At 59.0% G+C, this 101,690-nt stretch overlaps 6 protein-coding genes across 31 annotated transcripts; 3 read left to right on the top strand and 3 right to left on the bottom strand.

The window, feature by feature from the left end:
* Positions 1–1,610: 1,610 nt before the first annotated feature.
* On the bottom strand, positions 1,611–12,449 carry ADAMTSL5 (ADAMTS like 5). 8 transcript variants are annotated; one of them, XM_033854896.2, is made up of 14 exons: positions 11,766–12,449; positions 10,767–10,885; positions 10,558–10,659; positions 10,097–10,295; positions 9,896–9,987; positions 9,593–9,653; positions 9,332–9,440; positions 8,033–8,160; positions 7,610–7,721; positions 7,157–7,243; positions 6,868–7,031; positions 6,495–6,693; positions 6,349–6,420; positions 1,611–5,999 (listed from the first exon to the last, which is right to left on the bottom strand). In XM_033854896.2, the coding sequence occupies exons 2-14, from the start codon at positions 10,841–10,843 to the stop codon at positions 5,698–5,700; spliced, it is 1,704 nt and encodes a 567-aa protein (XP_033710787.1). In that variant the 5' UTR covers positions 10,844–10,885; positions 11,766–12,449; the 3' UTR covers positions 1,611–5,697. The 8 variants fall into 8 exon arrangements, with proteins under 8 accessions (XP_033710787.1, XP_033710783.1, XP_033710785.1 ...); XM_033854892.2 differs by lacking the exon at positions 11,766–12,449 and having other exon boundaries at positions 10,767–11,753; XM_033854894.2 differs by lacking the exon at positions 11,766–12,449 and having other exon boundaries at positions 10,097–10,169; positions 10,767–11,752.
* A 12,032-nt stretch (positions 12,450–24,481) lies between these two features.
* On the top strand, positions 24,482–29,679 carry PLK5 (polo like kinase 5 (inactive)). The gene is given in 11 exon segments (XM_033854901.2): positions 24,482–24,585; positions 24,677–24,772; positions 25,393–25,591; positions 25,722–25,848; positions 26,028–26,104; positions 26,238–26,322; positions 26,571–26,648; positions 27,190–27,302; positions 27,305–27,346; positions 28,512–28,622; positions 29,276–29,679. Coding segments are annotated over 11 exon segments (1,179 nt in total). The 5' UTR covers positions 24,482–24,520; the 3' UTR covers positions 29,462–29,679.
* Positions 29,680–32,942: 3,263 nt separating this feature from the next.
* On the bottom strand, positions 32,943–41,768 carry MEX3D (mex-3 RNA binding family member D). Its single transcript, XM_033854891.2, has 2 exons — positions 41,008–41,768; positions 32,943–35,150 (listed from the first exon to the last, which is right to left on the bottom strand). The coding sequence occupies exons 1-2, from the start codon at positions 41,621–41,623 to the stop codon at positions 33,772–33,774; spliced, it is 1,995 nt and encodes a 664-aa protein (XP_033710782.1). The 5' UTR covers positions 41,624–41,768; the 3' UTR covers positions 32,943–33,771.
* A 282-nt stretch (positions 41,769–42,050) lies between these two features.
* Positions 42,051–65,429, bottom strand: THOP1 (thimet oligopeptidase 1). Of its 14 annotated transcripts, none has more exons than XM_073803522.1 (13): positions 65,272–65,429; positions 62,894–63,106; positions 60,453–60,601; positions 59,331–59,438; positions 56,543–56,645; positions 53,251–53,411; positions 52,091–52,226; positions 51,524–51,890; positions 51,242–51,443; positions 49,259–49,445; positions 49,025–49,153; positions 48,262–48,425; positions 42,051–42,506 (listed from the first exon to the last, which is right to left on the bottom strand). In XM_073803522.1, the coding sequence occupies exons 1-13, from the start codon at positions 65,285–65,287 to the stop codon at positions 42,165–42,167; spliced, it is 2,277 nt and encodes a 758-aa protein (XP_073659623.1). In that variant the 5' UTR covers positions 65,288–65,429; the 3' UTR covers positions 42,051–42,164. The 14 variants fall into 14 exon arrangements, with proteins under 14 accessions (XP_073659623.1, XP_073659633.1, XP_073659626.1 ...); XM_073803532.1 differs by having other exon boundaries at positions 42,404–42,506; positions 48,262–48,421; XM_073803525.1 differs by lacking the exon at positions 42,051–42,506 and adding an exon at positions 43,395–48,011.
* Positions 65,430–66,909: 1,480 nt separating this feature from the next.
* Positions 66,910–81,723, top strand: SGTA (small glutamine rich tetratricopeptide repeat co-chaperone alpha). 3 transcript variants are annotated; one of them, XM_033854880.2, is made up of 12 exons: positions 66,910–67,046; positions 73,945–74,083; positions 74,756–74,862; positions 75,049–75,133; positions 76,170–76,269; positions 76,628–76,732; positions 77,421–77,559; positions 78,238–78,300; positions 79,467–79,504; positions 80,044–80,133; positions 80,314–80,435; positions 80,570–81,723. In XM_033854880.2, the coding sequence occupies exons 2-11, from the start codon at positions 73,984–73,986 to the stop codon at positions 80,426–80,428; spliced, it is 942 nt and encodes a 313-aa protein (XP_033710771.1). In that variant the 5' UTR covers positions 66,910–67,046; positions 73,945–73,983; the 3' UTR covers positions 80,429–80,435; positions 80,570–81,723. The 3 variants fall into 3 exon arrangements, with proteins under 3 accessions (XP_033710771.1, XP_033710769.1, XP_033710770.1); XM_033854878.2 differs by having other exon boundaries at positions 75,025–75,133; XM_033854879.2 differs by lacking the exon at positions 66,910–67,046 and adding an exon at positions 73,613–73,832 and having other exon boundaries at positions 75,025–75,133.
* Positions 81,724–94,883: 13,160 nt separating this feature from the next.
* Positions 94,884–100,590, top strand: SLC39A3 (solute carrier family 39 member 3). Of its 4 annotated transcripts, none has more exons than XM_033854876.2 (4): positions 94,886–95,001; positions 95,614–95,729; positions 96,556–96,798; positions 99,659–100,590. In XM_033854876.2, exons 3-4 carry the CDS (start codon positions 96,589–96,591, stop codon positions 100,391–100,393), a joined length of 945 nt encoding a protein of 314 aa, XP_033710767.1. In that variant the 5' UTR covers positions 94,886–95,001; positions 95,614–95,729; positions 96,556–96,588; the 3' UTR covers positions 100,394–100,590. The 4 variants fall into 4 exon arrangements, with proteins under 4 accessions (XP_033710768.1, XP_033710767.1, XP_033710766.1 ...); XM_033854875.2 differs by having other exon boundaries at positions 96,460–96,798; XM_033854877.2 differs by lacking the exon at positions 95,614–95,729 and having other exon boundaries at positions 94,884–95,001.
* Positions 100,591–101,690: the final 1,100 nt, after the last annotated feature.

The raw sequence follows: 101,690 nt of genomic DNA, 5'->3' as shown, positions 1-101,690 counted from the left end.
GGGGCTGGATCCACCACCCTGCCGGTCACTGGGGGGAGCGGTGTCCATTCACTCCACCCAGCGCCCCCGCAGGCAGCATAGGGGCCAGGGCCAGGCAGCCTTCAGCAAAGAGGCCCCGGGAGGCTGGCCGTGGACGTTAGCCTGGCCTTCATGGAAACTGGGAGGCGGGAGCTGGGTGGGCACGGACAGGACCTCCTAGGACCTGCCGTTGCTTTCCTTTGTGAGGCCAGCACAACCCTGATTGTAAAAACAGGCAGAGACAGAACAAGTAAGGAATGTGATGCACCTGTCATGTGGATATAGACGCAAAAACGTCTAAGCAAAAAATAGCAAATCCAACCCAACAGGATATGAAGAACCAGAACACTCTGCCCCCACTGCCCCGTTCAACTTCATGTCCCCGGAAGCACAGCCTGAGTTGGAAGCTGGGGGGTGGGGGGAGCTGAGTGAAGCAGTGGGGGGGGGGGTCTGGAGCTGGTACTGCACCTGGAATCGGCCCCCCTGGAGCCCAGGGGCCCGTGTTGTGTGCCTCCACATCTGTCAGTCACTGGTTTCAGCCCACCCCCGGGAGGGGGCCTTAACCCCACGGGCATCTCCGAGTGGCAGCTACCGTCGCCCAGAGACAAATCTCCCGTGAGGCATCTGCAGCCACAGCTGGGAGGACACTGTAGCGCCCATCACATCCCGCCCCCTGCCCACACACACCCGAGCTCTGCTTCTCCCAGATTCTGGTTGGTTACAACTTCTGGGCCCAACACAAGGGGAGGGTTAGGAGGAGAAACCACAACCCCCGACAGGGCAGTGGCTTTCAAGGCCATAAGTCAGTGGTTCTCAACCGGGGGTGATTCTGTCCCAGGGCCATTGGGCCATATCTGGAGACACTTTTGATTCCTGCCCGAACACGTCAGCCAAGTACTGCAATCCTTTGACGTGTCATCCCTCTCCCCACTGAGCGGCCCAGCTTGTCCCCAGCTGGTGGTGACCCTGTCCATCACAGACAGTTTTCCTGAAAAGGAGGCAGCTCTGGGTAGCTGCCAACCTGGCAGCCCTGTGTCCTCATCCTTGAGAACACCAGCGAGAGAGGAAGAAGCACGGAGCGAGTGCTACTGGTGAGCAGTGGGTCCAGTTCATTCAATCAGTCACTGCAAAGGCCCTGAGGCAGGACCGTGCCTGTTGGGTTAGAAGAAAAGCAGGCAGGCTGGTGTGGCTGGAACCACATGGGCCAGGGCGAGAGACGAGGTGGGTCTTGGGGGTGGACCACGCAGGTGCCTGCCTGGAAGGTGTGGTGAGGACTTTGGCTTTTACTTGAGAATGTTGGATTTGTTGGGAGGAAAGGATCGAGGGTAATTATTAATGAGCCCCCACCCTGCTGAGAAGTCCACTTGGGCTCTGGGGACAGTGATCCCTTAATCTGCTTATTGCTGGCCCAGGTGTTTGAAGCAGGTGGTGTGGCCTGGGTCCAGGGCAGGAGACGGGGCCTTGCCCCACCCCCTGTGCCCCTTGAAGGTTGTCCTTGGGCCCCGCCCCCCCAGGTCAGGTCACCTGGGAGCACAGGTGAGCGGACACACACCTGTCTCCCCAGGTGGAAGCAGTGACGTTGACTTAGCCCCTCAGATTTGTTTTGGTTTTAATTTAAATGTACAGAAAAGTGTAACCCGCGACTTGGGGGCAAGTCTCACAACAGGGCCGGCCCCTCCCAGTCACTTCCCCCTCAAGGTAACCCCCATCCTGCCTCCATTGCCTCTGGCCTTGAAGGTCACTTGTGTTATGTCCACGGGGTCTTCTGTCCCCTCCTGTCTGACTCAGACTCACCACGCTGCTGCGGGAATGACTGGCGCATCATTCTTTCTCGTTGGCAGAGAGCATGTCATTCTGTGAGGGCCAGAGAATGATTCAGTCCACTGCTGATGGGTGTTAGAGTTGTTTCCAGTGGGGGGCTATTGGGACTAAAGCTGCTAGGAACATTCTAGAAGCAGCCTTTGGTGAGCGGAGCTCTCATTTGTCTTGGGCGTATACCTGTCAGAGACTGCAGGGTGTAGGGTGAGCCTCTGAGTCTCCTGGGGCTGCTGTAACCAGTCACCACCAACTGGGTAGCTTGGGACAACAGAAATTTTTCCTTTCATCATCCAGCGGCCGGAAGTTCAAGATCAAGGTGTCACAGGGCTGTGCTCCCTCTGGAGGCTCCAGGAGATGGTCCTTCCTGCCTCTTCCAGCTTCTGGGAGCCCCAGGCATCCCTGGGCTTGTGGCTGCATCCCTCCGATCTCTGCCTCTGTCTTCACAGGGGTGTCGTCTCTCTGTCTCTCCTCTGTGTGTCTCTTACAAGTCACTTGTCACTGGATTTAGCGTCCATCTGGATACTCCAGAATGATCTTCTTGAGACTCTTAATTACATCCTCAGGGGCTTCCCTGGTGGCGCAGTGGTTGAGAGTCCACCTGCCGATGCAGGGGACCCGGGTTCGTGCCCCGGTCCGGGAAGATCCCACATGCCGCAGAGCGGCTGGGCCCGTGAGCCATGGCCGCTGAGCCTGTGCGTCCGGAGCCTGTGCTCCGCAACGGGAGAGGCCACAGCAGTGAGAGGCCCGCGTACCGCAAAAACAAAAAACAAAAAACAAACAAACAAACAGAAATTACATCCTCAAAAGTCCGTTTTCCAAATAAAGTTCTGTTCACAGGTTCCAGGGGTTAGGGCGTGGACATGATTATTCAAACTTGTACACGAGTGTGCGTTCAGCTGTAGCAGAAATAGCCAAACTGTTTTCCCAGGTGGTCAAGCCATTGTAACCCTCAACTAACCCTCAGGGTGTGAGACAGTCCAGGGGTTTTCAGCAGCCCTTCAACCGGACTCATGTCCTCCTGTGGGTGAGCCAACTGGTACAGGGCCGGTGAGAGAGAAGCGCAGACAACAGAGGGGTGCTGTCTGCAGAGAATTCAAAACAGTAAGAAAAGCATTGCACCCTCCAGAGCTGGTACTCTACAAGTTTGTTGAATACAATATTTTGTGGGGTTGATGAAAGAACTGTCGTGATTACTATTGTTTTATTAACATAGACACAAGTTTCAAGCTTGCCTGTTTTCATTCTTTATCCTTTAATAAACATCGCTTCCTGCGGGAAGTCCATTTGGAGAATTCCCAGTTCTGGACCCTTGAGGACTCAGCTGTGAGCGCTTCCCCTGAGAAGCGGTTCCGTCTGTAACCACCTGCGGTGTCTTCGGGCAGCAATCCAATCTCTAAACCAAATGGGCCCTGCGTGTTCCTACAGGGACACAGTAATCCCAGAGCCAGGGATTGTAAAGACACAGAGATACAGATCTCGAGTCTCTCCGTTTCCGTTGTTGCACCTGGAGTTTTTATTCGTCTTTAAAAGTAAAGCATCAAAGCAGCGTGGAATTTTTGCTGGGCAAGTAAGTGCAAATGCTAGTCCCACCTTCAACTGGGTTGCTGATTTTGAGTATCTTTAAAATTGCAATGTTTTCTTCTCTCTTTAAATGCTTCCATTGATTGTTTGTTACATGACCATTACCGGAAACAATGTTGCCGCTCGGAGAACGGCATGTGGGAAATCGTGGCTCCTGTGGCCACAGGCCATCCTGTCTGCTAGAGTGGGCCCTGCATTGGCCTCTGCCCCGGCAGGAACCTCACCCCTGCAAAGCGGTCCTGCTAGTTGGGGAGTAGATGGCAGGGTTGCCCCACAGAGCTCCGGGGAAGAAGAGGCCGGAGGCTCCCATTTCCAGACACTGAACACACTCCCACACTGCAGTGAGGCAGAGGGGACCATCTGGGGCCATCGGGGACCTGAAGCCCTTGGGGGCTGCAGGTAACACCTGAAACGCTGAATTCCTTCTCCCCCCCGTCCTGCCACCAGGGGGCGCCCAGACCCCACGCCTCCTTCCAGAACTGTGCCCCACTCTGCCCCATGGGAGGGGGCGTTCGGGAGATCCTCCGGCTTCAGCACTTGTTACAGAAGACAGGGCCAGGCCAGACCGCCCCAGGCGCTGCTGGGTCCCAGGCATACAGTAGGTGCTCAATAAATACTCTTTGGAGAATGCACGAATGAACAGAAGGGCTAGGGAAGGAGTCTGGAAGAGTGAGGTTCCCAAGATCAGGGCCGGGAGGGGCTGAAAGGGTATACACAGATGGGGAAACTGAGGCCCAGAGAGGGGCAGGGCTTGGCCTGAGGTCACCCCCAAAGTCAAGGGCCGAGTCCATTGAGATCCACATGTCCAGCACCCCTTGCACACTCCCACCATCCCGCGCCCCAGAGGAAGACACAACCACAGATGGTACAGACGAGCAGGTTGTCCCAGATCACGGTGTGAGTCACCCCACGCAGGATGGGGAGGCAGAAGGGGAGGTTTGCTGGGTGACTATGTGACACCCCACTGACACTTCCAATCCACACATGATCTAGGCCTGCCCTCCTGGCTCTAGAATCTATGAGGAGACTACATCCAAGACACATGAGGGCAGGGCACACGCTGAGGGTGGGGGCTCTGACCTGCCTGCTGTGCTCGGCCTGAGAGGAATATGTGGCCCCAAGGGGCATCGGGAGGGGGCTTGGAACCTCAGAAAGTCCCGCCTTCCCCCATCCTCTTATATTCCCCGTCCTCACGGTTGCCCCAGGGTCAGACACACTGCGGGGAGGTGGGGGCTGGACCAGGAGGAGGGGATGAGGTGCACGTGATTGCGTGTGTACAGGTGGTGACAACGTGGCTGTGGATCTGAGTAACAGGGCATCCTGAAGTGTCTGCAGCCAAGTATGTGAAACTGGGGTGCCCTTGTTAAAAAAAAACTGCTTGTAAAAATTAAATAGGAATAGGGCTTCCCTTGTGGTGCAGTGGTTGAGAGTCCGCCTGCCGATGCAGGGGACACGGGTTCGTGCCCCGGTCCGGGAAGATCTCACATGGCACAGAGCGGCTGGGCCCGTGAGCCATGGCCGCTGAGCCTCTGCGTCCAGAGCCTGTGCTCCGCAACGGGAGAGGCCACAACAGTGAGAGGCCCGCGTACCGCAAAAAAAAAAAAAATTAAATAGGAATAAAAAAGGGGTGAACAGCAGTGTTGCCTGGAGGGAACCCTCCCGCCTCCCCCCGAATTGCGGAAGCTGTCAAGATTATCTCTGAACTTTCTGGTAGCCAGGGCAAAAGGGGAAATTTGTACGTTACAGTGCCTGGGTAGGCATGTTTACTAGGGGGTCATGCCTGTTTTTAACAGTGTCTCTGAATACGTGAGGGTGCGTGTGTTAAGTGGCAATGAGAAGGGAGAGACAGAGTGTCGGGGGTTAAACAGTGGTGAGCTTCCTGGTAGCCAGGGTAAGAGGGGAAAGGGATACATTACAAGGTCTCCTTAGGCATGTCTTCATCGGGGTCATGCTTGTGTGTGACAGTGTCTCCCAGCAAATGAGTGTGAGGCAAGGGGAATAAAAGCAGACACAGAGTCTCTGAGAGTAAAATAACTATGAGTTTCCAGGGTGAGAGAGGAAATCAGAGCTAAAGAGTCCATTTAGTGTATCCTCACCAGTGCGTGCCTGCTTCCGACAGTGGATCTGACTGAGTGCAGGGGTGTCTGAGTGTGTGTGGTGGGGAGTCACAGAGCTGCAGGTGGGAGATAGTTCTGAGCTCCCTGGAAGCTATGGCAATAGGGGAAATATGCTGACTTTGAGCCTGGTCAGCCGTGTGTGGCCGAGGTCTGGTCCAGGGGCTCAGAGGGGGCAGCGTCTGGCGGCCAGGCGCACGCGGCTGTCCTCGGCGGGGCTCCAGGGCCGGGCGTAGCCAGCATGGGGGAGCAGCAGCCAGTCCTGAGTGCCATCGGGGCTGATGAGGCGCCGGGCCGCCAGCAGGTAGTCCCGATGGAGGGCCAGCGGTGGGCAGGGGCAGCGGCTCGGCGCCCACACATACTCGAGGGCCCGCAGTGGCGAGCGGTTCTTGTAGATGAGCTGCACGCGCACCTCATATCGGGTCTCCTGGGCCTGCCGGACGCGGCCCAGCACGCGGGCCCGGAACACTGCGGGCAGGGTGGTGCTGAGCCCGGCTGGACGCTCCGCCCCGGGGCCCATCCACACACCCCTTTCCAGACGAGGGAACTGGCGGTCAGGTGGGGCATTGGGGGCCCTTGGGGACTGTGGTCAGCTGAGGCCTGGGGTAAGGGTCAGCTCAAGGATCAGTGAGGGGTTAGGAGTCAGATTAGGGCAAAGGATTAGATCAGGGAGTCAAATGAGCGTCAGGAGGGGTCAAGCTGGAGTCAGGTCAAGGAGTGAAAGGCAAAGTCTGACCAGGGTCAGAGGTCAGCTGGATAGGGGTCAAGTTCAGGTCAGTTAGGGGCCAGGTGAGGGATGGGGTCAAGGGCCTCTCACCAAAGTCGCTGCCGCAATAGTGGAGCAGCCGGTGGGCACGACCGCGGGTGTCAGGGCAGGGTGGGCAGGGGTCTGCGGGGGCAGTGCAGTCAGGGGCACAGGCCTTGCTTCCCTGCTCGCCCCCGCCCAGGCTGTCCCCAGCTCACCTGGGGTGGGGCCTGGGGTCCGTGGGGGGATAACAGTGGGGGCAGCGGGAGACTCAGGGGACTGAGGATCTACCTCCCGAGGCTGCGGCTGCCGCAGGGACCAGCCCTGGGCCTGAGCCTGCGCCTGGAAGGGGCCATAGCGCTCCCGGGGGAGCCAGAACTCGAACTCAACGCCGGGGTTGGGCTCCTGCAGGAGGACCTGGGCGGCGGGAGTGGGGGGGTGTCACATACTAGGGAGCTGCCCTCGGACCTGATGGCCCAGCGTCCCCCAACACACACTCTACCCAGCCCCCCGCCCCCGCCCCGCCCCCTGCTTCCCAACGGATTCTTTAACCCCACACTCCCAGACGCCCTCTCAGAGGCCCGCCCCCACCTGCAGGAGCAGGTCTTCGGAGGTGGGCCCGGCGGCGCGCAGCGTCTCCTCTGACCCTGTGACGCGGGTGTAGACCACGTGGGTGCCCGCTGCCTCGTAGGTCCCGGGAGGGCTGACCGCCCAGTTCCCGTTGAACACGTAGCGCCCGTCGCCCCCCATCAGCGCTGCAAGGGAAGGGTCAGCCCGGGCTCCCCGGAAGCGGCCCCGCCCGCCTCCCGACCCTGTCGCCCCCCTCCCCGCTGGATTCGGGCAGCCAGCAGGGCGCCTCCTCCCTCGGACCCTGCGATACCCAGGTGGTTCCGGCTGCGGTGGGCGGCGCGGATGTGCCTGGCGCCCTCAGGGATCAGGGTCACGTTCCAGTACCCAGCGAAGGCACCTGGGCGGGAGGGAAGGACGGCGTTGGGGAGCAGGTGGGGTGTATTTGAAGGATGATTTGAGGATTAAGTGGGATACTGCGGTAAGAAGGTTAGCCAAGGCCCTGGTACTTCGAAAACGCTTCCTAAAGGATTGGAGTTACGATGATTATCACTTAAGTGCGGCAGCAAAGGAGTTAAACCCCGTCTGCTCTGGGAAGGGCGGGACAATCTGGCAATGACCAATCAGAACGATGAGCGAGGGGGAGACTGAGCAATGACCAATCAGAACGTTGAGCGAGGGGGGCTGGGCCGCAGACTGCCCAATCAGTGCGGGACGTCTTAAAGGGCCCGCTCTGGGAGAGCGCGAGGACGGGGAGGGCGGTCACCGGCATCCCGGAACACGCGCTGCACGAAGAGGCACGAGTCGTTGGCGCCGCCGCAGCGGCCGCAGCGGTCTTCGCGGGCATCCGAACCCAGCAAACCGTCACAGCCGGCTCTCTAAAGGGATGGGGAGGGCACGCGCGCCGTCAGACGGGCCCTGCCGTCGAGGGGGCGGGGCCCACGGAAGAAGACAGGACCAAGAACTAAAAGGATGGAACCAGGGGGGCAGGCCCTAGTGGGAGGAGGCTGGGGATGAGGCCTAGTGATAGGTGGGGCAGGGGAGGTCGGGGACTCGGTAGGGGGCGGGGCCTAGGGAAGAGGGCGGGACCAGGAACTTAGTGAACGGGGTCTGGGTGCGGGGCCTGGAGGGAATAGGCCGGGTGGAACCTACAAGGGGCAGGGATCGGGGCGGGGCCTGGAGTTCTTACGAGGCAGCGGCCAGCCACGCAGAGTCCCTGGGTGCCCGGGCTGCAGGGGGTACCGTCCAGCACGCGGCCGAAGCTGTGATAGAAGTCGTGCCCCTCCGCCAGGCAGTTGAGGTCGCACTGGTTGGGTGCTGGGGATGGGAGGAGTCGGTGGCAGTGGGGGACATATCTGAGTTCCAGCCCCCTTCCTGCCAGTCTCCCCTCAGGCAGCCATCCTCTTGGGCAGATGAGGCCCAGAGACTCAGCCAAAGCCACACATGGAGGCTGAGGCAGAGCCAGGACTGGAACTTAGGCATTCTGCTTCCCGTTCGCTGGGACTGTCCCAGGCAAGTATCCTGGGCCTGCACTCATTCGTTCATTCATTCATTCATGTTCAGTCCTAATATTAGGGGCCCACTATTAACATCATCACCCATTCTTCACTCATTCTTCCATACGTTCATGCCACAAACACTCATCGAGCACCTATTTTCCAGACAATGTTCTAGGCTCTGGGGCACAGAGGTGGGCAGAACACACTCGGCACTTGGGCTCTGCACCCAGAAGGTGCCCCCAAAAAGGTTTTGGCCAGTTCTGACTGAGTCCTGCATAGCCTGGGTATGTTGCTGGCCCTCCCCGGAACTCAGTTTTCCCCTCTGCCTGGCAGTGGGGCATAATGGACAGTCTGACCACACCCGAGGCCCACAGACCTGATCCCTGCTCCCCCTGCTCAGTCTCCCTCTGGCTCCCGACGCCCTGAGGCTGGCTGGCAGACCCAGCCTGGAATAGAACCTGAGCTGGCCCTGGCGGGCCTCTGTGGGGGTGAAATCATGGCAAGTTTCCGCCAATTCTTAGGGTGAAGGAAATAAAACTCTGTGAGGTTGACGGGTGGAACTTTCTCCATTCTAGGATTTTCTTATCTGTGTCTACCCCCACCGTGGCGTCTGAAGCTGCCTATTTCCCTTAAATCTGGAGGCGCACTGCCCCAGGCACACAATTATATAACTCGCTATTTTCAGCTCAGTGCGACAATATTTCCTGCTACTGGTGTAAGTTTGAGAAATGTTGGCCTCTGGATACAGCTCCCAGTAAATCCTCAGCTTCGTGTTCGACCCTGTGCAGAATAGACCCTGCCTCCTTCTGCCCCTCTTCACAACTCACACTTGCTTTCCACCCTTCACTTCACTAACTCCTACATATCCCTGAAAGCCCCAGTGCCAATGCCCCCTTCTTGCACCCCTCCAAGTCCCCCTTCCTTCTTAGCAGCCACTTTTCCCTGCCAGCTCTGAGGGAGCTGGACTAACAGGAGCATAGGCTACTCACCACCATAGAAGGGCACCCATTGGTAGGTCTTCTGGGTGCCCAGGACAGGGTGGCCATTGTAGAGGGCGCATTGGAGGTCTCGGAAGGGCACGGCCCCTGGGGGACATTCCTGGGGACACAGATCGGTGGAGCAGAGGCTGGGACAGCCCCGGGGATGCCCAGAGAATCTGGCATGGTGGCAAGGATATTTGGGGGCATGAGTAGGGAAGCAGGAGGGCTCCAGGGAGAACTCAGTCTGGGGGGTGGTTGGCTAGAACTTACGGGCAGCTGGCAGAGGCGGTACTCGTGGGTGTCCCCCCAGCACAGCTCTTCCCTGGGAAACCTTCGAGGAGCAGGGTGGCCAGACTGCGGTCAGCACCTCCAGAAACCGTTCCACAGAGCCAGCCTGCCCACCCATCCACCCCCGCTAACCCCACCCACATTCCAGCTGGATTAGTGGGATTAAAAGGCACAGCTTGTGTGGGCAGGTCGAGGGTGCGGCCAGGGGCTGGGCCAGCCTGACAGGAGAGGAGGGGCAGGGACCCCCTCCCATCCCACCCAGCCGGGTCCCAGGAGCCTCCTCACCGGATGCATTGCCGGCTGCGCACGGAGAGCCCTCGCCCGCAAGAGCTAGAACAGCGGCTCCAGGAACCCCATGGAGTCCACTCACCCGGACCCTACTTGGGGAGACAGAGGCAGAGTCAGCCTGGAAGGGAGGCTGGTGACCCCCACACTGCCAGCTGGGTTCCCATGCCCACTGCCCCCTGGGCTCATGTCCCCCTTTACCTGAGCGTTGCCCCCCAAACCACAGTTCAGGAGGGTCCACAGCAGGAGCAGGAGATTCTGGAGTGGGCGGGGTCTGGGGGACAGGAGGGGGCGCAGCAGTGGGGGGGCCAGCAGGCCAAGGGTTGCACCCCAGCTCTTCCCTGACTGGCTGTGTGATTTTGGACAGTATCTCAACCTCTCTGAGCCTCCCTTCTCATCTCTGAAAAATGAAGTCATAATAGAGCCCACCTAATAGGAGAGTTTTGAGGGGTTCGTCAAATTAGGTGAGGAAAACGGGGGCCACAGAGCCCGGTCTGGAGAGAGAAAACTCAAGTAATTATTACTGGTTGTTTACTGTCTATGATGCACGTAGTAGGTGCTTATTCAGCGTCTGATGATGGAAGGAATCATTCCAGGAGCGTGCCCAGGTGTCTCCAGGGTCCTAGGGCCCTCCCCAATCTCCCCACCATCTTTGCTCCTACCTTCCGGTGTGGCCAGGGGCCAGGTGCTCCTCTTCCCCCTGCCTCAGTTTCCCCATCTGTGCAGTGGGGACCAGCTGGGCACAGTCCAGGATTCTATGGGACCTTGCAGAGGGTGTAGCTGGTGGTGGCTGGGTCTGGTGCCTGGCAGAGCTCCCCCCACCCCACGCCCGGGCGGGCCCCAGCCTCCAGGGCCCCCTCAGCTCCCAGACCTGCAGCAGCCAGGAGCTCCCGGATGGGGGGCGGGACGGGGCAGGGTGACCTGGCCCCGGTCCAGTGGGTGCCTCATGGCCTCATGTGAAGAGGGTGTGGGATGGAGCCCCAGAGCCGCCTGCAGAGGGAAAGGGGCTGCCAATGAGGATGACCCAGGGAAGAGGGAGGCGGCTGTGTGGGGGCGGGGGAGAGGGTGGCTGGGAGGCTTTGCCTCCCTGGGCCTCAGTTTCCCCATCTGTCAGGGGAAGAATGAAGTCACTTGCCATCCCCACCCTCCCCATGACCATGGCATTGGTGGAGAAAGTGGCGGGCTAGGGCCAGGGAGCCCAGCGGTCAGCAGTGCCCAAAGGACACGCAGGCCATGCTGGAGGGCTCCAGTCCTGGATGTCCTGGGCAGCGGATGGGGGAAGGCAGGGCCCCACTGGATGTTCTCGAGCAGCAGTGTCCCTGGTTATCAGGCTCTCCTGGCTCTGACATTCAAACCTGGGGCACCGAGGGTCTAGGGCCAAGGTGGCTCCAGATGCTGAGAACCTGGGGGACCACGGGGTGGGTCCCCCGTGGGTCCCCCCCTCTCTGACCAGAGCTGTGAGGCTGGCTGCATCTCTGAACCCCAGCACTGGCTGGCCCAGGAAGCCGGAAGAAGTCCGGGTTGGAGAGCAGTAGGGGGAGGGGGCTTGACCCTCGGACACCCGCTCCCCTCTTAGCACTGGCTTGTGGGGTGGGGGTCTAGGTGATGCAAAATGAGGGGCTTGAGGGATCACCATTCCCACTCTCCAGAGCCCCCTGCCCGAGGAGCAGGACACACCCCCCGTTTTGGCTGCAGTCCTGACTCTTGGTGTGATCTCAGGGCAAGCCACGCCTCTGGACCTCAGTTTCCCAAGGAGGAAGTGGGGATGAGTTTTCTCCCACCCTGGGGATTGCTGCCTCGCCACCCCCCAGCTTAGGGACGGGGAGAAGACTCCGGCCGGGATAGTGGGGGGATAGGAAGAGGGACTTACCGGCTACGTAGAGCCCAGGCGGCGCGTCCAGGTTCCCAGGGCTGCCCGTGGGCGAGCGGAAGCCGCGGGGCCCGCGAGAAGGGGCGGGGGGAGCCCGGGACGGCCCCTCCCACCCGGCCTCCCAGGGCGCGCCCCGGCCGGGGTCCAGAGGGGCGGCGGCGCCGTGCGCCCCCGCGCGGCCGTTGCGCGCCTGGGCGCCGATCTGCGGCAGGGGACTGCTCCGCACGCGCCGCGGCCCCCCAGAACTGCGGCCTGGTGTCCGACCGTCCGCGCCCCGGTGACCTTGGGAAGCCCAGGGCGGGGGAGCCACGCGGGGACTGACCGCCCTTACCCCCACCTCGGGGCTGCTATTCCGGGCGCCGCGCTCAGGGCCCGGGAATGTGAGCGAACCGAGGTCGCCCTGTTGAGACTCCAGGAGGGCGCTGCCCTCTCCCCACCGACGCCCAGATCGCGTCCCCACGAAGGTTCCCTTTCCTGGCCATTACCCCTCCCCAAATCCCTCTCCCTACGCCTCCCTCAAAGTCACCCTACTCAGGAACCGGCGCGCCTGGGTTCCCGCCCCAGGTCCCGACCACCCCCAGCGCAGGGCCCCAGAGCACTGGGGGGAAGCTCAGTCCCAGGGGCCTGGCGTGGGGGGCGGAGAGCCCCTTCCCAGCCCGGCGCATTCCCGGGCGCTGCTGTCACCAGAGGACGCGCCCCACCCCGCCTCCCGCCCTCCCTGCCCGGCCCCAGGCTGCAAGCCGTGGCTTCGCAGCTAGACCCGGGTCCAAAAGGTTCGCCTCCCACGCGACTGTGGCCCCACCCTCCCCGACCTCAAGTTCCCCATCCGGGCAATGGGGCCGGCGGGGGTCTCCACAGCGACAATTCCAGGTGGATCTCAGCTCTTTGCGCGGACGGGCAAGGACAGGGTTACCCCAGGGTTCCCCACCACCAGACCTTTCCCCGGTTTAGCATCTGCGCGCCCCCCCCACCCCTCATCCCCCGCCCAAGCAGGGACGCAGCAGGCACCCTCCGCTCGCCCCCTCCCCTGGCTCCTCGCTGTGGCCCCAGGATGCTGCCTGGCGAGCGGGTTGAGGAGATGGGGGCACCAAGGGGGGCGTTGGGTGGACAGCTCGTCTGCTCCCTGGGCTCGGCCCAGGCTCAGCTTGAGTGTCCCCTTCTCCCGCGAGCCTGCAGTGAGGTGTTCCAGCCCCGACCACAGGGAGGGGGTACCGCCGGTCCAGCTCTGTCTGTCCTCCAGCCTGGAGCAGCTCAAGGCAGGGCCATCCAACGCCGTTCATTCATCCAGCACTTACTGAGCATTTACTTTGTGCCGCTACAGCTGTGAATCCGGCTAGTGAGGGGAGACAGTGCCCTACGAGGGCACCATGCTACCTTCCCATCAGGACGTTCTGCAGAGATAGCCCAAGCCCACGGCAGATGGGGTGGGGGGACAGGAAGGCCCTCACGCAGGAGGTCACTGCCGCAGGGAGGTGGGGGAAGGGCAGCCCAGTCTGCCTGGAACAGCACATGCAAAGGCCCTGAGGCTGGAAAAGGGAATAAGGGACAGTGGGAAGGTTGGGGTGGGTGGAGCCAGTAGCCAGCCTGGGGGTGGGATGTGGTCAGAGAGGGGCCAGGGGGATGGCAACCCTGGGAGGTGGGAGGGGGTGCTCTGGTTTGGGAACAGCTGCCTCTGGCTGTCATGGGGGCAGGACAGGGGACCTGGAAAGCAGTGGGGAGGCAGTGGCAAGCATGCTGGGGTCAGGGGCTGGGCTGGGGGCGTGGGGGGTGGGGAGGGCACTGGGCAGCTCCCAGCTGTTTGGAGTGGAGTCTGCAGGCCTTGGGACAGATCCCACGGGGGAGGCACTGGGAGGAGGCAGGTGGGAGCTTGGGCTGAGCAGCCAGTGACGGGAGGCGCCCCATTCCCTGCGGGGGAGGGAGAGGCACAAGTCCGGAGGTCACCTACTAGGATGGGTCTAGGGTGAGGCAAGGACAGCTGGGAGTCCAGGGGCCGCGTCTGGCTGGGGATGGACATGTGGGCATCCTTTGCACACAGGGGTGCTTAGAGTCATCGATGAGGTCATGGGGTGAGAGTGTGGACAGAACGGAGACTGGGGCCTGAGTGTCAGAGGCTGAGGTGGGCATGGGGTCCCCCAAGGTCGCAAGAGGATGGGCTTCTGAGAGGAGGAGGGGCAGCCTGAGTGGGTAAGATGAGGATAGAGCATGGACCAGTGGCCAGCGGATCAGCATCAATGAAGGCAGTGACCTTGACAAGGTTCAGCCTGGGGGAACAAGGCTCGAGAGAGGATAGCAGGAGAGAGAGGGGGATGGTGAGGGCAGGCACCCTCTGCAGAGCAGCTACTGTGTGCTGAGCTGGGGCCTCGGGCCTGGGCGGCATCAGAGAGAAATCAGGCTTGGCCAGGAGTGCCACCAAGTGGACAATCTCATCCCCCGCACCCCCACCCCCATGTGCCTTATGCCCCAAGCCCCAGTCCACCGTGCTGTGCAGGGTGTGCATACAGCAGGCAGTGTGCCCTGCAGGACGATATACAGAAGGCACTGTACCCTGCAAGGAGTGTACATACCAGGCATTGTGATCTGCAAAGAATGCATACAGCAGGCGCTGTGTCCTGCATGGAGCATATACAGCAGGCATTATGCTTTGCAGGCAATGTATGCAGCAGTCACTGCATCCTAGACATGCATACAGTAGACACTTGGCCCTGCAGGGAGTGTATACAGTAGGTACTGCACCCTGCAAGGAATGCATTTAGTAGACACTGACCCCCCCAAGGAGTGTATACAACAGTCAGTGTAGCCTATAGAAAGTGTATACAGAAGTCACTGCACCCTGCAGGGAGGGTATACAGAAGGCACTATGTCCCACAAGGAGTGCATACAGCAGGCACCATGCTCTACAGAGAATGTCTACAGCAGGCATTGTACTCTGCAGTGAGTGTATACAGCAGGCACTGAGTCCTATAGAAAGTGCATACAACAGTCCCTGTGCCCTGCAGGGACAAGACACAGGAGGCCCTGGGTCCTGCAGGGAGTGCATACAGTAGGCACTGTGCCCCGCATGGGGGCCCTAATGCTCATGGGATGGCCAGTTGGGGCTGCGGTGAAGGTGTGGAGTCCTGTACCCACCCATGCCCCCTCTCCCCAGTCTTTGTCACCCTGCAGATCTCCAGCCTCCCATCCCCATGCAGGAGCTAACTCAACTGGATTCAGCAGATCCCCAGAGGAGGCGGAGAGCTCAGCTCGAAATACCTGCTGCAGGTGGAGGGGTGGTTGTGAGGTTTGGAGGCTCCAGGTGCGGCGGCATCTCACCCCCCCCCAACTCATGCCCTGGTCTGAACTCAGGCCCAGGGGTCGGCAGGGTCCCCCTACGCTGAGCTCCGGCCTGGACCGCATCCCTGACGCTGGGCCTGGACAGGATCAGGCCAAGTGGGCACGAGTCCTGATGGATGTGGGTCAGCCTAGGCTCCCTCTGTGGTCTCACAGCCTTGAGCCTCCCCCTGCCCCCCTCCCCAACTCCCTATGGCCTCCCACGATCCCTCAGGCCTGGGCACGTGGTCCACAGGATACTCCAGTCTCCTGTGTAGATGGGGTGGGAGGGGTCCTGCAACCCCAGAACCCCGGTCTCTGGAGCTGCCCAGCTGTCCCTGGGCCTGAGCATGAATAGAGCAGAATCGGGGACCCACCATGGCCAGGGTCGCCCATGTGAGCTGGGATGGTAGTTTTCTCCACCCCAGGGAGAAGCCAACAGAAGCAGGAAGCAGAGAGGGCGAGATTTCTGAGACGGTTGTTTCAGTCCCTGGATCAAGCTGCACCTGAAGCCATCCATCCATTATTTTTCACTTTAGCAATTTGGAGTTTCTGTGACTTGTTATCAGGAGGTCCTCTCAAATAGGGAACAGCATCTTTTTCATCACCCTCACCCCCCTGGACAGGTCCGGTTTCTTAGGCCACTGATCCTGTGATGCAGTATTTCACCTCTACATATCACCACCACCTTGGAGGCCTCCATATCTGATGTGACCCCCCCAGCTGCCCCCGTGAGAGGAATCCTCACCCCCACCTCATGGGTCGGGATGCTGGGGGGGCAGAGGGGCAGAGTCACACACAGTGAGACTTGGAGGGCCTGGGATTGCTTCACAGTCACATCCGAATGGGTGTCCTGAGCTCCTTTTGAGGCAGGGGGCTGGGGGGACTTGCCTGAGTGGGGAGATGCTTGAGGCAGGACCTGGAGAATGAAGGGGAACTGGACGGAAGAGGGTGTGAGGGAGAGGGTGTTCCTGGCAGATGGAACAGTACGTGCAAAGGACAGAGGGCCAAAGGAGCAGGGTGAGGACCAGCCCAGTGAGGAGGCCTGTGTAGCTGGAGAGCAGTGAACATGAGGCCAGAGGCGGCAGGGGCCTCGCATATTGTGGGGACCGGGAGCATGGGAAGCTTATTCAGAAAAGGCAAGAAGTGTTAGGTGAGAAGGAAAAGTTATGCATGATCTGATGCCGTTTATATAAAAGGAAAATTACCTATGTTAGCATAAACTCAGACAGGAAGTGGACAGGAATAAACCCTCACGGTTGAGCATGATGATCTAGGCGGGGGTGGGGGGGGAGGGGGTTGGGGTGAGTTTGAGTTACTGCCTTTTAGGTTTTAATTTATTGTAGTCTTTTAATTCTCTTTTTTAAAGAGAATTTTTATTTTGGAATAATTTTAGATTTACAGAAAGTTGCAAAGATGTTACAGCAAGTTTCTCTCTATCCTTTGTCATCAGTAGTATAATGTCACCCCCCGCACACACACACACACAGGATGTCCATGTCCCGGTCCTGGGACCTGTGACGTGTCACTTCACGGGGCAGAGGGGACTTTGCAGGTGGAATTAAGGCCCCTGGGATGGGGAGGTCCCTGGATTCCCCGGGGGCCCCAGCATCGTCACAGGGTACTTATAAGAGGGAGGCGGGAGGGTCAGAGGCAGAGAGAGACGGGAGATGCTGCACTGCTGGCTGTGAGGATGCAGGAGGGGCTGAGAGCCAGGGATGCGGAGGCTCTAGAAGCTGGAAAAGGCGGGAACCGCTGCTCCATTGGAGCCTCCGGAAGGACCGGCCCTGCCCACGCCTGCATTTTAGGACTTCTGACCTCCAGAATGTGAGGTGATAAATATATGTTTTCTTAAGCCACCAAGTTTGTGTTAATTTGTTACAACAGCCATAGGAGACGACTATTTGTCACATCTAAGGAACTCACGTTGGTATATTATGATTATTAATTGATAATATTAGTAATTGCCATCACTATTGACCAAACTCCAAACGTTATTTGGATTCCACGAGTTGCTGTTTTTTTTTCCTTTTTCCCCAACTAATTTCCTTTTTCTGCTCCAGGATCTCATCCAGGAGCCCACATGACATTGAGCTGCTTCTCTCATAATTGGTCAAAAGACCCAAGCAGATGAAATACAGATTATTCCTGTGGAAATCTGGCTGGTTCTGATGGCACCCAGTACTTTGCATGCAGCCGAGTCAACCGATGTCCCCAAACAGAGGTTGAGAAGGCATCCAGCTGAGGACTGGGGGACGAGCGTCCACCCGGAGGGGCAGCACCCACTCAGGACCCTGAGGATGCCCACCCAGCGGGCGGAGTCTGAGGCAGCTGGGGGAGGGTTTGGACTTTCCCAAGGCTCCCCCAGTGAGTGGGTCAGCACCTACACGGGACATAGCATGGAAATGCACAGCCTGTCTCTGCCATGGAGCCCCCAGTCCTGTAGGAGAGAAGTCAGCGAACTAGCAGGGAAATGGCACGATTGCAGGCTGTGAGGGTACTGCAGAGGGACTCATAGGGTGTGGGGGGCCCTTGCCTGGGTCCCAGAAGATGAGAAGGAGCTCCTGGACGAAGACTGGGGGGTGGGGAGTCCTTTGGGCAGAGAGAATGGCATGTGCAAAGGCCCTGAGGTTGGGATGAGCTTGGTACGGGATCTCAGACCAACAGAGAGGCCAGGGCGGCTGGGCCAGGGTGAGCGAGTGGGTGTGTGGGAAGGCCCATGGGGGCCCACTAGCAGGCTTTGGATGTGATCTGATTTGGTTCTGGAAGGCTTCTTGCTGTCAGGAAGAGGCTGGACTGTCCCTGAGCCCCACAGCATCCCCTGAGTCCAGTTCTCAGGCAGCCCCTGGTTCTGTGAGCCTCTGAGGGCCCAAATACATCGTGGCCTCCCGACCTGGCCATAGCTGTCCTTAAAGCTCCTGACCCAGGGCCCTGGCTGGTCCTGAGCATGGTGCCAGGGAGGCCCCACGTGGTGTCTTCAGTCCCATCTCCTCCTCTGGATCATCCTTGGGCTCCCCTGCCAGGCATCTTGAAGGCAACGTCCCCAAAACTGCACTCTGGACCTCCCCTCCCGGACCCTGTCTGCCGCCCCACACCCTGACTGTGGACATGTGTCCTAGTGTCACGGGCCAAAGGGGAGAAGTTGGAGTGGTTGAGCCCAGGCTCTGCTCCGCTCTGGGGGGGGCATCAAGCCCCTCAGAGCTCCCACCCACATACCTTCCTGTCCCACATTTCACTCCATCGCTCTCCGAGCTGCAGTTGGACCATGTATGGGAGCCATTCCAAGCTGGGTGTACAAGACAATTAATGTCGAAGGTGGAGGCCCCGGCCAACGGGGGGTGGATGCCAGGGGTCCATGCGCCCCTCGTCCTCCCATCCCATCCTCCCCGGCCCCTCAGTCCTGCTCTTCAGATCAACTCACGGCACTAAACCCTTGCTTCAGGGTCTGCTTTTGGCAAAGGCCGGACTAAGACAGGGGAGGAGAGACAAGCCCCCTGCGTCAGTCTCCTGCTGGCCTGGACCACATCAGCGAGAGGGAGTGGACAAAGGGGATGCGGGGGGCTCCGAACTGAGTCGTGGGCACCGGGAGGAGGAGCCTCAAAGGAGAACCGAAAAGATGTAACAAGAAAGGTGGGAGGGGCTTCCCTGGTGGCGCAGTGGTTGAGAGTCCGCCTGCCAATGCAGGGAACGCGGGTTCGTGCCCGGGTCCGGGAGGATCCCACATGCCGTGGAGCGGCTGGGCCCGTGAGCCATGGCCGCTGAGTCTGCACGTCTGGAGCCTGTGCTCCGCAGCGGGAGGGGCCACCACAGTGAGAGGCCCGCGTACCGCAAAAAAAAAAAAAAAGAAAGGTGGGAGAATAGCCTACAAAGAGGTGTCCCAGAGGACATGAGGGGACAGAGCTTCTAGAAGGAGCCAGTGACAGTGTGTGCTGAGAGGCAGGAGAGGCAAGGGCAAGGTTTGTTCCCGGAGGATGGAAGCTCAGGGAATGTGGCACCCAGATCCCCACAGCCCCAGCTGGGCCAGTCTTGAGGCAGTGGGCACTGCAGTCATGAGGTGGCCTCCCGCCCGCTCTGCTCACGGGGCCCGTCCCTGGGGACCTGAGAGGTCTGGCCGAGGGCTCCCGAGTACAGACAGGCAGCAGGGAGTCCACTGCGTTTCAAAGTCCAGGAGGCAGGAGGCAAGAGAGGGACCCAGGAGCCGGGCTGAGTCACGCCTGCCTGCCTGCTCCCTCCCCGGTCCTGGAAGGAGGGGCTGCACCACCGAGGACCCCGCGCCCAGCCCACCTGCCAGCCGCCTGAGGGAGGCCTCCCAGGGTCCCGCCTGGGCGCTGTCTCAGCAGCCACCCCCTCCACCTGCGGCAGGTATTTTGAGCGAGGCACCCCAGCACTTCTCCTGGGAAATCTGCTGAGTCTGGGGAGTTATCTCAGGTCAGGGAAAGAACAGACTGGAGACAAATCAAGCCTCTGGCCTGGAGCACGGGGGCTCAGGGGACCGCGCGGCCAGGCTGGGGCTCCAGCCCACGACCACCCCGGCCTCCTGAGCCCTGGGCAGGGGTCAGCAGGGAGGGTCAGCAGGGAGGGTCAGGCAGCCCTCCTGAGTTCCCCCCTCAACGCCTGCCCCTTTGCAAAACTGCGATCCTGTGCTTGCTACACACACTAGGCTTCAGTTTGCTCATCTGTAAAATGGGGGTATTAGCTCCCTAGGCCTGTGGTTTTTAGGGGGGTGGGGAAGCTAAAACGGTTTTCACTTTCTGATTGTGGCAAAATATACAATCACACAAAATTCACCATCTTCACCATTTTTAAGCGCACAGCTCGGTGGCATTGAGCACATTCACACTGTCGGGCAACCATCCCCACCATCATCTCCAGAACTTTCTCATCTTCCCAAACTGAAGCTCTGTCCCCATGAAACACTGACTCCCCACCCCTCCCCCAGCCCCTGGCCCCCACCATCTACTTCCTGTCTCTCTGGATGTCACTCCTCTAGGACCTTCTGTGAGTGGAATGACACACAGTGTGTCCTTCTGTGTCTGGCTTATTTCACTGGGCATGATGTCCTCAAGGTCCATCCACATTGTATCAAGTGTCGGAACCTCCTTCCTTTTTAAGGCTGAATAATATTCCACTGTATGGGTGGAGCACGTTTTGTTTATCCCTCATCAGTCGATGGACACCCGGACTGTTTCCACCTTTTGGCTGTTGTGAAGAAAGCTGCTACGAACATCTAAGGTTTTCCTTTTATTATAAAGTTTTCCATTCTAGAGTGCTGGGGGAGGGCATCCCTGCTCGAGGGGGCGCAGGCTGGCAATGGGATGGCTCCCCAGCCCCGTGGAGGAGGTTCAGCCAGGAAAACAGTGGGCTGCCGGGAGATGGGGGCAGAGCTGGTGTCTGCAGAGGGTGTCAGCTGACAGCCCTGCTGTGAGGCACTGGGCCAGGAGCTTTGGATTTCTTTCCCCCAGGAGGCTTCTGGGGGTCCAGTGGGCTCAGCTGCCTACTGCAGCGTGAGGACTCTTCCTATGCTCCTGTAGCCCCTGGAGGAGAGGCCTGGGGGGCAGTATCGGGGGGACAGGGGCTCCAGACGCACCAACCTGCACTGCAGGCCAGGTTCGGCCACAGTCTGGTGACTCTGGCTTGCATGTCCCTTCCTGAGCCTCAGTTTCCTCATCTATAACGTGGGGCTAAGAAGAGCACCGACCTCTGGGATAAGCCACTTCCTGGAAGGGGTCTGGCTTTCTGACGTTGGCCTCCAGAAGCCGCCCAGACCCCCGGCTTTGGTTAATTCTGGGTGATCTCCTCTCCACCGTTTCCTGAGGGCCGGGTGGGTCTGTCTTGGGCACAAGACTGTGCTGAACAAATACCTGAATTCGCAGGCAGCAGAGGCGTGCCACTGAGAAGAACCTGGATTCCTGCCTGCCAGTGTGGATTCCAGGGTGACAATGATGTGACAGCTCAGACCCCCGGGCCCCCCAGCTGCCTGCCTTCTGTCACACCGCACCTGGTTCTCATTAGCAGAGGACTCGGGCTCCCCCGGCCGCAGCCAGCTGGCCCCCTGCACTGGCCTGGATGGAATCCTTGGCCCTGGAGCTGAGGCCGGCCCCCCGCAAAGGTACCAGAGGATGGCTCCATCCAAAGCACTGGGGCCCCCGCAGAGTCCCCCATGCCCTGGGTGCCCCCATTTGACATGCCAGGCAGACATGTGACAACGCAGAAGGTGTTTCCTATCCCTGGTGGCTTGGCTGGGCCGAACTCCGAAATCTGGTCTCTGGAAAATTCCGAGGCCTGATTCCAGCCCCACGGAGCCCTGCTAACCCCTCCCCATTCATTGTGTTATGTAACTTTTGGGGATTAATACCGAGGCATCCAGAGGCAGCTGCCTGGATTCACGTCCAGCACTGTCCCTTCCTGGCTGGGTAAGCGACTTAACCTCCCTGGGCCTCAGTGTGTTCATCTGTAAAATGGGGACAAGGCCAGTTCCTGCATCTCAGAATCGGTGAAAGGGTGACTTGAGACAATACAAGGAAAGACCTGGGAACCGAGTCTGGGGAACAGCTCAGAGATGCTCCCATGGTTCCCGGGGGGCCCAAGCCTGCCCACTTGTTCTCCATTCCCCTGCCTCTCTTTGGCTGCCCAAGCCAGGAGTCACAACCCCCAGTGTCTGTCCATCAGTACCCAAATCCTGCTCCTTCTCTCCACTGAGTGTCCATCATATATGCCAGCCTCCCAACCCCAGCACTGCCCCTTTGGGCTTCACGCCCCTCCCCACCTCCCTGAATCCTGCTGTGGCTCCCTAGTGCCAAGATAATCAAGTCTCGTGCATTGTCATATGGGGTCCGGGGACCCACCTGCCAGGACCCACAGTCACACGTATTCAGGACGACTAGACTCAGACCTCAAGCGCAGTCTGGGGAGAGCCCTGCCAAGCCCTCCCTCCCACCCACCCTTCCCCTCGAAGCCTCGAGAGAATGAGACAATCACTCTGACCTCAGTCTCCTGCTCAGAGAAATGGGCGTGTTGACAGTTCACAGCTTGGCGGGAGGCGCAGGATTGGAGGAGCAAGCGAGCTGAGCGCGCGCGGGACTGGCGCTGGGCTGGCGTGCAGGGTGCCAGCGCCGCTCTGGTCCCTGAACTCCCGCCAGCCCCGCGTCCCCGCACGCCCAAGCGCCCCCACGCGCCCGCCCCCTCCCGCGCTGGCCGCCCCGAGCGTCTGGACTCCACCCCTCCCCCCTCGGCCAATAAGACGCGTCCAGGCAGCGCGCGGCCCCCAGAGCAGCGCCGCGCGCGGTGGTCCCGGCCGAGGCTGCGCCAGTGCGCCCGCCCCGCCAGGCTCCCGGGAGGGATGGAGCCCGAGCCGCGGCGGCGGCGGCGGCGGCGCAGTTGCCGCCCGCTGGTCTCCGTCTTCCTGCGCGACCCGAGCTCGGGGCGCGTGTACAGGCGCGGGAAGCTGATCGGCAAGGTGGGGACCCCGGCACCCCAAGTCCGATGACGAGGGGGCCGGGCCGGGCAGGGGTCCCGGCGGGGCGGGGCGCGTTCGCGCGATCGCGACCGCAAACGAGCCAGCGTGCGCCCCGGCTTTTGTCTCTGCGTGTGTCGCGTGTCCACGCGAGTTTGGGGCTGGCGTGGGTGGACGCCCGGGTCTGCGATGTACCCGCTGTTCTGCGTGCATCGTGTGGCGGGAACCGGTGTTGGGCACGTTGTGCTGTGTTGTGGGTTGTGTGTCTAGGGTGTGGGTGTGCGCCCAAGTGTTCTGCGACTTGGAGCCTTGGTGCGGACCCAGACTCTGTTGTGTTGTCCCTGTGCGTATGTGTCTGAATGTGTCATAGGTCTGTGCTTTCTGTGTTCGGGCGTTGTACCGTGTGTCCGGGGACTGTATTAGGGTCCGTGGGCTCTATATATCCAGGTGTGGATGTGTCTGTGTGTCTGAGTGTATGTGTCCCTGTGCCTTCGTGTATTTCTGTGTGTTGTGTTGCCTTGGGTATCCAGGTATGAGGAGGTGAGCTATGCATCCATGCGTCTCAGGGGTGTGTGTGTGTGTGCGTGTCTGTGTGTGAAGAGGTCTGGCCATCTGTCCCCACACCTGTGTGCCCTGAGCTCGTGAATTGCCTGCCCCGCAGGGCGCCTTCAGCCGCTGCTACAAGCTGACCGACATGTCCACCAGCTCCGTGTTTGCGCTCAAAGTGGTGCCTCATGGCGGTGGTGGGGCTGGACGGCTGTGCCCCGGCGACAAGGTACGCTCTGCGCATCAGTGCCCAGGGGCGCTGTGACCAAATCGGGTCCGCAGAGACGTCCTGCCCTGGGGGTGGTGAGCATGCCCGTGGGGGCATGGGTACCTCGGGTGTGGGCACCTGCCGGGTGTGTACACGTGGGACCCCGCCTGCAGGTGGAGCGCGAGATCGCCCTGCACAGCCGCCTGCGACATCGCAACATCGTGGCCTTCCACGGACACTTTGCTGACCGTGACCACGTGTACATGGTGTTGGAATACTGCAGCCACCAGGTGCCCAGGGGGCGGGGCCTAGAGGGAGCCATGCCCCCCCCCCAGTCCACTGTGCTCATCTGTGGCCCCCTCCCATGTCTGTCTCTCCTTACCTGTTTCTACCTGTGACCACACTAGGCCCACCTCTGCTCACCCTTAATGCTCTAGTGCCCACCTGCCCACCCAGAGGCTCTCTTGACTCACCTCGGCACACCTATGCCCACCTGTGCCCCTCCTGCACTCAGCCAGGCCCCACCTGCCCACACCTGGCCTCACCTGGGCAGTCCTGCCCCTGTTCCCCAGGCCCGGGGCCCTTGGGGCCACTCACACGGTGCAGCCCAGAGCCCAGATGTCCGACAGGCAGGAATGCCTGTTCCTGAACCCACTTGGACTTAGTTGCACCTTCATAGACCCCTTGAACTGCCTGAGCCCACTTAAATACACCTGAGCTCTCCTTTGCCCAGAACGTACCCACCTTGGGTTCGTCTCTTGCCGAAAAGCTCACTGTGGCCCCCTCGGCCCATCTGAACTCGTACGTTCCTCCTGGGGCTCAGAGCTCACCTCTGCCTGTCCCACAATCAGCCACATCCACCTGAGAGCTGAATTTACCTTTGCCTTCTTGGGTCCCTGGAACTCACTGTACCGCCTAACCTGGGCTCACCTGTGTCTCCTCGGCGCCGGTGCTGCACCTGCCGGTCCCCTGCAGTCACTGGCCCACGTGCTGGAGGCGCGGCAGACGCTGACAGAGCCTGAGGTGCGTTACTACCTGCGGGGCCTGGTCAGCGGCCTGCGCTACCTGCACCAGAGGCGCATCGTCCACCGGGACCTGAAGCTCAGTGAGGACGCGGAAGGGGCCGCGGGGGCGGGGCGGGGGCGGGGCGAGGGCGGGGATTCCACCCACACGCCGTGCTCCTCCCCCTCCCATCCCCTCCGCCCCCGGGCCCCGGCAGGTAACTTCTTCCTGAACAAGAACATGGAGGTGAAGATCGGAGACCTGGGGCTGGCCACCAGGGTGGGCCCAGGAGGCCGCTGCCACAGGTGACCGGGAGGCTCTGAGCGGGCTCTCTGGGTGGGTGAGGGTGGGCCGGCTCTGGCCCCAGCCTTCCTGAGCCCCCGTTATGCCCCCCAGAGTGCTCTGTGGGACCCCAAACTTCCTGGCCCCGGAGGTCGTGTCCAGAAACGGGCACTCCTGCCAGTCGGACATCTGGGCTCTGGGCTGCGTCATGTGAGTGGCCCCCGAAGCCCCGGGCCTGGGGAAGGGGGCAGGACTGCCCAGCTGGGGCCAGGTGTGGGCAGGTGGGAGCGGGCGCCGGCAGGTAAGGACAGGTGTAGGCATGTACAGGGGAGATTGAGTGGGGGCACAGGCAGGTATGAGCAAACACAGGACCAGTGTGTGCAGCTCGGGGGGCAGGTGGGAGCACACACCTGCCATCATCTGAGCGTGCAGGTATGAATAGGGCATATGGCGGGATGATAGTTTTGAGTGTGCACAGAGGTGTGGACAGGTGTGTGCAGGTGGCAGATACACAGGCAGATGAGGGCATATGTACAGGTATGAGGTGTGAGCATGCATAAACTAAACCCGGAAAGGTATATGCAGGTGTGTCCAGGTATAACCCAGGAGCAGGCAGGTGTACAGACAGATGCTGGTGTCTCCCGAGCAGACAGGAATGGCCAGGTGGGAGCAGATGTAGGGCAGCTATGAGAAAGTGGATGTGACGTGGGTACGGAGTCAGGAAGTGTGGGAAGGTGTGGCCAGGTGTGCACAGGTAGGTGTGAGGCAACCCTGGATGCCCAGGACAGATGCAAGCAGGCACCCAGGTTCCTGCCCCCGACCCGGCCCAGGTACATGGTGCTGACTGGCGCCCCTCCCTTCGTGGCGGCACCCTTGTCGGAGATGTACCAGAATATCCGAGACGGCCGCTACCCCGAGCCTGCACATCTGTCCCCCAATGCACGCCGCCTCATCGCCCGCCTGCTGGCACCCAACCCGGCCGAGCGGCCCAGCCTGGACCACCTGCTGCAGGATGACTTTTTCACGCAGGTGTGGGGTGTCAGCGGGTCGGGGCTGCCCTTCTCTGGGGCGTCTCAGCAGACCCAGGTGTGGGTCAGGACCCCCAGCTAGCCCAGGTACTCAGGAGTGGTGTGCTAACGCCCAGCTCTCCACTCCGAAGGGCTTCACCCCGGACTGGCTGCCGCCCCACTCCTGCCACAGCCTGCCCATCTTCTCCATCCCCCAGCCTCTGGGCAGGCTCTTCTGGAGGGTGGGCCGGCTACTGCTGCCCCAGTGCCGGAGGCCTTGTGAGTACCGCCCCGCCCCCTCACCTGCTCCTACCTGCGCCCCGCATCTCACACGCCTGTCCTCCTCCCTACCTGCTCTGAAATGTCACCGCCACGGCAGAGGCGGATGTCGGTGGCAGAGGTCTCGCCCTGCATGGGGTCAGGCTCTGCCCGCCCCCCAATCCTCGTGCCTCCTGCAGGCCCCTTCACTCCTAAGGAGGCTTCAGGTCCAGGAGAAGACGGCCCTGACCCTGACTCCATGGAGTGCGGTAGTGAGGTGAGGGCGCGGGGAGGGGGGCATGGTGGGGAATGTGGAGGGCATCCTCACAGGGAGGCTGGGCAGAGGGAGAAGCCAGGGGGTCTTCAGGGGGGGAGGCCAGAGCCCCCAACCCCTGCTGCTCCCTCCCCAGGCCTCCCTGTCAGAGGGAGGGGCTCCGTGCCCTGAGCGCCCTGTCCACCTGCTCAGCCAGGGGACCCTCGGGAGTGACCCGGCGGGTGAGCAGACTCTCCATCGTAGGTGGGAGCTGTGGGCAGGACTGAGGGTCGAGAAGTGGGGGCAAAGATCCTGCCTTGCCAGGACCACGTCCCCTCTCCCGGCCTCAATTTTCCCACCTGTAAAATGACAATGATGTCTGGAATCCTTCTGGGGTGAAAATAGGACTTTCCCGGATGTGGGAGTTTGGGGCGGGGCTGGTTGGAGGGGCCCTGGCCTGTCTGTCCCCCACAGATATCTGTCTCCCCAGGGCCCCAGGGGAGCCCGAGGCAGGAAGTAGAGGCAGCCATCAGGAGCCTGCAGCTTTGCCTGGACTCTGGCGCCCCAGGTAGGAGCAGCACAGATAGCTGGCGACTGTATTACAGACTTCCAGCTTCTCCTGTGGCCCAGCTTCCTGGGCCACTGGGGTTTCCCAGGGTTTCCATGATTGCCCTTTTTCTCTTCTGCAATCCAATCTAGGATCCCACATGGCCTTGAGCAATTTTTATTTTTTAATACAAAAAATGTTTAATGAAATAAAGCAAAGCCCTACGGTATTTTGGACCTTACAAGCATTTCAGATTTACTCATTTCCAGAGGCAGAGGCAGCTGTGATCCCAGGGTCCCCCAGTCCTCCCCCATCAAGGCAAGAGTTGGTTGTTTTTTTTTTTTTTTTTTTTTGGCCGCATGTGAGATCTTAGTTCCCCATCCACGGATCGAGCCTGTGCCCCCTGCAGCGGAAGCACGGAGTCTCACCCACTGGACCGCCAGGGAAGTCCCAAGAGTTGGTGTTCTATTCCCTGGACTTTACTCTCCATCTCCTGTGCCTCTGCCGTCCTTCCGCCCACCCCTTCCAGGACCCCTGCTCACTTCATTTCATCCTGTGCCAGCCACGCAGGACCCCCCAGGAGAGCAGCGGCCCATCCTCTGGGCCCCCAAGTGGGTGGATTATTCCAGCAAGTACGGCTTTGGCTACCAATTGTCAGACGGGGGCAGTGGTGTCCTGCTTCGGGATGGCACCCACATGGCCCTGCATCCCGCAGAGGGGTAAGTTGTGGAGTTCCTTTCCCCCTGGGAGGCCAGGCCCTCCTCCCTGCCTTTCTTCATTCACTCCTCACAGATTTATTACACATCTACTGTGCACACCTACAGGCGCTTACTGCCTGGTCGGGGAGAACAATGCTAAACAAATGAATTACTAAGTTGATTTCAGGTGGCAGTTTTCGAAGGAAACGAAACAGGTGAGGTGACAGATTGGGGAAGTGGAGACGACTCTCAACAGAGTGGTTGTGGAAGCAGGGGCTTTCTGAAGAAGTGACGCTCAGGCGAGACAGAAATGATGAGAAAGAGTCCGTCAGGAACAGCATCTGAGGCCTAGGGAACAGCATGTGCAAAGCCCCCGAGATGGGACTGAGCATGGTGGGTTTGAGGAATGGCAGGGAGAGGGGAAGGACATGAAGTCACAGAGCCTCACAGGCCACTGTTGGGGTTGGGGCGGGAAGGAGGGGTCAGACTCACACTTTTTTTAAAAAAAATTAATTAAATTAATTAATTTATTTTTGGCTGTGTTGGGTCTTCGTTGCTGCGCGCGGGCTTTCTCTAGTTGCGGCGAGCGGGGGCTACTCTTTGTTGCGATGCACGGGCTTTTCGTGGTGGTGGCTTCTCTTGTTGCGGAGCACAGGCTCTAGGCAGGTGGGCTTCAGTAGCTGTAGCGCACAGGCTCAGTAGTTGTGGCTCGCGGGATCTAGAGTGCAGGCTCAGTAGTTGTGGCGGCCCGTCAGGATCTCAGCGTGGACAGGCTGAGTCTGTGGCTCCAAGGGTCTGGAGTTCAGGGGAGGGGCCGGGGCTGGATGAACAGAGAGGGCTGGTCCGTGCAGAGCTGGTTTCACATCATGGTCCAAGAGACACGGCTGCGTGAGAAGGTGTCCTCGGGTGTGAGGTGTCCAGGATAGAGGTCCTGACAGCTGGCACCGCCCTGTGCAACCCCCCACCCCCATCAGCCAAGTCATCTACATGCCTGACCGGGGAAGGCTGGAGACGTTCGCCCTGAGGGATGTGCCCACCCTGCTGGGTGCCAAGCTGGCTGTCCTTCGGCTCTTTGCCCGATACATGCAGCGGCGGCTGCGAGAGGTGAGGGCTGGGTGGGGCTGGGGGGTGTGCCAGGCGGTGGGAGCCCTCGGCCCTGAGGCCCTGTGGCTGGGTCTGTCCACAGGAGGGGGGCCTGTCCACAGCCGCCTGGCCGGCAGCCCCCAGCCTCTGCCTGCTGCGCTTCCTGGTGTCCGAGCGGGCCGCACTCCTGCTGTTCAGTGATGGGACGGTGCAGGTGAGTGAGGGTCCCCCCCGCAAACAGGGCTGTTACATTGCACACTTCTGGGGGGAGCCCAAGAAAATCGGAAATAAAATGTGTCTGAATGACAGCAAAATGTCACTCAGGGTCATCGTCCTGTGTGGTTACCTGTAGCAGCTGTCGAAATGTCATTTTGTTGCAGAATCATTTTTAGGTTTTCCTGCGCAGTCCTGGCAATCCCTGGGTCATCATAGCCACTCCTAAAACAGATTTCAAACGCACTAGTATACAATACTTATTATTTTTAAAAATTAGTATGATTTTATTTTATAGTAAAAATCCCCTCTCCGTTCAGACCAGAGTACCCTGGCCTGGGCCGGGTCTTAGAGGATTGTCTTCAAATGGCCCTGCCCAGCAGCTGTGGAAGCTGGTACCCATGAGGAGCTGCTGTTCCCCAGGGCACAGGCTTAAGAGTAGGAGGTCTCACTGGGCGGCTCTGGGTGGAGGAGTCCCATCTGAGCCTCAGTTTCCCTGTCTGTGTGGTAGAGCCCTGGGCTCCTGACCCTGAGTTCCTATGGGTGGGGCAGCCACTGAGACTCAGATCAGGGGGACCTCAGTCTCCTATCCACTTGTCCTCCGAGGGCCAGGGCCCCTTCTCCCCTCGGACCCAGCTCCTCCCGCCTTGGTAGGTCAGCTGCAGCGGAGACCAGGCTCAACTCGTGCTGAGTGGTGGGTGTGAAGAGCTGCGGCTCACGGTCTGGGAGCAGGGCCAGCCTGGCACCTCCTACCCGCTGGGCGTCCTGCGGAGCCACGGCTGTGCTCCGGCTGCCCGCCAGCACCTTCAGCATGCGATCCACATGCTTCAGAGCATCTAGCTTCCCTGAGGGTCAAGGTGGACCTCTGCATGTTGATGCCCAGGACCCAAGCTCCCTTTCTGTCCCTTTTGCTCCCCCAGAGGGGACGTCCTTGGGGACAGCTGGGGGAGCATGCAGGGGGTATAGGAGGTGGGGGTCCTGGCCTCGTGGCATGACTGTTCAACCCAGACTTGTGTTTGGAATTGTTCTTTTATCATTAAAGTAAACTTGACTCTGCAGCCTGCCGTTGGCCTCTCTTTGGGGGAGTTTGAGGAGCTTTGCCAAGGGGGCACCATGATCTGAGCCCACTGCTCCTGTGGCAGAGACAGGCCAGATTTTCACCAACACAGAAATTCTTACTAGAGTGGGGTTCTTCCATGACCAAAAGTCTAAAATATGGAACATTCGCTCAACTGCTGGGCAGTGAGGACACAGGTGTTGGAGGCTGGGAAGATGGCGACCCATGTCATGCCGGGACAAGACACTGGACCAGGGTCACCCTGATGTGCTGCACCTGTGAACCAAGAGAGCCAATTGCCAAGGGGGACGAGAGCTTGCCCTCAGGACTTCCCCTCCCCACGCCCCCGGAAATGCTTTCCAGCTCCCTGACTGAGAATGCGGTCCCTCTGGGTTTTTGTGAGTTTCAGTTATTCCAACTCACAGTGGCTGAAACAAAGAAGAAGAGCTTATTGGTGCCTATAACTGAGAGGTTGGGACCCATGACCTTCTGGCAGGGCTGCATCCAGGGCCTCTCACGGCAAGGTAGGGAATTCACCCTGGCCTGGCCCTCTCTCTCCCCGAGGGCTGCAGTGTCTCTGGCCTCACACTTACAATATTCACAACCCTGTACCCAGCAGTAAGCAGTCTCCTCAGGTGTTTCTGGAAAGTCCTGGGACAGCACTTCCTCAGACCAGCATAGGTGACAGCCCTGCCCATGGTTGGGGGACCACCCGGTTAACCATTGCGTCTTCAGAAACCCCTCCAGGGGGCTGGCTTTGGCTGGTCTGGATTTGGGCTTCGGCCCTGGGCCTCACCCTCCCCTGGTGGGTCCTTCAGCCACCCAATCTCCACGATCCCCTGCCGAGCTCCCGGGCACCTGGGCCCTTTGGGGCCCTTCTCTCCTCTTATTTCAGCAGCAAACTGACAAGCCCACTCCCTGCAGCTCCCCAGAGACCCCTCAATTCCTTACAGACACCAGGCCAACACCCCTTCTGCCCACCCCTGTCGGGACCCTCGCTCAGGCTCCCGGTCCCACCTCCCTCCCGAGGACGCACGCCCACCACCATAGACCCCTTGGCCGGGGTGGGGGTCGGCCACAGCTCTTCCTCTTGCTCTTGGGGCCAAACTGCAGGGGGGTGGTCTCCATGCCTCAAGTCCCTGCTGCCTCCGTAACCCTCTATGGCCTGACTTCGCTCCAGGTCAGCTGGGGCCACTGGCGCCACCACTACTCTGCCACTGAAGTGTGGGCCGGCCCCGGGTTAAGCATCGCCCTCCCACCCACCCACACTGGTTCCTTGAAGCTCTGTAACAAATTACCACAAAGTAATAGGTATTTGTTCTCCACGTTCTGGAGACCAGAAGTCGGAGACCAAGGTGTGGCAGGGTCGCGATTCCTCTGAAGGCTGCGGGGCAGGCGGGGAGGGCGGGGGCCGGGCGGGGGGTGGGGGTGGATTCTTCTGACCTCTTCCAGCTTGTGGTGGCCCCAGGCATCCCTGGGCTTGAGGCTGCATCACCCTAGCCTCTGCCTCCGTCTTCACACAGCTTCACCCTCTGTGTCTGAGTCTCCTCCTCCGTCTCTTATAAGGACATTAGATTTAGGGCCAACCTAATTCAGGATGATCTCATCTCAAGATTCTTAATTACATCTGCAAAGACACTTTTTAAAAATTTTTATTTATTTATTTTGGCTGTGTTGGGTCTTCGTTGCTGTGCGCGGGCTTTCTCTAGTTGCGGCGAGTGGGAGCTGCTCTTCGTTGCGGTGCGCGGGCTTCTCATTGCGGTGGCTTCTCTTGTTGCAGAGCACGGGCTCTAGGCACATGGGCTTCAGTAGTTGTGGCTCACAGGCTCTAGAGCACAGGCTCAGTAGCTGTGGCACGCGGGCTTAGTTGCTCCGTGGCACGTGGGATCTTCCCAGACCTGGGGTCGAACCCGTGTCCCCTACATTGGCAGGAGGATTCTTAACCACTGCGCCTCCAGGGAAGTCCCTGCAAATACCCTTTTGTAAGCTCCCATCCACAGGTTCCAGGGGTGTATCTTTTGGGGGCCACGAATCAATGCACTCCACCCCCTGAGCCTCATCAGAGCTGGTTGCTTGTACCTAGGTGTATCCCCATTTTTTTGTTGCTTTTGAGCCACACTGTGCGGCATGTGGGATCTTAGTTCCCCGACCAGGGATCAAACCCGTCCCCCTGCAGTGGAAGCGTGGAGTCCTAACCACTGGCCCGCCAGGGAAGTCCCAGGTGTATGCCCATTTTACAGATGGGGAAATTCCAGCAGGGCTAGGTTGGAACCATGCATGTATGTGGCCCTTCCTGAGACCCACCTGCGGCCCTGCAGCCTGGGGCTACTACTCTCAGTTGGAGGATCTGATGTGGCCGTCACTCGCTCGTGGGGTGCCCTGTCCATCTCTGGCTACTTCCTCTCCATCCCTGTTGCCCCATCAGACGCTCCTGTCATCCCAAGCCCCTGGCCTCCTCCTGGAAGCCCTCCAGGCTGCTCTGCTATGCCTTCCTAGCTTTCCTAGCGGGCTGTGTTCCCCAGACCCCTCATTGCCCATTCCTCAAGCCAGCAGCCTGTGGTCACCTGGCCCCTGGGTTTGTCCCTGGAGCAGTCCTGGGCCCCTCCCTGTCACCACACCCCATCCTCCACACACTCCAGCGCTTCCTTCCCCGCCTTTGGAACTTTTGTGGCAACTGCCAGCTGACCACGGTCCAACCCATGGTCCCCCAGTCCTCGACTCCAGGCCAATCCCAGTCCTGAAGAAATGTGTCCAGCAGCCCCACGGGCCATGGTCCTCTGCTCCCAACTAGGTGACAGCGGGACACCACCTGTGGCTCATCGCTCAGATGTTCTTTGGGGACTGGTAGGTGTTAGGAGTCATCCTGGGAGGAAGGTTTGCAGACCTCAGTTTCCCTGTCTGTACAATGTCAGGTGGACCCCGTCCTACTGGAGATGGGGGTCCCACACACACCACGGAGGGAGGCCGATGCCCTAGGAAGTAACCACCTGGCACCATCCCCTCCACATGGGTCATAGCCGTCCCCATGGCTGGTTGTCCCCTGGGATGTCAGGTCCTGAGCCTCAGGAAAAGGGGACCTGGCTGGACCACCTTTCGGTGTAGCCCCGATGCCGACAGCACCTGGCTTGTGGAAAAGCCTGGAATTGGGGTATCCTGAACTCTAACTCTTGTATCTGGAAGACTAGGGGGGGAGGGGCTGGATCTGAGCCCTCCCCCCACCCCTCCCCCATGCCCACCAACCCCACACCAGGCCAAGGGCTCACGTGTAGTAAAAAGACTTTATTAAGAAGGCTTTGAAGTCAAAAAATAAAACTCTTGATACAATTTTCTGAACCCTTAGGTCAGCTCAGCAAATATATAATCAGTAATTTAGCTGTGTAAGATTAAAGGTCCGTTACTTTATTTAAAATAAAATATATTTTAGTTTTCTTAAAATTTATTCCATAAAGTACATATTTCCCTATAAATTCCCTACATATACACAAGAGGTAAAAAGTAAAAGTTTAAAAAAACAAAAAAATTAAAAAACGGTCAACAGAAACCACAGCAGAAAAAGGATTAATAATTAAAAAAAAAAAAGTAAGTTCTGGACGCCCCCCCCCCCCGCCCCCCTCCAGCCTGCGCGCGGCTTACATACTAAAGGGTAACCAGTTGGCCCCAAAAAGGGAGCCGTCCTTCTGGAAGTCTCTGCAGAGGTTGAGGCCGTGGGAAAACAAACACTGTCAAATCGATATCAGCTACGTACAAAAGGACAACCGGGAGAGTTGTAAAAATCGTGTTTTTTTTTTTTTCCTTAAAAAGATCACCCTGGGGAGGGGGGGGTGTCTTAAATAAAAAGTGCAAGCAGGCCTTTTCTCTCTGGTTTATTTTAACCTGTCGACTCAATACTGTCATTTGTTAAGAACTGAGGTGTCGCTGGGCCACCGGGTAGCCGTCTCCACGCTTGGGACTGGAGTTAAAGCTCGTCTGTAAACACTGGCCAGCCCGCCGCTCACCCCGCCCACCCCCTCCCCTTCCTCCCCACACGGCCCTGAGCACCCACCCCGCGTCCGTGGACGGGCCCTGAGGGCCGCGGGCGCGGCGAGGTGACCGGCTAGGAAAAGATATGAATGGCCTGGGTGGCAGGTGTGCGGCAGGCTGGGCACTCGGGCTCGCTCTTGCCGCAGATGCGGACGGCGCAGTCCATGCAGAAGAGGTTGTGGCCGCAGGGCACCAGCGCGGCCATCACCTCACCCTCTGCACACACAACGCACTCCCGCGCCAGAGCCGCGGAGGCGGGGGCGTTGGGGGCCGGGGCCGCCTGGGGCTTGCGGCCACTCTCCGAGGCGCTCGAGTCCAGCGCAGAGCACGAGGAGGCCGAGGAGCTGCCGGGCAGCGAGGTGGCCGTGGAGAAGCTGGCGCTGCTCGAGAAGGATGCCAGGGAGCCCTGCGGGGGCCGCCAGGGCAGGGCGCCCACCGGGTCGGGCGCAGCACGGCGGGCCAGCGGGAGCTCCAGGCTAAGGCCGCCGGGCTCGGGCAGCGTGGGCGAGTGTCGTGGTGTGCCAGCCCCGCTGCTGCGCCGGGCGCCCGCGGCGGGTGGCGCGGGGGCCCCGTTGACGGCGGCGCAGCCACTGAAGGCGGGCAGGGGCGGGGCCCGCTCAAAGGGCGCCCAGATGGTGGCCGCGGTGGGTACGGTCAGGTCCAGCGCCAGGAAGTCGAAGCCGAAGTCGCAGTCCTCGGGGGCGGGTGGCCCCGCGGGGGCCCCCGGACCGTCCCCACCGAAGGTAAAGCCTCCGTTGCCCGAGGCGCTGTAGGGGCTGGTGGGGTCCGCGTCCGGCACCGGCATGGTCGGCCCCCCTCGGCCGCCCGCATAGAAGGCCTCGGGGCCCCCCGGGGTGCCCAGAGCAGCGTCCCCCCGGAGGCTGGCCGTGGGTGCGGGGGGCCGGCGGCCCGGGTTGGGGGCCTTGGCCCAGAGGCCCGCGGCTGCCCCGAGCAGGTCCAGGCAGACGTCGGTGCCGTTGGAGTGGAAGTCGCTGTCGGGGCCGGTGTCAGCGAAGGCTCCCGTGCGCAGCGTGATGTGGGCCTCGATCTCCTCGCGCGCCCGGTCCACGTTCTCGGGCATGCCCGTCACAGCGAACACCGGCTCCTTGTCGCGCCCGGGCGTCACGATGTACGTGTGCGTCCGCTGCTGGATGCGCTTGATGGTGGCGCCCTTGGGGCCCACCACCAGCCCCACCACGCGGTAGGGCACGCGCACCTGGATGGTGGTCTGTCCCGGCAGGTTGGGCGGGCCCTGCGCGGTACCGGGCAGCCCGCCTGCCTTGCTGCGCGTGGCGCGGATCACGGAGAAGTGCTCGGCGGCCGACAGGATCTCACGCTTGGCCATCTCCACGTCCTCTTTGCGGCCGGTCACGATAAAGACCGGCTCCTCCCCACGCACCGGTGTCTTGATGTACGTGTTTGTCTTGGCGCGCAGAGCCTTGATCTTGCACCCTGTGGTGGGGGACGGGGAGACACAGTGAGGGCAGGGACCCCTCCCCAGGACAGCCCCTCCTGGGCAGCAGCTGCAGGGGCCAGCCGGTGCGCTGGGTTAGGAGGCCCCACCTTCGGGCTGTAATCTCAGGCACTCGGCGTCCCTCCCTCCAACCTTGGGCGTCAGTGTCCACTCTGGTTCTGCAACCCCTGGCTCTGTAACAGGGGGATTGTCCCAAAGGCAAGGAGGGACCCTGTTTTAGGTTGAAAGGCGTCCCCCCAAATCCATGTCCACCTGGAATGTCAGAATGTGACCTTATTTGGAAATAACGTCTTTGCAGATGTAATTAGTTAGGGTGAGGGCATGCTGGATTAGGGCGGCCCTGAATCCAATGACCAGTGTCACTATAGAGGAGGGACATGTAAAGACACAAGAGAAGATGGCCCTGTGAAGACGGAGCCCAGGGTTGGAGTGAGACAGACACAAGCCCAGGAACGCCAAGGCCTGTCAGTCAGTACCACCAGAAGCCCGGGGAGAGGCCGGAACAGATTCTCCCCTGGAGGGAGCATGGTCCTGCCCACACCCCGATTTCCACCTTGCAGAACTGTGAGGGTTCATTTCTATAGTTTCAAGCCATCCAGTTCATTTTACCAGATCTAGGACACGAATGCAGACCCTCTGACACCAACTCCCTGACAGGAGGGGAAACTGAGGCTCGGATTGTGGAAATGGCCTACGACTTCTTCCTGACCATGTGACCCTCCCCCAAGAGCAGATCCTGGGCCCCATATCAGGACGCCTCCAAAGGCCCTCAGTGGTCCCAGCCTCTGAGGGGAAGCTCGGGGACACGGCCTTGTGGCTTCATCTTTGCTGCCTGGGCTGGGCTGGGCTAGGGGGCTGACCCTGCGGAAGGGGGCCAGGGTGGCCGTTGGGGAGAGGGTCAGTCGAGCAGGTTCTTTGACTAGGTGCCTCTCCCACCACCTAGGCGGCCCTCCCGAGGTCGACTGGAAGCTGCCCCTGAGACATCTAAACACAAGGCGTGGCCGGCCGGGGGCCCTGACCCCCCCCCCCCCCCCCCGCCCAGGGGCCTTCTGACACATCTTGAGTCCGGACCCAGGAGTCTGGGAGGACCCCCCACCCCCAAGTTCTGGGGATGCCAGAGGGACACAGGGATATTGTTGCAGTGCAAACAGAGGGCGGCACTGAGTGGAATAACAGCATGGCTAACTTCTCAGCGAGGGAAAATACAAAGTTAGCGGGACGAGCTGTCTGCCTGCAGCCAAGGAAGTCAGAGACACGGGGCCTGGGCAGGGGGCAGCCTCACCCCCAGCGCAAAGAGGGCAGGAGCCCCCCATCCATGGCTGAATAAAAGGGGGCCAGCTGAGTGGGGGTCTGAAATCTCCCAGGGAGACACTGCTTTCCTCCCATCTCCCGGCCTCGCCTCCTGGCCCCCAGCCATCCCCACTGCACCCGGCGTCCTCCCCGTCGGTGGCTGCTGACCTGGGCTGCCTCCACTCCTGCCTGGATGGTCTCCTCCCCACTTGGCTGGGGAGGCCCCTCCTGCAGTTCCCCTGCGCCTGACCTTTCCCATTTGTCACGTCATCCTCACTGCTGCACCCCACCGTCCTCTCCCTTCTCTGCATCACATCACAGCCCGGCACCCTCTCTTCCAGGAAACCCGCCCTGACTATGCTGGGCCAGGCCCCAGCACACACTTCTCAGAGTTTCTCCTCACACCCTAAGTCTGACTTTCTGGACTCCCCGAGGCTGGGGGACTGTGCTGTAAGGGCCGGTGGACTGGGATTGCCCTGGGCACTCAAGGAACCATCCCATGCCTCAGTTTCCTCACCTGCCAAAGGAGGGCAGAAACACACCCAGCCTCACAGGTTTGGGGCAGGACCTGACCGGCCACAGACTGGAGAGTGGCCCCAGACCGGTGCCTGTCCTCATGGGGAAGCCTTGGTGGGGAAGGGACCCCTGGGCAGGGCAGGGCTGGGGAAGGACCCTGCAGCTTTCCGCTTGCTGGCCCCCATCCTGCCCTGACCCAGAGAGCAGCCTTGGATGGAGGCCTCAGTGGCCAAGTAGAGCCCAATTAACCATCCAGACTTCAGCTGTGACATCCACTATCCCCCAAACCCCACCCACGCTAAGACCCTGAGAGGTGGCAGAGCTTGGGGGGGTGGGGAGTGGAACTGCACAAGCCAGGAAATTGGGTTTCCAGGAGTGACCCTGGGGGCTACCGCCAATTGGTGGGTGCAGCAAAAATGCAGCTTCCCGGGCCCTGCCCCAGAATTCCAACTCAGATAACCGGGAAAGGTGGCTGACTGCCCCAGGCCCCAGCAGGCCCCACCCTGCGGCAGCCGGACCCTCCTCAAGAGGGGCAGGGCCAAGGGTCCCCATGGGGGGCCTAGATGCAGGCAACCCTGCTTCCCATTGCTCGTGACCCTGTACTGGGGTCCAGGCACCACTGCACTGGGCGTTCAGGGAACCAGGCCACACGGGCTCTGCCCCAAAGGAGCCCACGTGGTGACCACAGGCCACACTTATCAAGGGAACCTCAAGGCCGTGTGCGGGGAGCTGAGGGGCCGCCCTGGGAAGGAGGCTGCGTGCCGCTGGCTAAGGGGACAGCAGGGACAGAGTTCCAGCAGGCCAGGGCTGGGACGAGTCAGCCCGATATACTGTCACTCCCAACACAGCAGGGTGCTGTCCCCAGGGCCAGGCTGAGTCACAGTACCGTGTCTGGGGGCAAAGCTGGCTCACCTGTGAAACAGGGCCAGGGAAAGCCCCGTGCAGCAGGCACGGAAGGGTGTGACCTGCCACCCGGGGGCCCCGTTCTTCCTACGCCCCCCAGTGGGTAGGTAAGAACGTCAAGGCAGGGGCCCCCGACAGGCCTGCAGCGTCCCACAAGGGTGGGGCCCCGCACAAGGGAGAGAACAGCGAGCGCGAGGGATGATGGAAGGGACCCTGGCTGGCTGGCAGGTCACTCGCTCCCGACCGTGAGCCGAGTGTGCTGCAGACCCAGGCCTGGCTCTGAAGACCCAACCCCGGCCACCCCACCCACGGCCATTCTGCCAACTGGGGCAAAGGCAGCAAGGCGGGGGGCGCAGGGGAGGGTCTCAGAAGGAACTGGGCGCCAGCCCCCTGACATTTGATGACCAGCTGGGGTGACAGGCTCTCCACCGGCCCTTCTGAGTTTCCACTTTTCCTGTTTGTGGAAGGGGGCCACCTCCCCACCACCTCCAACCCTGGAGCTTTGGAAGGTGGAGGTTCTCTCCTGACTCACCCCTGCTCCCTGCAGGGCAGGAAGAGCCAGGAGACTAGGGTTCATATCTGGGCCCTGCCGACCAGCTCTGGCGGCACCTCCGCTCCTGCAGCCTCTCCCTCCCCGTCTGTGACCCGAGGCTGCAGGATCCTCTCTGGGGGACACCTCAGGGCAGGTTGAGGTTGCCTCTCAGTGGGTCCAGGGCACCTTCTGGGCCCCTCGGCCTCCGGGAGGAGAGAGCAACGCAGGGGCTATAATCTCCTGCCTGTGCCCAGAAGGTGCATGGACCCATTTCAGGGCTGAGAAAACCGAGGCTCACAGAGCAGCAAGGGGGTGTCCAGGAAAGGGCGAGCCCGGGTCTGTGGCTCTCGTCAGCACAGGAGGTCGGGCAGGTGAACCCCCTGACCCTGCACTCCAGAGAAGGGGGTGGCCGTGGGCCTGGGGTCAGACAGAAAAGAATAAGTTCAGGGTAGGCCGTGCCCCCTGCCCTAGGGACAGCAGGGCAGTAAGAAGGGACAGGTTCCAAGTCCAGGGACCCACAGGGTGGACAGCAGGGTGGGTAACCGGAGGAAGGGCACAGAGTCCTCCAGGCTGTGCTTGAGAACTGGTGGCAGAAGCTGGGAGCCACAGATGCTTCTAGAGTGGGGAGACACAAGGGCTGCTGCAATTGCCAACCTGTCCTGGCATTCGTACTCCCCTCTCTGGTGCCCTGCACCCCACTCACCCCTGCACCCCGGGGTGGCTACAGTGTGCTGGCCAGGTGCTGGGATAAGAACCAGCATCTGGCTTGAGAATCCTCACGACAAGGGAGCTGCTCTCCCCCCTGTCACAGAGAGGGGCTCTTGTGCTCAGAGTCACAGGACCACCCTAGTCTGCAGGGAGAGCTGTCAGGGCCCAGGGACCCCCAGAGCCTGCCTTGCTGTCTGCCATCCGCAGGAATCCAGGCTGATACCCTGGGTACCAGCGGGTACCAGAGGGACACGCGGTACCAGTGGTCAGTGTGGAGCCTGGCAACCCAGCCACCAGACTGCTCAGCATGTAGGCCAGGGATCGGTGCCCCCTGCTTGCGGCCCGCACCCCCGGGGGGCTGACACGCACATTCACATGGGACTTGTCCTCAGGCTCCACCACCAGGTGGATCAGTCTCATGACCTTGGGTGACAGCCCCCAGCCTCAGTCTCCACAGGCTCCTGGACACTCGGCTGGGAAGCAGCTGTCTTGTTACAGGTCCCAGTGAGGTTACTGGGGACAGGGGCGGCAGGTGTGTCCTGAATAGGAAGGAGGCAACTGGGTGGCAGAGGGGAAAGGTCCGATTGTGGTCTCGTGGTGCCTGCGGGTAGCCGCAGGGCCCGGAGAATGGTTTACGGGTCCCCCTCCCCCCGGCTCCCATTCCTAACAGCGGGTCCCCGGGCCCAGCATCACGCTTGGTCCTCCTTGTGTCCACACATGGGGAGGACAAATGAATGACTGAACGTACCTGCACCCAAAGCCAGAGGGCTTGCTACCCCCTGGCCCCACCCACCCAGAACTAGTAGAGCGGTGTCCAGGGCATCCCTGCGGTCCTCTGCTTGTGGCAGTTAGGGCGACAGGTCACCTTGAGACTCAAGCCCCCCAACACCCTTCTCTAGCTCCTGTTACCGAGGGTCCAGAGGCAGGGACCCCTAGCCCCACGTCAAGCCCCGCCCAGGCCCCACCCCAAGTTCTAGAACCTGGCTGAGCAGCAGGGAGCCCGGAGGTGCGGGCAGGAAGGCAGGAAAGTTGAGGCTGGTGGGCAGGCAGCTAACAGGGTGGGTGGGTGTGTGCTGGGCCGGGCACTGCCCACCACCCTCCAGCCCGCCCGCCCCGCAGCTCCAGGGCCAATGAGCGGCCGCCGGCCTGATGTCACCCTGCAAATCTCAGCCTGGCTCTCTAACAAAGAGAACAATGGGGCAGCCACAGGGACACTCCGACAATGCCGCTCCGGGACCCGCACACCCTGGGTCTGCTGCTGGCCACCTGGCCAGGGGAGGGCTGTGGGGCAGGACCCCAAAAGTGGCTTTTACGGGGGGGGGTCCTTGTGCATCCCCCAAATCCCTGACTGGGGGCGGAGAGCCCGGTAGGGATCCTCTCTCATCCTGTCCTGCTCCCCATCCCCAGCAGGGTGCCCAGGCTGGCAAGTCTCGATGCACCCTCTCTGTGCCGCCAAACTTCTCTCGACACTGCCGGAGCGCCCGCGCCCCCAGCCCCAGCGACCCCCCAAACCCGAGCGAACCCGCCCCGTGCCAGTTTTGGGTGTGGAGCGGGCGCTGCCCAGCCCGGCCCCCTTATCCCTGGGATGCCACCGCTGGCGGCCCAGGGCCCGGGCAGTGAGCTGCACGCAGGGGCCTTTCCCGGCTGCAGGCACCCAGACAAAGGCGGCAGCGGGGCCGGAGCGCCGAGGGGAGGAGCGCGGGCTGCGCCCAACTTTCTCCCGCGGCCAGCGGCAGGACAAAGGCACACAGGCGGCCACCGAGGCCCGAGCCCACGCGGGGCGTGGCCGGGGTCTGGTGTCCAGCCGCGGGCTGGGCTGGGTGGCCCCTCCCGGGACAAGCCGCGAGGGGACCCCCGGGGAGGCGCCCCCGACGGCGGCCACTCACCCTGGCGACCCACGATCTCGGCGACGTGCTCGGAGCTGGGCACGGGTACGCACTCGGTCATGTTCACGCTCTTCTTGCGGCTGCCGATCACGCTCATCTGCTCGGCCAGCAGCGTCGGGGGACCCAGGGCCGCGGGGTGGGGCGCGAAGCCCGCGAACACGTCGGGCGGCGATGGCCGAGGCGGCGGCGGGGGGCTCACGTCGGGCTCCAGCAGCGGCAGCGGGCCGGGGGCCACGGCCACCCCGGGCGCGCCCGCCTCGGGCCCGTCGGGGGGCGCGGGCTCCGCCGCGGCCCCGCAGTCTGCGCCTCGCGCCGCCGCCACCGCTCCGTCCCCGCCGCCCGCGGCCGCCCCCTCCTCGTCCTGGTCGCCCGCGCCCCCCAGACCGAGCCCTGAGAGCTGGTCCAGGGCCAAGCGCAGCGCGGCGGCCGCGTCGTCGGGCTCGGGCGGCGGCCGGGGCGCAGGCGCGGCCTCCTCGGCGCCCTCGGGCGGGGGCGGCGGCGGCGGCGGCGGCGGCGGCGGCGGGGGGCCCGGGCTGGGGTCCCCCCCGACCGCCGCCCCGGGTCCGCCGCTGCGCTTGCCCCCGCCGCCGTCGGGCTGTCCGGTGGAGCTGGGCATGGCGGCGCTAGCGCTCGGGCCCGCGCTCCCGCCTCTCGGCCGCCGGCCGCCCCCGCCGCCGCCGCCCGCGCCGCCGCCCTCCGCCTCTGAGAGCTCGGCCGCCGGCCGCCGGCATCCAGCGGCGGGGCGGGGCGGCGGCGGGGCTGCTCGGGCGCGGGCGGCGGCGGCGCGGCGCGGCTCGGCTTGCTTCTAGGCGGCGGCGGTGGCGGCTCCTCGGCGGCGGCGGCGGCGGCGGCGGCGCGGACGCTCCTTCCCTCCGCCCTCCCGCCGCCTCCCTCCGGCCGCCGGCCGCCCCGCCCCGGCCCCGCCCCCGTGACGCGGCTGCCGCCAACAATGGGGCGCCGGGCAGGGCGCACGCGCGGGACGGGCGGGGCGGTCACGTGGCGCTGCCACCCCCGCCACGGGCTTTGGGGCGGGCCGGGCGCTGTGGCACGTGCGGGAGCGGCCGCAGGTAGGTGCCCGAGGCGGCCCCGGCCCTGGGGGCGCGAAGGCGCCCCGCCCCAGTCCTCGCCTCTGGGCCGGTGTCCCTCTCCCGAGGCCCCTAGCGCCGGGGCTGGCCTCCAGACTCCGCCCCCCTACCCCCGCGCGATCCCCGCACGCACCTGGCTCCTAGGGCCCCCCCCCCCCCCGGGAGGTCTCGGGCACCCACATCCCCCATCCCGGGAGAGTGCCCGGAGCCGAGATCGCGCCACGTGGTGGTGCTTCCCGGCTTGGGCTGGTTTCTACCCGCCAGAGCCCTCGGACGTGAGCACCGCCCTCTAATGCTCAGAGAACAGCCCAGCGTGCCCACGCCTAAAGCCAACCTGTCCCGGTGGCCTTTCCTCCAGCGGCCTTTCGGGGCCTTCTTTTTTCCTTTGGGGCGAAGGAGCCGTCCGGTTTCCCCCTGTGGGATTTCTTTTGGTGAATGGATGGGCTGGGATCGACCCCACCCAGGTTGTCCTACCCGGTCTCCGAGGGGACCCGGGACCTAGTCCCTGCTTGGCTGCGGGACCTCAGGCCAATTGCATGGGCTCTTTGGGTGGGAGAGGGGGCAGCCCGCCCCTTTTGTCCAGCACTGACCTCTCACCTGGTCCACTGCCATCCTCACCCGACCTGGGTACCTGCCCCCCACCCCATGGAGTCCTTCGGCCACAGCTGTCCACGACTGGATGGCCCAGAGTTCGTCACCTCTCTTCACGAACTCTGTCTTCCCTGGCAGGTGCCCCTCCCCCTCTCTTAAGGGACCCCAGTTCCTCTCTTAAGGTCTTGGACTTCTCTTTTGTGTGCTTGAATGCTCGCTCGGAAGTATTATTTCATTATAACTTATGTTCAGGGACTTCCCTGGTGGCGAAGTGGTTAAGAATCCGCCTGCCAATGCAGGGGACACCGATTCCCAGCCCTGGTGGGGAAAGATCCCACATGCCGCAGAGCAACTAAGCCGGTTCGCCACAACTACTGAGCCTGCAAGCCACAACTAATGAGCCCCTGCGCCTAGAGCCTGTGCTCTGAAACAGGAGAAGCCACTGCAATGAGAAGACCACGCACTGCAACGAAGAGTAGCTCCCGCTCGCTGCAACTAGAGAAAGCCTGCGCGCAGCAATGAAGACCCAAGGCAGCCAAAAATAAATAAATTTCTTAAAAAAAAAAAAAAAACAGGAGGAAGGGGAGAAGCGTCATAAATAACTTTAGAGACACGGAGGAAAATGCCAGAAGCCACCAAAATTGCTGAAAGGGGGTCTGGTCCGGGGAGCATGGGGCTGGGCATGGCTATTTTCCATGATGGGAATTTCAGTTATTTTTTTTTTATTTTTATTTTTTAGCTACACATATATTAGTTTTTAAACGTGTTGAGGCAACACTGATGAAAACACCACGGCCAGTGAGGCTCGGTGGGGGCCTGGGTCTGAGCTCTGCTGCTGAGCGCCCCTCCAGCACTGCCCAAAGCGGAGTGGCAGTGGTGCCTCATCCAAGGTCATGTTTTGAGAGAATAATAGTCAAGGAAAAGAACTTTGTTGCCAAAGAATATAAAACCACAAAACTGCCTTCCTTGCACCACTTCCACGTTCAGTCTTCCTCCTCCAGTTATTAAAATGTGCTTGTGGCAGTTGATTTTGGAGTGGGCTCATGGTTACTTTTGTGAATTGAGTTGGGTTTGAAATAAAATTTACACGCAATGAAAGGCACCTGCTTTCACTGCCCTGTGCATAAGCTCTTCCTGGCCAGATGAGCGGCTGCAGGACCCAGTTGGCTCTCCCCTCTCTGTCGGTCACCTGGACCAGTTTTGCCTCCTCTGGGGCTTCACGTAAACAGAATCTTTTTTTTTTCCCCCTTTTTGTCTGTACCGCGGCACATGGAATGTCCCTGACCTGGGATCGAACCTGTGCCCCCTGCAGTAGAAGCTCGGAGTCCTAACCACTGGACCGCCAGGAAGTCCAGGGAATCGCTTTGTACTCCCTTGTGGGGTGAGTTTTTTGCACTCGGCCTAAGTTAATTTTTGTCATTTTTTAAAGACTCCCGGCCAGGCAGCTGTGCATCCAGGCTCCTTCATGGGCCCGTGTGGGCTGCCTGGTCTCCCCAAGGCTGCCAGGGACCCTCTGTCTCCCGCCAAGCTGGCTCCCCACACCTCTAGGGCCGGCCAGGATCTGTGCACAGATGTCAGGTTCCCTGAATCCCTGATATATATATATGTATATAATTTTTTGATAAATTTATTTAGTTTTGGCTGAGTTGGGTCTTCGTTGCTGGGCGCGGGGTTTCTCTAGTTGCGGTGAGTGGGGGCTACTCTTTGTTGTGGTGCGCGGTCTTCTCATTGCAGGGGCTTCTCTTGTTGTGAACCACGGGCTCTAGGTGCGCGGGCTTCAGTAGTTGTGGCTCGCAGGCTCTAGAGCGCAGGCTCTGTAGTTGTGGCACACAGACTTAGCTGCTCCGCGGCATGTGGGATCTTCCCGGACCAGGGCTTGAACCCGTGTCCCCTGCACTGGCAGGCAGATTCTTAACCACTGCGCCACCAGGGAAGCCCCCTGATATTGTTTTATTTTTAAAATTTGGGATATAATGTACACATATTAAGGTGCACCCTTTAAAAGTACACAATTCAATGTTTTTTTTTAGTAAATTAAAGAGTTGTGCAGTCATTACCACCATCAATTCTAGAACATTATCAGGAATTCCCTGGTGGTCCAGTGATTAGGACTTGGCACTTTCGCTGCTGAGGGCCTGGGTTCAATCCCTGGCTGGGGAAATAAGATACATCCCGCAAGCTGGGCGGCGTGGCCAAAACAAAAAAATGATCATCGTCCAGAAAATGAAACCCCTTACACTTGCGCCATTACCCCCCAGCCCCCCCCAGCCCCAGCCCTGGCAACCACTCATCTACGGATTTACCTTCTGACATTTCACATGCACGGCATCAGACACTGTGGCCACAGCAGTCAGGGTTCTCCAGAGAAACAGACCATAATAGCAGAGGTTTACCATAGGAATTGGCCACACAATTATGGAGGGCTCTGTGTGATTCAGTCCGAGGCCAAGGGCGCGAGAACCAGCAGCTCCAGGGCAGGAAGAGAGGGACGTCCCAGCTCAAGAAGAGAGAAGGAACTTGCCCTTTTGCTGTCCTTTTGTTCCACTTGGGCCCTTGATGGGTCGGATGACACCCAAATGGGTGAGGGCGGATCTCTCAGTCTACTGAATCAAATGCTAATCTCTTCCAGAAACATCTGCACAGACACACCCAGAAATGTTTTACCAGCTCTCCAGACGTTCCTCAGCCCGGTCAAGTTGGCACCTACAATTAACGTCACAGCTTGCTTCTGTGTCTGGCTTCTCTCACTGAGCATCGTGTTCTCAAGGTCCATCCACGTTGTAAACGAGTGTCAGTGTTTCTCTCCTTTTCACGGCGAAGTGATGCTCCCGCGTGTGGAGGGACTAGATTTTTTGTATCGAACCATCCCTGGATAGACGCTTGTTTCATCAATTTTTTAAAATAAGTAAATAAATAAATTTTTGGCTGTGTTGGGTGTTCGTTGCTGCGCGCGGGCTTTCTCTAGTTGCGGTGAGCAGGGGCTACTCTTCATTGCGGTGCGCAGGCTTCTCAGTGCAGTGGCTTCTCTTGTTGCGGAGCAAGGGCTCCAGGTGCGCGGGCTTCAGTAGTTGTGGCACGCAGGCTCAGTAGTTGTGGCTTGCGGGCTCTAGAGCTCAGGCTCAGTAGTTGCGGCGCACAGGCTTCGTTGCTCCGCGGCATGTGGGAACTTCCCGGACCAGGGCTCGAACCCGTGTCCCGTGCATTGGCAAGCGGATTCTTAACCACTGTGCCACCAGAAACCCAAACTCCATCCTTTTTAAAAATGTGTTCCTTCCACCCTCATGGAGGAGGGGTAGGGGATGGGGAGGAGTGACAACCCGATTTGCAGGGGTCCTGTCGCAACCCCTGAAGGGGATGGGGGAGGATCTAAGAGGTGGCACGACCCCCTAGTGACAGGTAACAGCTGCACTGCTGGCCCTTCCTGCGCCAGGACCTGAGCTCAGCTCCCAGGGTGGCTGGAGAAACGCACTGCTTTTGGTGAGATGCCCTTACTTACTGTGTGGAGGCTGCTCCGGCTGCCCTGGCGACCACACCCCAGCAAGGCTCTGTGCCTGTCCTCCCTGCCCCCTGCCCAGGGCTCTGAGAACAACAGTCTCTGTGGAGCAACCTGCTTCCAAGTCCTTCAGTGACCACGAAGGACTGGGAATGGGCTGGGCTGCCAGGGAGCCTGGGCATCAAACACCTGAGCTCAGCCCTGGGGGCTGATGTGAGGGCAGGGGCTGGGGGGTGGGCAGTGAGCAAATGGGCCTCCAGCTGGCATTCAGTCTGGGCCCCGCACCTGGGGAAAGGCCTCACCCTCTCGGTCCTGACCTGCCCGCTTGGGAACCCTGTGGCCCACCAGCCCGAGGCCTGTGGCCCCTGCAACGGACTGCCCAGAACACAGCTGGGGTGCCAACGCCACACCTGGATTTTGCACGGGGACCATCTGGGGGCTCGGTGCGGGGGAAGACGAGCAGCCCCCAGGCCCCGACACGCCACTTCCATATCCATCGAGAGGTGCCTGGACGGAAGGCCGGCTGTGCTCCTTTTCGAGCCCCAGGTAATTCATACGAACAGCCCTCCTGGCCACGGGGCACCCACCCACCGGCTCTGGGCCAGCGACCAGCCCAGAACACAGAAGGCACAGAAGTGGGTGCAGGGAGCTGAGCCAGTGCTGCAGAAGGGCAGACACCACAGCCTGGTCCACAGCCGACTGGCCCAGGGCGGGTGAGAACGGGCGGGCAGGCTGAGGGGAGGACAGAGCGTGGCACGGCCTGCCCGCCTGGGCCCCAGGGAGAAGGTCAGGGCGCTGCCCGCGCCCTCGCTCCGCTGCCTGGCATCCTTTGTGGGGACAAAGGGCTGGAGGCAGGGCTCCCGAGGAGCTCAAAGGCCAGGGAAGGACACACAGGACAGTCCAGCCCACCCTACCGCTCCAGTGGTGCAGCACCCTCTCTGAATTCCTACTGCCACCAAAAAACCCTCCTAAGGCCTTTGGGAAGAACTGCTAGGACCCAGGAAGACAGCCCCTTGCTGTGGCCCAGACTTCACGAACTGCCGGCGACCAGAGGGAGCCAGCCGGCCGGCCGTGAGCAGGACAGGGCACGGGGACAGGGCCAGCCACGGCCGGGCTCCCCGCAGCTGTGCCCACCGCCAGAACCAGCTCCCGCCAATCACAGCCCCCGACATGCCAAACAGTGATGGGCGAGAGGCCGGCAGGAGACTGACACCCCATCACTGGAGAGCCGGCCCGGCGAGGGTGGGGGGCCATCCCCGTCTGAACTCACCCCACAGCTCAGCCGTCTCCCAGTGACCCAGACACGTCACCAGCGGAGAGCAGCCTTCAACGGCCCCAGGGCCGAACCCGACCAAGGTCAGAACTCCCGCCAGAGTGATGGCCCCCATGCCACTCCTGTGGTGGAAGGGATGGCAGTCAGAGACCAGGACTGGAGCCTTTTTTTTAATGCCTCCGTTTCAAAGAACCGTGTTTTAACCAGGAAAGTTCCCCAGGAAGGGGCTGTATTAGTGCAACAAGTGGGAGCCTTGACGCCAGGCTCTCTAGACACATCCAGGTGGAGACTTTTGGCCCAGGCTGGCCGCCGGGGACTCAGGGGCTGGGGGGACACGCGGCCCCTCCCCTACCCCGGCGGGGCGCTAAGGCACCCGGCCCACTGGGGTGGGCAGAACCCTGTGCCATCAGCAGGCTGGCGGCTCGCAGTCCTCAACCTGCAGCCCTTTGCTCAGGAGGAAGGCGTCCTGCTTGGGGTCCCGACCCAGGAAGAGCCTTAACATGACGCTGGCGTCCTGGGAGCCGCCTGGCCTCAGGATGCAGCTTCTGTAGTCCATGCCCACCTGCCGAGAGGGGGCGGGGCTGCAGGAGGGTGGAGTACCCCCACCCTTGGCTCCAGGGGCCAGCAGCATCCAAGGGAGGGGATCTGGGGGTGTGGGTGTGGCCACCTCTGCTGTGGCTGAACAAAGGGCAGGGGAGCAGGAGGACCAGGGCAGGGTCCTCAGGGCCGGGCAGGCCCAGGCGGGTGGCACAGGCATCTAGGCCCAGGCCGAGGACCGCGGTCTTGGTCTGTGCAGCAGGCCGGCCTCTCACCTTGCCACTCAGGACGCCCTCCTGCTTGAAGCGTGTGTGGAACATGTCCGCGGAGTACACCTCACTCCACAGGTAGCCATAGTACTGGGCGTCGTAGCCGCCTGCCAGGTGGCCGAAGGTCGCGGGCATGTTGGTCCCTGGGACACACGTGGAGAGGCTCCTGCCTGGCCCCCTGGCCCCTCAGTGCCCCTTCCCGAGAGCGGGGGCCTCAAAGCAGCCCTGTCTGAGACCCCTGCCACTAGAGGGAGACTTGGCCCAACACTTCAAGAAAACAGGGACCTTGCAGGCAACTCAGTGGAGGGACACAAATAAATCTTTGCCCACTTTCTGCTGAAGCTCACGAGGGTTCACCTCTAAGCCTCTTACAAGGTCAGCTGCCGAGGCTCCGAGGGATGAATCAGGGCTCGCCCTCCGCCACGGGGAGAGCGCGGATTAAAGCACTCACGAGGGAGTGAACCCGTGTCCACACCGACATGCACGTGCAAACCTGTGGACGCGTTCCGTCCGGGGTATGAAGCCCTCTCCTGCCCCTTCCAGGCTCTCCAGAAAGCACCTGCTGAGACGCCCACCCCACCCTTGGCCTCCACGGGCCACAGCGGGAGGGACCAGCCCAAGAACCGAGGCGGGAAGAGGCCAGAGGTCCGAGGGCCTCGGCCGGAGGGTGTTGGTCGGTCCCCCTTCACACACCACTAGACGATCTTCCTGACCCGGGCAGTGGCCGCCACCCCAACCCCTAAGGTGGGCCTGCCTCGCGCGTGGCTACCTGGCGTGGCTGGGACCCCGAGGATCTCCTGGGAGAGGCGAGCATACTCCTCGGCTGGGTCTGCGGCCGTCTGCGTGTGCAGGGCCTGGTCCACCTTGGCCAGGACGATCTGGCGCAGGTTGAAGAGGCCTGGGGGGCAGGAGGAAGGAGACGTGGGACTGGCTCTGTGTCCAGGCCGCCCTCTCCAGCCGGGCGGTCTGGGAGCCCCCTTCCCTTCCCTTGGCCCGGCCGCACCTGTGTTGGCCTGCCGGGACTTGATGAGTTTGTCCAGCAGCTCCTGGGGGACGGCGCTGCCCGTGCGGTAGTGCTGGGACATCCTGAGCAGCGGCTCCACCTCCCACACCCAGTTCTCCAGCATCTGCGAAGGTGCCTCCACGAAGTCCCGCTCCACGTGTGTCCCACTGAACATGGCGAACTCGGCCTGCAAGGCAGGCTGTGGAGCTGCAGGAGGGCCCACCCCGGACCCCAGGCCTGCCCGGAACACAGGGGTGCAGAGAGCCCACCACCCCGTGGATCACCGCGCCCCCTCCCCACCCATGGAACCAACACTCTCCAGCCAAAGCCCCGCAGCCAGGAGGCAAAGGTGCGGACACGGCGCAACCGGATGGCGGCCGTTGGCAGTCGCTCTTTGCTCCTCTTTCGTGCCTGAAATTCTTCCTGAATACACGGCGCCTGACGCAGTGCGGCTGGAACCCAGGCCCGGCAGGTGTGGGTCCACACGAGCCCAGTGACCCCGGCATGTCCTTCCCAGGCCCCAGGGAGCAGGGCAGACGCTGCCTCCTCACTCCTGGGTCACTTGACCCCCAACTTCCGGTTCCAGCCCCAATTGCAAACAAGCGTCCTTCTCACGGTCTGCTGAATGCTCCAATGTGTGCATTTTTGTTTCTGGGGTGATTTCTCTGCTCAACATGGCTCCGAGCACAGAGCTGAAGTGTTGGCTGGTGTCCCAAGTGCAGGAGGGCGGTGACGTGCTCACGGGGGCAGTGCGTGTGTCAGATGAGCTTCCTTCAGGCGAGGGTTACAACCCCGCCGTGAGTGAATCAACAATTGCTATCAGACCAGGTGTCTTTAAACAGAAATACACATCACATGTGGCTGCGTGGGGATCGGTGGCGACAACGTGGTGACAGAGGGTGACCCCCAGCCTCACACCACAGACAACACTCCACCATAGTGGACAACAACAAAATTAACGGCTTGATTACAAAACTTCTAGGCAGAAAAGGCAGAAGAAACTAGGCAGGATAAACTCAGTACCTCGGGTTAGAGAATAATTTTTTCCATAGGACACAAAACGTGCAAGAAAACAGTTAATAGACTGAACTTCAAAGTCAAAACCTTCTGCTCGTAAACATACTAGTAATAAGAGGTCCCTCCACACACGGGGACATCCCTCAGCCACACAGCGGTGAAGCCCTGACACTCGCTACCATGTGGATGGACCCTGAGAACACGATGCTCAGCGAGAGAAGCCAGACACAGAAGGACACACAGGATGCGACTCCACTAATGGGAAACGTCCAGAACAGGCAGATCCACAGAGTCAGAGAGTGGGTTCCTGGTTGTCACGGGCTGGGGAGGGAGTGATAGCTAAGGGCATGTGGGACACTTTCGGGGTGATGGAAATGTTCCAAAACATGGCAGTAGTGACGGCTGCACAGCTCAGTGAACTGTCCCCACGTGCTCCGGTGCAGCCTGTGACAGCATCGCTCTCGGGACGGAGGGCTGACCGCAGGAAGACTGAGCGAGCAGTGGGTCCTGGGCCCGGCCGCTCAGCTGGGGGCCCCACGTGGGGAAGTCACTGGGACTTGCTGAGCCTCCACCGAGACTGGCAGCAGCCCCAGGGCCTCACTGGGCGCGGCGTTCCCGGCCCCAGAGCCTTCCCTCTGGTTCTCATCACTGGCTGTCACCAGACTTGCAGGCAACGTTCCTTTTTTTTTCTTTTTTAAAGGCAACTCTTGAGTACATGTATTTAACATGTAGAGAACCAGCCCTGACACCTTGATCAGTGGCTTCCAGCCTCCAGAGCCTCCAGGACATCCATTTCCGTTGTTTACGTGCTCAGTGAGTGGGGTTTGATGATGGAAGCTGACACCGAGGGCGTCGCCACGTCCGGGGTGACGTCAGCTGAAGAATCCCGCGGCGAGGACATGCCTGAGGACCACGCGCGCCCGGGCCCTCCCCGGCTCCTGCCCGCAGCCCAGCGCCCGCACCCACCTGGGAGCAGAGCTGGTGCATCACGTGCCCAAACTCGTGGAAGTAGGTCTCCACCTCATCGTGCTGCAACAGGGAGGGTGCGTCGGGCGTGGGCTTGGTGAAGTTGGCCACCATGGCCGCGATGGCGATCTGGCGGCTCCCGTCCTGCCGCAGGCAGCCCGGCTGCAGGCCGAAGCAGGCCGCATGCCCGTACTTCCCTTCCCTGGGGAGGGACGCGGGGTGAGGCCCAGCTTCCGCAGAGGATCCCCGGCCCATGGCCGACACGTTCCCCCAAGCACACACCGAGGGTAGAGGTCCAGGTAGAACTTGCCGATGACCTTGCCCGAGGCCGTGTCCCGGACCGTGTAGAGCGTCACATCTTCGTGCCACACGGTGGCGCCCTCCTCCAGGTCGAAGGTCAGCCCCAGCAGCTCCTGGTAGATGCCCAGCAGCCCGCGCGTGACCACCTGCATGGGGAAGTACTCCTTGAGCAGGTTCTGGTCCACGCGGTAGCGCGTCTCCTCCACCTGGTTCATGTAGTAGCGCATGTCCCAGGCGTTGATGCGCCCGTCAAAGTGCAGGCCCCGCCTCTGGCACTCGGCCTCCTTTAGCTCCAGGATCACGGCCCGCTCCTGCTCCCCGAGGGGCTTCAGCTTCTGGGCCAGCTCATCTGCGGGCGGAGGGGAGAGGCTCGGCTACGTCCCTGGGGCGGCTCCCCAGCCGCCCCCAACCCTGCGCCCCTCGAGGCAGAATGAAGGGTCTGGGAAGGTGACCCCCAGGCTGACACAGTGGGGTCTCAGGCAGCACCGCGTCCAGTCCAGGTCCGCCTCACCCCGCTCCCCACTGGGCCCCAGGGGGAGGCAGGGTTACCTAGGAAAGTGGCCACCACCTGGCTGGTCTTGGCCATGTTCATCTCCAGCACGTAGTCGGCATGCGTGCTGAACCCCAGCAGGCGGGACTTCTGGGCCCGCAGGCTCACCAGCTCCCCAAGGATCGCGCAATTCTCCTGGAACCCAGAGACGGCCGGCGCTGGGGACCATGGGCCATGCCCTCCCCGTGGGGCCCCGGGCCAGGTCTCTGCAGGTGGGCAGGGCTCTCAGGCCGCTGGCGCGCACAGCCAATACCCCTCCCTCCTTGTCCTGGCCCAGATTTCTAGACACTTTGGTGCTGTCCTACCATGTGGTCTTTATAAACAGGTCCTTTGGAACCAGAAAGGTCGTGAACCGTGATGGGCTCTAAGGCCAAGGGCGGGAAGCAATGCGGCCAGGCTCTCCAGGAGCCACCAAGAGGCCTCCCCAGGCTCAACAATACAAACATGGCTGCTGTGCAGACAGCAGCTCATCCCCACGGCGCCCGAACACCCAGCCCCTGGACGGTGAGACACCTGTTGCTGCAGGTGGCCCGTGGCTGGCCGCTGAGGCCCGGCCCCAGGCGTATGCCACCTTCTCTGGGGCCACCTCTCCGGTTCTGCGGTGGGGTTCTCCTGGGAGCCCCCAGTCACCACAGGACCAACGTGGCCTGTCTGCAGGCCGAGAAGGGGGGGACACAGGACTGTCCCCCGTGCCCCCCGCATCCCCTGCGAGGCCGAGCGAGCACCAGTGGTGTCTGCGGGGAAGATGAAGGGCTCATGCACAGCCCCCATCTACTGAAGATGCTAAATGGGAGAAGCACAGACTGCAGCCACACGCGGTATGGACCAAACACAAGTGTCCTTGCAGAACCCGATGTCTGAATGTCAAGGCCGTGCCCGGGCCACAGCGAGAAGGCCCAGCCCACATGCTAGGCACAGAGAGGGGATGGGGGGGACCTCTGCGAATCCGAGCTCCTCGGGCATCCGGCAACACCCGAGAGGGAGAGGACCTGAGGCTAAGGCTCGAGAGCGAGGGAGCAGAAGCACGAGCTCAGGAAGAGGCTCAGACCCCTGCCCCGGGGAGCCTGGGGGACGGAGGCAGACCCCCGGACACCTGCTAGGGGCGGAGCGAGCTCGTGGGCCCCTCCGGGCACTGAGCCGGCAGAGGCGGGCTCCTCACCCGCTTGCACCGACAGTTGAAGGCCTCCTCCACCTTCCTCCTGGTCTCGGGCACGTGGCATTTCTTCAGGAGGGGGAAGTAGTGCGGGTACTTGAGGGTGACCTTCAACTTCTCATCCTCGGTCTTCTCCAGCGAGTTCAGGAAATCCTCAGGGAGCCCTCCTGTGGAAGCCAAATCGGGGAGCTCTGAAAGGACCCGTGGGCTGCCCGACCCAGGTGGGAAGGGAGGGCGTCCCTCCCGCGTGGGAAGTGAGGAACGGGAGCCAGCAGGGAGCACAGTGCCCGGTGCGGCCTACCCAAACGCCCACTTCCCACCTCTGCACCCAAAGGAGCCACGTCAAGGGCTCTCCCGCCTCAGACAGCTGCTGCTCTCCTCATCAGGACGCCATCGGGGAGGAAAAGCTATGTTCTGCTCCACCCAGGCCAGCCTGCACCTGAAGACGGCGTTCACCCCGGGACAGCGCCCACCCCGGGACAGCGCCCACCCCGGGACAGCGTCCACCCTGGGACGGTGTCCACCCCAGGACAGGCTCCAGCCTGGGACAGCGTCCACCCCAGGACAGTGTCCACCCTGGGACGGCGTCCGCCCCGGGACAGGCTCCAGCCCGGGACGGCGTCCACCCCGGGATGGCATGGGCTGCCGTCTCCTCTGTGTCCTTTCTGGGCGGATGGCACCAGTGGAAGGCAGAACCCGCCAGGCAGCCCTGACTGGGCGGTGCCCCCGCCCCATCCCAGCTGTCAGCACTGCTGCAATGTCTGGCCTCCAACCTGGCCTGTCCTCTTAGCATGGAGACCCGGGTACATCGCCCTCAGACTAAAACCTCCAGGGACCTGTGCCTCACAGCCTGGGCGATGCAAGGCCACCGCCCCTCATGCCCCAGCCTCGCCACCCAGCTCAGCCCTGGGGCCTGGGAGCTGAGCGAGGGGTGGAGGAACCCTAGAGGATCCCCCTCAGGTGGGCCGTCTCGGCAGGCCCCAACAGGTGTGCCCGTGACGCTAACCCTAACCCAACAAGAAACAGCTGAGGGAGAGCCACCCTCGCCCCGAACCGGCTCTTCCTCCCTACTGGGACTGGAAGACCCTGTGACTCTCTCTCAGCCTCACACTTACCCAGGAGCCGGTTCTCACTGTTGGACAAGGTGGTGAAAGCATGGAAGGGGTGCCACGAGGCGAATCCCTAGTTGCTCGACCTGAGCTGAAGGCACTGGTAGGCACTCGTGGATGTGTGTCTGCACGCGTGTGTGCACACAGCTCTCGTCAGCTGAGGGGGCCTAGAAGCAATAGCTCCCAGCATCTGGGCGCACACCCAGCAGCCAGACCTTCGTTCTGACTATCCCGCCAGGGCCAGGCCGGGCTGGGCCAGGGAGAGGACAAAGTGAGCCCGGCCCACCCTGTGTCAAATAGCAGGTGCTTGAAGAATCACAGGGACACGTCCACTTGAGGGGCTCTTCGAGGCCACACTGGGACAATGAGCATCTAAGTAAGTGATGACAGCAGGGGACCGCACCCCACCAGGAAGACCAGGACCTGGAAGCCCACACATACAAAGACACTGGTCAGCAAGTACTGAGGGGTGGGGTGGGGCGGGGGGGTGAGTTCTGACTTACAAGAAGATACAAACTAAGAGATTACACAGGACTAGTGGGTGAAAACAAATGAGAGGAAACAACCTCCAAGCTTCTCTGGAGAAATGACTGACTATGAACGGAGAATGGCGCCTTTACAGAGAAGACGCCTAGAGGAAATTGCCTTAGGACTGAGATTTAGGGAAAGAAACCAAAGTGTTATGTATGTGTATGACTCTCTCTCGAGAGGGGGAGGGAGGGGGATGGAGAGAGGGAGGGAGGGAGAGGGGGAGAGGGAGGGAGGGGAAGGGAGGGAGAGGGAAGGAGGGGGAGGGAGGGAGGGAGAGGGATGGAGGTAGAGAAAGAGAGGGAGGGAGGGGGAGGGAGAGGGAGAGAGGGAGAGAGAGGGAGGACAGAAAGCAGGGAGAAAACAGAGAAAGAACACACCATCTATGTTTCTGTAAAATGACACCAGGGATCCTTCCACAACCGGAGAAAATAACCCAGCGAGGCTCCTGCTCAGCTGGAACTGAAACTGCAGACGGGGTCAAACCCCACCAGGCTGGCCACACGTGTCCAGCCGCCACCCCAGCCCTGTGAGACGGGTCACCAGGGCTCTGAATGTCTGCTCCATGGAGCTGGGGTTCACCCTCTCGCCCGGGAGGCTGGGCCATGACAGTAGGGCCCCTGGGCTGGACAGATGGGGGGAAAGCAGCCCCGCAGGACAGCTTGTGCCAGCAGATTCAGCTGCCAGTTTCCAGAGGCCTGGGATCACCCTTTGGCCCGTGAACCCCAGGAGCCACGTGGGTCTTGCTGCCCAGGACAGGGAGTTGGGGACCAGAAGTTAGGGCAGCAGAGGTTGGCGTGATGGACCTGAAAAACCTGCCTGGGTCAGCGTGCATCCGTGGGTGTCCCCAAAACCCACCCGCCCAGAGGCGAACGAGGTGTCACATCTTATGCAACAGCCTGTTACACAGAACTGGTGAGGATGCTCAGCCCCATCTGAACCCCAGGCAGAGCTGACAGGCCGCTGCCCACCTGGCCTAGATTTTGCAAAACTATCAGCGCGGGCAAGACGGAAGCAAGTTTGTAAAAGGCTGAGGAACCGATCAGCAGGGAAGGAGCCTGGAGAGACAGGAACTAAATGCAATGCCTGAGGCCTGGCTCAAGCCAGATGGGGCCAGAAACGTGAAGACTGCCATCAGGACGGCTTGGGGGACCGCTCCACGCTCTGCTTCCCGAGGGCTGCCTGCACCCGGGGACTCAGGAGGCGCCCTTGCTCCTAGAGACATGTCCGGAGGCCCTGGCGCAGGAACAGCACACACGGCATCCACGTAGGGAGGCCGGGCCCGGGGAGCACACGGGGTCTCCCTGGTGCTATTCTTGCCACTTCCCTACAGGTGTGAAGTTTTCAAAATAAAGCATTCGAGGAAGAGGGCAGAAGTTGCAAAAGCCGCCCAGGCCCCAGCCCTTCAAGACCCCACGCCGGGTCAGGCTGGGGAGGACCCTGTGAGATTAAAGAAACATCACAGAGAGCAGGGTGGGGGTGGGGTCTTGGGGGACAACTCCCTTTGAGGCAGAATCTCGGTAGACAGACCGCAACCGCCCCCAAGGAAGGATCCAGAACATTGGGACCCAAACACTCTGAGCACCCCAGCGGAAGAAGGCCCTCCCGGGGGCCAGGGGCACACAGACGCCTCTCCACCACCGTGCGGGGCCCGCACGCACCCAACTCCTCGCGCGTGAATGGCAGGAAGGTGGTGTCCTCGTTCAGGTTCTTGTTGAAGTCGATGCACAGGAGACTCAGCTTCTTCTTGATGCTCTTGATTTTCTGAAGGAAGAAGACGGCCGTGAGATCGGGGGGCGGGGGCACGGAGGGGGGTTAAGGCAGAAGAGGCGGATGAGAGGAGGGAGATGGGAGAGAAAGGGCCTCGGGTCCTAACTGTTAGGACCCTCCTCAGGAGTTACCCCAAGGTGACAGCCTAAGCTTCAGCCATTTCAACGGAGCTAAGTTCCTGCCCCTTCAGGGTCTATCTGGTTTTCAGAAACAGGGAGAAATGGACCTGCCTGGGGGAGGGAGCAACGTGGGGTGCAGAGGAAGGCACCGGCTCCCTGGGGCCCCTGCCGGGCCAGCAGCAGGCGGGGCGCCTCGAGGACCTGCCCAGGCTGCACCCCCTGCCCGGCCCAGGACTCAGTGCGCCCGCCCCGCTCCCGGGCTGAACAGCCATGCCTGTTGGAGGACAGGAGGGGCGCTGGGGGAGCGTGCCCGCTGGCTCTGCCAGGAGCAGGGGCTCGTCGGGCACGCCTGGCTCAGAAGCAGCCCGAGGGACGCCGGGCATTTGCGGGCAGCAGGCGCCGTGCCAGACACTGGCCTCCCTGCAGGCTCACGGCCCCATGGGCCACGACTGGGCAGGAGCACAGGGCGCCCTGGGAGGGCGGGGCGGCACTGAGGACCCCGCCCCGTGCCAGCAGGCCGCCTCTCCTGGGCGCCCTCCTCCCCGGGCGTCCCCGTGGTCCCTACGGCCAGTGGCTCTCAAGCGTCAAGGCAGTCTGCGCAGCCCCAGCGTGCACACCCTCGCCTCCCCCAGCCTCGAAGCTCCACGCGCCTGCCGCTCCGCAGGACTTCGGGGCCCCCGCGCCCGGCCCACCCTGGAAGTTGGAGTCCCACAGTCCTCCGAGTCCCGGTTTCCTCCACCACAAGGCACAGCACCAGCAGAAGTGGGACAGCGTTTTTCTTGAGTAACGAGAACTGTCGCTGAGCCCTGGATCGGGCCTGGTACCTGCATTAACCGCTTCTGTCACTTTCTGACGCAAACCGGCCAGCGCAGGGATGCACCCCAGCCCCTTCTGTACGGGGCTCCCACACTCGGGGCCACCGTCCCCCTGCGCTCATCGTAGGCCCGGAGCCCCGGGTCATTCTAGCCGATCCTGAGCTGCTCCTACCGGGGACCCACACCTCAGGCTCCAGTCCCCAGCCACCCCTCCCCTCCTTGCTGCTGAACCCTCGTGCTCCCGGGAGGCCCTAGGTGATGAGGCGGGCCCCTGCCCAGAACCGCGACTGACAAGCTCTTTCCTCATCTGCTGGCCTCACTGTTCTCTGTCCTCCATACAAACCGACTCGGTCAGCGCTCACGACCACCTGTGAGGGGGTCCTCCGGTCACGCACGTTGCAGAGAGTGAACAGGGACAACGGGGTCCAGTGACCGGCCTCCGGGGACCCAGCCGGTTGGTGGCAGAGCTGGGTCTGATCCTGGAGGTCAAGACGCGTGCAGCCACGGCGCCACACACCCCCCACCGAGGTGACGCGCTCGACCATCGGTGGCTCGCCGTGCCCGCCCCCCTCCCCACCCCATGAGGCTGCCTCCCGGGAGGGGCCGGGCTGCCCATCGCCCGCCTGGCCAGGGCGCTGCAGGGACCCCGTCCTGCTGGACCAGGGGTGGGAAGAGCTGAGGGCTCTGGGGTCCACGTTGGGGGCAGAGGGGTGTCAGGTAACTGGGAGGACCTGAAGGGACAGGCCCCGGGGGGCTGGGCCCACTGGGAACCTGCGTGGCCACAGGGCTCAGCCCAGAGAGGAGGGAGGGGGTGAAGGCGGACGCGCTCGTCAGCCTCCCATCACCCCCAGCCTCCGTGCCCAGCGGGATCCGCGCTGTGAATTACAGGAGAAACGCGTCGGAGCTTGGCCCCCAGTCCTGGCACACAGCTCCTAAACCTAAAGCCACAGGATGGGCTGCATCTTACAGCCCCACTACCTGCCCACCTCCTGGGAGGGGAGAGGGACAGGGGTTGCAGCGTGAATCAGTGGCCCATGGCCAACGATGTAATCGTGCTCATGGAACAAAATCTCGGTAAACTCGGGGCTCAGAGAGCTGCCGGGTGGGCGCCTGCAGGGGGCCTGGAAGCCCCGGCCCCGCCCCACGCCTCCACACCTCCTCCAGCCACCTGGCTGCTCCTTATGATAACCCGGTGGTCCGGTCCGTGGACTGGGTGCCTGTGTTCTAGGGGCCGCGCTAGCCGACGAATGGAACTCGGGGTGGGTGCGTGGGAACTCCTGACACAGCCCGTCAGCCACAAGCGCAGAGGACGACGTGGACCTGTGGCCGGCGTGGGCCGAGCCCTGACCTGCGGGCTCTGACTCCGGGTAGATGGAGTCCAAACTGAACCGTAGAAACCCGACAGTCACAGAGCTGCTGCTATGGGAGCCCCACGGGCCTGGCGTCAGGACGGAAGCTCTGTGGGAGCAGGGGCTCAGGGTGGAGTGGGCTCGGAGGAGGCGGTCCTTCCTTGAGACCCTCCCAGCAAAGCCACAGGGGGCGTGGGGCCCGGCTGAGGCGGGGCTGAGGCGGGACGCAGAGAGGGGCCCACGCCGCCCGTGCTCTGGGGAAGCCCTGTGACCCTGAGGACCGAGGGCAGAGCAGGTGCAGTGGGACTGCTGGTCCACGTGGACCTTCCCTCCTGGGGTTGAGGCAGCAGAAAGATGGGCAGAGGCAGGCACGCGGGGCCCAGGCCAGGCGCTCACCTCCTGCGTCTCCTCGGGCAGGTGGAGCCCGTTCCTCCTGCCCAGGCTTATCAGCCGCTCCAGGTACCGCGACGCCTCTGGCCTCAGCGAGTCACTCTGGACCTTCTCCTAGAACAAGATAACCAAAGTTCTGCTCGCAGCAAAACATCGAGACGGTGCCCAGTGCTGGCGAGGCAGCAGAGAACAGGGGAGTCATCGCTAGAGGCAGTGCAAGACAGTGCAGCCACTCTGGAAAGGAGTTGGCCAGTTTCCTAGAAAGCAAAACTTCCTAACAAAGCAGCCATCACAGGACTCGGCAACCGCAGTCATGGGCACTTACCCCAGAGAAATGGAGACTGAAGTCCGCACAGAAGCTGTACACAAATGCTCGCCTGACTGGGAAGAGCCCCAGACCGAAAGCCGCTGGGGACCTTCCCAGGGCAGCGGATGACACGGGCAGTTGTGTCAACGTCAGGAGCCTGCTGGGACGCTGACTTTACTTTCACAAAAGGTGACATTGGGGAAAACGGGGCCAAGTAGCCGGGACCACTCTGAATCATTTCTTACAACTGCACGTGAACCTACGATTAATTCTGTCAGTGAAAACGTCTGTTAAAAGCAGCACTGCCTGCGCTTTCAGAGGCCCCCGCCCTGTGTCTGCACAAAGCACCCAGGGGCCTCCCCTGGTCCCGAGGGATACGCATCAGCGGGTTCTAAGAACCACCCACCAGCCACGTGAGAAGTATCTGTGGTCCCCCCGACACAGGCAGCAGTGCTCGGCCGGCTGCACGGAGCACCCACAGGAAGGCAGGAAGTGCACACACGTGTTACTCGTCCCTCACCTCACGTTGGAGACTGGGCGTCCCCTCTAGGTGTGCCCAGCAAGGTCGGGAAAGTGAGGTGACGTGTGGACCCGGGAAGGCATTTTATGCTTCCTCTCCTCCCTCCCACTCGTCTTTGTCACGTTTCTAACGTCGTCTGCTGTGGTCCAACGGCCCCACCGTGAAACTCACCACCTTCCCCAGGCCCGGCGCACAGCCTGTGGTGCCCACTGCCCACCTGCAGGGCTGCCTCCAGCTTGACACCTCGTAAAGCCCGGGGGGCGGAACGACCCAGTCTGAAGAGGTCCCACTGCGCGCTCACCTGCAGCCAGACGATCCTCTGGTACACGTCCCGCCTCATGCTCATCTCCACGTCGAACTCGGACAGCTTCTTGTCCGCCTCCGTGCTGGCTGTCCGGATGTCCTTGGATGGGGAGACGTGCTGCGGGAAGTCAAGGATGTTCCTCTGGACTGAAACAGGGAGACGACAGGACAGGTGTGAAAACGGCCCCGGGTGGAAACGGGTGGGTGCCAGTTCCAGGCTAGAGATGGGCGCAGTTACCCCCGTCCTCGGGGACTCACATTCCAAAAGGGAAGGAACTTAGCTCAGGACACCCCAAGTCAAGAGGGACCGGAACAGGGAGTAGGATGAGACCGGAAGAGGCCAAAGGGACTCGGTGCCAGAAAAGAGCCATGGCTGCCCATGGCTACGCTGCAGCTCACCAAAGATTTTGTACTTCACGGCACACGTGTACGCTTCGTGAGACAGAACGTGTGGCAGCTGTGAAAGCACACGCTTCAGCTGAGTCACCACATGACCCGCAGACCCACCCCCAGGTGCACACCTGAGAGTAACGGAACATCCTCCACCCAAAACTTCTACACACGCCATCACAGTAGCATGATCCGTAGTAACCAAACAGTGGACACGACCCAGACGCCATCAGCAGATGACTGGACACGTGTCCCTCCATATACGGGGGCATCACTCAGCCATGAAAAGGGGTGAAGCCCCGACACTCACTGACACGTGGACGGATCCTGAGAACACGATGCTCAGTGAGAGAAGTCAGACACAGAAGGACACACAGTGTGTGATCCCATTGATGGGAAACGTCCAGAACAGGAAGATCCACAGACACAGTGGGTTAGTGTTGTCAGGGGGTGACTGCTGATGGGGTCGGGGCTTCTTTTTGGGGTGATGGAAGGCTCTGGAACTGGAGAGTGGTGAAGGTTGGATATGCTAAATACACTAAAAACCAATGACGTCTATGCTTTAAGTGGGCAGATTACGTGGTATGTGAATTCTATCTCAACACAGCAGTGTTTAAAAAAGCATATACTTTGCATGGGGGAGACCTGAATTAACATCACAGTTTGGTGGCTTCCACGGTTCCAGGCTACCGAGATGGCCCAGGTCTGGTGGGTCAGCTGCAGCGTGGAAACCTCTGCAGGGCAGTCACCGGCTCAGCTGACTAGGCCAAACACGGTGGGGCTCTGGGCGGGTCTCATGCCGGTGGCCCGAGAGCAAGCTGTGAAAAGGACAGAAACAGCCTTTTCTGTCCGTTTGGGATTTGCAGGCTGTGACTGCACCGAGTATGACAACGAAACACCAGAGTGTGGGATTAGTCCAGGTGGCTGGTGTGGGGAGATGGGGCACAGGAAGGGGCGCTGGGCGGAGCTCAATCTGTGCTCAAAGAACCCGACGCCCGGCCAAGCAGAGGGGAGGGGCTCCCCGGCTGGCACGAAGCCCCCAGACGGGGCGCAGGATGAGGGGCAAGGCGGCGCGTGGCTGGGCCCCAGAGGCCACGTCGAGGTCTCCCACCTTGACCCCCAGGGCAGTGGGAAGGCACCGGAGTTGGTCGAGGGGAGTGCCATGGTCCAATTCTAGTTTTCTTTAAAATTACTCAGGTTACTGAGGGGAGATGGAAAGAAAAGGCCACAGAAGTGGAGTAGGAGAGACCAAATCATGTCTGGCAGGGTCCCTCCCGAGGTGGGAATTTGCATCATCCACCCTCCAGAGCCTCCTGCCACAAATGAGAGGGGAGACTGAGCCCGTCACCCCTGTCCCGCCAGAGCAGGGGACTGGGGGGCAGAGCCGGCCTGCGGCCTCTCCATCCGCTGCCTGAGCCGCAGCCCTCACCCTTGGGCCCAAGGCACACTGGGTCCCCCCAGGGCGGACCCTCTGGAGTCTAAGCCTGCAGGCCAGGGGCAAGCAGACCCTGCACGGCGAGGCGTCAGGGACATGTGAGAATCCCGCAGCTGGAATTCAGGGATTCTAGACGGTTCGCAGAAAAACAGCTGCTCTGGAGATTCGGGCCCAGGGGGTCTCCTCGGCTCAGAGTTCTCTGCCTCATCAACCTCTGCAGAGGGGGCTCTGGGAGGCGAGCTGTGTATCTGACATACAAAGGCAGCAGACAGACTGTGGAGGAGAAGAGGGAAGGACCCACAGGGTGGCGATGAGGACGCCTCAGGGTATCAGGGGACCCAGGGCGCCATGGGAGGAGAAAACCAAAGGGGACCAAGTTCAGCGGCTCAGAGAAAACAAACAGATCCCCGGGCAGGCACACGGGCAGGGGTGAGAAGGGGCTCCAGTTTCAAGGCTGGCATGTGAGCCGGCTCCCCAAGAGGAGAACTGGCAGACACTGCCTGACGCTGCCGTTCTGGGCCCTCGGGGACGGAGCAAGCTGGCCAGCCCGGGCTGCCTTTCTCCACCGGGCCCCCGGGGAGGAGGTGGTATCGCCCAGTCTGGGCAGGGCTCACCTGTGTAGGACACCTCCACGTCGGCCAGCGCCTTGAGTGTGTTCTCGTAGGACACATCTTGGAGCTCCTGGGAGCCCACGCGGTCGTACACGCGCTTGGTCTCCTCGATGAGCTCGGTGGTGAGCTCCCCAATTTGCTGGGCACTCAGATCCCACCGGAGGTAGTTCACGGCCGAGCAAGGTGCCGCCACGTCCAGGGCGTCTCCTGCACAGGCTGGACCCAGAAAACAGAACCCCACACCCGGCGTGTCTGCTTCAGGCTCGGAATCAGGGTCAGAGTAACAGGCTGGGGAGAGCCCACAGTTTCCCAGAACAGATGGCGAGGCCCCAGGGCTTTCTGGGGACGCACAGGGCGATTGGTCCGCTAGAGCACAAGGTGATCCTGCTCCCAGGGGACACTGGGGGATGTCTGGGGACGTCTGTGGTTGTCACCACTAGGGAGTGATGCTCCTGCCTCAGCGGGGTCAGGTGTGCTGCTCAATACCCCACAGCAGCCAGGACCGCCCCCAGGAGAGGCCCCGCCCCCGAAGTCAGCGGTGCTGAGCGGGACATCCGGCATGTACCTGCGTTTCACTGAAAGAATAACTGCACTGCAGGGTGGTACCCCCAACCTCCCTGAATGGAACCTGGAACATCTGTATTGTATTACTTCTCTAAAAGAGGGGCAAATCCTGATTACTGTGATGTCCCTAGCCCCAGGAGTTTTTGGATACAAGACTGTGGTCCTATAACAACAGCTGTCGGGCTTCCCTGGTGGCGCAGTGGTTAAGAATCCACCTGCCAATGCAGGGGACACAGGTTTGAGTCCTGGGCCAGGAAGACCCCACATGCTGAGGAGCAACTAAGCCCGTGTGCCACAACCACTGAAGCCCGCGCGCCTAGAGCCTGTGCTCCGCAGCAAGAGAAGCCACCGCAATGAGAAGCCTGCGCACCGCAACAAAGAGTAGCCCCCGCTTGCCACAAATAGAGAAAGCCTACGCGCAGCAACGAAGACCCAACGCAGCCAAAAATAAATAAATAAATAAATAAATCAAAAGAAAAACAACAGCTGTCACTTGAAAACCTTCTTGTGTGTTCCAGGGTGTTTTGACCTCACTGAACTCTCAGGCAGTTCTGTACTCTGCACCCTACGTAGCTCCACTTTACAGACGGGAATCCTGAGTTTGCCATGATGCCACAGCCAGCAAGCGACAGAGGTGGGGTTCAAAGCCGGGCAGCTTACTTCCACTGATACACACTAAGTGGCGGGGGGAGCCTCTTCACCTCAATAGAGGTTCGATTTTTCTGGCCAAATGACTGCTTCAAATTAGAGAATATCTTTGCAGAACATTCTGGATTTCAAGAACTGCACAAGAGGGACTGTGAGTCTGCATTAAATCTGGTGGTAAAGAAGGGCTCCAGGAGCTCAGGAAAGGCGGGAGGTCCGAGTTGGGTGGAATTGTCGGGAAAACCTTTCGGAGGAACTAGGATTTGAAAACTTGGAGCAGGCCCATTCTTTTCATAAATATTTACTGATTGTCACCTACGTCCCAGGTCTCTGAGCTAACAATCCCGCAGCAAACAAGGCAGACAACATTCCTGCCTCCCTGAGGCCTGAATAACCATAATTATGATTATCAGCATGAATACAATTATCATCATCATCACAATGGGCTGCAGAAAGAACAGAGGGAGAATAGGTGGGCAAGAGAAAATTCCAGGAGGCACCACTCAACATCTTGGGCGATTTTCTAAAATAGAGTATGCGGGTGGCATCGCTCCCCTAAATGAAAACCAACCCTTCCATAGCGCCCCTTTGTGCTTCCCATAAAAGGGACTCCCAGCTGTGTTCCAGCTAAAATGACTTGTTGCTCCCCAAACGCCCTGCTGGTGTGCTTGCCTCCCCGCCTTTGCCCTCGCGAGTCCCACCACCTGGGACGCTCCTCCCGCAGGACAGCTGCTTCTCCCCACGGGGTCCAGGCTGAGTGAAATGCCACCTCCACCGAGAAGTCCTCCAGGACCGCCCTCCCTAAAGAAGCACCACCAGCCCCGGCGCCGACGACTGTCTAAAGCCCTCGCTTAATTTTTGCCTGTTGAATGTCCGTCTCTGGCTCTGGAACTGCGTCTAGAACTCCCTCAGAGTCCACCCAAGGGCCAGACCCATCCTCATCAAAAGCGACACGGAGTTTGCCGAATGAGTGAAGCGCTGGAAAAGTTGTTCATTCATTCGGCAACCGAGGGTTCGGGGTTCCGGGCTCGCTGACCCCCCTCCCCTGCCTGGGCTCGGGTCACTCGAGAGTCACTGGGCTCCGCTCTTAGGCCCCAGGGGCCACCCCGAGGGACGGTGCGCGCGGCTCCTGGGTCCGGCGAGCGGGGCCAACACCAATGGGCGCCCGGTACCTGCGGGGGGCTTCATGGCTGGCGGGTGTGCACCGGCGACCTCTCCCTCCACCTGGCCTGCGTCGGCGTAACAGCCGTCAGCCTCCGTCCACTCAACCGCCGAAGCCTACTGGACTGAGGTGCCCGCCGCCCGCGCACCAACTGAATGCTGGGAGACGCGTGCGCCGGACGGGAGGGCGCACGCGCACCCCAGCTCCGCTCACAACCCGAGGCTGTGCACCCGAGCGCTGACTCCTCCTGAGCATGCGCTGGAACCACCCCCGCCAGTCATTGGCTCTCAGTGGTGAGAGGGCAGAGCCTTCGGGGAGGCGGGGGAGAGGCGTTTCCATGGAAACCCACACAGCTGGCACCTCGGAGCCTTCGCTAGGTTCTCTCTGCCAGTAGTTCGCTTGGGCTTCTAGCTCCTGTATTAATTTGTACTTGCCTCCTTTCTACCTTTGTTGGGTATTTGGCTAGTTTTACAAGTTATCTCCCTCACTTAAGGTCCTCCGTGGTCCCTTCCCATATCTCAGGCTCTTATCCCATTCCCAGCATCCTGGCCAGCTTCTAGCGTCTAATGAACAGAGATGGTGCGCCACATATGTTAGCTGAATCCAGTTGGTCAATTAAATTAAACACACATTCATTTAAAAAACAGAAATGTAAGCAAGTATCATTGAGAAAGCTTCAGTGAACGGATCCACGACTTCAAACAACAGGTGTTTTGGAACAGTGCAGTTACCTGACCTATATCTAGGGTTCTCGGTTAACACAAAACCTTGAACCGTCTAAAACACCCAGAAAGAAAAAGTTATGAGAATTAAACCGGCCCCAAAACCCACCTCATTTATTTCTGAAAAAAAATGAAAATAACCCAGGGTGTTAAGTGTGCATGCGTTTTAAGTAGGATAAAAATGAGTTAGGAGAACGCTTCTGGCAACTTTAACGCTAATTTACTAGGGAATTTCGCGTTACCCACCCTCGGTTTTTTCTCTCTTGAGGACATCAAGTTTAGTTCTGTTAATCTTCATTTTCGCTGTTTCCTGTACTTGGAGTGCTTTCCTTCCGTACTCCAAATCCACGTGTGAAAGAGAGGCCTTCCCTAATCATCCCAGCCAACTTACCCCCGCCCATCACAATCACAGCACCCCACTTTTTCTTCATAGCGCTTGCCATTAAGTAAAATTTGTTCATTTATGTACTAGTATACTAGTTTATAGTCCGTCTACCCCAATACAAGGTAATGAGAGCAAACATTTTGTTGGCCATCAGAGTTGGTGTGCAATAAATATTTTTCGACTATTAGACATCTGCTGTAAACAAATATCTCTATTACTTTACTCTTATGGATTGAATAAATGAAAGAACGCACTTGTAGGTGGATAGGTGGGTGAATAAATGAACAAATATGTTCAAAGAACGCCTGTAATTCTCTGGTCGCCAGATACCTAAACACAACTGCACCACGTGGTCGACTCCGCACCACATGACGGCTCCGCCAACCCACAAGAGTCCGCCACTGTCCCACCATGCACCGCTCCATTCCGGTCAGTTCTGATTTCCGCCCTCCTTTCGGTCGCAGCGGTCAGTTGCCCTAACGACTAGCTTGTCCCAGCCTCTAAATTGCGTCACTTCCCCCCCACGCCCGCCTAGATAATTGGTGCGCCTGCGCAAAATGAAAGCCCGCGGGTGCTGGCTCCTTCTGCGCAGGCGTCGCAGCTGGGGGGGGCGGGACCGGGCGGGGCCGCGGTACGCAGGCGCAGCCGTCGGTGGGTCGGGGTTCGGCTGCCTGAGAGGTGAGTGGGGGGTGCTCGGCGCTGAGCTCGGCGGGCCTGAGGTCCGCGGTTCGGGGCTCTTGGGGCTCCCAGGGCTCCGGGCTCCCTAAGAGGACGTCGGTGTGGGGCCGGGGTAGCCGCGTCCGCGGGGTACTATGAGTGGGCGGTGCGGAGGGGAAACTGAGGCCGGACGGCGTCGGGCAGGCCCTCGCCGGCCCGGGTCTCCCTCCCGCAGACCCCAGGCCCGGGAAATGCGGGTTCGCAGGCCGGCGGGTGGACAGCGGGAGGCGAAGCGCTCCGCACATAGCGCTTGCTGGGTGTCCGCTGCTTTCCGGAAACACGGTCCTTTTGAATCGGGGCCCCCGTTCGTGGGGTTCAAGTCGGGGCTCCTGTCTCGGCGCCGCCACTCTCTACATGGGTGACCTTAGCCAGCCTCTTGGCTTCTCGGAGCCTCAGTTTCCCCTTCTGTAAAATGGGCGTCGTCTCCGCCACTGCCTGGGGTGGGAGGCTTCCGGGAGGATTAAAGTCGCAGGGCCCCCAGCGCGAAGTGAGAGCTCAAAGGGAGCAGCAGCGGTTAGTCTGATTTCACACGGAGGGCCTCTGCCTACTGTGCTGGAGGTGGGAGAAATCTGGGGTCGAGGACCAGCTCGTCCACCTCTCGCTGGCTGTGTAAGCTCGGGGAGATCGCTTCCACTCTCCACCAGCCCTTTTCTTCTACTAATAGGGGTTCTAGAAGTACATGCCTCTTACAGGCATTTTGAGGTTAAATACACGTGGAACATTCTTTACTTAGTTTCCCTCCCCTTGTCAAGAGCTTTCTAGAGGACAGCTAGTTTTGTTATTAGGTGCCAGGAAATGCGTGTGCACTCTGCATCCTCGCTGAGTGATGTTCCCATTTTCCTTTGTTTCTGCCTCACTGGTTATTTTTGTCTGCTTTTCCTCTCTGTAGACCAGGGATTTTGTCCTGTCAGGGGACCCGGGGCCGTGTCTGGGGACATCTGTGGCTTTCATGACCAGGGGCACTCCTGGCACCAAGTGGGTGGGGACCAGGGTTGTTGCTCCACACCCCTCAGTGCACAGGACGGCCCCCACAAAAAATGATCTGGCCCCAAATGTCCACAGTGCCAAAGTTAAATCCTACCCTAGACTAGTGATTCTTCGCTAGTGGGCTTCAGAGGGGGCAGAGGGTGTGAACCCCCAAGAAATCACGTGCACGGTTTTGTGTGCATGCCCACTTTTGTGGGATGAGGAAAATGTATTTTGGAGTTTAGGCTCTGGAATCAGCCCGCCCAGGTTCAAAACTGCCGATTTGCATCTTAGCTGGGTGCCCTTGGGGGGGTGCCCCCATCTCTCTAAGCCTCAGTTTTTTGTTCTGTACAATGGGAGTTAGATTAAACAAGCTGTAACCAGGGGGCCAAATCCCCCTGCAGCCTGTGTTTGTGAATGAGGTTTTGTGGGATCACAGCCCACTTGATTGCATACATGTTATCTGAACGTCCTCATTCTGACCCTCCTTTTCAGAAAATGTTTGCTGACCCCTGAAATAGGCCATTATGTGTACTCAGCTCAGGGCCTGGAAAGTCCTGGGCACTCCAAGGATTTCATTCAGGGGTTTATAATTCAGTCTTCCTGAAAGGGTTAGTGGTTCTAAATGGGGTTAAGCTCTGCCCCGGATTGAGAGCTATAGTCTTACTTGTTACTGCCCCTCTGCTGATGAGGAAACCGAGACCCAAGAGAAACGACCTCCCAAAGGAACCTGGTCACGTGTCTCTGACCATGACAAGGATCCAAGGTTTCTCTGAGTCCATATGGACCAAACGCCCCTGAGTGCTGGGGTCCCTGGGGGAAGGTGATCTGTCCAGTGGCTCACAGTCGGGTGCAGAGTGGGCAGGCCAGGAAAGAGTCGGAAGGCCTTGTAGGAGATGCTGGACCAGAGGCAGGACAAGTACTGGGCTTTGCTGGAAGAAGAGGGTGTCCAGCTCTGTCTGAGGAGGTGACCTTCTGGCTTGGTGTTGAAGGGGGAGTGAGTGGTTCCCAGATGGCAGGAGGGAAGGTGAGCATTGCGTTTGAGCAGAGCACAGGGGCTTTGGTGAGGGGCCACATGTGCCTGCTCAGGAGGTTTCGGGGGGCTGTGGAGGGTTTTTAGAGTGCAGGACATCCTGGCAGCCCCTCAGAGGAAAACAGGGCTGCGATGTGGGGCTCGGGCTGGAGCCTGAGTTCCAGCTCTTGGGACCGCCCTTTCCTGGGAACCCTAGGTGCCCTGGGAGGGGAGGGAGGAGCAGAGGACCAGCTTGCACACACTGGTGTTGGTAAGAAGAGCTGGATTCGGGGTGGAGGCGGGGCAGGGCACCCCCAGAAGGGGTGGGCAGTCTCAGAAAGAGGGTGCTTCTCCTTCCTGGTGTCCGGGGCTGGGTCACTCATTTTCCTGAGTGTACCCTTTTGCCTCTTCAAATGATCAGTTCTGAGCAGGGAAATAAAAGGAGTAGAGGCTGGGGTGTTTGGGCGTTTTTTGGCCGAGCTGCACAGCGTGTGAGATCTTAGTTCTCGGACCGCAGATCAAACCCATGTCCCTTGCACTGGAAGTGCGGAGTCCTAACCACTGGACCGCCAGGGAAGTCCCGAGGCTGGGGTGTTTTTAATGATAAAATGGAAAGGTGGACGGAGAGCCGGCGGGGGTTCTGAACGCACAGGGAGGAACTGGCACCGGGACCCCTGCTGCAGCCGCACCCCGGGGCCAGCGTCCGTCCCCCGGCCAGGCTTGCGCCTGAACCCCGCACCTGCAGCCAGCGCCCCGGGTGCCTTTGGAACCTCACAAAGCCCTCGCTGTTCGCAGAGAGAGCGGCCTGCCCCAAGAATTCTGTCCGGCAGCCAAAGCCCAACAAGTCGGGATTGTTCCCGAGACCCCAGTGCCCAGGGGCAGTCAAGGAAAAGAGCGTCCTGGCGTTCCTGGGCCTGCTTTGCAGGGAGCGGGAAGGCGAGCAAGGGCCGACAGCTGTTCCGCGCCCAAGAGGCAGGAGAGCGGCAGTCCTCACGGCGCGCCTGTCTTGGACATGTGCTGGGTCCCCGCTGTGGACCCACATCCGCTTTTCTGCAGTCCGGAAACCCCAAATACTCTGCAAACACAGGATTTGCTGAAAGTTTGCAGCCAAGTCGTTTGGCCAGAAACTCTGACCCGTGCTGACTTTTATTTTTCCCACTGAGTGTTTATCAGTGATTTTCAGCTGGTGGTGGTTTGGTGACGTCTGGAGACTTTTGTGATTGTTACCCCTGTGGGGGAGGGGGGCTGCTCCACACCCCATGGTGCCCAGGACAGCCCCCACAGAGAGTGACCCAGCTCCCATGTCAGCTGTGCTAAGGGGGAGGGGCCCTGCATTCATTATTTGGGAAAAAATCGAGTTTGATCCCTGTTCACACTGGACACCAGAATAAACCCCTGATGATCAGACAGTGTAAACCAGGGTGATCCCCAGCGTGTGTGGGTCACCTCCCCTCCCTCCCACTCAGGTGTGGATTTAAATGTGTGTAGCATCCCGGGACCTCAAAGGTCAGACAGTCATGGAACGTAACCTCCGGGGGTCTCGCCCCGAGTGATTCTGCCCCCGGGGGACACTGTTGGACGGATGCCGGGATGCTGTTAAATACCCTACAGTGCACACGCTCCACAAAAGGAGTGACCTCCCCCCGCGCCATGCGGATAGAGCCCGGGGGAGAAGCTCCGCGTGGGGCGCTGGAGTCTCACCACAGCCTCTGTCACCCTGTTTTATAGAAGAGGAAAGAGAGGGCATCGCGGGGGCTCCTTCAGCCGTGACACGAGCATCCCGGCTCAGGGGTGGGGAGGCGACGTGGAGCTGGCCTCGGGTGGAGACGGCTGGACCTCAGGTGCTAAGACTGCAGAGCCTGCTGTTACCCCCAGGGCGCCTCCGGGAGCCCTGGTCTCGGTGCTCACTGTGTCAACTTGGGGGGCCGGCCCTCGGGAGGAGGTCATGTCAGTAGACCAGGAGAAGCCGGGAACCAGGAAACCGGGTAGCGGTTGCCTCAAATGAGCCGTTTAGTCGGGGTGGGAGGGCTGGTAGCAGCATGTACAAAGGCCCTGAGGTACAAAGGGCCGGGGCCCTTGGAAGAACTGAAGCTGTGCCAGGAACGGGTGTGACTTCGTGTCTCAGTTCTCTGCACCCTGACGGTCCCCTCAGAGTCACCCCCTCCGTCCTCACAGCTCAGTCATGTAAAGATCAGATTGCCTCTTTATCCTACTCTTAAGCAAACGCTTGTCACCACAGGGCCTCCAGTAGTTCCCTGTGAGGAAAACAGATCCCCCCACGCACAGACCCTCGAGCCCAGTGTGAAGCCCAGTCACCCCGTACCAGCTCCCGTGGGTCTGGCAGGGGGGCCGTGCCCCTAAGTGCTGCCTGGAACACATCGGGGGAGCCCCAGCTGCCCAGCCTGTGACCTTCCCATGTGACCTGTCAACCTGTGACCCCCTCTGGGAGACCCTGGCACCCCTCCACCCTGTTCGGTGATCGAGAAGTCGGCTGGGAGGGGTTGGCAAACATGAAGGCCCAGGTGGTAAATTCTGTGGGCTTTGGGGCCCTTGAGGAAAACCAAGCATGCTCTGCAGACACTTCTATAACGTAGGGATGAAAAGACATCCTCAGCCAAACAGGCGGCTGCCAGGTGTGGCCCTTGACCCCTGATTAGAACAGAACGTACAGAAGGATCAGGGTCCTGGGGTCTCAGAGGGTCACATCCTAAGAGGGCCACTCTGGGCTTTGAAAACAGATTTTCTCCTAGTTACAGTAAAATAGATATACCGCGAAGTTTACCATCTTAACCATCTTTAAGCGCACGGCTCAGTGACATTACGCACGTTCACATTGTCGTACAGCCATCCCCACCATCCATCTCCAGAACTTTCTCATCTTCCCAAACTGAAACTCTGTCCCCGTGAAACAGAGTCCCCCAGCCCCTGGCCGCCACCGTCTAGTTCCTGTCTCTATGGATTTGAGCCCTCTAGGGACCTCATGTGAATTGAATCAGACAGCGTTTGTCCTGTGTCTAGTTTATCTCACTGAGCAATCACGTCCTTAAGGTTCATCCAGGTTGTAGCAGGTGTCAGAACTAACTTCCTTTTTAAGGCTGAATCATATTCCGCTGTGTGGATGGATCACATCTGTTGATCCATCCATGCATGGACATTGGGTTCTGTCTGCCTTTTGGCTGTGGTGAATGATGCCTCTGTTTGTCAAATGTCTGTAAAACCAGAACCTTGTTGATGTTTTGGGCAGCAGCTCGCTGGTTCGGCTGGGGAAGATGACTCACCTTTGGGGGTTTCACTGTCTTCAGAACGAGCGGGTTGTGCTGGCTGGTCTCCCTGGGCCCCTCTGTGTTGCCCCTGAGAGCCTGTGCATCTGGGGCTGGCCGTCTGTCCTCTGGGCTCTGGCGTCCTGATTCCAGACCTCCCAGTTCCTGGGACGCTCTTGGGCCAAAGGCGCTTGCTTGGTAAAGGCTCATTGTATCCAGAAATGGGGGAGGAGAAAGCTCATTACCATCCCCATAATGGGGGTGGCCAGAGTGCCCTGTCCAGCTGTACGATATAGCTGCTTTAAGTCCTTCCCTTTTTAAAATTTGAGATGTAATTCACATACCGTAAAACTTAGTAGATTTTAGTATACTCACGGTGCTGTGCAACCATCACCACTAATTTCAGAACATTCCGTGACCCCCAAAGAAGCCCCACCCCCTCCCAGCCCCTGGCAACCACGAACCCGCTCTCTGTGTCTGTGGATTGGCCTCTCCTGGACGTTTCCCATCAGTGGGATCACACACTGTGTGGCCTTCTGTGTCTGGCTTCTCTCCCTTTTTTTAAGTTGTCGATGGATGTAGTTTTCTGTGAACCGGAAACGGCTCTGAGCGCGGCCAGCATCGCGTGTCTTGACTGCACTCACCCGGCGGCTCTGGGCCGGCAGCGCCCGGCCTGCTGTCGGCCAGTGTGCGAAGCCTGGGGGTTATAACTTGCTCTGTCCGGTTTGATTTAGCCGCCGCTGGCCAGTGGTGGGTTAATGATAACTCAGCCAGGAGGCCGCCTCTCGATTTCCAAGCCACACAGGCTGTTCACCCTGCGGGGGCGTGTTTGGGGGGCCAAGATGCTTCACACCATGGATCCCACCCTCCCGGGCGAGCCCTGCATGGCCTCGGGCAAGCGTGGGAGATGGGCCTGTGCAGGGGGCGAGGCTGTGTGTGAAGTGCCTGGCGCGCCACGGCCCACGGGGAACAGGCCCTTCCCACGCCCGTTCTCCAGGCTTCTCGCCTCAGCACTGTAGGGGGCCATCCGCCAAGTTGTGACGACCACAGCTGTCACCAGTGTCCCCTTGGGAGAGTCACACCTGGCCTAGGAATACAGCAGGTTGTAGAGGAACCCAGAGGAGGCCCTGAGGCGGCCTGGGAGGGGGTGTCAGTGCCCTCTGGGCCTTTGGTCTGCTCAGGCCCACCCAGGGGTCCTGTCTGACCCTCGTGGGCGGTGCGTGTCCCCCGGGTGTTCGGGGCCCGGAAACTGTTGGACCGTTTTCTTGTCCAGAGCGTGGAGTAGCAGCAGGTGGGACTGCAGCCTGCCCTCTGTGTCCCTGGGGAGCCCCACGCCCCCCGTCCAGCTGGTGAGGAGGGATGACCACCGTGCCCAGGGCCACATCACCCTGGGGTTAGAGTCAGGCAGGACGGCAAGGGGCTCTGGACCTACAGCCTCAGCGTCTCCTCTGTGAAATGTGGAGAATTCACATGTCTGCCTCACCGTTGTCAGGCAGACACAATTAGCCAGTGAGTTAAAGTGGCTCCTGCCGGGCAGGGCGGGTGCGTGAGGGCAGAGGGGCAAAGGCTCGGCTGTGCCCGCCGCCCATCCTGTCCTCACACTGTGGACCGCTGTCCGCAGATCCTGAAACCCCCAGACCTTGTCTGCTCCCATCTCAAGATGGATAACAAGAAGCGTCTGGCCTACGCCATCATCCGGTTCCTGCATGACCAGCTCCGGCACGGGGAGCTCTCCTCTGACGCCCAGGAGAGCTTGGAAGGTACGCGCGCCTCCCAGGGCCTCGAGTCCCCTGCCCGACCCCCCACTTGCATCAGCGCCTAGAAGCTCCGCGGGGTGGGAGCAATAGGCTGGTCCCTGTCCTCGTTTCACAGGTAGGGACGCTGAGCCCCAGGCGGGTGCAGAGCTGCCCCCCGCCTCCCTCACTTTAGGCTGGGCCTCCCGCAGCTGTTCTCTTCTGGAGGGATGCAGTTCCCGAAGGTTTTCCATGTCCCCCGTTGCGCGTGTGTCCCTACTGGTCAAAGGAGTGAGAGAGGCCAGGGGTGGGGAGCCCAGCCCAGACCCGGCCGCTAGCCTGCCTGGCAGGAGGTAGCTGTTCCATGCCCACTGGGCCGCACCGAACCCCCGAGGCCTCCCACCCGGGCAGCCCCCGCATTGTGACCCCACAGAGAGGCCTGGCGTCACCACCTGAGCCCTGTGGGGCAGGGACGGCGGCTCCCCCACTCCTCCCGGCCTCAGGGCTCGAGGGGCAGGTCCATCCTGCGCTGCCCGAGGAATCACAGCTGGCACCCATAGGGCCCCACAGGGCACACGCAGCGCCTGGTGCATCCGAGGCCTTAGCGAGCACGTCCGAGAAAGGAAGCGTGAGCGCTGCCCCCCAGAATCGTCAGCTTGGGGTTGGGTTCAGTAGAGCACACCTTTGTCCCCCTGACAGTTGCCATCCAATGCCTGGAGACCGCTTTCGGGGTGACGGTGGAGGATAGCGACCTCGCGCTCCCCCAGACTCTTCCCGAAATATTTGAAGCAGCTGCGGCGGGCAGGGTGAGCCTCGGGCACTGCGGGGCTGTGGTTCTGTCTCAGTTCGAGGGCCTGAGTTACCCCCCAGAGCTCAGCTGTCCTCGGGCGTCCCCTGGCTGGTTGGGGGAGGGGAGAGGGTGCTGGGCTTGGGGGAGGAGGTCAGCGGTTTCCTGCTGCCCCTCAAAGAGCTCATCGTGGCTTTGGGGCCAGGAGATACCACCTGATCTGAGGAGCCCCCAGCGAACCCCACCTTCGGAGGAGGACTCGGCCGAGGCAGAACGCCTCAAAACCGAAGGTAAGGAACGCCCCGCACAGCTGGCCTCCGGGTGCTACGGGCAGAGGCCGGCTGGTCCTGGGCTGTGGAGCGGATGGCAAACCAGCCTTTGGAGATGGGGCCGGAGGGCTTTTACACTGATGCAGAGATGCAGAGAAATCAGACCCTTGACCAGGAGGAATTAAAGGGTAAGGCCGCTGCGGAGGGCGGTCCGACAGCTTCCCAAATGGTTAGATAGAGTGACCATGTGACCCAGCAGTTCCACCCTAGGGTGTGCCCAGGAGGGGTGCAAACGCACATCCACAAAGACGCTTGTGCACGCGTGTTCATAGCGGCATAGGAGTGGAAGCCGCCCAGGTGCCCATCGGCTGACGAGCGGACACACACACGTGTCCCTCCACACACGGGGACGTCACCCAGCCACGCAGAGGAGAGAAGCCCCGACACTCGCTCCAGCGTGGATGGACCTTGAGAACAGGATTCTCAAGGAGAGAAGCCAGACACAGAAGGACACACAGTGTCTGATTCCGTTGGTGGGACACATCCAGAACAGGCAGAGCCAGACAGAGAGTGGATGTGTAGTTGTCAGGGGCTGGGGGGGGCGGTGACAGCTAATGGGGACGGGGCTTATTTTGGCTAATGGAATGTTCTGGAATTAGTGCTAACGGTTGGACCAGTTTGAATATACTAAAAGCTGCTGAGTTATATACACTTTTAAAGGGTGAGTCTCACGGTATGTGAATTCTATCTCATTAAAACTGCGCTGTTTCTGAAGGAACGAGCAAAAGTGATGGTATCTGAGGCTTAGGTTCCCAAATACCACAACCATGACAGTGACAGCTGCTGCACCAAGGGCTGGCTCTGGCCAGGCCCTGCACTGGACGCAGACCCGCCCTCCGCCTCGTGCCACCACCCTAGCCTGTGTCTAAGCGTTGCATCCTGGGCCCCCAAAGTCTCGAACTGCCACATGGAAGCCGGGCGAGCCGAGAACGCCACCTCAGAACTTCGGGGTCCGAGGGGAACAGCCGAGGGTACGTTTCCTTCCCTTTCTCTTCAGGGAACGAACAGATGAAAGTAGAAAACTTTGAGGCTGCCGTGCACTTCTATGGGAAAGCCATCGAGCTGAACCCCGCCAACGCCGTCTACTTCTGTAACAGGTACGGCAGGGACCGGTGGGGTCCTGGGCAGGCTGAGCGGAGTCCCCAGGGGAATGGGAGGGGCGGTCGATCTGTGGGTTAGTGATGGCTCAGCCGCTGTCCCAAATAACGAGCCCATGCCTGGTGGCCGGCCAGGTGCGGCCCAGTGTCAGTGGTGCTAGCGGCCGCACTCGTCTGCCCCCACAGCCTCGGTTTCCCTGGTGAACGGGGCGGCACCCAGATTGCTGTATCCTCCGGCGCCAGCCCCGGCGTCCAGCCCCACCGGGCCTCCCATCCTTGGCAACCCTGCCTCTGCCCCACCTGACAGACGGGGAAGCTGCAATCAGCTCCCCGACTGCCCTGGTTTGCCTTCTCCCAGAGCTGCGGCCCACAGCAAACTGGGGAACTACGCGGGGGCGGTTCAGGACTGCGAGCGGGCCATCTGCATAGACCCGTCCTACAGCAAGGCCTACGGCAGGATGGGGTGAGTGCCGCCCGCCCCGTACATGCTGTCTGCCTGGGGTCAGTGCGGCCCCGCACGTTAAGGCCCCAGCCCACTGGGCTGCCCCACCTCACACACCAATCCCGAGTCCAGGCCGTCAGCTGAGCTTCTGACCGACCAGCTGTAAGTCCGGGTTCCCACGACCCTCTCCTTGGGTTCAGCGATTCCCTCGAAGGCTCACAGGACTCAGGAAAACGTTTCACTTAACCTTCTCTGGCTTATCGTAAGGGATGCAGAGGAGCAGCAGGCAGAGGACCGCCAAGGGCGAGGTCGGGGAGGGTCCCGAGGCAGAGCTTCTGTCCTGCGCGGTTCGGGGCGCGCCTCCCACCCAGCACGCGGGGCGGTCACCAGTGGGGGTGGGTTTTATAGCCCGTCTCTAACGCCTCCCTCCCCGGGAGTTGGGGGTGAGTTTGGTCTTTGTGGCCAGCAGCACATCCGGAGGCTTCCTGGAAGCCCACCTCATTAGCATAAACAGGCCTCCTCGTTAGCATAAACTCCAGTGCAGTCCAAGGACACACCTGTGATTCAGCTCGCTGGAGGAGGGAGGAGCTCTGACCACGCCTGCCCCGCCTCCTCCCAGCCCTGGCGACCCCAGCAGTTGGGGCTGCTGGGCCTGGGCGGGCAGGCGGATGGCCTCCCAGGCCCTCCACGCGCACTGTCCCTCCTGCAGCCTGGCTCTGTCCAGCCTGAACAAGCACACGGAGGCCGTGGCCTACTACAGGAAGGCCTTGGAGCTGGACCCCGACAACGAGACCTACAAGTCCAACCTCAAGGTGGCGGAGCTGAGGCTGAGAGAGGCACCCAGTCCCGTGAGTCCTCTGGGGACTGGCCGCGGGGGCAGGGCGGCTCGGGGTCGAGGGCTGGGCCTGACCCGTGTGGGAGGAACGTCTCTGGTGCCGGGGGTCCGGCATCTGTTTAACGGGGTCCTGTCGTGAGGGAAGAGGCTTATCCTCGCAGAGTCCCCGGAAATGGGAGGGCGTGGGTCACATGGGGAAGCCCCAGCTCGTCAGGAGGCAGAGGGCTGGGGGCCGTGTGGGCCTTGGGAAGGAGCTGGCAGGCTGGGTGAGCAGGCGCGGGATCGGGTAGTTTGAATGGCACCAGGGCAGGGGGGCTGCCCGGGGTGACCAAGGCAGGGGGACAGTGGCCCCAAGCCCCGAAGAGGCTGGTTTGCGCGTGAAAGGTGCACTCGCGGGCCATTTGTTTACCAGTTTCTAGGGATTGGCCACCCCTGGGAGGGGCCGTCCCGCCACATTCAGCATCACAAAGTGAAAGACACGGTTAATATACCGTGCTCTTCCGGGGGACCCACACCGTGGTGTGCGTCTTTCACGAAGCACCCCCGGCCGCAGGGCCTGGCCGCCCGGGTTGCTGGGACGCCCAGGATTCCAACAGGCCCCAGGTGGGACCTTACCCCTCAGTTCCCGGGGGGCCGGCTGTCGAGGTTCTGTGTCGAGGCCCCACTAACCAGGGCTTTTCTCACCCCACAGACGGGAGGTGTTGGCAGTTTTGACATTGCGGGCCTGCTGAACAACCCAAGCTTCATGAGCATGGTAACGGCCCCCGCCTGCCATGTCACCATGGGCCCCGGGCCAGGGCCGCCCCACTGCAGACACCATGGACACTGGGCGCCGTGGGGTGTGGAGCCGGACAAGCTGAACCCGCCTCTCCCAGCTGAATAACCTGGGGAATCTCCACGCCCCTTCTCCCCCAGTCCGGGCCCCCTTGCGGTGTGGCCACGGTGACAGCAGCATCGCTGCACCTGCTCCCTGAGGTGCAGACGAGACACCGCAGGGCGCGGGGGCCCCGCGGAGGAAGGACCGACCACCTTCTGGTCCAGATGCGCGTGTTCTGCGCAGGGCCGTCCCCTGGAACAGGCACCCAGCGTATCCGGCACATGCCTGTCAGCCCCCGGGTGGTCTCACCGGTCCTCAGGCCACACCGCTGGCTCAAGGGGCCTCAGGGTGGGGGTCTCAGGTCGCCAGGGAGAGAGGAGCCTGGAGCCCCCCCATCAGAGAAACGTCCGCACCTGAGCGGGAAGCGTCTGGCCTCCCATGTCTCGGAGCCTGGGCTGCCGCTCTCGTCCAGGGTGGGACGGGCACGAGGCTGCCAGAGGACTCCTGGCGGCGGGGAGCGGCCTGACAGAGGCCGCTCCTTTAGCCTCGTCCGTCGGGGTCGGCGGTCTCGGTCCCCCTTACCTTCGTGCTGTGCTGTTGGCACCCATCCATGCCCGACACTTGCATGACCGTGGCCTGGACACCCAGCCATGCAGGGCAGTGGACTGGCCGAGGCCGGCTGGTAGCGCTCTCCAGCCCTTTTCGGAAAGAGCCGCAGCCTGGAAGGTGCTTCCCTGGCTTCTGCTCATATGCACGTCTTAAAATCGGCCCTGAGGAGCTAATCCCGACGTGGCTGGGGGTGTCAGTGTAGGAGAGATGCCAGGATGATGTTCATCCACATAGCAGAGCTGGAACTGACTCCCAGGTGTCCCTGGTCGGGGAAGGATGACGAGGTTCCTGGAATCTTAAGATGAGAGTCCAGATGGGATCGAAGTGGGGAAAGGGCAGGGTCACAGTGTGTGGGGATGGGGTGGGGCCCGGGGAAGAGGTGGGCCTGGCGCTCTGGGTTCTGGGCTGGAGGCCCACGGTGCGTACGGGGAAACCTCGTCGATGAAATGCGTTTGGGAGCTTGCTTTTTCTGAGAAGTCTGTTTTTTTCTTCAGGCATCCAACCTCATGAACAATCCCCAAGTTCAACAGCTGTAAGTGACCACCGTTCTCCTTTGGGTCTTGTGGTTAAAATTACTGTGGTGCAAGGTACACAAAATGTACCATTTTAACCATTTTAAGGTTTGTGATTCCGTGGCATTAAGTATATTTACGGCGTCCTGTAGCTGTGGCCACCATCTAGTTCCAGACATTCATCACCTGAAAAAGAAACCCTGTCCCATTAGCACCATCCCCAGCCCCTGACCACCAGGAACCCACTCTCTGTCTCTGGATTTGCCTGTTCTGGACGTTTCCCATCAATGGACTCAGACTCTGTGTGGCCTTCTGTGTCACTGGCATCACCCGGTGTCCCTGAGGGACAGCATTGCCCCGTTAAGAGTCACTGTCTTTAAGCCAAAAAAGGGTGTTGCTGGGAAAGCTGATGGAATTGACAGGCTGCAGTCAGAGAGAAGCGTGGGCTGAGGGCAGGTTCGGGCCCCAGGAGATGTCCATTGCCAGCAGAGGGGAAGGGCCAAGTGGGGATCAGAGGAGGAGGGCTGAACCGTCTGCGAGTCAAGGGCTCTCTTTGCAGCATGTCCGGCATGATTTCGGGCGGCCACAACCCCTTGGGGACTCCCGGCACCAACCCCTCGCAGAACGACCTGGCCAGCCTCATCCAGGCGTGAGTGGACCTGCCAGGCGGGGCTCCTGGGCAGGCAGGGCGTGTCTCCACTCCCCCAGGAAGAGAGACCTGCTCTGTAGGGCCTGCGTCCTCCAGGGAGCGGTCCCCCTGCCCTCGAGGGGCACGTGGGGTGGGCACCCTGGGCCAGGCTGAGCCCGGGCGCACCTCCCCTCCCCGCAGGGGCCAGCAGTTCGCTCAGCAGATGCAGCAGCAGAACCCAGAGTTAATAGAACAGCTGCGCAGTCAAATCCGGAGTCGGACCCCCAGTGCCAGCAGCGACGACCCGCGGGAATGACTGCCCGGTGAGTCTGGGGCCGGGCCCGCGTCGCCGAGGCCACGCAGGGGCGTCTCTGGTCATCAGGCCCCTTGCCGGGGGTTCCCACCCGGATCCCCCACCCCTCTCAGTCCCGCTCAGTTGGGCTGTTTCTCTCTCCAGCCCCCCAGCGCCATCAGGTCCTTCCTGGCTGACCAGAAGCCTTCTCTCACTTTTCCGTCTCTCTTCCCATTGGGCCGCCCATGAGAGGAAAAGGAATTGGACCTGCATGTTAAGACGGATTTTTATTATTTTTATTTTTTTGCCTCAGCCCTTCCCTCCCTTTTTGTACTCTCTCACGGCCCCCAGACCCTTCTCGAAACAGAGCCAGCAAGCTGTGAGCACAGACCAGCACCAGTCTCACTCCCAGCCCCCCCCAAAACCCAGTCTCTAAAGTATTTTCTAGAATAATTTGGGGGGGGTCCTTTCGCCGCTCTCAAGAAGCGCCCACGGGGAAGCCGTGGCACGAAACCCCTTCCGCAGCCCCGCCCCCTCGGCCTGTCTTCAGGGGCCTCGCAGCCCACGAGAAGCTGCTCTCTGCGTCGACCTTGGCCACCCCAGCCACCCCTGCTCGGACGGGCTCCCTGCCAGCCAGCCTGGCCCTCGGACCCGGGTTCTCGCATGAGCAACTCCCGCTGCAGGTTCCCAGGAGCTGGTTCTGTTGCCCTGGGCCTGGGGGCGGCCCGGAGCGGACGTCCTGGGTGTGCAGGACCCATTTCTGGGACTTTTCTTCCAGTCGAGCATCTGGATGGACGTGGGTCTGATCCCAGCGCTCTCTTCCCAGTACTCAAGACTGACAGACCGTGAGGGGCCCTCTCACCACCTTCAGCCTGGCCCCCGAGCCCATCCCGGCCTGGCCATGTGTCCCAGCCACTGCCCTTCTGCCCACAGGTGGTCCCGCTGGCTCGGCGCCTCCTCCCATTGGGAGGGGGGGCTGCAGGGGGTCCTGGTGCCACCCGCCTTGGCCTGAGATTGCCAGGCAGCCACCGTGGATGCCCGGCGGCCCCAGGCGAGGCGGGACGGCGTGGGGAGGAGGGGTCGGCTGGCACCACCGCTCCGGCAGCAGTGTTGGCAGCTGGATCGTCGGAGGCTCCCTGGTGTTGTCGGGCCACGTGCGAGGTGACCCAGCACCGTGTGTGTAGGTAACTAGTAGGGAGACGGCCGCCAGCCACCCGCCGTCTGGCACACGTCCGTCGAGATGTGTCCTAACTCTTGCGTGCTAGCCATGGTGACAAGCATAACGTAACGTGTGGGGAATAAATAGACATCATGACCTCTGCCTGTCTCTGTGTTGACCTCTCAGCGCCGCCTCCCCTCCCTGCCCCTAGCTTCCAGGAACCCCCAGCCTGGACCCTGTGTGGGTCGCCTTGGAACCACTGAACCGGGTTGTGTGTGCATATCCTGTCACCGCTGAGACAGTCCCACAGATTCAGTGGCTTTTAACCACACAGAGCATCTCAGTCCTGGAGGTCAGAAGTTGGACATGGCCCCTGCCCCCAGAGGCTAAATCCAGGTGTGGGCGGGTCTGCCTCCCTGCCAGGGCTCAAGGGGAGAAGTACCTCCTGCCTCTCGCAGCGTCTGGAGGCCGCCACAGATGGTGTAGGCAAAGGGGGGCGTCAGCACCTGCACTCGGCTCCCCACTGGCCACTGGGCTGTGGGAACACCTTTGGGCCATGCTCGCCTCCTTCAGCCGTGGCCTCTGTGGCTTCTGGGGGATTGTACTTCCAGCTTCCGGTGACCTTGAGCTGCCTTGTCCTGCAGAGATGACTTCCCCGTGTTCCCTGCCTCTTGGACGGTGGCCAACAGGGGATGAAGGAAGTTCAAGGAGGAGGAGGGGTCCGTCCCCGGTGGGTGCCGCTGGCGGGGTGTGGAAGCTCCCTGCCGTCCAGCCCTCCTGTTCCAGCTACCCAGTGCCACCGGGCAGCCTGGCCACCCGCGGAGCCGGCGAGGAAGGCGGGGTCCTGGCCGCCCCGAGTTCCCGATCTGCGTTTCCACAGAAGTTAATGCAGTAAACTGGCATTGACGTGGCTCCAGCTACCTGTCTGGGGAAATGGTTCCTTTAAAAAAAATTGAGATATAATTCACATGACATAACATTTGCCATTTGAAAACGTACGGGGACTTCCCTGGTGGTCCATTGGTTAAGACTCCACGCTCCTAATGCAGGGGCCCCGGGTTCGATCCCTGGTTGGGGAACTAGATCCCACATGTGGCAGCTAAGAGTTTGCATGCCACAACTGAAAGATCCTGCACGTGGCAATGAAGATCCCACGTGCTACAACTAAGACCCGGTGCAGCCAAATAAATAACTATTAAATAGCTAAAAATAAAATTGTACAACTCAGTAGTTTTTAGTACATTCACCATGTTCTGCCACCATCACCACTGTCTAAACCCCCAAAAGAAGCCCCGTCCCCATCAGCAGTCCCCCCCAGCCCCTGACAGCCAGGAACCCACTCTCTGTGTCTGTGGATCTGCCTGTTCTGGACGTTTCCCATCAATGGAATCACACCCGGTGTGTCCTGTGTCTGGCTTCTCTCACTGAGCATCGTGTTCTCAAGGTCCATCCACATGGCGTCATGTATCAAAACTTCATTCCCTTTCATGGCCTGATAACATAGGAACCGGTTCTTAATCCTGACGCAACATTTTAATCATTGATGGAGCTTTAGAAAAAGTACCCATAAAAGTTAAGTGTTTATAAAATGTTGCATCTGGCGGGGAGGACATTGACAACCACATCTCCCTCACAGGAGTCACCAGTCGTCGAGCCCCTGCTGTGTGTCAGATGTGTGTAGCACCTCTTCTCCCATTCTTCAGAGGAGGGGTTTTTATCCTGAACCCACAGGCCCAGGTGCAGAGCGTGTTACCTGCCTGGCTCCAGGAAGCCTGTTTGCTTTCTGATACATGGGCCTTCTTCATCCTGCCAAACCCCATCAAAGGCTTGGTATCCGTTATGTATTTCTGCATAACAAAGCGCCACGAACTTAGAGGCTTAAAACAGTACACTGGTTACTTCCTAGTTTCTATGGGTCAGAGACCAGCAGGGCCTCTGCTCAGGGTCTCAGCCAAGGCCACGTTCTCATCTGCCCACAGGTCGCTGGCAGACTTCAGTCCTTACGTTGTGGGTTGAGGCCTGGCCTCCCTCAGCTCTGCACCACCAAGGCCTCCTGTGTTCATTTCCTGGGGCTGCCATAACAAATTACTACAGACTCGGTGGCTTAAACGAGCACACATTGACTCTCTTGTAGTTCTAGAAGCCAGAAGCATGAAATCAGTTTGTCCAGTCCCAAAGCAAGGTGTCACAGGGCAGAGCTCCCACCAGAGGCTCCAGAGGGGGAGCCTTCCTGTCTCCCCCAGCTTATGGGGGCTGCGGTGTCCTGGGCTTGTGGCCGCATCACCCCAGTCTCTGCCTCTGTCTTCACGTGGCCTCTCCCCTTTTGTCTGTGTTGAATCTCCCTCTCCCTCCTTCTTATAACAGCCCCTGTGATGACACTGGACCACCCCCCTCGGGTGAGCCAGCATCATCCCCATCTCAAGGTCCTTAATTTAATCCCACCTGCAAAGTCCCTTTTGCCATGTAAGGTACCATACTCACAGGTTCCAGAGATTAAGACATGGACATCTCTGGGGATCGATAGTTAGTCTTCCACAACCACACCCCTCCCCCCCATGGCCACTTGCTTCCTCAAAGCCAGCAGGGGAGAGAGAATCTAGAGGGAGTCAGCTAGCAGGACAGAATCTTAGGTACCATGATGGAATCTTGGGAATGGCAGTCATCGCCTATACTGTTGGTTAGAAGTGAGTCACAGGTCTCGTCCACACCTGACGGGAGGGGATTATGCAGGGCATGACCACCAGGAGGTGGGGGTTATTGGGGTGCCTTATAGCCTTCCACCACAGGCTTGAGCTTGGCCAAGTCTTCCAGCCAACCAGAGGGACCTGATTGCCTAGCCTCACAGCCTCCATAAAGGGCTGTCACATTCAAAAGTGAATCAGCAGGTCCCAGGTCTGGCAGGAGTCCCGGCATCTTGGGTCTTCACTGACCCTCCCCCGTCCCCCAACCTGGCTCACCTCCACATGGGTCCCAATTTACATCAATCCATTTGAGCAAGAATTCTTCAGAAAGGAGAGAGAAAAATCCCAGCATCCTTCTAAGGCTTTACAAACCTTCTAGAACGTGCTTTTAGCAAAATCTTAAAGCTTCATGGTGCCGGTTAAGCCTGTTTCCTCCTTGTCTGTGATTAGCAAGGATTGGCTGGTGGCCCCCAGATCAGAGCGGAGGATTAAGTGGTCCCCACCCGGGCCAAAATCGTCTGAGAATCCTTATCACTGGTACCTGCATCCCGCCCCCATAAACTGACAATTCACCTAGGGTGGATTGTCCGCAGGGGTAACCCTGCCTTCCCAGGGGAAACTGGGCGATATCTGGAGATATTTTTGGATGTCAGGACTGAGGGATGCTCCTGGTATCAAGTGCGTAGGGACCAGGGATGCTGCTGAACGCCCCACAGAGTTTGAGAACTACTGGTCCAGTCTATGTAGTCTCCTGAATTTATTAAGCCAGCCCCCTACTGGTTCTGCTTTTTTTTTTTTGTTTTTTTTTTTTTGCGGTACGCGGGCCTCTCACTGCTGTGGCCTCTCCCGTTGCAGAGCACAGGCTCCGGATGCGCAGGCCCAGCGGCCATGGCTCACGGGCCCAGCCGCTCCGCGCCATGCGGGAGCCTCCCGGACCGGGGCACGAACCCGTGTCCCCTGCATCGGCAGGCGGACTCCCAACCACTGCGCCACCAGGGAAGCCCTGGTTCTGCATTTTAAACAAGCATCTCAGGGGATTGGGACACACCTGTTTGGAGAAGCCCACGTTGAGAGGCACTGGTGAGCACAGGAATAGGAGCCGTATCTTCCAGGAGCATCTACCTATGCCCCTTAGGTCTCCCCAAACGATCTCTGTTCCTTCTCTCCCATCCTGTGTGTCCATCGCTGGGAGGCCCTACAGAGCCTCTTCCAAATTGACCCCACACCCAGTCTAAGTGTTCAGGAAAGATCCAGAAATTTTCTGTTTTGGAACCGCTGGAAGTGTGGGGAAGAGGGAAAGGAAAAAAAAAACAACAAAAGAAGGAGTAATTGTCAACAACTCATCCCAGAAGCCCAGAAGCCAGCAGCTTCTCTATGTAACTTGATGAGTTGTGTATCACGGAGAATCACTGCTTGATCCCACACGAGCTAGAAATAGGATATTTCTGAATATTGCTGTCAGAAGTGCATTGAGTAAAAAAAAAAAAAAAAGGCAATTAAACATAGATTTAGCATAAGTTGTGCCTTGGAGAAAGCTTCCAGGAATAGGTTGAGCCTTGAGATGTAAGGCAGCTGCTGCTACTGTTGACGGGGTTAGAAAGGCTCCGTTCTCTGCATTTCCACAGCCTTGGTGCATAATTCCTAGGAGCAAGACTGCAAATCTCACCCAGATTAAGTCCCGTGAAGCAACAAGATGGAAACAAAGTTTGTCTCTCTCTGTCACAGAAGCAGGGGGTATCACCCGGGGGGCAATTCTGCCCCCTAAAGACACCAGGTGAGGGACTCTCCTGGTGGTCCAGTGGTTAAGAATCCACCTTCCAGTGCAGGGGACATGGGTTCGATCCCTAGTCGGGGAACTAAGATCCCACATGCTGCGGGGCAACTAAACGCACGCACTGCAACTACTGAGCGCTGGAGCCACAGCTAGAGAGCCTGCCACAACTAGAGAGCCCATTCACTCTGGAGCCCGTGTGCCACAGTGAAAGATCCCGAGTGCCACAACTAAGACCTGACGCAGCCAAGAATAAAATAAATAAATATTAAAAAAAAAAAAGACACCAGGTGATGTCTGGGGGGACCTCTGTGGCTGTCACAGTGGGGACCAGGGGTACTGCTCCACTCCCCACAGGGTCCAGGACAGCACCCCCGCCCCAGAGAATGACCGGGCCTTGAAAATCAGCAGTGCCAAGGCTGAGAAGCCCTGTCCTGCAGTATTACCAACACACAGTAGGCCCTAGATAAATGTGTCAAAGAAACAAATATCCCAAACAATTTTGCCACCAGCAAAAATGTATAATTTATTCAGGGGAACTCTCTGGGGGTCCAATGGTTAGGACTCCCTGCTTACACTGAGGAGGGCCCGGGTTCAATCCCTGGTTGGGGAACCAAGATCCCTCCAGCTGGGCAGAGTGGCTAATAATAATTATAATTATTTGTTCACTGGCTTCAGAGTGCCCCTGTATCTTTTCAGCAAAGATTTCATCCCAACCTAGGTAACTTGGAAACCCCAAACTGAGTTGGCTTCCCCACCCGACCCGACCCCTCCCCCAAATCGACGCCAGCCCTGCAAAATCAGTTATTCCAAAGTCAGAACACACACCGAGCCCTCCGGACGTGACCCCCGTAGATGAGGAGCTGAGGCCACCAGGGGGCGCGCCGGCGCCGCTGCCTCCCCGACGGTGCCGCCTCCATCCCTGCGGGCCACGCGCAGCATCAGGACCAGAAAGAACAAGGCTGAGTTTAACCCTGAAACCACCGGGGCTTGAGCCTAGAAACGGCCCGCGTCCTAGAGACTGCGGTTGCGCGTTTAGAGCTGATTCCCCTTTCAGAATTTTAAGTTCTCCTCACCAGGGATGTTTTGTGAGGCTTTGTGCTGTGGTAGGGCTGCCATCCTGCATTGCATGATAGGATATGGGGTCAGAGATGGGCTCAGAGAATGTGAATCCCTCGGGGGTGAGGTTGAGGGTACTGACCACAAATTCTGCTCAGCTCACGGCTGTTCCCAGGTCTTTGTAAGCTCCTGAGGACTTAGGGTGTCATCCTTCTCTCTCGCTCTCATGACTGTGCTTCCTAAAATTTTTTTTTATCAAAGTGTAACATACAGGCACGAAAGTGCACACATTATAAGCAAAGAGCTCAATGAATTTTCACAAAGGGAGCAACCCCCCTTGTCATTGGCACCCAGACCAAGAACAGACCCCACGACCCCCAAAGGATAAGATCTCCACTCATGACCCCCAAGGGATAACGCTGCCCCAGTGTCTATGCCAGGGGTTAGTTTTGCTTGTTTTTGAAATGTAAACAGATGGAATCTATGAAAGGTAAAGCCAGAAAGATGGCAAAAGAAAATATAGAATATGGACTTCCCTGGTGGTCCAGTGGTTGACTCCACGCTTCCATTGTAGGGGGCATGGGTTCGATCCCTGGTCAGGGAACTAATATCCCACATGCTGCATGGCAAGACCAATATATGTATACACACACACACATATATATAAATATGATTTGAGGCAGGCAAAATTTTCTTGAAGAGAACACAAAAATGCACTGTGGTAGTTAATTTTGTGTGTGCACTTGGCTAGACCACAGCATCCAGACATTTGGTCAAATACCAGCCTACATGTTGCTGGGGAAGTATTTTTAGATGAGATTAACATTTAAATCGGTCAACTTTGGGTAGAAAATATAAGATGGATGGCTAGTGGGAAGCTGCTGCATAGCACAGAGAGATCAGCTCGATGATTTGTGATGACCTAGAGGGGTGGGATAGGGAGGGTGGGAGGGAGGCTCAAGAGGGAGGGGATATGGGGATGTATGTATACATATAGCTGATTCACTTTGTTGTACAGCAGAAATTAACATAACATTGTAAAACAATTATGCTCCAATAAAGGTGTAAAGAAAAAAACTTTGGGTAGAGAGATAACCCTCTAGAAGGCGGGTGGGCCACATCTAATCAGTTGAAGGCCTTACGAGAAAAGACTGAGGTCTCCCCAGAGAAGAGGGAATTCGGCCTCCAGACACCCTTGGGACTCAAGCTGCAATGTCAACTCTTCCCTGGGTCTCCAGCCTGTCAGCCTGCCCTGCAGATTTCAGACATGCCAGCCCACATGATTGCATGACCCAATTCCATAAAGTAAATTCCTCTCTCTCTCTGTCTCTGCCTCTCTATCTCTGTCTCTGTCTCTGTCTCTCTCTCTCTCTATATATAGATAGATAGATAGATAGGCATCTTATATTGGTTCTATTTCTTTGGAGAACGCTAATACAAGCTCTAACCATACATTAAGCTCTAACCATACATTAAAAAAAAAAAATCAACAAATTGGACTGCCTTAAAAGAGAGAGGAAAGGTGAGCCATTGAATGGGTGAAGGCATTTGCAATATATACTTGACAAAAATATAAAGTACTCCTACGAATCAATAAGAAAAAGAGAAATAACCCAGTTTTTTAGATGGGCAAAACAGAAAGTCATTTCAAAAACCAGGATATGCAACTGACCAATAAACACATGAAAAGGGACTCAATTTCATTAGCCATGAGGGAACACTAATTAAAACCATAATGTGAGGGACTTCCCTGGCAGTCCAGTGGTTAAGACTCCGTGCTCCCAATGCAGGGGGCCCGGGTTCGATCCTTGGCCCGGGAACTAAGATCCCACATGCCGCAACTAAGCCTGCACAGCCGCAACTAGAGAAGTCCGAGCACCACACAGAAGAGCCCGTGCACCACCACAGAGACCCAGCACAGCCAAAATTAAAAAACAAAACAAAACAAAAACCATAATGTGAGATGATTGCACCCGAATAGCTAAAATGAAAAGACAAAAGCAAGGGTTATTCATCACAAAACTGCATTGGGGGTCTCCAAGACTCAGCAATGATCGTCCTCATGGCCATGGTTTACGAGAGGATATGAAGGAAAATCAGCAGAGGAAAAAGGCTTGGGGTGGGATCTGGGGGACCAGGCACAAGCCTTCAGAGCTCTTTCCCAATGGAGTCCCACAGGATGCAATTAATTCCTGCAAAACGAGACGTGACAGCACGAGTGGGGTGTGGTTCCCAAGGAGGCTCATGGAGACCTGGTGCCCGGGGTTCCCTCTGGGGGGTCTGTGCACTCAGGCACCTCTGCCCAGCACAGCCGAGGCCCCAGACTCTAGGAGGACAGCAGGTGTTCAGCGTAAACGACGTGTTTGCACAGACAGTGTAGGGACAGGGAGCCCCCTCCGCGATGACTGAGGGTGGCAGGTGCCTCCAGAGTCCAGTTGCAGACCCTGCTGAGGGCCTTTGCAAAGACAAAAATCTTAAGCCTGCTATGTTAACTCTTTTCTGCACCAAAAGGGACAAGCCGGCTGTATATGAAGTTCTAAAGCTGAGCGTTTAGATACCCTAGAAACCCTGGATGTACAATTTCCCGCCCCGTGGTTGTCTGCCCAACAGCAATGTGTATGAATCGCCACCCAGCGGCAGGCAGAGGAATGTTGGGAGCAGTGCCAACAGAAAGCCAACACTGGAAACTACCCTGTTGAGCAACCATGGCAGAATGGCGGTTGCTTGGGAGACGGGGCTGGGGAGGGGCAGGAGGACATTTTTTTCAGGGAGTGTAGTTTATGTTCACTATCTTGATTGTGAGGATGGTTTCACAGGTGTGTACATATATCAACACTTATCAAATTGTATACTTGGAATATCTATAGTTTATTGTACGTCAGTTACACCTCAATAAAGCTGTTCAGATGGTGGGTTTTTTTTTTTTTTTGGCCGAGTCACGTGGCACACGAGATCTTAGTTCCCTGACTAGGGATGGAACCCGTTCCCCCTGCAGTGGAAGTACGGAGTGTTAACCACTGGACAGCCAGGGAAGTCCCTGTTCAGATGATTTTATTTCCTATTTCTGTGATTATCTGTATGGCTTGAGCATATTTTCCTATATGTATTCACCTCTTGCGCTTGTTCTCCTGAGAACTGTCTGTTCCTTCCCTTCCCTTCCCATTTTAATTTTTTATTTATTAAAAAAATTTATTTATTTTTGGCTGTGTTGGGTCTTCGTTGCTGCGCGCGGGATTTCTCTAGTTGCGGCGAGCGGGGGCTACTCTTCGTTGCGGTGCGCGGTCTTCTCACTGCGGTGGCTTCTCTTGTTGCGGAGCACAGGCTCTAGGCGTGCCGACTTCCGTAGTTGTGGCACGTGGGCTCAGTAGTTGTGGCACACGGGCTTAGTTGCTCCGCGGCATGTGGGATCTTCCCGGACCAGGGATCGAACCTGTGTCTCCTGCATTGGCACACGGATTCTCAACCACCGCGCCATCAGGGAAGTCCCTCCCTTCCTATTTTCATTTTAGGATGTTTGCTTGCTATCAAAAGCTCGGTCTCATCTATTATCAACATTTCCTCCTGGCCTATCACTTGTCTTTTTATCCCATTCATAAGAGTCTTTCACTATGGGAGATTTTTGAAGTATTCAATGTAGTCAGATTTGTCAGTATATATATTTTTTATTGTACTCTGACAGTACCTGCTCTTACGTAGGTCCTGGCGTCTAGGAAGCTTTCAAAAATGTGTCTGAATGAATAAAAGCCCGAAGCTTTGCAGCTTCTTCTCTGAGTAGTCTCATGTTCTAAAGAATTATGAATAAATATTGCACATTACGAATTCTCCTATAGGAGGGAGTCACCCTGTGGGCACTTACCTGGTGTGCTGTTACTATGAACGATCCTTTTAGTTATTGTTGTGAATTACAGAAAACAGAAAAAGAGTCAAGTCACTTTGTGTCTAATAAAAATAGCTACCACACAAAATACAATGGAACACTACTCAGCTGTAAAAAAGAACGAAATAATGCCATTTGCAGCAACATGGATGGACCTAGAGATTATCATACTAAGTGAAGTAAGTCGGACAGAGAAAGACAAATACCATATGATGTCACTTATATGTGGAATCTAAAATGTGAGTCCATTGAGCTTATCTACAAAACAGAAACAGACTTACAGACATAGAAAACAGATTTGTGGTTGCCAAGATGGGGAGAGGCAGGGGAGGGTTGGATTGGGAATTTGGGATTAGCAGATACAAACTATTATAGATAGGATGGATAAATGACAATGTCCTACCGTATAGCACAGGGAAATATATTCAGTATCCTCTGATAAACCATAATGGAAAAGAATATGAAGAAGAATATATATATATATATATATGTATAACTGCGTCACTTTGCTGTACAGCAGAAATTAACACAACACTGTAACTAATAAGAACCTACTGTATAGCACAGGGAACTCTACTCAATACTCTGTAATGACCTATATGGGAGTAGAATCTAAAAAAGAGTGGATGTATGTATATGTATAACTGAGTCACCTTGCTGTACAGCAGAAACTAACACAACATTGTAAATCAACTATACGCCAATAAAAACTAATTTGAAAAACATTGTAAATCAACTATACTTCAATTTAAAAAAATACCTACCATATATTGCATGCTTATAATGAAGCAAGCTCTGTGAAGGCAGAAAGTGACATTAAATATTAAGAACTCATAGACATTTCATACTTAACCTCTGCAAAGCCAGACTTAGACTCTTGACTCCTCCAATGTCTGTGCCTCCTCCAGTCTTTCCTATTTTAGTGAATAACACCAGGATCCATCTAGTGGCTCAAACTAGAAAGCTAGAAGTCATTCCCGACACCTCCTACTCCTACGGCCCACAGACAAACCAGGACCAAGTCCTGTCAATTCACCCAAGATATCTTTCAAATTCATCCACTCCCTTCCTCCTCCCACCTACACCTAAACTAGCATCAGTTCTTTTTCAAATGACCCAACTGGTCTCCCTGCCTTCATTCTCACTCCCTTACAATCCTTTCTTTACACGGGACTCAGAATAACCTTGAAACATCAGTTGAATCACAACCTTCACCTTCTTAAAACTCTTCAATGAGTTTTCATCATTGACTCACATTGCATCGATGGGGAAATTCAGATGCCTTAAAATGGTCTCTGGGAATGTCCTTATCACTCACCAATATTCAGACAGCCTGGCTTTCCAGTTCCTCCAATATCACAAGCTCCTTTCTACTTTTGCATCAAACATCCTCTCTTCACCCCTTACTTCTCACTGTTCTTTATTTGATTAACACAGAACTGTCTCTCTCTCTCTCTCTTTTTTTCTTTATAACACTTAGTACAACCTACAGTTTTCCCTTTATATATATGTATTGGTTATCTTTTTTTTTGATATGGACCATTTTTAAAGTCTTTATTGAATTTGTTACAGTATTGCTTCTGGCATGTGGGATCTTAGCTCCCCAACAAGGGATCGAACCCATACCCCCCGCACTGGAAGACAAAGTCTTAATCCTTGGACCAACAGGGAAGTCCCTGTATTGGTTATCTTTTGCTGCATAACAAATTTCCCCAAAACTTAGTGGCTTATGATAACAACGTTTATTATCTCATAGTGTCTGTGGGTCAGGAATCCAGGTTCACTTAGCTGAGTCCTCAGCTTCAGGGTCCCTCAGAGGCTTCAATCAAAGTGTCCACTGGGCATCAGTCCTCTGAATGCCCAATGGGAGCAGGACCCCCCTCCAAGATCACTCGTGGTCATTGGCAGGATTTACTTCCTTGTAGGCTCTTGTGCCAAGGTCTCAGCTGTTGGCTGGAGGTCACCCTCACTTTCTTGCAGTGTGGGCATCTTCAGCATCTCAGCTTGCTTTATCAAAGCATGAAAGCAAAAAGGCAATAGAGAGAGTTGTCTAGGAAAACAGAAGTCAGTCTTCTGAAACCTAATCATGGAAATTATATCCTATCACTTGACAATATCCTATTTGTTGGAATCAAGTCGCTGGGTGCAGCCCAGGCTTAAGCAGAGGGGATTATACGAGGACATGAATCCTAAGATGTTGGGATCATTTGGAACCATCTTAGAAGTCTGCCTAATAATATGCTATTATTTCATTAATACTTGTCTCTCCCACTAGACTGTGAACTGTGAGGGCATGGGCTTTTTCACTCCATTTTATTAAAATTTTCAAAAATTGTGATGAGATATACATAACATTAAATTTACCATTTTAACCATTTTTAAGTGTACAGTTCAGTGGCATTAAGTACATTCACATTGTTGTGCAACAATCCCCATCACCCATCTCCAGAACTTTCTCATCTTCCCAAACTGAAACTCTGTCCCCAGGAAACACTGACTCCCCAGCCCCTCCCCCGGCCCCTGGCCCCCACCATCTACTTTCTGTCTCTATGGATTTGACTAATCTAGGGACCTCTTATGAGTGCGATTACACAGTATTTATCCTTTTGTGACTGTCTTATTTCACTTAGCCTGATGCCTTCCAGGTTCATCCATATTGTAGCATTCTCCACTTTATTCTTAGCAACTTTCCCTATGCCTGGCTCATGGTAGGCTGACAATAAGATTTTGGTTAACAGATGAATACAGTCCTCTCTTTCATAAGTGTGGTTGCTTTTTTTTCTTTTGCGGTACTCGGGCCTCTCACTGTTGTAGCCTCTCCCTTTGCGGAGCACAGGCTCCGGACGCGCAGGCTCAGCGGCCATGGCTCACGGGCCCAGCCGCTCCGCGGCATGCGGGATCTTCCCGGACCGGGGCACGAAGCCGTGTCCCCTGCATCAGCAGGCGGACTCTCAACCACTGCGCCACCAGGGAAGCCCAGTCTGGTTGCTTTTATGGGGCAGTGGATCAACCCATTAAAAAAAAAAAAAGTCTCCTCCTCACCTAAAAAATATCCATTTGACCCAGCAATTCCACTCCTGGATACACATCCTTAAAAAACCTAAAATAGCAATCCACCACCCAGCACTCTTTTTTTAAAAAAATATATTTTAATTTTATTGGAATATAGTTGATTTACAATGTTGTGTTAATTTCAGGTGTACAGCAAAGTGATTCAGTTATACATATACATATATTCATTCTTTTTAAGATTCTTTTCTCATATAGGTTATCACAGAATATTGAGTAGAGTTCCCTGTGCTATACAGTAGGTCCTTATTGGTTATCTATCTTATGTATAGTAGTGTGTGTGTGTTCATCCCAAGCCACCTCCCAGCATTCTGATAACCCTTACTGGGCTCTATTATTCGAGAGCGCTTGTCACCTTCTGACATAATTTTATTACTTATTATGTTTGTCGATTATTTTCTGTCTTCTCCTAGCACGTAAGCTCCAAAAGAGGAGAGATCCTTGTTTTGTTGACAGATGTTCTCCTAGAAAAGGTCCTGGTACATAGGAGGCAGAGATGTTGAACGGATAAATCTGCATCTTAAACCGACGGGAAGGGCATCAGCAGCGAGGACGCTCCGAGAGAGGCAGTCATCCGTAGCAAATCGTTTTCTGACAATGGCCAAACCTCGATCCGAACGGGATTCAGCACCAGGAACCCCTGGACAGCTCTGGAAGCCAGACGCTGGCGGAACCATTCCGCTAGGGTCGGAGTTTCCCACCGGAGCCGCCCGGTGGCTGTACCCGCCGCTCAGTGGGAGGAAACTACTTTCCCTTGCCGGTAGGAGAGGTGGAGTCGCGGAGTGAGTGGCAGCCGTAACAGCCAATGGAATGGAGACGTTGGCCCGCTGAGCTTGGGACGGCCAATGGGCAGGGGCGTGGGTGGGGCGTGGGCAGCTGCGCGCCGAGCCGGGACTAGACCGGGAACGCTGCAGTGGGGTTGACACGGCGCGGCGGTTGAGCGGTGGGCGGCTCCGGCGGGCGGGAGAGGACCCGGCGGAGGTACGTGTGGGCCGGGGCGGGACTGGGGGCCGGGGCGGCCCGGGGCCTGGCGGGCTCTGCCGCCCGTAAGCCGAGGCCCCGCCTTTACTGGCGATCTGTGTGATTTGCGTCCGGCTCCCCCGGTGGAGCGCGACTTGTCCCCTCTCGAGCGGGGCGCCCAGTGCAGCGCGGGACACACAGAAGGCGCTCAATAAGTGCTGAGTGAAAGGATGAATGAATGAACCCGTCCCCGCTGCCCAGCCCCATCAGCCCCCGGTTTGAGGGCGTCCAGGTCACCCTCACCCCCACGCCACAGACTGGGGCATCCCGACGCTCGGCAGATATTTATTGGGCGCCTACTGTACCTGGCTCTGGGCTGAGGAAGACACACTCCCTGCTCCCGTGGAAGTCTCAGCCCAGGGCGAGTGATGACATTAAGAGACTTTAAATTATGTAGTTCCCTGTAGCACCAATGATGCCAGGGGACGGGGTAGGAGACCCCTCTCCACTGGTGGCATCTGAGCTGACATGGGGACGCGGGCAGTGAGAACTGGGAGGTTGGGGAGAAAGCCTAAGGACAGGGGAGCAGCCGCAGTCCCTCATTCTAATGGGAACATTTTCGGGTCTATCTAGGGCGAGATCTGCTTTCCTTTGGCTTATTGAGTCCCCGTAAAGAGGTCCACATGCTTCAGCTCATCCGTTTGTTCAGCCAGCGGTTACTGAGCATCTGTTCTGCGCCAGGCCTTGCGGTGGGTACAAGGGATGCCATTTAGGGCAGGGGGAGGCCCTCCTGAGGGCCTGAAAGACAAGCATCATTGGAAGGTCAGGGGAGAGAGGTGGTCCAGGCCAAGAGAACAACCGGTGCAAAGGCCCTGAGGTGGGAACGGGCTTGCCACCGTCAGGGACCACAAAGGCCAGTGAGGTGAGGTGGAGCCCGAGCTGATGGTGCAGAGCCTTTGCCTCAGGGTAAAGCCTTTGGATTTTATGTAAGGGCAGTGGGACCCAGAACATTCTGCAACAATGGAAATGTTCTCTGTCTGTGCTGTCCAGTAGGGCAGCTGCTAGACTCAAGTGGCTATGGAACACTTGAAATGTGGGTAGCGCAACTGAGGAAATGAATTCTACATTTTCTATAATTTTTTTTAATTAAAATAAATTTTTTTGGCCGTGCCACATAAGAGGATCTTAGTTCCCCAACCAGGGATCGCACCTGTGCCCCCCGCAGTGGAAGCGTGGAGTCCTAACCACTGGACCGCCAGGGAATTGCCTACATTTTATTTAATTTTAATTAACTTACACAGACACACTCGGCTAGCGACTGCTGTGTTGGACAGTGCAGCCGTGGAGAATTTTCTGCAGGAGACAGGGACGTGTGCTAGGCCTGGAATGGGGTGAAGTACTGGGGGTGATGGGCTTGGTTGCTTTAGCTGGTCAGATAACCAATCCAATAGCTGACGCGGTTGCCCCTGACATTCACAGTGGCTGGACTGAGGCATGAGCCCCCGGCTGCCTGGCTGGGCCCCGTAGCGCGTCGTGGGAGGGGAGTGTGCGCCCACACATGGTTTGGCCCTGCAGTGACCGGTGACCGGAGCAGCCCGGGCCGCCGCCATGGTGAAGTTGTTGGTAGCCAAAATCCTTTGCATGGTGGGCGTGTTCTTCTTCATGCTGCTGGGCTCCCTGCTCCCCGTGAAGATCATCGAGACGGATTTTGAGAAGGCCCATCGTTCGAAAAAGATCCTCTCACTCTGCAACACCTTTGGAGGCGGGGTCTTTCTGGCCACGTGCTTCAATGCTTTACTGCCGGCCGTGAGGGAAAAGGTAAGGCTCCCTGGGGTGGCAGCAGCAGCTCTTGGCACCTTATGGCCAGTCGTCTCTGGTGCCTTTTGTTTTTTCTTTCCTTTTTTTTTTTTTTATAATTGAGATATAGTTGTTGTGTTTTTGTTTTTTTTGGCTGTGCTGCATGGCTTGGAGGATCTTAGTTCTCTGACCACGGACTGAACCTGGGCCCTCAGCAGTGAAAGCACAGAGTCCTAACCACTGGAGAGCCAAGGAATTCCCTAATTGAGATATAGTTGATGTACAATATTGTATAAGTTACAGGTGTGCAACATAGTGATTCACAATTTTTAAAGGTTATACTCCATTTATAGTTATTATAAACTATTGGCTATATTTCCTGTGCTGTACAGTATATCATTGTAGCTTATTTATTTTGCACATAATAGTTTGTACTTCTTAATCCCCTACCCCTATCTTACCCCTCCCCATCTCTGGTGCTTTTCAACCCTGATACCAAGGTCGGGGCCTTGACACTATAAGGGTGATGGGAAGTAGAAAATGAATTTGCTGTGTGACCATGAGTTGGTTGCGTCTCTTCTCTGGGTCTTATCTGGTAAACAAGGGGTCTGAACTAGACCTAGGGTTCCCGGCTGGTGGGCTCATCAGCCATTACCTGACCAGACCACCTGCCCCAGACACATGCACTTTGTCCTGAAGCTGGCAACTGTGGCCTCTCTTCAACTCCTGTATCAGTTAGCTACTCCTGTGTAACAAATTATAACAAACTTAGCATCTTAAAACAACACGTGTTTATTCCTACACAGTTTCTGTGGGTCAGCAGTCTGGGCACCACTTGACTGGGTCCTCTGCTGCCGGCTCTCATGAGGCTGCAATCAAGGTATCCGGTGGGCTGTGGTCTCATCTCAAGGTTTGACTGGGGATGGATTGGCCTCTGAGCCCGTGTGGTTGTAAGGCGGGTTCAGTTCCTTCCTGGCTGTCAGACTGAGGGCCCAGTGTCTCCCTGGCTGTTGGTTGGGAGCCACCCTCAGTCCCTGGCCACACTGTGCCATTTGCTTTATCCACAAGCCCCATCCTGTGCCTGGACCCCTGACGTTGAGGGCTGGGAGGTGTTTTATGCTGCTAAGCTTGCATTCCTCTGTTACACAGCGTGGGAAACTTGTGCACTTGGCATCAGTGAGGTTGAGATCGGAGTCCTCTCTGACACCCTCTGCACCCTCCCCCCACCCCCCCACCCCCCGCCGTTTCCCACATTCCCGCAGTGCCACCCCTCAGGCCTGGACTGCTGCAATGGCCTTGCCCTTCCCCATCCCCCTTCAGTGCTCGGGGCCCTCTAACAGTCCTTCCCAAACCACTCCTGGGCCGCGCCCCTGCCCCAGACTCCCCACGCCTCAGTGAGCCAGGCCCCTCCTCCTGGCCACCTGCCCGCCTCAGCCAGAGTGTCTGCCTCACAGTCTGGTGTGGCTGCCACTCACCATTCTGGCTGGTCAGGTTTCAGTGAATTGAAGCCAAACACACTTCAACGTGCCAGTCCTCAGCCGCACCAGCCACATTTCAAGTCCTCGTGGGCCACGCGAGGCTAGCGGCTTCCATATCAGACAGCACAGATAGAGGACATTTCCACCATCCGGAACGTTCTATGGGACAGCGCTGACTCAAGGATCTGACGAGGATGGCTGGATGTGCTGGCGAGCCTCATGCTCGTTCTCAGCATGTTCACCCAGTGGGGTGGAGTGGTGGGGGCTCTGGAAACAGCCTCCGGGTTGTGTGGAAGCCAGCCCCGTGCAGGCATCAGGGCCAGAAGCCCTGGCTGATATCCCAGTCTGGAGGCCAGAAGTCCGAGACCAAGGTGTCGGTGGGCTGGGTCCTCCGGCTGTGAGAGAGGTCTATCCCGTGTCCCTCCCAGCTTGTGCGGATCGTCTGCGGTCCTTGGTCCCTTACCTTGTGGCTCCATCACCCCAGCTCTGCCTCTGTTGTCACATGGCCTCTCCCTGTGTGTCTGAGTGAGTTTCCTGGGGTGGCCATAACAGAAGACCAGAGACGGGGGGCTTAAACAGCAGACACTTATTCTCTCCCAGGGCTGGAGGCTGCAAGTCTGAGACCAAGGTGCTGGCAGGGTTTGGTCCTCCTGAGGCCTCTCTCCTTGCTTTGTAGATGGCCACCTCTTGCTGTCTCTTCAGATGATGGCTCTTCCTCTTCCTGTAAGGACAGCAGTCCTAGTGGATTAAGTCCACCCTCACAGCCTCCTTTTAACTGAATCACCTGTTTAAAAACCCTGTCTCCACGTATGGTTAGTTTTGAGGCACTAGGGGTTGGGAGACTTTTATATAGAAATTTCCTTTTGTTGGGGAGACACAATTCAGCCCATCACACCTCAGTTATATCTGCAAAGACCCTTCTGACAAATAAGGTCACATTCTGAGATTCCTGGTGGACATATCTTTTAGGGGTCATGATGCAGCCCACTACACTCTTTTTAAATTGGTTGACATAGTGGGCATGACGTGAGGCCTAGTCCCTTTCTAATAGAGTTTTTATTTTTAAATATTTATTTATTTATTGACTGTGCTGGGTCTTAGTTGCGGCATGCAGACTTCTTAGTTGTGGCGTGCATGTGGGATCTAGTTCCTCGACTAGGGATTGAACCCAGGCCCCCTGCATTGGGAGCGCAGTCTTACCCACTGGACCACCAGGGAAGTCCCTTTATTTTTAAATCCGTCAAGGATGAGCCACCACCCCGCTTTAAGACCTGTATGATTTGGGTATTTCTGCTACTTGAAAGGTGACGTCTGAAGAACCTGTTGCGTGGGCAGCGGGGTCTCGGCGGTCGCGCCTCTGAACCTCTGCCCGTCTTTTCCCCCTCTCGCGCCCTCTGCTCCAGCTCCAGAAAGTCCTGAGTCTTGGGCACATCAGCACTGACTACCCGCTGGCCGAGACCATCATGCTGCTGGGCTTCTTCATGACCGTCTTCCTGGAGCAGCTTGTCCTGACCTTCCGCAAGGAGAGGCCGGCCTTTATCGACCTGGAGACGTTCAACGCCAGCTCGGACGTGGGCAGCGACTCAGAGTACGAGAGCCCCTTCATGGGTGGCTCGCGGGGCCACGCGCTCTACGGGGAGCCCCACATGCACAGCCACGGGCTGAGTGTCCAGGAGCTGTCGCGCTCCAGCCCGTTGCGGCTCCTCAGCCTGGTGTTCGCCCTGTCGGCCCACTCGGTCTTCGAGGGCCTGGCCCTGGGCCTGCAGGAGGAGGGGGAGAAGGTGGTGAGCCTGTTCTTGGGGGTGGCCATCCACGAGACGCTGGTGGCCGTGGCCCTGGGCATCAGCATGGCCAGGAGCGCCATGACCCTGAGGGATGCTGCCAAGCTGGCCGTCACCGTGAGCGCCATGATCCCCCTGGGCATCAGCCTCGGCCTGGGCATCGAGAGTGCCCAGGGCGTGCCCAGCAGTGTGGCCTCCGTGGTGCTGCAGGGCCTGGCAGGCGGTACGTTCCTCTTCGTCACTTTCTTTGAGATCCTGGCCAAGGAGCTGGAGGAGAAGAGCGACCGGCTGCTCAAGGTCCTCTTCCTGGTGCTGGGCTACGCCGTCCTGGCGGGCATGGTCTTCCTCAAGTGGTGACCATCCCGCGCCGGGTGCCCGCCCTGCCCCCACCCAGCTGGAGCCTCGCCTCCCCCGAGGGTCCGAGCTCAGCCCCCGGGCTGCGCCTGCGCACAGAGGGGCCGCCCGGGACTGCACTGAGCCCCAGATCCTACACCCCGAGCCTTGGGGCACCGCTACTACTTTTACAAATTCTTCTCTTAAAAGTATTCACCAAAGCTGTGTGGCCATGTCATCCGTGGGCGTGGGGGTCTGGTGACTCGCAGGGGAGGTGGCCCCGGGCGTCCAGGTGGGGTCAGACGCAGACCCTCCCCACCCCTAAACACCGCTGGCTGTAGACGAGTGCGGGAGAGGCCAGCCTCTGTCCTCCGCAGCCATGGCTACAGTGCCATCGCCGTAGCCGCCCCCCACGCCTTCCCTGGAGCCCTGCAGCACGTGGCGGGCCTGTCCCCAGGGTGAGCAGAGGGTCCAGTCGCTGTCACGTGATGCCCTGAGGGGTTTCTGAAAGGAGTCCGCCAGCCAGGAGCCTCTGGCCAGGAGCCTCCGGTTCGTTCGTGGTTAGTGGGGGTGATGGGGCTATGATTCCTGCCACCTGAGGCTGTGCTTCTGGGGAGACGGAGGTTCCAGGGATCTCGGAGCCGCCCTCTTCTTCCCTGCTTTCTGGTGCGGCCGCCCTGCCCGGAGAGGTTGCTTTCCAGGGGCTGGGGTTCCAGGCCGGGCTGAGCTGCTCGGCTCCCCGAGGCCACAGAGCCCCAGGGCTGCAGAGAGTGCGGGCAGGCCTGGGGCAGCTTGGCCACAGGGTCTCCAGAGCAAGACGACTCCCGCAGGCCAGGGTCAAGGGCCATGCGACTCAGCTCCCCCAGGCCAGACACGAAGCTAGGACCCCCCTCGGGGAGCGCAGGAGCCTAACGGCCCCGTGGGGCTGGCCCGAACCCTCCCCTCCGTGGCAACAAGCTCTGTTAGTGTAGTCATGGCAACCGTCTCCTGCTCGGGGCTGAGCCGGGGCTGAGGGCCCTTCCGGGGGGACTTGACTGTGTCTGCCCCCAAGCCTGGAGGCGCGGCCTCGGCTTCCGCAGCCCATCCCATTACTTACACCCTTCCTGTCTTCTCACTTGTCCACTCGGCCATGGGGCCCAGGCTCCTTCCTAGCACCTCTGATTGCCTTCCTCTCACTTGCGGTTGCTGCCCAGACCCACACTGGGGAGACTGGCCGTGGCAGTGGGGCTGTCAAAGCTTCCCGGCGAGGACGGGCCCCTCTGCCCTGTGGCCCTGGGCGCGGCGGGGCCTCCAGCCCGTCACTCCAGCCCGGTGGGGTTCC

This window comes from Tursiops truncatus, chromosome 3, assembly GCF_011762595.2.
Source record: "Tursiops truncatus isolate mTurTru1 chromosome 3, mTurTru1.mat.Y, whole genome shotgun sequence".
Lineage (NCBI taxonomy): Eukaryota > Metazoa > Chordata > Mammalia > Artiodactyla > Delphinidae > Tursiops > Tursiops truncatus.
The sequence above is the reverse complement of the archived record's forward strand: the minus strand, read 5'-3'. Positions and strand labels throughout refer to the sequence as shown.

Coding starts and splice junctions, on each gene's coding strand:
- THOP1 (XM_073803521.1), bottom strand. Junction 59,439..60,452: donor AGAGGATCGTCTGGCTGCAG/GTGAGCGCGCAG, acceptor ATCTTGTTCTAG/GAGAAGGTCCAGAGTGACTC. Junction 52,227..53,250: donor TCAACTGTCGGTGCAAGCGG/GTGAGGAGCCCG, acceptor TCTGGGTTCCAG/GAGAATTGCGCGATCCTTGG.
- SLC39A3 (XM_033854877.2), top strand. CDS start 96,589: ATGGTGAAGTTGTTGGTAGCCAAAATCCTTTGCATGGTGGGCGTGTTC. Junction 96,799..99,658: donor TGCCGGCCGTGAGGGAAAAG/GTAAGGCTCCCT, acceptor CCTCTGCTCCAG/CTCCAGAAAGTCCTGAGTCT.
- MEX3D (XM_033854891.2), bottom strand. CDS start 41,623: ATGCCCAGCTCCACCGGACAGCCCGACGGCGGCGGGGGCAAGCGCAGC. Junction 35,151..41,007: donor CGAGATCGTGGGTCGCCAGG/GTGAGTGGCCGC, acceptor CCCCCACCACAG/GGTGCAAGATCAAGGCTCTG.
- ADAMTSL5 (XM_033854892.2), bottom strand. CDS start 11,002: ATGGGGAAACTGAGGCCCAGGGAGGCAAAGCCTCCCAGCCACCCTCTC. Junction 7,032..7,156: donor CCGCAGCCGGAACCACCTGG/GTATCGCAGGGT, acceptor CTTCCCTTGCAG/CGCTGATGGGGGGCGACGGG. Junction 6,000..6,348: donor CTATTGCGGCAGCGACTTTG/GTGAGAGGCCCT, acceptor CCCTGCCCGCAG/TGTTCCGGGCCCGCGTGCTG.
- SGTA (XM_033854878.2), top strand. CDS start 73,984: ATGGATAACAAGAAGCGTCTGGCCTACGCCATCATCCGGTTCCTGCAT. Junction 74,863..75,024: donor AAGCAGCTGCGGCGGGCAGG/GTGAGCCTCGGG, acceptor TGCCCCTCAAAG/AGCTCATCGTGGCTTTGGGG. Junction 76,270..76,627: donor GCCGTCTACTTCTGTAACAG/GTACGGCAGGGA, acceptor GCCTTCTCCCAG/AGCTGCGGCCCACAGCAAAC.